Raw genomic sequence first — 144,179 nt, 5'->3', positions numbered from 1 at the left:
TGTTTCTTTAATTTATCTTATGCATTTATACCCTGTGTAGTTTATTGAATCTTAAATGTACTATAATAAGTGTATCATTTGGTTGTAGTATTTTTTTTATAATAAAAAATATAATTAAGTTTACACGCATTATGATTGTGAGTGTTTAAACCAATTGTTTGAATTTTTTAAATTGCATTGAAATCATGGAGTTCTTGATTATTGAATTGTCCGCTTCATCATATAATGCATTGAATTTAATTTATTTATTTTACTGGGATTATTGAGCAGGGGTTCTCTTGAGTATATCTTATGATAATAATTTTGATGGAATTATAGAGTGAAGATTTCCTTGACTACATCTCAAAGATTATTGTTTTGGTGGGATTATCGAGTAGGGGTTTACTTGAATTATATGGTAAGGATGATTTGCATTGGTGATATTATCGACCATGGTTTCCTTGAGAATTTTCTCTTAGATGACCTACACTACATGTATTAGTGAGATTATTAAGTGCTAGTTCTCTATAAGATCATCTCCATGATTACTTATATTGTATATATTGGTGTAATTATTAAGCGAGGGTTCCCTAGACGATCATCCCCAATATGACTTAAATTACATGCATTGGTAGGACTATCGAGCGGGGGTTCCCTAAAGGATAATTTACATGATGACTTGCATTATATGCATTGGTGAGATTATCGAGTGAGAGTTTTCTAAATGATCATCTCTAGGATAAGTTGTATTGTACACATTTGTGGGATTATTAAATAGGGATACCCTTGACTACATATCTTGGATGATTTATGTATCATTACATTATACTTATTGTATAAATTTTATATTATTATATTACATTTTGTTATATGTTATATGACTCTATTTTGTTTATTTTGAATTTATGTCATTCTTGCATTTCATTTTGATTTATATTAAGTCATATTTTACTTGCCTTTATTGTGTGTTTCAAACTTGTGGTGGGTATGATTTCACTAGACTTCTAACTAACCTAAATTGATTACTTTTACAGGTTTTCGGGATGACAAATGAGTAGAAGATGAAGAGTAATTAAATAGTTACTTTTATTAGATTTGGATAATTAATTTATATTTTTATTTGAGAACTTTCAATGAATTTAAAGTAGAGAGTTAAGTAAATGATTTCGTTGTAATAATGGATTTGAATTTTGTATTCATAAAGTGTAAGTTTATTTTATCACATATCGATGATTTAATCATTGTTTGGTTTGGATATATGATAAATTGAATGAGAATATAATGAATGAATGCATGCAATATTAGTTCACATTTTAGAATATGAGATTAGGGTCACTGGACTCAGGTTTTGAATTTTTGTTGCATGAAATGGGAGAAATTAGATAAAACCCAAGTTGAAAAGGTACAAAATATGAAAGTATTAGAATTGTAAAAAGAACGGTCATTTGTGCAAAAAATTATAAATTTAAAAAAGTAAATTTGAAAATTTCTAAACTTAATTTGCATGCTTAAGCATCGTATTTAAAGGGATCCAAAGGAAACCTAGTTAAGAAAAATGATTCATCTGAAGACAGGAAAGTTTTGTTGTTTATGGTTACACAAAAGAATCTAAATAATTATTGGATCTTGGATTTAAATGCTTTGTTCCATATGATACCACATAAAAATTATTTGTATATATCAGTTATATGATGATGTGATAGTTCATGTCGGTGATATTAACACGTGAAAAATTATTGATAGTAAGGATATTAAAATTACAATATTTGATTGTTTCATATATACAGTTTCAAGTTTGTAACAGATACCGGTCTTGAGGATGAGTCTTTCGTCATTGAAAAAATGTGATAAAGATGACTATAAATTTTTTCGTAAAAATGATTGATTGAAAATTGTAAGAAGGACGATAGTAATTATGAAGTAAGAGTTGATGGGTGGTTTATATCTTAATCAAAGATATTATGGTCGGCAGTGCTATTGTTGTCAATGCTATGAAAAAATCTTTATAATTTGAAACAAGCAGTTTGGTCAAATGAGTAAGGACTAAAAGTATTTCTTTATTGAAATTTACTTCTTGATTGAAATTCACTTTTTAGTTTCAAATCTATTATTTTAGAGCTTTATGAAAAATATATGCTTAACAAGCTTCATAATGTTCATTTTTCCTTCATCCACTACGAAATTAGGGATATATTAATCTTATTTATTTTAATATTTGGGAACTGCCGTCAAATCCTTGAGAAGTTCAAAGTATTTTATTTTTTTATTGATAATTTTTGTAGAAAGATATATATTTATATGTTGAAATAAAAGTAATGTTTATATGGTCTCACATGTTAAAAAGAAAATGATATTTTTATGCGCTTTATTAAGATTAAAACATTGGTTAAAAACTAGAAGAGAAATAAGATTAAGGGTCTGAGAGATAGCATCCAAATGTGTGTGCTGTGCCCTCCAAGACACTCAGTCATACGCACAAGAATTTTTGTATCACCTATTCATTGCTAGTAGATTAGCCCAACATGTGTGGTTTGTAGTTGACAAATTGTTTGAGATTAATGTAATGACAGCAATTTCCATTGAAGCAATGTTAGCGTAGTGGTGGGCGGCGGCATCTACCAAGCCGAGAAAATCGGTAATTTACATGCTTTCTCCATGCCTAATCATCTGGGAGATATGGAAAGCTCGAAATGTATCAGTCTTTGATAGTTTTCCGGTATCCTGCGATAGAATCGTTACGAAAATCAGGCGGTGGGTTGCGCTACTTAACGACTCAAGAAGTGATTTAGGTGCCCTTACGTCTGAATGCCCTCCTTGGATGGGGATCAGTGATTCGACTCTTAATACAAGAACTTGCGGTTTAGCCTTGTTGATTAAATGGGAGAGTTCCTCATCTAGATCGGTAAAAATTAATGTAGACGGATCGGCCAGAGGAAATCCGGGGAGATCTGGCAGTGGTAGGATTTATAGAGGGGAGAAAGGCGATTTCAGTTTTGTTTTTTTAGCTGCTTATGGTGTCGGATCTAACACTATTGCTGAGTTACGAGCTGTGCATGATGGCCTATCCCTCAGTTTTCAAAGGGGACTCTATCAAGTCATTATTGAATCTGATTCGCGGTTGGTTATAGATATTCTTAATAGGGTGACTAAATCAGGTTGGAAATGGAAGTCATGGTTGTATAGGATAAATCAATTGAAGATGAGAGGTTGAACTAGTTTTGTGCACGTCCTTAGGGAAAGAAACTCGCCTGCGGATTTTATGACCTGTTTAAGAAGCGTTTCCCAGTCTCATTCTTTGTTCGAAAATCTATTTGAGCTCCCTCAATAGGTTAGAGGACTTATCTTTCTCGATAAGGTTGGGTTGAGTTCGGTTAAGATTGTCTGAGCTTGTTTTTTGGATCTTTGTGCAGTTTTTTTATTCCTTTTTCATGATAGATTCTCCTATTTTATGTCATGGGGTGCCCGAATGTAAAGGTGATGATTTAGTGAAATGAACAATCATTTTGTGAAAAAAAAATGTCTGAGAGCTAATAATGAAAGAAATTGCATCTTAAAAGAATTTAAAGGCTTATTAGAATTTTCAAATTTCGGTGTAAATTAAAGTAAATGAGCCATCATTATTTTTCAAGGTGTTTGGTTAAGAGAAAATTACTACACTAAAAATAAGATTCAAATACCCTTATAATTATTCTAAGTAAAAGAAATTATAATCATTATATTTTTACATACTAAAAAGCTTATTTTTATAATAATACCCTTATAAAACAAGTATTGGCATGATATAATCAATGCAGTCAAATGTAAGTAATGTCACCACACAATCACTAGGGTAATTAATCTTACCAATTTTTAGCTAATTAAAATTGTAACTGGAAAACCAAACAGGTCTTAAGGATTTCTTCAGTGAGCATGACATTGAGATGTATTACACAGTTCCTAGTATTTCACAATAGGATAAAGTTGTTAAACGTATGAATTGTAGGCTTATGGATCTTGCTATAAACATGCTCAGTTAACTAGGCTTGAATAGTGTTGTAGTGTAAAAATAATTAACATGACTTATTATTTAGTGAATCGCTCTCCTACGAGTGTACTAGATTGTAATATCCCTAAATAAGTATAATATAATTTTTTTTAAAATTATTTATTCCTTTGTACCTTTAGCTGTAGCTCTTATGTGTGGATTCCCAAATAGCAAAGGATTAAGCTGTATATGAGGCCTATAATATATATATTTTTAGATATGCAAATGGAACAATATGTATAGATTGTGAGACCATACTCTTTACAAGTTGGTGTTTAACAGATATATAGTTTTAATAAAGAAAGATATGGAACTATAAAGCTCAAAGATGTGAGAAATAACTAGTATTTTTAAATACTGTTCAAAATTAGTCTACCGATCTAGAAGATGAATATATTGATGATATCGTTGAAGATGAAACTGGTGAAGAGCATGTGGATGAGATATCAGGGGTTGAAATTCAAAGTAATTAAGGCTGACCAAAGATACCTACAAAACCTAACATTTGACTTAAAAATCATGCTACAGCTTATTCTTGCATGATAGAAGAGTGCACTATTTGTTGATATCGAGAGTCATGTAAATTTGTGGATGCTAGCAAGTAGAGAGTGTACATAAAGGAGGAAATGGAAGCTATGCATAAAAATAAAATTTAAGAATTGGTTGGATTGCCTAAAAAGAGTGTGGTTATTATAGTTGGAGATGGTTCGATAAGCCGAAGAAAGATACTACTTAGAATATTAAAAAATATTAAGCATGATTAATAGTAAATTAATATGTTTAGAAATTATTTATTGACTTCAATGAAAATTTCTTTCTAATCATTTAATTGAGTACTATTCATACTATGTTGAGTATAACAATAGTACTGGATTCAGATCTTGAATAGTTGGATATAAAAACTGTATTTTGTATGAAAATTTTGATTAGGAAATTTTATATTACTAAACTTAGAGATCGTAAATTGTATTTTTGTATGAAAATTTTGATTAATAAATTTTATATAACTAAACTTAGAGATCGTATTAAAAAAAATAAAAAGAATTTTCTTTGTCGATTGAATAAATTGTTTTATAATTTATATTAGACGTTAAATTATCGATATAAGTCGTTTGATTCCTTCATTGTGAACTTAACATTTAGAAATACGAGGTAGACTATTGTGCCCATGTTCGTATTGGTAATGGTGAGTTTATTATCTTGCTATTGTGTGTAGACAACAGGTTAGTTATATGTACTAATAAATATACTATTGTATTATTAAAAGCTCGTTTGGTTAAAAAATTTAATATGAAGGACTTGAGTGTAGTTAATCAAAATTTTGGGATTACCGTATTTAAAGATAGAAAGAATAAGAAAATCTAGATAACTTAAAAAGGATTATGTTAAAATAATCTTATATACTATTTCAATGTATATAATTTTAATCTAATTAATACTCAATTTCCTATTTATTACAAATTATTTTTAGATAAATGTCTTAGGACGGAAGTAGAGAAGACATGTAATCTCAAGTACTATATTCATTAGTAGTAGAGAACTTTATATTTATCATGTTGTGCATTAGACCAGACATTTATCAAGCAGTGAGAGCAATTAATAAGTACATGATAAACTTGAGTAGAGATTATTGAACCAGTATGAAGTGGATCCTTCATACTTTGATGATTCTTTTGAAACGATTATTTGTTATAGCGGACAAAAATTTAGAAGTGGTTGAGTTTGTGAATGTAGATTATGATTAAAAAAAAGATTCATCATAGGTTATATTTTTTCTTTAGCCAACAATGTAGCTAGTTGAATATCAAGATTGCAGTTAGTAATGACCTTACGTGTGTTTATATATATATATAAAAGAAATGTATTTATTTAAAAGAAATTATTAAAAGAATTAAAATTTAAGTAAAAGGTAATAATAATTCATTGTCAAAGCACATTTCACTTGAGCATTCTTAACTTCTTTTTGATGGTGAGGCTCATCAAGATGATTGGATTGGCCTAGTTTTTGCTCAAAGTGAGTATCAAGTGTGGAAAAATTGGTTGAATGTGTTAGGTATCATGCATATGCATGGATTACATTGATGACTAAAATGACCTAATTTTTATTCTAAGTGTAGGTCATTATATGACAAAAATTATTGAATAAATTAGATGTCATACTGTAAGTTCCGCGATAGTTTGTTACCACTGCATATCATGTAAGTGTCCCCAGGTCTATTATCCTCGGTCAATTTCTACAACTGGGGCTCATTGTTGGGTGATCCTGACCATTGATCTAATGGCACCCTTAGTGGATGTGGCAATGCCTTGAAAATCTCCGTTATGGGATGATCTGAAACATCCATCGGGTGGCCTGCAACTCAGCGGTTATGACAAAAACAAGAATTATATATAACATTAATCCCCATTCAATTGAGAGAAGGCCGGATATTATATGGCTAGATCTGAACCATTGTGAAGCAATAGTGGGGTCCACCATATCGATGGTGTGGATCACTTTAAGGATACGAAACACTCAGAATCATCCATGCGCCCAGGATCATGTATTCCATTCTTGGGGTTGTGATCATTAGATTTGCCGCTCTAATGAGTGAGGAATTGAAAATCCTGTCTACTTGAATAGGTTGCACATGAACAGTTAGGCGAGTCGCGCGACTTGGAAAATCTTTTCTAGTCGTGCCTTGACTAGTCAAGAGCCTACCTACGGTGCTAATTCCTAACTTTCATATATCCCAAAATTGGCCCTCCTCACCATACGCTTGACCAAGACTGGGGATATTTTCCGAGTCGCGCGACTCGACTCGTCTACAGCAACCCGTACGCTGCCTGGCCGTTGAGTGCAGCTCTCCCTTTTTTCACCAACATGACATATTTGCAGGACATCTGATCCATGTAAATGGAAGGCCCCACCATGAAGATCATCTTCTACAATAATCAGGCCAATTCACTTATTATTAGGGGGCCCATCTTAAAAACAAAGGATGATAGATCCTCAACCATTGAATCGGCCTACGTGTATCGTATCATTAACCACCAAAAACGAGTATTTTCGCCCAGTACCGCCCCATATCAGGCCCGTTTGGGCCGATGCATCGGTATCATTTACGGACAAAACCGGTACGTATCAGGCAACACGCTTTCATTTTGGACCATACTGTAAACCTTGTATGTGGCCGATCTAATGAATAGATCGATCTGGGTTTTGACATAGTTGATCTTCATGGTGGGGCCCACTGTTTTAATGGCACGGATTTTTTTACACCAGATAAACTTTGTCCAGTCTAAAATCTGGTTTGATAGTCTACTAGACCACCAAACCATGTCCATTTTCAATTGTTGAAAATGATGGGACCCACAAGTTTTGCGTGGGCGAGAAGCGTCTAACTAATTCGATGTCTCGCGGACTACTGATTCTTATCCCATACGCAATCTAGGAAGTGAGTTCACCTAACGGGTAGAGTACAAACAGATCGACTCAGTATCCAACGTGAGTCGCCACCCACTGGAGTCCACATGCTGAAATGTTCCGATCATCTGAACCGTTCATATTCTTGTTACTACCGTAAATAAGCTATTCCCCCTACTCACACATCCATGATGTTCTAAACGTTTGATTCATAGAATTGAATATGCACCATTGAAAATTTTCCTTTCACGGCCAAAATTACATTCATCCATTTACCGTTTTTTGGGTGGCCCGCATATCACATTCTCCAGCACATGGGCGGTTACGATCATCAGATCACTCATCATGCAGGCTCAGTTGGCCACGACACACACTTAGATCACCAACCCCATTGGTTATGATGATGAGACCCACTAATCTACACCATTGGCCTCACACATTTGATAATCCAACTGACCACCCAACCCCAACAAACAAGTGGGCCATGATCATGACCACCAACGTGGAATCCAGTCGGGATTTTCACAAGTCAATGGAAGTCGACGATAAAGAAGTGAAAAAAAAAAAAAAACAACCCTCTCAAACGTGACATGAAAGCAATCCACGAGTTTGACGTTTTGGGCTCGTGTCAAGATAATATTCCAAGTTGCCTGTTTGCTTTCTTGACTTTTGCCTCAATTACACCGAACTTTAGTGTATGTTCCCTTTCACCCTTAATGAAGAAAGGACGTGCCCCCCTTGATTTTTCTTGTGTGGACATGCTGATGACATCAGATTCATGACGACTCTCGGATGATGTCCCAAAGATTCAATCATCCCCCACATCCGTCCAATTTCCTTAGAATTTCCGTGCATAGATCCAAAATCATGTATATATGAGCACACCCTCCCTTTCTTCTTGTTCATTCATTTGTAGCTAGCTTGATCCCTTCTGTGAGAATTCAGTCCTGAATTTTCACACATCTCCTCTGTTTGAGTTCTACGGCCATGGAATCGAACTGGGTCGATACTTCTCTTAGCTTCGATCTCAATACTAGGCCACTCCAGCCACAGGGCGAGCCGCAGATGAGCTCAACAACCGATTTCATGCAATTGGGGGGGAAGATCGCCATAAAACGGGAGGTGGGTAGATTTTTTTTTTTCTTGTTACTTTTGTTGAAATTTGCGGTTGTAGAATGTAATTAGTTCTATTATTTGAGGTATTAGACAAGAAGATTAATCTGGCAATAGTGTTGTTGTGCTACTTTCTCATAATTGCCTACCTGTGACTTGTGTGTTTGATATCCATCCTGTCCGACAAGTTGGCTCTACCACGAAGATCCTTGAGTGAAAACATCAAACCGATCCACTCATCAAGTCGTTCGGCATGTGTAATTTGGACTAGATTGGCGATTGTCGATTGTTCTCTATGGTGTGGCCCATGAGATGAGTGGATCTGATTTTTGTACCAGGTGCTCCTCCTGGTGTGGCCAACCTTTTCAACATGTTGAATGTTGTACACGCCTGATACATAGTCATTTACGCATTAGTTGGATGGTAAAGTTATCATCCAACTAGTTTCATGTGAGATTTGCTATTTTTTTACGTTCAATTGATATTTTTGGTATTACCCTTTCCAAAGCATGCTTAACTATGGAGTTCTGATTGAATTTTATTTATAATTGTAGGCAGGTGTTTTAGAAGCGGAACTCAATCGGGTGACTGAAGAGAATGAGAAATTGAATACAGTTTTAGGTGTGGTGTGCCAGAATTTCCGCAGCCTGCAAAATCAGATGTTTGAATTGATGAACAAGGCTTCTGAGGGTCAGACGCCATGGAGGAAAAGGAAGCAAGAAAGCCTTGAGATCAATGATATTAAGAGTAATGAAACTAAAGGTAATATTAATCACATTAGTCATGTGGAGAGCAGCTCCAGTGAAGATTCATGCAAGAAACAGTGCCGATTAGTCAAGACGAAGATCTCAAAAGCCTATGTGCGGACCGAACCATCTGACTCGACCTTGGTATGTACCAGAATTCCATTATTTTGGCATGAAATTACAAAATCGGAGATTGGCTGATTAGATTATTGCTACATGAAATACCACAGTGAAATTAGGCTTTTGCGATAGTAAGACCCACAGATTTGAATGGCTAATCAGATGAACTTGGGTTGATTTCTGTTTAATATTTGAATTTAATTGGATGATTTGGTTGATAATAAGCTTCGCCCATGGCAAGATTTCTTATGGGTGTTTCATATAGTGTCATTAATTGCCAGATGACTTAGATGCAGGAGCCAAGTTGTAAATTGGGCCCCACTTCTAGAGCAGATGGTGATGAGAATTACAACACCGATCTAGTTATGGATAATTTCTTTAGATAACAGGACAACAACATCTGATCCTTAATTATCATTTTTTTAATACAACAGGTTGTAAAAGATGGGTACCAGTGGAGGAAATACGGTCAGAAAGTGACCAGAGACAACCCATCCCCAAGAGCCTATTTCAAGTGCTCCTATGCCCCAGCTTGTCCAGTAAAAAAGAAGGTAGGTCCAACTCATCTCAAATCTCCACCATCGATGTTCTCCATTCAAAAGATCCATTCCGTTTGATGGAATCCTAACCTAATTCTAATATCATTTCTGTAATTTTATCTTCATTCAGGTTCAAAGAAGTGTTGAAGATAGGTCCATTTTGGTGGCCACATATGAAGGGGAGCACACACATCCCAACCCGTCCCAAGCCGACCGGTCATGTGGCTCGAGCCATGGTGGGGCTTCCAGTCCAGTCCCGTGCTCGGTGTCGGTCAGCTCTTCGGGCCCCACCGTTACACTTGATCTGACCCAGACCGGATTGGGTCAGGATGCTGGAGTAGCTCCCCAACGGGACACTAATTCTCCAGAATTCCAACGGTTTTTAGCAGAACAAATGGCTGCCACTCTTTCGAAAGATCCCGGATTCACCACAGCACTTGCCACTGCTATTTCCGGTCGGATTCTGAAACCGTCTCCGGCCGAAAGGTGGTGATAGTGAAATGAGAGAGTATGATTATGTAAATACTGTAGGACTTGGAAACAAGAGTGGAAATGGTAGTTTGAATTTTCAAAATGGTGCGAAAGTCAGCAATCCCAGGTCATCAAAAATGTTGTTGGATCATTTCTTGATCTTTTGGCTGTGCATTCTTTCCATTGTGTTCAGAATCACATTTTCAAGATATTTGAAGGGTTGGATCATCGATCTGAATCTTTTATCCAGCCCAGCACGCACTCTTTATGGGCTCCCATGCTAGAATCTCACCGATCAAACATTCTCAACCGTCTATTAATGGCATGCAAAATGGACGATATATATTTGTCTAAATTGCGATATTATGAATGTGGGTTTTTCATCCAGTGGGGGGCCCACTTTGGATCAGCCAAGTGTTCTCCAGAATTACTTGACTAGACGGCCTTAGCCATCTGATTATGGCCCACAAAACAATTATCGCAAAGTAGGTGAGACATGGGAAGAATCCTCGAGTTGGAATGATTTTCTCATGATGGCTAGCGAGATGAGATGAGTGGACGGCCCATGTCGATGATTGGACCATCCATATGTACGATGCATGTGATTATGCACCATGCCACGTGGAATGATCCGGTGTAGATCAGTTCTTAGGGTGGGTTGGTTGCACCAAGTATCATGAACTTTCATGATTAATTGGACTGCTGCTTTGTTGCAAAATGAAGATATTTTACCAAATTTGGTGCAACCAAACACATCGTATCATTAAAATTTTCAACTAGATTAAGAATAGAAATCCCGAATAATTTGAATTAGTTTTCATGTGGGCTATATGCAGATTTAATTCAAAAGATGATAGAATTTAAAGGAATTAGAATTTGAAATCTGAAAGTGTTTAAATAAGAGAAACTACTTCTTAGAAATTGTATCAAACTTCAAAATAAGGCCTTGGTCGGCCTAAGAAAGTACCGAAAAAACCACACAAGTCAACCAATGCGATGCAGGGATGGATGTGATGAGGTTGATCACTGTATTCCTCAGGGGATAATTACTCCGAATCCACGGAGCTTCTCTGGACTCCTCACAGAGGATCCTTGAATCAACGAGAAAAATAGAAAAATAGAAATAAATTCTAATAAAATTGAAAACAAATTGATTAATGATAAAAATGAATTTATAATCCTTTAAATAGTGATATCAAACACAAGAAGAAGTTTCAGAATCAAACTCCAAGTACTCAAACTCCTTAAAAAACTGACTTACTATAAATATTAAACTTACTATTTAACGACGAGTAAACATACTATTTATAGACGGTCATGATTTCTAGTAGTACACTTCATGGTTTTCGGCCAAAAATAATTAGTGTCCAATTTGGTCTAACCACATTATTCTTTTAATTTTTCTAAGCTCTTTTCATGTTGGTTACGACTCCTAAAGCTCAAAGGATAAAGAGTTATGATCCAACTAAAACTTACTATTTATAGTAAAAACAAAAATAAAATAGACTTTTGATTGTTGACCTGATGGAATCTCACAATCCGACATAGGCAACTAGGTGTAGCAAGGTTGGTTGGCTAAAGTAGCTTCTCCTACCCAAAATCATATAATGTACATGGAATAACTCATTCCAGTTTGCGAGATACACCTGCCTTAGGGTTCCGACTGTCCTGATCACTTTTGCCTCCGATTGGGCCTTCTTTGGTCCATCTTGGCCATAAAAGTGTCTGCGACCCACTCTACATCAAGTGCGAAAATAGGAAAAAAGGCACTAGTGGTAATCCGATTCTATCCTATCACCTAGGCCTTCCAGGAATTGCCACGTGGCACCGATGGCTTGTGTGGCAAAAATAACTTGAAAAATGTGAAGAGTATCTCACCGTTGTCGAAAGTCATGCGTGTCAATCCGACAATTCTTGTCACTTTATATAAACCTTGGGAGATGCGAACTACCATATAAGCAACCGGTAGGTATTTATTTCGGGCCAGTGCTGTCTATATAAAAACAACTCAATTTCTCTCATTTGGAGAGAGGGAGAGATTGTTTCCAAGGGTTGAAAGGGCTAGAATTGTCAGTGGAAGGTCCAAGAGGAGACGAGAAAAAAAAAGGAGAGAGGAAAGAAGTGAGAAAAATAAAAGAGAAGTTCGTTCAAGACTTCTAAGTAGGGTTGGAATCAGAGATACTCGACCATCTTTTTTTATTTTTTTTATTGAAGAGTGTCTGATCTCTCCATTTCCTCTTATATCTCATCCAAGCTAATATTTACATTCCATACATTTCTTATTTTGCTAGACATGAATTAAGATTGATGTTGAACGTCTGGTCTTATAGTCTTTTATTTACTGTTTTGTTTTCTTTTTCTACTCTGATAGGTTGGACTGGCATTGTGCAATTGGTCTTTGCAGTTTCAAACTAAGATATAAGCTGTTATAGGGAAAATAGGCCAACCAATGATGAAAGGTCAAGTAAGAACCTGCACACTTCCCCAATTGGACATGACAGTGGGTTCGATCCCATGCTCATAACCCCAACAAGAAGTAAGATTGAGCTCGACATCTCGTCACCAGATCGGAACACCTACCGACCTGCTTAAACACCTGAAAGAGTACTAGCTCCATCCATTCTAAGATCCCTAGAGTTCATCAGGAACATCCTGTCCTGCTGCTCGACTAAGGAGACAGGTTAGCTTAGCCCCAGATCGGTATGACCTAGGTTGGCGTGACCTAGGTCCTCATCACCCAGGTTGGCACAACCCAAGTTGGTGTAGCCCAGGTCGACATAGCTCAAAGTGGCAGACCACTCCTAGGTCAGGTCGGCCGAGGCCATCTCAGCCTCCCATGGCACATCTCCGCTGGTCTAAGATAATTAGATCTCACCCAAGAGAGATCCGTCTAAGGCATTCTCCAAGGATCTCGGAAGATATCTGCAATTCGCTCGGACCCCCAAGATCTTCGCCGAGGATCTCGAAAGATCTTCCTACTAATCTGGGATTTGAATCCACCTCTAATATGCACCTATTAAATAGGGAGATTCACTTAATTTACACCACCGCTTCCTCTAAAGATATAAATAAGGTACGTCTACTGGTGAAAGATACACACTATCTTTAGCTCTAAACCTTTAATACTCGACTAGACCTAGATCATTTTCTTGACTTAGGCATCGGAGGGTCTCTTGTTCTAGATAGGGTCTTCCTTATCTGTTCCTTGTGCAGGTATGCAGGTCCAGAAAGGGGCTAACTAGATTTCGCCATCAACATAAGTCAACTCTAGAACTTAGTTAACTCTAAAAAATTCCAAAATTATACAAAGTATAGGTCACACGTTTGTGCAGGTAAAAAAGTATGCCTAACCCCTTCATTTTTATCATTGAAGTCACTATTCGAAATCTCCGACCAAGGACCAATTGTAAGAGTCACTTGAGTTGGGGAGTTGCAATTCTCATCATAAGCTGACTCAATGATGCCTAACCGACAATAGATTCTGAGTTTTCATTGGTTAGTAATGACTCTGAGTCAAATGTAACATCAAACTTGAGTCTATCCCATGTCCTCTCCATGAACGTCAAAAGTAGAAGTGAGGGGGTGAGCACACTCCTCCCACGGAGAGCACATTGTTCGCACAAGGAATTGCTTAAGTTCTTTTGGTCCATGTTAGAAAAACAATTGTGTGCCGTGCATCAGCAGTGTGGCGATACTATACAATTGTCTATATGTGATGGTACATTCAACAAAATGATGGATAAGTTCATCATGGTTTTCTTTTATTTTTATTTAAAACTAAGAAAAATGAAAAATCTGAATATTGGAATATGTGAAATTTTATGTAATACATCACTTGAAATAAATTCTTAATAAAACACTAAAGTTAAGGGTATGTTTGGTTGTACCAAATATCATGAAAATTTCATGATAAATTAGTTTAATTGGGTGCAAAATATCATGAACTTTCATGGTATTTGGCACAACCAAAGACACCCTGAGGCATGATGTAAAGTGTTAAAGTTAAAAATGATGTCCTAATATACTTCATTACTTCTTTTCATTGATTTAGTATCATAAGCATCTATATGATATTTTTTCTGGGATTCTAAACATTGCTTTTTGTATATAACGAGGTCTATATGGTTGCACCAAATTTGTTGTGATGAAAATAAGAAGCTTTCACTCACCTGAGAAACAAACCAAGCTCCCATTTGTGGAAGCACTTTGATCGAGTGTGTAGGTGACTATCATTCTAGATTTGTGCATACATGTAAATGAGTAGAGAAAGTGACATAAGTTATGCACGGTTTATCATAATGTGACTACAACTAAGGAGAAGCATGGGTAAATCATTTCACTAAAATATAAGGAAAGTACATGATAAAAGAATAGTAATGGTCAAATACAATGAAGACATAAACAAGCATATCTTAACCTCTTCTCATATATCAAGAGAACTTTTGGGAAAACCATTCTACTTATTCCATTCAAGTAACTAAGAAAACCTTTGAAATACCACCCACCTATTCTCTCTACATTGCTAATATATGAGAAGAAACCTGTAGAGAAAACTCTCCCCTTGAGAGAAACATTCTCCCTCTCTCCTCATTCTCTTACTAGTATATGGGAAAACTCTTATAGGCTCCGGTGATCATCTCTTTATCTTTTACAACATGCCCTAATTTGAAGACATAAATGGAAAAAAATATTTTTTTTCTCTTCGGAAAATGTCCCTCACCAAAAACTAAGGTGATAACCATTATTCCCAACATCATGAAATATCATAAAAAATTGTGCCATATTTCATTAATTAATTATGAAATATTATAATATTTTATGAAATTTGATGCAACCAAATTCATGAAATTAGCTAGGTGCAACCATATTCACCCTAAGCTAATGGCCTTTCTGCATTTATCCCAAATCATGAGTTACCAAGTTTGCGTGGTCCTCAGATTCATGAGAATGTTGCAAGAGGCTGTGGTAGGCTTTTACATCCCAATTGGTATGTCGCATGATTTTAAGATGCTGCTGTGCATCCAAACAGAACATTTATTATTTATTATTTATTAAATTTACTAGCATCATGTGGATTTAAATTGGTCATTGCATCATGACTCGGCTACAATGGTGCACATTGTTGTATGCTTGCATATTTGGAGCAGCCTGGTCTGCATGGTTTTTTTTTTTTTTTTTGGGTTTTAGCCATGAACAAATTGAGCAATATTCTCAAAACTTACGGTAGCAATTAGGGGCGTTGGGCATGGTTGAGCCATCGATTTTCGCTTGTGGCACTGTGTCCTGCAATTGTGCACATGGTTATTGTGACTGCTGTACTCTTGTTAGGGGTTCGGATTCAAGTTTCACAAAATTGTACTTGCAGAGAAAAACTGCAACCTTAGAGTAGCTATATTAGTTCATTGACTCTGGCATGATCCTTGGTGGATTTCTAAAATTAGTTTACGATTTTTAGATTTGTTCTGTCCATATAGTCACTTTGGATCACTAGCACATGCGAGCCTAATCAAAATTATTCATCTTCTAGTCTCAAGTTGGAATGGGTTGTGAGTTGGTTGGTGTTGTGTGAACGGAATCCATGATTTCTTGAGTTGGACGTAAGCCGCAAACACCTCACATGATTCAAAGTCAACAAGTCATTTAAACCTGATGAGGACCATTGCTCTTGTTTCTCACAAGGATAAAGTTGAGCAAGGGCATCGATTTTTGACTTGAATCTGAACCTTTCACGAAATCATACTTAAAAAAAAAAAAAAAAAAACTGCAGCCCTATCGTAGGTAAATTTGTTCACATTATTATTATTATTTATTTATTTTAAGATAGAAGTCAAGATTTTCTGTTGCTAGGACTTTTTTTAATTATTATTATTATTTTGAAGAAAGAAATTTCATTCATAGAAAGGAGATGCACAGGTATTCGGATGGGGCCCCACGAAAAGTCGGGGTGCCATCTATCATATAGCCCCTATACAGCTCTACACAAGAAAAATCACCGACTCAGTCGAGGAAGACTTGGAACCAGGGCCTATATGGGCCAATTCATCCTTCTCCCTTTCTATGTTGCTTCCTCTCTCTAATGTTACCTACATCTGCAAAATTTAAAACAATAGCGCCTCTAATAGAAGCCCGCAATTCTTCTCGCTTTCTATAGAGCATATATTGGTATACCCTATAGCTGGCCAATTTGGCGAGCCCATCCGCCACAAAGTTACCCTCATTTATAATGTGCGAAAAATTGAGGTTAAGAGATGAAATCAAGCTGTGAAATGTTGTTTTTGATGTCTTAAATAAATTCAGAAACATGGCTTGCTGATGCTATCGACAAACCATTTAATGCCATCGAACATTTAACGCTGGCGGATTTTTTTGGCCCGGTTAGGGAGTGCTTCTCAAACTAATGCTTACTTCGATTGTTTTTTGGACCTTCCTCTTCAAGTTAGAGGCTCTGTTTTCCTTGATAAGGTTGGGTTGGTTCTCTTATGTCGACTGGTTGAGCTTTCTGGTATAGTTTTTGTTTTTCTTTCGTCCTTTCTTGGTTGGTCCCCTATTTTATGTAAAGGGGTGCCATCAGTTGTAAAGGTGGGTTTTTCCTTCTTGAAATGATCAAAGTAAAGGTTTTTTGAAAAAAAAAGAAGAAGAAGTCATCGAACAACTGCATGATCCCATTGAAGAAATTTAGAATTTCTCCAGAATGCTAGACTATTTACGTACCTGTTCGATGCCATCGAGCTTAGTTTTGATGCCATCGAAACTTTAGTTTCGATGCCATCGAGACCTATCGAAGTGTAATCGAGAAAATTTGATTTTTCATGTTTTATTTTTGAACTGTTTGTTGTTAGTTCGAAGCCATCGGGATTCGATGCCATTGACGGTCTGTCGATGACCTCAAAGTCCCATCGAGTGTATCATAGAGTTACGCAGAGTTGCGTATCTGTGGGATTTGTTTCTGATTTTGATTGTGATTCTTCCTAAGGCTATATATAGGGGTGTAATTAGGATTGGGGGTATCTCAGAGGTTTTCCAATTTGTTCCTAGGTTTCAAGGGTGTAGCTTGGGGTCATTCGAGGCTTGTTCAAATCGGGTATTCTCTAAACTCTTGTAATTTTTGCTTTTATATTGATTATCTATCGCTTTGTACCGTTGTTTTTTCTGAAAGAATTTTTACACGTTAAATTCAGTGTGTTTGCATTGTGCTTGATTGGTCCGATTGGATTACTTCACTTAATTCATCTCTGTGTGCTTCAGTGGTCCCCCAACAGGAAAGTCTTTCAACTTATACCAAATGTTCCATAGATTGGAAGCCTGCGCATTGCTGGACGCTTTTGAAATTACGGGGGAGAATGTTTCTGCCTCTATATTGGATCGGCCCAACCTCTCAAAGATATGATGCTCTGATTGCTGTTGTTTTTCTTTAAAGATAAAAGATTTTTTGTAAAAAAAATAAAAAAAAGTAAGAGGATCAGAAGCCATTACAGTAGGCCCTGAGAAGGTTTGAATAGTGGGTGTTCAACCCACATTGTCTCCAATGGTACGGCCCACTTAAGTTCTGGACCATTTTGATTTTAGGGCTACTGGCCTAAAATGATCGAAAAAAATGGATGGATGGCATGGATGAAACACATGCATCATGGTGGTGCACCGCTGCAGCGGGTCACACTTTTTTTTTTTTTTTATAAAGTAGTAGCAGCAGCATAGCTATAATAAGTTATTTTTTTATATTTAAAAAAAGAAAAACCAAGGAAAAAAAAAACCTCTCACAGATACGGAGACCATCCAACATTGCTTGGGCCTCGGCTATGGTATTTGAGACGATGCTGTAACTGTTCTAGAAAGCAAAAATGATGTGACCCAAGTGGTCTCTGCATATAACCCCTCCACCACCCATCCCTGGATTGCCTCCAGCAAAACCATCAACATTCAATTTGAAGCTTTTCATCTTTGGTTTTCGCCACGTGATGACGTTTACCTTTCCAGAACTTCCAGGAGAACCAATTTGCAGCCCCAAAGCCTGTAAGAATCTTCTTTCCAACCGAGTGTCCCTGTCTCCCTCAGATAGCCTGTCTCCAATTTTCTTTGAACCAATGCAGGATATTAGCAATGATTCTGCTTGGCAGCATCCTTCTGCCTTCAAACATGGCTCCATTGCGATTTAGCTAAATTAGTTTACTTACTCTAGTATGCTTCTTGGCAGATTTAAATTAGGTTAAGATTTTTGGATTTGTTTTGCCTGACTTTGGAGCACTATCACATGTGAGCCTAATCGAAATTGTCCATGTTTTGGTCTCAATTTTGAATGGATTATGATTTGGTTCATGTCTTATGAACATCAACCATAATTTCTTGAGTTTATATAAGCCGCACGCTCACACTTGACTTAAAGTCAATAAAGTCATTCAAACCTTTCACAAAATCCTACTTACAGAATAAAACTACTACCTTAGTGTAGCTAAATTAGTTTATCAAATCACTACTCCTTTTTTTTTTTTTTGAAAACATTATCTTTTCATTCCAAAGGAAGCTGAACACTTTACAGCAGGAACATTTTTGGGCAGGCCCACCGACAAAATGGTGAGGGCCCACCTAATGTAAGACAAAAAAATAAAAAGAAAAAAACACAGCAGGGTGGAAGCTAGGCTTCCCTCAAGTTGCCTAGGCCCACTCTATCAAGGAACAACAAGTCTCTAATGGGCGTGGGGAGATCACTCAACGACCGGAAGAGCTTGTCCCATTGACCATCACTCCCCAATCCTTTTTTTTTTCAAGAAAACTTTCCTTCATTCATCCTTGAGGCAAAATATACATGAAAATGGGCATTTGGGCTTCCCCAGGAGAAAAAGGACTTGGGCGAAGTCTATCATTAGATAACAGAGAAATGAAAGGAAAGAAAAATAAAAGGACATCCCAAAAAGAGGGGAAAAAGGAAACCCGAGCCCAAACAACCGGGGCTCGAACCTGGGTCACTGATTGTCTCTTCCAGAGATGAGCCTGACTGCCCCTAGGCCCACTTTATCCAGGAAGAGGAGACCCGTAACTTGGATCGGGAGTTCCCAGACATTCCGGACCATCAGGTCGATTGAGTCACGCTTCCCAAGTGGGTCAAACCATCTCCAGGCCCATTTCCTTCCCTAAAGATATGGACAAAATCTACCTGCCCTTTGAGCTTGAACCTCTCTATTCTAGCTAACCAATAGCCCCATTTCCAACTTGGGAGGGCACTCCTGTTCAGAAACGCGATCACTAGTTGGGAGTCAGATTCCACCACCACTTTGGTTAGACCCATCCTGAAGCATATACAGAGATCGTCATGAATCGCCCAAAGCTCTACGCTGATGTTGGAGCCAATCCCATAACCTTTCGAGAAAGCAAAAAGGAATTCCCCCTTATTACCTTTGTAGACACCCCCGCCTCCAGACAGCCCCGGATTACCCCTCGCCGACCCGTCAACATTCACCTTTGCTTAGCCTCGATTGGGCGTTACCCATTTCACGATCTTTGGAGGAGACCAAGCTAGATGAGAGGCAGCCGACCCTAGATCTGATCGAGATGCATGGTTGGACGACCGACGGCGATGGGTCGGGGGCCGATCGCTCATGAAGGCCAACCACCTACTCACCTTAACAATGACATCGGCTACGGAGGAGGGCCTTCTGTCAAATCTTGCCGAGTTCTTAGAATTCCATATTTCCCACAGGATGAGGCATGAGACCAACATTTGGAGGGTCGATGCGCTTCCACCCGACAGAGGAGCGTTCCACCATTGGTTTAACATGGCCTTAATTGATTGGGCCCCCTAATTGATACGTTGTAAATCCCTCCAAAATGTTCCTAGCTAGACATCGCCAACACACTGCTGATAAAAAGATGATGAAGAGACTCACCCAAATGGCCTGAGGTCAAGATGTCCGAGTAGCATTCACACTTGGACGCTAGCTGAATCCCACGCCCTTAGATAGCTCCATCCATTAGGATAACATTCATCATAACTTGCCAGACGAACAGGGATATCCTAGGAGGTAGCTTGGAATGCCACACTCATCTTGCCCATTCGCTGCCAGGACTACTGGCCCTGCTCACCTTCCAAGCTGTTTAGATCAAGAACTCACTCGAGGGGGTGAAAGGTCAGATGCATTTGCCAAGGCCATCCGATAGGCAAAAACCTGCCAGAAAAATGCAGTCAACCATTCTCTGGGGAAGGAAGTCGAAGATCGAGGACAGGGGGAGTGGGCCGTTCAACCCTAGGACCTGATTCACCTTAAGTGACATCAGGCTAGTTGGCATAGATTTCTCGGAGAGCTGATGCAGCGGGCTTAAAGCCGTCCAATTATCTCTCCAAAGGTTACACTCCCCCCTCCCAAGCAACCATTGCACGTTCCTTTCCAAAATGGGCAACAGCTGTAGGATCTTCTTCCATAAAGGGGAGGGAAATGCAGCCAGGCTACTCGATCCCGGAGGGGAGAGGTCTAGACTATACTTCGCATTCATAAAGGCACTCCATAAACTATCTTCACCCTTGAACTTTAACTCCCACCCCAATTTTAACTTGAGGGCTATCATGAATTCTGTTAGCTTCCTGATGCCTAGCCACCCTCTTCTTTGGTCAGCACTATCGTCTTCTAACCCCTCTAATGGTGCTTTCTTTTACCTTCTGCCCATCGCCATAGGAAATTAGCAAAACAGCTCTCCAAAGCTGTAAGTACCTACGCTGGGATGTGAGAAGCCGTCATCGAGTGGACCAGAATACTCCCTAGGACATGTTACACCCAGATAGCTCTGCTAGCTTGAGAGAGGCACCACGCCTGCCATCTTTTGATATGGCCTTCCACTCTATCAATTAGTGGCTAGAAGACACCAATTTTCAGCCTACAAAGGCCAACAAGACTCCTAGAATGCTAAGTCGCTGCTGGAAGGCGGGCTCGGGATCAGACCCCAGAAAGAAGTCATGGAAGCATTCCGTATGAAACTAGCCTGGATAGTGAAAAGTGGTATCCACAACTCCCCTTGGGCCGAGCTGATGAAGCTTAAATATAATAGTGATATTTTCCCTCAAACAGGGCAGAAGACGCCGACGCCTTCTTCACCACTTTGGAAACAGATTAAGGGTACGTTTCCTTCACTGGAAGACAACTTGCAATGGGCCATGGGAAAAGGTAAATGCAGTCTTTGGGATGACAATTGGACAGGTCTTGGACCTCTTGCTAACCTTTCCAGTCAGCCAATTCTGATCCACCTTCGGAGCCTTAAAGTCAAAGAGTTTCTGGGCCCTACCGGTCCTCTCCCGCCCTCCTTTGCCCTCTCTTTTCTCCCTCAGGATGTAGTGGAAGCAATTTTTCAGGGCGATTTTGCCACATCTGAGGATACCAATTCCTGTTTCTTGCCCAGGGATCCTTCAGGTCACTTTTCTTTCAAGTCCGCTTGGGATCTATGCAGGTCGAGCGGGCCGTAACGGCCCTGGATGAGAAAAATTTGGCATAGCAAGCTGCCGACAAAAATATCAATTTTTATTTGGCATCTCTTTCTTAGGGCCATCCCTCTTGATGGGAGAATCAGGCAAAGGGCGTTCCCCTCGCATCTAGGTGCTCCTGTTGCGGCTTGGACACCAATAGCAGACCTGTAGTTGAAGATCTACCTCATCTGTTTATGCATGGTTCAATCGCGGGCCACATGTGGGCCCACTTTGGTCGAGTGTTTGGGTGTCATCTTTACAATCCACATTGATTGATGTGAAGATGAACCAGTGGTGGACTCCAAATGCTACAGGCAGAGCCTCTTTGCTATTTGTAATCTGGTTCCCTGCATGATTCTTTGGGAGATCTGGAAGGCCAGAAACAATGCCAATTTTGAGGGTCGCGCTATGTCCAAAAGTGCCGTTGTGGGGCAGGTTAGCTGGTGGATTCAGCTGATTGCCAAAGCCATGTCCCTCCCTTGTCCCGCAAACCTGATGGACGAGTTGACCCTCTTAAACTTGAGGATCCCCACCACTCGCCATCCAAACCGTAATGCCCAAGTGATTAGGTGGATCAGGCCCCCATCTGGGTGGGTTAAGCTTAATGTGGATGGGTCTTCTCGCGGCAACTTAGGCCCAGCAGGGGGGTGGGTATTTGTAAGTTTGACTTTGGCGATGTGCTCTTCGCCTTTATGGAGGGTTATGGGATCAGTTCTAATAATCTTGTTGAATTCAGAGCTGTGTGGGACGGGCTGGTTCTGTGTGTGGAAAAGGGGCTATCAAACATCATTACTAAATTCAATTCCAAGTTAGTTGTTGACATCCTCAACAATGCCTCGTCTCCGGCATGGCATTGGAAGACTTGGAAGGCCAGGATTGCCAAGCTGGGGAATCTTTGTCGGGTTATTTTTCAACACTCCGTGGCCAACGATGGCGTCTGCCACAATGTTAGACTCCTAAGGGGTGCGCACGATGCAAATATCCATACTGCTCATGAGAGCTCGAATCCTTATCTTCTAATACCACATGGACCACGTGGACCAATCATGATTAACAATGGCAGTGACCACAAATTTTGAGTCCCTTGCTACCTCCACCCTCGTACACTCTTGAAGGCCGTCTAGGATAGTTATAATCTTCGCCCTTATGTTGGATCTGAACCCGTAGCCAGAGAAAGCGAATAAGAAAGTGTTGGATGAATTCCTACCAAAGCCACAACCACCTGATGGGCTTGGATTGCCCAATGCTGACCCATTAGCGTTAATCTTTATCTAACCTGGTTGAGGCCTAGTCCACTTGACCACTTGGAGCCTTGATCTGGGGGACACAGGAGAGACAAACCCAAAGGCGTTGAGGGATAGCGAAGTGGACAGACTAGGAGAGATGGGTAACTAGAGGGAAGGGATGATAAGGCTGGTCTAGCGGAGGATGTTGAAGATGATTCTGTCGCTTCTGGTCACGGAATCGTCCAACCGGGCTGCATTTCTCACCATCCACAGCTCCTAGAAAATGAATACTGGGATAATACCCCTCAACAAGAGTAGCAAGCGAGACAAGGAAGGGGTGGCCCACCAGCAGGTGGCCCTACCAACTGCCGAGGGGTGGGATTGGGCACGGATTGTCAAATCATCACTTTCTCTAGAAGCTTTAGCCGTCAAAGGATGGTGTATCAATGTATATCAAGGGACTATAACACTGCCATCACATGGGGGTTGGAACTCTACACAGGAACATAATTTTTAAAAGCTCTGATACCATGTCCAATTGTTCTAAAAGCTCAAGTTGCTAGAGGATGGTGTATCAATGTATCAAGGGACTTTAACACTTTCATTAGAGCTCTTTGTTCTTCTAGTTTTATACACTCCACTGATATTGTTATTGGCCCTATGCATAACTTCAAACTTGTACATGTGGTATGACATTTGCCATCCTCATGTGCATCGGTACACCTAACCATGTTGGTAGGACATCTAACCATGCATTAGGTGGGATTAACCTTGTGTTGTAATCGGATGTCTTAAATCTATAATTCCCGCGCTGCTCGACCAGTCGCGAGGACAGCTCAACTTGAATTCCAACGCATTTTTTCTTTTAGGTGTCCGGGTTGCTCGACCGGTTGAGGGTGCCCTTCGACCAGTCGAGGACTTGGCTCGACTAGTCGAGGGTTACGTAGATAGTGCACGGATTCTGCGCAGACTACGTAAATTTGAGGCGGTTTTGCAGAGGTACGGAAGATGAGTTTCCTAAACTATAAATAGGGGTCCCTAGGGCTATTCTAGGGCAATGCTAAGGCTTTCTAAAGTTATTCCAATGGTTCCTAAAAGGGTTTTAGGGTTTCTAAAGGGTATAATAAGGGTGAGATTTGAGGTTGTTCGAATCGGGTAAGTCCTCTCTCTTTGTAATTTATGCTTTTATAGTGAAATTCTGTCGCTTTGTGCCGTGTTTTTTTTTCTCGAAAGAGTTTTCCACATTAAATTTGTGTGTTCTCTTGTGTTTGGTTGGTGCCATTGGATTGCTATCCTAGATCTAGATCTATATGATTCCGCAACACAAATCCCTAATAAGTGGTATCAGAGAAATCGTTGGGGGCACAGATCTGAATCTGAGAGATCAGTAATAATGGCAAGCACTAGGTATGATATTGAGAAGTACTCAGGGAAAATAGTTTTGAGTTATGAAAAATCAAGATGATCAGTTCCTTAATTAAGCAAGGTGAAGATGGTGCTCTTGAGGAGCGAAAGTCTACTATGACTGTGTTGAGGGTCAAATATTGCATATTAGACCCCAGTTATTGCTTAGATTTATGAATATGTTACCGTTTAATGGCCCGCTTTAATCATGTTTGTGATGCAGAGTGTATTTACGAGCATGGACTGAAAAGGGAGCTTAAAGCATGGATTTAACGCTCTAATGACACTAAAGGCAAGGGACGGACTCCAAAGGACCAAGATTGAAGAATTTACATGCCAGAGATCCAAGAAAATCGAGAAACTGAAGCTCAAGTGGCCCGAAATTGGTCCAGAATGCAAGATCACAGGGTTCCCACTATCTGCTTGGCTCGAAACTTCATACATGGCCTGAGGACCATAAATTAACTGTACACGTCAAATTTTAACCATTGGATCCCTCTGGAAGTGGCCCAACGGACAAATCATCCCATAAATCAGTGATTTGGGGCCCGCCTGGTATCTGAAAATGCTTCAATTTTGTTCTCAACGTCTTAAATGGAGTGACACATCAAATGGATGGAGCAGATGTCTCACGAACATCACAGTGGACCCTACATGTACAGTGCGTGTACATAGTGTACACGCACCGGCTGTGCACCGGACGGTTAGCCCGGTTAAAGACGGGCTGACCCGTCTTCTTCTTCCATAGCAACAGCGAATGGACGCTGTCCGTCCATTTTTCAGCAGTGGACCTCACTTGCTCCCCAGAACTTTGATCTGGACCGTACATTCATTCCATAGGATGGCCAAAACCAACTCCTAGGTGGCAAAACTGCAGAAGAAAGCATGGATCGGATTTTAACCTTCTAAACGGAAGATGGACGGTGGAATAAAATGGTTTGCGGGCCATACCGAAATCAAACCTGAATTGGCCTTCCTGTGTGTTTTTCCAGTTGGAATACAATGGGCGGTATGGATCTTCCATCTGACTGCAATCAGGGGGCCATCACACTTCACAGAGTTGACGTGCATCGACTCTGTTTCGCAACTGAGGCTGCGTCCATTCGTTGTGGGCCACCATCATGCAGTAAAGGCTTGATCCGAGTCATCCATCAGGTAGAGGAAGCAAAACCAATCAGATTCATGCTGATCTTTGGCGGCCATGTACATTCACAGGATCGTTACAGCGATCGCAAGAAGACCGTCTAGCTGCCAATGCAGCTTGATTGTCTCAGTGGGCCTCATCAACGGACAACCATAACTCTCCATATCTGGTCGAAATTTCGAGGAGAAGATGATAGACGGCGTGGATTTCGCAAACGTCATATAAGACAGGCCCCGCCAGCAACCCGCGTAAGAGCTTCCGTGTTGTGCTGTGCACGTAGCTGCGAAAGGAGCTGCGAAAGATTCACCGACTCCAGCCTCTGGGAACGCACTTCCTTCCAGCCGACTTTTCCAGGGCCCTTCACATGTATAAAATACAGGAGAAAAGAGAGAGGGAAGGGATCAATTGGCAGGGATCGAATCTGGGAGGGCTGGACATGAGCCGAGAGAGAGAGAGAGTAGAGTTATTTGGTTTTTCTTTTTCTTTTCTTCTTCTTTTTGTTTATTTTGGATTTAGCCTAATCATGGTCGGCTAAACCTCTTAGCTAGGGCTAAGAGGTGAAGCTTGTAGCATGATGGGAAGAACTCTGTGCTTATGCTTTTTATTTACATGGAATTGAACTTGATATTTGTCTGATTATGGGAATGTTTTTAGTTTTTAATGGTCTATTGTGACTAAAATTACAATGGGTCTGCGATAGCTTTGAGCATGTTCCTTCCTTTTCATGTTTATGATGTCAGGAAGTCCTTTTGTCCACCATCGTCTCCTAGGCATGGTCGGATGACGGTACCCTTCCTAACCTTCATAGCATGATGATTGGTTGGTAATTAGTTTAATTCTATTGTTTGCTTTGTCTCCTGGGCATGGTTTGATGATGGAATCCATTCTAATTTATATACCTTTCATCTCTTTAAAATTATATCAGAGGAAGTTCAGTTTAATTTTCATGATTCTTGAAGCAGGCCTAAGATCTCCCTGATCTCTACAAGTGGATCCTCTGAATCCCTAGTTTCTTATCTCTGATTTCTCTTAAGTTTTACATTAATCTCTCACCATTATTCATCAATTTATATTTGATTTAGATGTCATTGTAGGCTAGTTCTATTTCTACCTAGTTTCAGATTACGTACAGGTTTCAGTCCCTTGGGATTCGACCTCGGTCTCACCGAGTTTATTACTACATCACAACCCTATACTTGGGGTGTGAACAAGTTTTTGGTGTCATGGCCGAGGACTGACGGCTACGATTCTCTGAAATTAATTGGTTTTAGGATTAGTTTAAGATTAAGATTTTTCTAATTTTAGGTTAGAATTTTTTTGGTTTGATTTCTAGAAACTAACCCGTTTTTCTGTTTTGTAAGATCCTCAAATAAACTTCTACTCTAGTAATCCCTTTCTAATTCCTCTACTTTTTCTATTTTTAGAATTAGGGTTTGAGTTTTAGAAATTTTCTAATTCTAGTATTTTCCTATTTTTAGGAAATAGTTTATTTTTAGAAACATTCCTCTTTTGTTTTTAGAAACTAGGTTAGTTATTTCCCTTTTTAGAAATTCTTTCTAATTTTAGAAACTAACTCATCTTTCCTTTATTTTATTTTTAGAAACTTTCTAATTCTGGGTCTTCTTTTAGAATCTAACTTTGTTTCCTAATTTATTTTTAGAAATTTTCTACTTGTAGATTTTTTGTTTAAAAACTAACTTTCCTATTTTGTAGGCTTTTAAGATAGAAATTTTTAATTCGGTAAGCTCCTTCTCTACTTTCTATTTTCCAGATCTCTTTTAGTAACCTACTTTCTAGTTTAGGACTTTCTTAATTTATTTTTGAAATTTCCACTTTCTTTTAGGAATTTCTTCTTTTAGAAATCAGTTTACTGATATCTTTTTTTTAAAGGATTTTTCTTCTTTTTTTAGAATCTAACTTATTTTATTTTATTTTACAGGTTTTTAACTGAGGGACTCCAAATTGGTAACTTCTTTCCAACCCTCTCTTTCTTATTAGATTTTCTTTTCCTTTCTTAGGATTAGGTTTCGAATTTGATTGAGGGTTGCGAGTGTTTCATGCCCAAGTGGGCCCGTGACAACACTCGACGTCTCTTGACTGAAGGAGGATTGGTTGAGGGGTTAACTATCCATCGCAGGACTGAACACCACTCGAAATCCCCTGAGTTAATTGAAGTGATGGCTGAAAATCAACCTCTTTTACCCCAACCTAGGGTGGAGGACATTTAGGATGAGAATGAGGTGCATCAAGCACCCCCCACCACGTACTTTACGAGATTATTTACAACCAGCGGGGGTGAGTACGCCCTTATGCATGATTTTTCCTGAAAATACAGGACATGGATATCAAGCCAGGGGTTATCCAACTCCTTTCTAAGTTCCATGGGCTTGAATCTGAAGAACCATATCTACATTTGAAAGAGTTTGATGAGATCATAGCCACTTTATATTTTCAAAATGTGCCTGAGGACACATTCAGGTTGAGACTCTTTCCTTTTTCCTTAAAGGAGAAGGCTAAGACGTAGTTACATTCACTGTGTCCTAGATCCATTGGCACATGGAATGATATGCAGAGGGAATTCATAAAGAAAATTTTCCCACATCATAAAACGATTACCCTCAGAAAGGCAATCATGAACTTTATCCAAAAGGAAGATGAAACATTCTTCCAATGTTGGGAAAGGTTCAAGGATTTGGTTAGTTCGTGCCTATGTTGAGAGTCAAATATTGCATATTAGACCCCAGTTATTGCTTGGATTTATGAACATGATACCGTTAATGACCCGCTTTAATCATGTTTGTGATGCAGAGTGTATTTACGAGCATGGACTGAAAAGGGAGCTTAAAGTATGGATTTAATGCTCTGATGACACTAAAGGCAAGGGATGGACTCCAAAGGACCAAGATTGAAGAATTTACATGCCAAAGATCCGAGAAAATCGAGAAACTGAAGCTCAAGTGGCTGAAATTGGTCCAAAATGCAAGATCACAGGGTTCCCACCATCTGCTTAGTTCGAAACTTCATACATGGCTTGAGGACCATAAAATAACCGTACACGTCAAATTTCAGCCATTGGATCCCTCTAGAAGTGGCCCAACGGACAGATCAGCCCATAAATCAGTGATTTGGGGCCCGCCTGGTATCTGAAAATGCTTCAATTTTGTTCTCAACACCTTAAATGGAGTGACGCAGTGAATGGATGGAGCAGATGTCTCATGAACATCACAGTGGACCCTACATGTACAGTGTGTGTACATAGTGTACACGCACCGGCCATGCACCGGACGGTCAGCCCGGTCAAAGGCGGGTTGACCCGTCTTCTTCTTCCGCAGCAACAGGGGACAGACGTTGTCCATCTGTTTTTCATCAGTGGGCCCCACTCGCTCTCCAGATGATAAATCTGGACCATCCAATAGATTCCCACGGTCCATGTTACCATGGCCTAGGTGATAGATTTCAAGAAGGAAGCGAGGAACGATTTCCAATCGTCCAAACAGAGGTCGGACGGTCGTATGATCAATCACGTGGGCCACACTGAATACAAACAGAAACTAGTCATCCCCTACTGATTTTTTGTCATGAATTCAATGGATGGAATGGATTTCTTTGATAAGTCAGATTGTGGACCCCACCGTGAGCCAACGAACCATCTACGCAAGCTCTGTTTACGCAGTCCGGAGAAATCTGGATTTTTCAGGCTATTGCGTATCCATAGAGAGGGTCGGATGGCCAATCCAAACCATCCAAACACTACAAAGCTGGGCCTTCAACCTCACCATGTAGTCAGATTCCAAGGTGAGGAGGTTCGCTGTTCCAGAAATCACTCCAAAAAGCAGGCTGTTTGTGGTTTCACTGCGTAAGTTGCCGAAAACCACTGCCTCTCCATCTGTCGTTGCGCAGGCAAGGTCGGTTCCTGGCATCTGACCTTCCTACCGCCCCTCACAGCTATAAAGAGAGGAGAAAGGAGATTGAAAGGGAGCTCGATTTTGGGGAGGCTTCAACGTGGAACGTTAGACAGGGAGATAAAAGTAGTTTTTGTTTGTTTTCTTTTTTCTTTTTATTTTGTTTGTTTTGGATCCAGCCCATTCATGTTGGGCTGAACCTCTTAGCTAGGGCTAAGAGGTGAAGCTTGTGGCGTGATGGGGTTGATCCTACGGCTTGGATGTATGTGATGAACTGACGTTGATTCTAGTTTGATTAATAGGAATGCCTTTAGTTTTTAATGGTTTATTGTGACTGAAATTACAATAGATCTGCGATGGCTTTGAGTATTTCCTTTGCGTTATAGGGTTTGTGAAATTGGGAACCCCATTGTTCACCATCGTCTCCTGGGCATGGTTGGATGACGGAAACCTTCCTAATATTCATCTATTCCTTAGATTAGATGTGGATTGGTTTAATTCTATTGTTTACTTTGTCTCATGGGCATGGTTTTGTGATGGAATCTACTCTAATTTACATCTGTCTTATCTCTTGAAAACTAGGTCAAAAGAAGTTCAGGTTTGATTTTCATGGTATATCTTCCAACTGGATGAAGATGGGACTCGAAGTTCAGTTGAGATCATGAATCAAGCGTAGATCTCCCTGATCTCTATAAGTGGATCCTCTGAATCCCTAGTTTCCTACCTCTAAATTTCTTAAGTTTTACATTAATCTCTCACCATTATTCATCAATTTATATTTGATTTAGATTTCATCTTAGGCTGGTTCTATCTCTACCTAGTTTCAGATTACGTACAGGTTTCAGTCCCTTGGGATTCGACCTCGGTCTCACCGAGTTTATTACTACATCACAACCCTATACTTGGGGAGTGAACAGCCCACAACACGGCTTTGAAACGTGGCGCATTAGAAATTTTTTCTATGATGGACTGACATCTTTCATGCGCCAAATGGTCGAGACAATGTGTAATGGAGAATTCATTAATAAAAATGTTGATGAGGTATGGGATTACCTCGATAGTCTTGCTGAAAAAACATAATCATGGGACTATTACCCAAAATCGAACACCATGTCTAGGCCTACTCAATCTAAGGAGAAAGGTAGATTTTATCTCTTGAAAGAAGAGGATGATCTCAAGTATAAAGTGACTACGCTCATAAGAAAAGTTGAGGCCATGGAAGGAAAGAAGGATAAGGTTAATGAAAGTGTTTGCAGCATATGTGATTGCAACATTCATACAAATGAAAATTGTCCTACGATACCCGCATTTCGAGAAGTGTTGAATGAACAATCCAATGCCGTAAATAATTATCAAAGACATTTCAATGGACCAACCTCTAATACGTACAATCCTGGTTGAAAAAATCATCCAAACTTTAGTTGGAGAAATGGACAAACTACTACCCCTCAAGGTTTCTTCAATCAAAATTTAAATCAGGGAAAACCTCAAGAAGAACCGGTTCAAAATTTCATACAAGAGCTGACCCATGCAATGCGAGACTTTATGCAAAAGATGGATTCACGTATGATGTTTATAGAAAAGGGGATGCTTCCTGCACAACCGCTCCCCAATTCTAAACTGCAATACGAGATAAGTGATCCCAGCTCTTCAAATCAAATGGGGCACGCTAAATCCATCACCACTCTTAGGAGTGGGAAGATCATTGATAAAACCTTTCCGGTTAGGCCCGAAAAGCCTCAAGAACCAGAAGAAGACAACAATAATGGATCTAGTGAGGCCCCACAAAAATTAGAACCAGAACTTCTAGAAAAGCCAGTTGCTCCATTTTCCCAACGGTTGGTCGCACTAAAATCTCTCTCTAATTCTCAGGATATCCTAGAGGTGTTGAAACAAGTGAAAGTCAACATTCCTCTACTTGATGTCGTAAAACAGATACCTTCATCTGAAAGACTTATGCACGACCAAACGACGGCAGAGTATTCAAAAGAAGATCTTCTTGACTGAGAAAGTGAGTGCCATCCTAAAGCAAGACGTGCCACAGAAATTCAAAGATCCTGGTAGCCCAACCATATCATGTGTAATCGGGGACCATCGAATTGATCACACACTTCTTGACTTAGGAGCGAGCGTCAATCTGATTCCCTACTCGGTATACAAACAGTTAGGTTTGGGTAAATTAAAATCCACCCTAACCACACTACAACTTGCGATCGCTTTGTTCGTGTACCCAGAGGGATAATTGAGGATGTGTTGGTCCAAGTTGATAGATTTTACTACCCTGTAGATTTTATCATCCTGGACACCGAACCCATCAATAACATGAACACTCAGATCCCCGTCATTCTTGGTTGCCCATTCCTTACCACTTCAAACGCAATTATCAATTGGAGGAATGGTGTCATGACTGTCTTTTGGGAATATGACATTGGAGTCAAATATCTTTTTCAATAACGGCAGAAACTTAGAGGATGATGACGATTTCCATGACATTAACATGATTGACTCTTTAGTGGAAGATACGACACCTCTGACCTTATCCTCTGACCCTCTAGAGACGTGCCTGGCCCACTCCCATGATTTTGATGATGACATGATTAGGGAGACGTGTGCCTTGCTTGATACTGCACCGATACTTGAAGTTAACTAGTGGAGGCCACAATTTGAAGAGTTGCCCCGAACTGATGTAGTGCCTCTACCCTCTAACCTCAAGCCGCCGAAGCTTGACCTAAAACCTTTGCCCTTTGATTTGAAATATGTCTATTTAGGTCAAGATAAGACATACCCGGTGGTGATCTCGGACCACCTGGAGAAAGAACAAGAGAGTTTGCTTATATCTATTCTCATTGAGCATAAGGGAGCCCTTGAATGGCCGATAGCGGATCTCAAGGGAATCGACCCCTCGATTTGTACTCACCGCATATATCTTGGGGATAATGCGAAGACCGCTCGACAATCACAACGTAGACTAAATCCAAACATGAGGGAAGTGGTTAAGGCTGAGGTTCTTAAACTATTGGATGTGGGTATCATATACCCCATATCTGATAGTCAATGAGTGAGTCCAACTCAAGTGGTTCGTAAGAAGTCCAGGATCACCATCGTAGCCAATGCCAATAATGAATTTGTACCAACAAGAGTTACTACTGGTTGAATGTGCATTGACTACAGGAGGTTGAATACCGTCACGAGGAAGGACCACTTTCCTTTACCCTTCATTGATCAAATCTTGGAAAGGCTAGCTGGTCATTCCTATTACTGTTTCCTTAACGGGTATTCGGGCTACAATTAGATTGAAATCGCTCCTGAAGATCAGGAAAAGATTACATTTACATGTCCTTACGACACCTTTTCCTACAGAAGGATGCCATTTGGGTTATGTAATACCCTTGCCACCTTTCAGCGATGTATGATAAGTATCTTTTCTGACATGGTGGGGAAATATCTAGAGGTCTTCATGGGTGATTTCTCTGTTTTCGGTTCATCTTTCAGCGAGTGCTTAGAGAGTCTTAAATGTGTGCTGAAAAGATGTGAAGAAAAGAACTTGGTACTTAATTGGGAGAAGTGTCATTTCATGGTTCATAAGGGAATTGTCCTTGGACATATTATCTCGTCCAAAGGAATCGAGGTGGATAAGGCAAAAATCGATCTTATCTCTAACCTACCTCCACCCAAGAACATTAGAGACATGCGGTCCTTCTTAGGACATGCAGAGTTTTACAGAAGATTCATAAAGGACTTTAGTCTCCTCTCTCGTCCCTTATGTAATCTTCTGTAAAAGGATGTACCATACGAGTGGACCCAGCAATGCCAGGAGGCTTTCACCAAGCTCAAGGGCATGTTAACTACTGCACCCATCATGCAGCCACCCGATTGGAGCCTTCCTTTTGAGCTTATGTGCGACGCTTCTTATTATGCTCTTGGGGCGGTTCTAAGCCAGAGAAAAGATAAGAGGCCCTACGTCATTCATTACGCAAGTAAAACTTTAAATTCTGCCCAAGTAAACTACTCGACTACGGAAAAGGAACTCCTAGCTATAGTGTTTGCTTTGGATAAATTTAGGTCCTACCTAATCGGATCCAAGATCATTATCTACATAGATCATGCGGCACTTAAGTATTTTCTTTTTAAGAATGATTTTAAGCCCCGTTTGATACGATGGATCCTTCTACTTCAAGAATTTGATTTGAAAATTAAAAATAAAAAGGGAGTAGAGAATGTAGTGGCCGATCATCTGTCTCGCCTTAATACCTTTGATTCCCCTAAGGCGACCTATATCAATGACATATTCCCTGATGAACAACTGTTCAAAGTCTCCCATTCACCTTAGTTCGCTGATATTGCCAATTATCTTGCCACAGGTTCCATACCGACGCATTGGAATGCACAAGATAAGAAGAAATTCTTTACCAAGGTGCACAACTTTTTCTGGGATGATCCATATTTCTTCAAATATTGCCCAGACCAAATTCTAAGGAGATGTGTGCCAGATGACGAGTATCAGAGTGTCATCTCCTTCTGTCATTCATAGGCCTGTGGTGATCACTTTTCTGCTAAAAAGACCACGGCCAAGATTTTACAGTGTGGCTTTTATTGGCCCACTATGTTCAGGGACACTCATGAGTTTTGCAAGGCTTGTGAGCGTTGTCAAAAATTGGGAGCATTATCCCGTTAAAATATGATGCCTTTGAATTCCATCCTTATCATAGAAGCATTTGACTGCTGGGGCATCGATTTCATGAGACCATTCCCCCAATCATTTGGAAATTTATATATTTTGCTCGTCGTAGATTATGTCACTAAATGGGTCGAAGCAATTCCATGCCGAAATAATGACCATCGCACGGTCATTAAATTCTTAAAAGAGAACATCCTTTTGCGGTTCGGGATGCCTTGAGCCATCATTACTGATGGGGGCTCACAGTTTTGTAATAGACCATTCGAGAGCTTAATGAAAGCTTGTTTGTGCTGACCCGCTCTTACGTAGATATTTTTAGAAAGCTTCTTGATTCTTTCGTCAAGGTACTATCTTTCCATCACTCCTCTTATATTTTCGTTGTCCCATGTGCATTGCATGCTTATTTTTTTTACATTAAGGACAATGTGGATTTTAGGTTGGGGGTGGGAGATTAGGTTTCCTAATCAGTGTTTTCATGGTCTTGAGCAAAAATTGTGAAAATTTTTAATTTTTTTTTGAAATTTCTTGTGAATTTCAAGATACATAATGTTGGTAATTTATGACTCTTGGATTCAGTATCTTTTAGATTTCACAATTAAGTTTGAATTGTTAATCCGAAATTAAAAGTTGTAAACATTGATTAAGTCATGATTTCACAAAACACATCTCGCTTGCACATTAAGGGTTCAGTTCGATATTGAAGGATTAACTTGTTAATCACTAAACATGAAAGGAACTAACTTGGGAAATTGAATGGATTGGGCGAACAGTCTTTACCATAGGTTTGCTCCCTATAGGTGAGGATTTGATTCCCGTTCTTGGCATTACTTTTAATGAAAAAATAAAAAATTAAAAGAATAAAAAGATAATGTGTGAGGCAAGTTTTGGTTATCGTGAATTCTCTTATTGGTTACCAATGATATCCTTAAATAGAGAGGTGAATCTTAATGTTGATAAGTCGAGATTAGACTATACATCCATGGAATTCAATGTTTAGAATTGTTCTAATTGACAGACTAATATTTTGAACTTAATTATGAAGTTACCATGTGCTTGAGTCTAGGAGAGAATTATGCCCAATATTCATGAATCTTAGAATTTTCACATCTCGACTATTTGTTCACAAGTCACTCGGGTTTACAGGAATTGTCTTTTAGTTCTGAAAGTAATTTTCACCTATTTTGCTCGGGACTAGCAAAATGCTGGTTGGGGGTTGTGTTGAGGGTCAAATATTGCATAGTAGACCCCAGTTATTGCTTGGATTTATGAACATGATACCGTTTAATGGCCCGCTTTAATCATATTTGTGATGCAGAGTGTATTTACGAGCATGGACTGAAAAGGGAGCTTAAAGCATGGATTTAACACTCTAATGACACTAAAGGCAAGGGACGGACTCCAGAGGACCAAGATTGAAGAATTTACATCCCAGAGATCCGAGAAAATTAAGAAATTGAAGCTCAAGTGGCCTGAAATTGGTCCAGAATGCAAGATCACAGCGTTCCTACCATCTGCTTGGCTCGAAACTTCATACATGGCCTGAGGACCATAAATTAACCGTACACGTCAAATTTCAGCCATTGGATCCCTCTGGAAGTGGCCCAATGACAGATCATCCCATAAATCAGTGATTTGGGGCCCGCCTGGTATCTGAAAATGCTTCAATTTTGTTCTCAACGTCTTAAATGGAGTGACACATCAAATGGACGGAGCAGATGTCTCACGAACATCACAGTGGACCCTACATGTACAGTGAGTGTACATAGTGTACACGCACCGGCCGTGCACTAGACGGTCAGCCCGGTCAAAGACGGGATGACCCGTCTTCTTCTTCCGCAGCAACAGCGGACGGAAGCTATCTGTCCATTTTTTAGCAGTGGGCCCCACTCGCTCCCCAGAACGTTGATCTGGATCGTACATTCATTCCATAGGATGGCCAAAACCAACTCCTAGGTGGCAGAACTGCAGAAGAAAGCGTGAATTGAATTTTAACCTTCCAAACGAAAGATGGATGGTGGAATAAAATGGTTTGCGGGCCATACCGAAATTAAACCTGAATTGGCCTTCCTATGTGTTTTTCCAGTTGGAATACAATGGGCGGTATTGATCTTCCATCTGACTGCAATCAGGGGGCCATCACACTTCACAGAGTTGACGTGCGTCAACTCTGTTTCGCAATTGAGGCTGCGTCCATTCGTTGTGGGCCACCATCATGCAATAAAGGCTTGATCCGAGTCATCCATCAGGTAGAGGAAGCAAAACTAATCAGATTCATGCTGATCTTTGGCGGCCATGTACATTCACAGGATCGTTACAGCGATCGCAAGAAGACCGTTTAGCTACCAATGTAGCCTGATTATCTCAGTGGGCCGCATCAACGGACAACATAACTCTCCATATCTGGTCGAAATTTCGAGGAGAAGATGATAGACGACGTGGATTTCGTAAACGTCATATAAGACGGGCCCCACCAGCAGCCCGCGTAAGAGCTTCCGCGTTGTGCTTCGCACGTAGCTGCGAAAGGAGCTGCGGAAGCTTCACCGACTCCAGCCTCTGGGGACGCACTTCCTTCCATCCGACTTCTCTAGGGCCTTTCACATGTATAAAATACAGGAGAAAAGAGAGAGGGAGGGGATCAATTGGCAGGGATCGAATTTAGGGGGGCTGGCTGTGAACAGAGAGAGGGAGTAGAGTTATTTGGTTTTTCTTTTTCTTTTCTTCTTCTTTTTGTTTATTTTGGATTTAGCCTAATCATGGTCAGCTAAACTTCTTAGCTAGGGCTAAGAGGTGAAGCTTGTAGCGTGATGGGAAGAAATCTGTGCTTATGCTTTTTATTTATATGGAATTGAACTTGATATTTGTCTGATTATGGGAATGTTTTTAGTTTTTAATAGTCTTTTGTGACTAAAATTACAATGGGACTGCAATAGCTTTGAGCATGTTCCTTCCTTTTCATATTTATGATGTCAGGAAGTCCTTTTGTCCACCATCATCTCCTAGGCATGGTCGGATGATGGTACCCTTCCTAACCTTCATAGCATGATGATTGGTTGGTAATTAGTTTAATTCTATTGTTTGCTTTGTCTCCTGGGCATGGTTTGGTGATGGAATCCATTCTAATTCATATACCTTTTATCTCTTTAAAATTATATCAGAGGAAGTCCAGTTTAATTTCCATGATTCTTGAAGCAGGCCTAAGATCTCCCTGATCTCTACAAGTGGATCCTCTGAATCCCTAGTTTCTTATCTCTGATTTCTCTTAAGTTTTACATTAATCTCTCACCATTATTCATCAATTTATATTTGATTTAGATGTCATCGTAGGCTAGTTCTATTTCTACCTAGTTTCAGATTACGTACAGGTTTCAGTCCCTTGGGATTCGACCTCGGTCTCACCGAGTTTATTACTACATCACAACCCTATACTTAGGGTGTGAACAGACTGATGATGAATGGAATGCTCTTGATAAGAAGGCTTTATCATCGATCCGTTTATTTCTCACGGATGAGGTTCTCTACAATGTCATGAGGGAGAAAACTGCGGCTAAGTTATGGGCGAAGTTAGAGGATGTCTATTAAAAAAAATCTTCTGAAAATCGCCTACACTTGAAGCGGTAGTGGTATAACTTTAAAATGATAAAGGGTGGAGATCTGGAGGCTTACATCAGCAACAGTAATAAATTAGTTTGCAAATTGCTGGATATGGAGGAAGTGATGAAAGATGAAGAATAAGCATGTATGTTGCTAAATTCTCTTCCAACGTCTTCTAAGTCATTCAAGGACACTATGTGCTCTACGAATAAAACCCTGAGTGTCGACACCGTTATCTCAGCCCTTCAAGGGAAGACTATGAGGAAGCTTAACGTCGACATGGAGATATCTTCTAATGCACTGCTTACAAGGGATAAAAATTCTGAACAAGATACAAGTTCTTCAGGTTTAAGGTCCAAATCCAAGGGCAAGGGCAAAGGAAAGGTAAAGTACTGGAATTGTGAGATGGAAGGACATGTGAAGAAGGATGGTACAAATCCTAAATCTAAGAGAGAAGATTCTGAGGCTTCGTATAAGGAGGCTAATGCTTCCACGTCAGATGGATCGAATGGATGTAATGGTGATGTTTTGTCTGTGTCTACGATCAGATAGCTATACGGTGGTCGTAAGGATGAGTGGATTCTAAACACAGGGGCATCTTTTCACATGACTCCTTATCGAAAATGGTTCACTAGTCACAGGGAGTGCGATGGTGGATAGGTGTTTATGGGCAATGGCTTTGCCTGAAATGTTATAGCTGTTGGTTCGGTGTGCATTAAGATGGTTGATGGGGTGAAGCGTACCTTGATTGATGTTAGGCATGTTCCTGATTTGAAGAAGAATCTGATTTCTCTTGGTGTACTTGAGGCAATGGGTTGCAAGTTTACAGGTATTGATGATGCTCTTAAGGAATCTAAGGAGGCACGAGTAATCATGAAAGTGCAACGACTCGGTAACATGTACAGGTTGATCAGGAGCATTTCAAAAGGTGGAGCTGCAGTGATTGTAGTAGATTCCACTTCTGCACGTGTATGGCATACTGGGTATGACCACATAAGCAGACAGGGCAGGAAGGTTGAGATGCGCGGACAGGGATACAAGTCAGGTGGGGTAGCCACCTGTGAGAAGAATCACACAGTATAATCGCATGATATCGGTGAGGTACATGGACGACTCCAATATCGTAGGGGATTCATTTTCTATTCAGATGGCTCTAGGTGAGCCTGATGTTGAGAAGTGAAAGGTGTCTATGGGCGATGTGATGGACTCGTTATACCAGATCGACACATGGGAGCTGGTGGAGCTTCTAGTGAACCAGAGAGCGATTGGATGCAGGTGGATCTTCAAGAGAATACAACGTTGATACAGGGTGAGGTTGGTAGTGAAGGGTTATGCTTAGAGAGAAGAGATCGACTTCTTAGAGATATTCGCATCGACGATATAGTAGGTGTCTATTAGATCCGTGATTAGTGTTGATTGGCCCATGTTGAGGGTTAAATATTACATATCAGACCTCAGTTATCACATGATTTTACGTACATGATAATGTTTAACGTCATATTTTAATCATGTTTTTATTGCAAGGTTAATTTAAGAGCTTGGACTGAAAAAGGGTGCTAAAGGCATGAATTTGATGCTCAAGAATCACCGAGGCAAAAGACGAATCTTAGGGGACTAAGATGAAAGAATTTACATGCAAAAAATCTGAGAAAATCAAGTGATCAACGATAAAGAGGCCTGAAAGTCATCCTTAATGCAAGATCACAGGGTTCCCACCATCCGTTTGGCTTGAAACTTTATATCTAGCCTGGGGACCATAAAGTAACCGTACACATAAAATTTCAGGCATTAGATGCTTATATAAGTGGCCCAATGGACAGATCAGTTCATAAATCACTCATCTTGGGCCCACCTAATGTCTGGATATGCTTCAATTTTGGTCTCAACCCGTTAAATAGGAAGACAAAACGGATGGATGGAGTGAATTTCTCATAAACACCACAGTGGACCCCACATGGGGATGTGCATGTGCAAAGTTTGCGTCCACCAGCTGCACACTGGACCTAGGCCTAGTCAAAGATCAGGTTGACCCGATCCTTCTTCCATTGAGCGACTAACGTTCGCACAGGGTCCCTTTGTGACCAGTAGTGGGCCACGACCATGGATCATCTCAATGATCCGAACCACTCTCTCGACTCAGGGGGTGACCATGACCCTAGCCATGGTGGCCTCTTGGTCCCATGCACGGGTACATATGTAGATCGCCGTAAAACACAGGATGAATGGTGGGAAGATTTGAAACAGCGGGCCACACCAAACTCGACCAAAATCACTCATTTCCGAATAAAATTTCGCCAAGAATCTAATGAATAGGGTGGGTTTCTTTGAAAACATCACTGTAGGGCCCACCAAACACGTTAGCGTAAGAGTTCTCACATGCAATGTACGTTTGAGAAAATCGGACGTTTTGGGGCGTTGTACGACCACGTTTGTGATTAGACCGATGATCTGAACCGTCCATAAGCTCTAAAAGGTGGGACCGACCCCATCCATGTAGGCCAAACGAAAGATGAGGATGACTAGCTATCCCAAAACCCATTCAAATGTAAGAAGTGCGCATTCCCTTGCTGCGCAAAGACTGTTGTTGCGTAAACAACACCTACGCACACAACTCCTTGTGCGTTGCCAATTTCAGCCGATCGCCCCATCTCTCTCTATAAAAGAGAGAGATCTGGACGTGGAAAGCATCTAGGGAGGCTGTGGATGTGGAACAACATAAAAGAGAGAGAGAGAGAAAGAGGTGGACGGCCGTCGGCACAAGAGGAAAAACCGTTATAACTTTCACAATTCTCTTATGATTGGTTATGGGTTTGGTAAATTTCTATTATTTGCCTTGTCTCCTGGGCATGGTTAGGTGACGGGATCACTTACAAATCTTCACCACTCTTATCTATTGATGATTAGATCCATGAGAAGTTTACAGATCTAACAAATCTCTTCTTACCAATTTGATAGGATATGACTCTGATTCTAGTTGTGTCCTTGAATCAATGCAAGGTAGTTTTCCAATTGCTATAAGTGGATCCTTGGCACCATAGTTACCACATTTAAATTTATAATTTTTAGTTTAAGATTTCACCATTATTCCCTTAAATTTTCCTGATTTAGATTACATCTTCTTCTAGTTCTAGTTCTAGTTACTTTCAGAATACGTACAAGGTTCAGTCCCTGTGGATTCGACCTCGGTCTTACTGAGATTATTACTACATCGCAATCCTATACTTGGGGTGGTGAACAACCAATATGATCTTAAGTTGGAAGGATAGATGGGGAGTCCGCACTGCTGTATGGGAAATAGGAAGAGCAGATCCATATGAGCAACCGGAGCAGTTCGAAGTTAAAGGGGTTGAGAAGAAGAGTTTGCAGGAGGTCGTGATACGACCTGTTGCTTAGACAGTGATATAATTTGATTCCTTCATGGTGAGTCAGATATTGTATGTTGATGACATGTAGATTTTCAATTATGACATGTCTAAAATCAATGTACTAAAGACTCGGTTAAGTGGGACATTCAGGATGAAGGATCGGGGGGCTACAAAGATGGTTTTCATAATTGAGACTGGAAGAGGAGTAAGCTTTGGTTTTCTTAGGCAGAATACCCTGGATAGGTATTAATCAAGGATGTGATGGACCAGGCAAAGTCGGAGAGCATTCCTTACGTGTCTCTCCTGAAAGTTTTCCTCATGACATGTCTCAAAATAAATGAGGAAAAGCAGGATATATCTCATGGCCCTTATTCGAATGCAGTTGGCAATACATGCCATGGTCTGGATTAGACTGGTTATTCTACAGGCTATCAATGTTGTGAGCAAATACCCCGACAAATAATATTGGGTAGCTGTGAGATGGTAAGAAGATTACGTCTTTATTTTTGGGAAGAAAGGAACAAACTTGGAAGGGTATGTGCATTCAATTTACGCAGGCAGTATGGATTCTAGGAAGTCAATTTCAAGTTACTCGTTTGTACTAGCAGGTGATGCAATTAGTTGGATGTCCATGTTATCCGACAGGTGCTTGAGGAAGGAAGCGTAACTTTGGAGGAGATTCACACCTGTGTGAATCTGGAATACATGATCTTCAAGGTCGTTTTTACAGAGAAGTTCAAGTTATGTGAAACTTCTCTGGGCTTGGCGATGACGGAAAAGAAAGACAGAGTGTACACGAGAAGCTATGATGTGATGCAGAGATAAGAGAAGAAGTCAAGAAGCTATATTATTAAAGATTGAAGACATGGTGGAGATTGTTGTAATCGGATGTCTTAAATCTGTAATTCCCACGCTGCTCGACCGGTTGGGGGGGTTACTTGACCAGTCGAGGACAGCTCGACTCGAAGTCCAGCGTGTTTTTTCTTTTAGGTGTCTGGGCCGCTCGACCAGTCGAGGGTCAGGCTCGACCGGTCGAGGGTGCCCTTCGACCAGTCGAGGACCTGGATCGACTAGTCAAGGGTTACGCAGATAGCGCAAGGATTCTGGCCAGACTACATAAATTTGAGGCGGTTTCGCAAAGGTGCGGAAGGGGAGTTTTTTAAACTATAAATAGGGGTCCCTAGGGCTATTCTAGGGCAATTCTAAGGCTTTCTAAAGTTATTCTAATGGTTCCTAAAAGGGTTTTAAGGTTTCTAAAGGGTGTATTAAGGGTGAGATTTGAGGTTGTTTGAATTGGGTAAATCCTCTCTCTTTGTAATTTATGCTTTCATAGTGGAATTCTGTCGCTTTGTGCCATAGTTTTTTTCCGAAAGGATTTTCCACGTTACATCTATGTGTTCTCTTGTGTTTGCTTGGTGTCATTGGATTGCTATCCTAGATCTAGATCTATGTGATTCCGCAACACAAATCCCCAACAACTTGTAGGTCATTTGGTAAAAAACTCGGGCCGTCCAACTATCTGGAAGGCCACGCATCTAAGAAAACAGTGGACGGTCTAAAAGAACTTTAAGGATGTCGTTTTCTTATAGGGTGTTAAACAGCCTTGAGTTTTTGGCTAGATAAACGGATCATATATCCTACGCATGTGCTATGTTTCATGACTTCCTCAAATTAGCATTATTAAGCTGAGCTAAACAACTAAAACATCATCAACTTGTCACATGATGATATTGGTCTTGTACCCATGTGGGGCCCATTCATGACATTCTCTGTACCTGCAAAGTGCCCTGACAGATATGGCTTTCTAGACTAAGTGACTCAGCTTAGTACTAATGTGTATGATTTTCTTATTTCAAAACTAAACTTAGAAACATCAGGACTATAATATTTTGTATTTGTTGTTTGAGAATTCAAAAAATATCGTTGGCAAAAATATTTCCCACTGTCTGGTGGGAATCCATGGCTAATGGGGTTGCAGACGGCTTGGACAGATTAGGCAGTGAGTCCCAGATGGTCAGGTTCTTTCATGAAGTGGCAGGTTTTCCAAAGGCCATTCAAGGGATCCTCTTCCTCGATAGGGTGGGCCTGGTGAATATTCTTGAAGGGATAAGGGCCTTTCCTTGGTTTCAGGTCTTTTGTTTTGTTTGGGTATATGATAGGGCAGCCTGACATTTTTCAGGCTTGGGGCAGCTCTAAATGTAATCAGTGTTTATATATTCAATATATTCCTTCTTTTATTTTTTATTTAAAAGAAAAAGGAATTTCAAAATCTTATTTGAAAACAGTTGGTTGATTTTCAAACTCCAGCTTTTAGTATGAACGAAAATGAAAATCCCAGTAAACGTTTTTCAAACTTTAATAATCAAATGGAATTATGAAGTGATAATTAGATTAAGGAATAAGAGTTCACACACGAATAAATAAAAATCCGAGCTTTCCATCACAAGAGACACTCTTAAGATCTTGGGATGCTTAATCCTTGTGTGGACTGTAACGTATAAAACAAAATTGTTTTAATGGTCCATTTCTTTTGTATACTGTGGCCCATCTTCGGAGTGACATGACCTGATTTTAAGCTAGAACTAAAATTATGGCCCACCTGATGGAAAGATCTCATCTATTACATGCGTCGTATAAAGGTATGCGTGAAGCAGCCGGCATCAGGGTCAAATTGTTCTCCACCATTGATGGTCAAACAACCCAAGATCAGGTCTCTCAAAGGCCTCATTTTTGGCCCATTGCGTGTAGATCATCACTCCAAGAGGACCATGCTGGTGATTGCATGAAGAGTGGCCCACCACAGGTACTAACGTGGGAAAAACAAGTATGGCCCACTCTTCATGCTATCCTGCACGATCATAATTCTCTTGGGTTGAAATGAAAGTCCACGGTGACTGAAGATGTGGGCCTGGGCCGCTTCAGGTCTTGATTGTAGGCTGCTCAACAATCAATGGTGGAAAACAATTTGACCGGTTGCAGGCTGTATTAGTGCTTACTTGTGGGTGGGCAGGCTCCACGAGTGTGTGGACTTAGCAAACCTCTAAATAATAATCTCACATATAACAAAATCTCTATAGTATGCAATGAGAGGAGCAAAATTCTTCATGCAATTATTTTCGTGAATTACTAAAACTAATTTTAGTTTAACAGCATGGAAAGGCTCTTTCAACTTTCTAGGGTTTTGATTTCTTTCTTTTCTTTGCAGAAAATCAAATGGCAATTTACTTCCACTATTTTCGCACATAAGCTGTAATGCATGGAGGGACGTGATGAGGTCGATCACCATCTTCCTTAGGGTATATCTACTCCGAATCCACGGAGCTCTCTAGACTCTTCACATTGCCTCCTCGAATTCATGAGGGATAAAAGTAGAGATAAGTTATAATAAATTCAAAATAAATTAATTGATGATAGCAAACAAAATTACAATCCTTTAATGACCTCTAACCTAGGCCGGGGTTTAGACTCAAACTCCAACTCCAACACCCTAAAAATGTGACTTACTATAAATAGTAAACTTATTATTTATAGACAGTCTCCATTTCTACTAGGCTTCATGGTTTTCGGCCAAAAATAATAAGTTTCCAATTTGGCCCAACCACATTATTCTCCTAATTTTCTAAGCCCATGTTGGGCATGACTTCTGTAACTCAAATGATCAAAAGTTATACTCGAACTAAAACTTACCTTTTATGGTAAAAATGAAAATAAATTGGACTTTCAGATCTGATGGAATCTCCCAAATTTGGCCCGGGCAACCCAGAATAGTGAGTTGGTTGGCTAAAGTAGCTTCTCCTGCCCCAAAATAATATATGATATGTTGAAAATTTTATTCCAGTTTGCAAGATACGACTGTTTTAAGGTTCTGACGGTTCGGATCGTTTCCGCCTCTGATTGGGCCTTCTCTGGTCCATGTTTGCCATGAAAGTGTCTGCAACCTGCTTTACATCAAGCTGGCCTCAAATCCCTCGATGAGTTCCTCTCCTAAAACTGATAAATTTCTAATGATCAACTTACTAGAGATGATATCAAGGTTTTCGCTGTGATTTTAGAGAAACACAGAAAAAGATTTCCTATTGTGATATTTGATATGAGTGTTCCATGGCTTCTTACTGCAAGGTTACCTAGTAAAGTGGTTGGCGTGAGATTTGCTTGTGCAACTGCCTAGTTGAGTAAGCCAAAAAGATGCTACAATGGGAGATGAAGAAAGAGAGTGTGATGTGAAACCTTGGGATGATGAGATCAACATGTAGAATCTGGATGAGGCTGTACGCAGCATCGAGATGCCCAGTCTCCCATGGGATCATCAAAACTCATTCCCATTGGCTACACCATAAAGAAACTGCAGATCATGATTGACCATTACTTAATCTTCATATCCATAAGCAACTGATCAGGGTTGAGCCTGCCAATGAATACATACAGGGATATACATTGTCGCGTTCAACAAGAACAAGAACCGGTACCTTTGCTAGTAAGCTTTCATTTTTCCTCACACTATTTTGCTGCTGTGTGCTTGTCATGTTCCGATGGAAATTTTGAGTTAATTATATATGTTATAGAAATTGTAGGAGGAAAAAAAAAAAAAACACATGGAAAGTGCTTAAAGCTAAATAAAAGTATAGAGGTAAATCAGCGTCATTCTCTGATAATGTACTTAAAAAAATAGAAACCTTAAACGACTCTAAATTTCTGTGTATTTAGAACTGTAATTATTAGTTAAAATTTAAATTTTCATTTAAGAATAATACAATTTAATAACTAAGTTGGTAAAGACTTTTATTTATTTATTTATTTATTTTATTTGAAGGAGCTTTCCATTTATCAAAAAGGCCAATTACATTCGTGGGTCCCCCGGGAAAAAAGAACCCAAGGGACGCCTATTGTAAGAACAGGAGAGAAATCGGAAACACTATACAAAAGAGAGAACAGAAACTTATTTGTGGCTTCTCTCAGCTCAAGAACCTTCCCTGATAGAGCCAAGCGTAACCTTGTCTCAGAAAATCATACCTCTCACCTTGTCCGGAAGGTTACTTAGCTGCAAGTAGATCTTGCTTTCCTGCACCAAACTGGTCGCTCGAGCCATCTGATCTGCAACTGAATTCCCTTTTCTGAAGATATGTTGGACCTTAAAATTACCACAACGCCGAATGTAGTTAATCCTTTGAATCCAATACCCCCATTTCCAGCCTGGATCAGCGAGACCAGAAAGGAAATTGATCACTAGTTGCGAGTCCAATTCAACAATCACAGACTTAAAACCTCAGCCGATGCACAGCTCCATCTCATCAAAGATTGATCTAAGCTCTGCATTAACATTAGATCCCACACCATATTCAACAGAGAAAGCAAAGATAAAATTCCCTTTTTCGCCTCTACACACCCCTCCACCTGAGAATCCAGGATTCTCAAGGGACGATCCCTCCACGTTGAGTTAAGGGATTAACTTTTGCCGCAGTGACTCTTGATTGTGAGTGGGGTCGCAGGATTGATTCCTCGGGCAGTAAAAATAATTTTTTTGGCTTAATAAGGTAAGTTACAGCCGGTTGGATCTTTTTATTTTTCATGTTATCTTGTTTATTTCTATTTGATCCGTGCAATGGACAGTGTGGATAGGCTACACAATCATTGCATAGATGCATAAAGAAATCTTAAGAAAGAGATGATTTGGAATTTCAGATATGGATAATGGTATTTTAGTAATGGATTAAATTGTTTTCATTCAACTATATTAGGATGGATCTAATATGATCATTTGATCCTAAGGGCTGAAAGATATCAGAGTCCTAATTTTCAGATCTATCTGATCAGTGGATGGGCCATGTTAATCTGATCTAATCATAGACATGAAATTATATAATAAGTTGTGTGTGGACCATTGGTAGTGTTAGATTTAATATGAACCGTTTATATATTAATAAGATCTTATGATGGTTATGTTCACACCCCAAGTGCAGGGTTGTGATGTAGTAATAAACTCGGTAAGATCGAGGTTGAATCCACAGGGACTGAAACCTGTATGTTATCTGAAAATAACCAGATCTAGAACTAGGCTAAGATGAAATATAAACCAATTGTGATTTGAGGAATAATGGTGAAATATTAATTTAAACTTAAAGAATTCAGAGAAAAGGGAACTAGGGATTCAGAGGAACCACTTGTAGAGATCAGGGAGATCTTATGCCTGCTTCATGGATATTATACTGAACTTACTTGATATAGTTTTCAAGAAATGAAAGGTATAAGAATTAGGTATGATTCCATCACAAATCCATGCCTAAGAGACATGGTAAACAATAGAACTTAGACCAATCCATAACCAACTAAAAGATGTATGAGTGTTAGGAAGGATTCCATCATCCAACCATGTCTATGAGACGATGGCGAACAACAGGGTTTCCAAACATCAAAATAAAAGGAAAGGAATTATTCAAGCCATCACAGATATACTGTAATTTAAATCACAACAAACAATTAATGACTAAAAGAATTTCTTAAATCAAACAGAGTCAATCAGTTCAGTTCAAATCAAACCTGTAGAAGCTCCCATCACGCCACAAGCTTCACCTCTTAGCCCTAGCTAAGAGATTTAGCCTAACATAATCATAGGAAAAAGAAGAAAAATAAAGAAAAAATACATAAAAATTTCAAAACTTCTCTCTCCGCCTCTCTTTCTCTATCTGACGTCCCCTGTTCAAGCACACCCTCTTCTCCATGTTTAGAACTCTTTTTATAGCTTTTGTAGTGGTGGAAATCGGATTTGGGAAGCTATCGCACGAGTAGCGAAAGCCTTTTCGCAGCCAAGTTCGGGGCTTCATAACTCTCACGTTCCTTGCATTATTTCTGTAAAATTAACGTCTCTTGGAAGTATTTTGGCTGGTCTACACGATGAACGGTTCAGATCTGCCATATGATCAAAGATGGTGGGCCACAACGGCCTGAAAAATCAGATTTCGCGGACGTGCGTAGCCTTGCGTATGTCCGGCGGTGACATGATCGGTGGGCCCCACAGAGTTGTTTTCGAGGAAATTTACCCCGTCCATTAGATTGCCCTCTAAATTTCGGTAAGAAACGGATGGTTTTTCATGTCCATTGACTCAGAATCAGAGAAGAAATCATCCAAACATCAATTTGAATGTTGCAGGATAGTCCACTTATGGCCTCTGTATCACGCACGTGTGCTTGCATGGGTCCAAAAGTTCAACATATGTTTGAAGAATTTATGGCCCTCTACAAGATGGACGGTTCAGATTGGTCAGACAGGCCATGGGTGGGGCCCACTAGCGTCCGCAAAATGGACAACGTCTGTCCGTTACATAGCGTGAAACGGCAGTTGCCGTTTTTGGGAAGAAGACGCGGGTCAGCAGGCGCTGACCCGCTTTAGCTGGTTCGGTGCCTCGCGTACGTGTACACATGCAGTGTACACACCTCACATACGAGCTCCCCTGTGATGTGTTTCAAAAATCTGATCCATCCATCCTTTTTCTTATCTTATTTAAACCGTCGAGACCAAAGTTGAGACAGTTCCAGATATCAAGTGGGCCAAGAATCAACGATTTATGGCCTGATCTATCAATTAGGGTACTTCCATAGTGATTCGAGGGCTGAAATTTGATATGTACGGTTAATTTATGGCCCTCAGGCCATATATGAAGTTTTGAGCCAATCAGATGGCGAGAAGTATGTGATCTTGCATTTTTCACCAATTTCGGGCCTCTTTAATGTGAATGGCTTGATTTCCTCGGAACCCTGGCATGTAAATTCTTCAGTCTTGGTTCTCTGGAGTGCGTCCCTTACTCTGGTAACTTTGGAGTGTCAAATCCACACTTCTAGCACCCTTTTTCAGTCCATGCTGGTAAATTCACTCTGCATCACAAACACGATTAAATCGGGCCATTAAACGGTATCATGCTTGTAAATCCATGCAATAACTGGGTCTGATATGTAATATTTGACCCTCAACACAACCCCTAGCCAGCATTTTGCTAGTCCCGAGCAAAATATGCGAAAAGTAAGTTGAGAATTACAGAACAATTTCTATAAACTCGAGTGATTGTTTGTAGAATAATCCAGATATGAGAATTCCCAGATTCATGAATGTTGGACATTACTTTCTCCTAGACTCAAGTGCACGGTAAACTTCATAATTAAGTTCAAAGTATTATTCCATTAATTAGAAAAATTCTAATCATTGAGATCTATGAGCGTATAGTGTAATCTCAGCTTATCTTCATTAAAATTCACTTCTCTATTTCAGGATATCATTGGTGACCAATAAGAAGATTCATGATAACCAAAACTTTCCTCACAGATCATCTTTTCATTCCTTTAGCTTTTGATTTTTCCATTAAAAGTGACGCCAAGAAGGGGAATCAAATCCTCACCTACAGGGAGCAAACCTATGATGAAGACTGTACACCCAAAATTTTCACATATCATTCATAGGGAATTAAATCTACACCTATAAGGAGCAAACATATGGTGTAGACCATTCGCCCAATCCTTTTAATTTCTTAGGTTGGTTCCTTTTAAGCTTGGTGAGTACCAAGTAAATCCTTCAATATCAAACTGAAACCTTAATGTGAAAGCGAGATGTGACATGTGAGATCATAACTCAATCAATGTTTACAGCTTCTAATTTTGGATTAACAATTCAAACTTAACTATGGAATCCAACAGATACTGAAGCCAAGCGTCTTAAATTACCAACATCACGTATCTTGAAATTCCAAGTGCCCTAGATGGCCATCAAAATCCCTTCGAATTCACAAGAAAGTCCAGAAAAATTAAAAAAAAATTCACAATTTTTGCTCAAGACCAAGAAAATGCTGATTAGGAAACCTAATCTCCCACCCCCAACCTAAAATCTACATTGTCCTCAATGTAAAAGAAATAAGCATGCAATGCACATAGGACAACAAAAATATAAGAGTGATGGAAAGATAGTACCTGGATGAAAGAATCAAAAGGCTTTCCAAAGATATCTACGTAAGATCGGGTTAGCACAAGAGAGAAACCAACAGAAGTAAAATAAAAATAACAAAAATGAAATCCTACCTACACCACTTTCGCAGGTACTCTCGATTGCATTTAGCGTATGCAACAAGCCTTTAAACCCCTAGGTTGCCCCTAGTGGACGAGTTGTAGTCTCGTGAGGGTTTGCAGCAATGTTACCCACAAACATTGAACTAACTAACTAGGAAAATGAAACAGAATGAAAAGGTGGGTTGGCTCCCAAGAGCGCTAAGTTTACCGTCTATCCTAAAATAGTATACATGAAACTATCCTAGTCCTAAGAAAATAGGAAACCTACCTATACCTCCATCAGACTAGGAGGTCAATCCTGGTAAACAGGATCAGTCAGAGGTATGGACATGTCCTCTGAATCAAATTTCTCGACAAATGACTTTAAGTGATATCCATTTACTTTAAACTCCTTGCCATTGTCCGGATCTCTTATCTCAATGGCCCCATGAGGATACGCAGTGACCACAATGTAAGAGCCAGTCCAACGAGATCGAAGCTTACCTGGAAAGAGATGTAACCGAGAATTATATAAAAGGACTTTCTGACCAGGTGTGAATGATTTTCGTAGAATATGTTGGTCATGAAATGCCTTCATTCTGTCCTTATAAATTCTCGAGTTCTCGTATGCATCGTTTCGGATTTCTTCGAGTTCATTCAATTGACGTTTGCGTAACGAGCCAGCGTTGTCCAGATTGAAATGCAATTTTTTGATTGCCCAGTAGGCTCTATGTTCCAATCCATAGGCAAGTGGCAAGCCTTCCCATAGACAAGTCTAAAGGGAGACATTCCAATAGGGGTTTTAAACGCAGTACGGTAAGCCCATAAGACATCAGTCAATCGGGTTGACCAATCCTTACGGTCAGGGTTAACCGTTTTCTCCAAAATGTGTTTGATCTCCCTATCAGAAATCTCAACTTGCCCACTTGTCTGTGGGTGATATGGGGTGCTCACCTTATGAGAGATATCATATTTCTTCATTAAACTCTCGAATGACCTATTACAAAAGTGTGAGCCCCCATCACTAATGATAGCTCAAGGTGTTCCGAATCGGGAAAGGATGTTCTCTTTTAGGAATTTAATGACCGTGCAATGGTCATTATTCCGACACGGAATCGCTTCAACCCACTTAGTGACATAGTCTATGGCAAGCAAAATATATAAATTTCCAAAAGATTGGGGGAATGGCCCCATGAAATCGATGCCCCAGCAATCAAATGCCTCTATGATAAGAATGGGATTCAAGGGCATCATATTTCGATGGGACAACGCTCCCAATTTTTGACAACGCTCACAAGCTTTGCAAAACTCGTGAGTGTCCCTGAACATAGTGGGCCAGTAAAAGCCACACTGCAAAATCTTGGCCGTGGTCTTTTTAGCAGAAAAGTAACCATCACAGGCCTGTGAGTGACAGAAGGGGATGACACTCTGATGCTCATCGTCTGGCACACATCTCCTCAAGATTTGGTCTGGGCAATATTTAAACAAGTATGGATCATCCCAGAAGAAGTTGCGCACCTTGGTGAAAAATTTCTTCTTATCTTGCGCAGTCCAATGTGTCGGTATGGAACCTGTGACAAGATAATTAGCGATATCAGCGAACTAAGGTGAATGGGAGACTCTGAACAACTGTTCGTTAGGGGACATGTCATTAATCTGCGTCGTCTTAAAGGAATCAGAGGGATTAAGGCGAGAAAGATGGTCAGCCACTACGTTCTCTACTCCCTTTTTATCTTTTATCTCTAGGTCAAATTCCTGGAGTAGGAGGATCCATCGTATCAGGCGGGGCTTAGCATCATTCTTAGACAGAAGATACTTAAGCGCTGCGTGATCAGTATAAATAATGATCTTGGATCCAATCAAGTAGGACCTAAATTTGTCCAAGGCGAACACTACGGCTGAGAGTTCCTTTTCCGTAGTCGAGTAGTTTACTTGGGCAGGATTTAGAGTCTTACGTGCGTAATGAATAACGTAGGGTTTCTTATCCTTTCTCTGGCCTAGAACTACCCCAAGAGCATAATCAGACGCGTCGCACATAAGTTTAAAAGGAATGCTCCAGTCAGGTGGCTGTATGATGGGTGCACTAGTCAATATGCCCTTAAGCTTAGTGAAAGCTTCCTGACATGGTTCAGTCCCCTCGTATGGTGCATCCTTTTGAAGTAGATTACATAGAGGACTAGAGATGAGACTAAAGTCCTTTATGAATCTTCTGTAAAACCCGGCGTGTCCTAGGAAGGATCGCACGTCCCTTATGTTCTTGTGTGGAGGTAGGTTAGAGATAAGATCGATCTTTGCCTTATTCACCTCGATTCCTTTGGATGAAATAATGTGTCCAAGGACAATTCCCTTCTGAACCATGAAATGACACTTCTCCTAATTAAGTACCAAGTTCTTTTCTTCACATCTTTTCAGCACACATTTAAGACTTTCCAAGCACTTGCTGAAAGATGGACCGAAGACAGAGAAATCGTCCATGAAGACCTCTAAATATTGCCCCACCATATCAGAAAATATGCTCATCATACATCGCTGGAAGGTGGCAGGAGCATTACATAGTCCAAACGGCATCCTTTGGTAAGCAAAGGTGCCGTAGGGACATGTAAACGTAGTCTTTTCTTAATCTTCAGGGGCAATCTCTATCTGGTTGTAGCCCGAATACCCGTCAAGAAAACTGTAATAGGAATGACCAGCTAACCTTTCCAAGATCTGATCAATGAAGGGCAAAGGAAAGTGGTCTTTCCTCGTGACGGTATTTAATTTTCTGTAGTGAATGCACATCCTCCAACCAGTAGTGACTCTAGTCGGCACGAGTTCATTATTGGCATTGGCTACGATGGTGATCCTGGACTTCTTAGGAACCACCTGAGTTAGACTCACCCATTGACTATCAGATATAGGGTATATGATACCCACATCCAATAGTTTAAGAACCTCGGCCTTAACCACTTCATTCATGTTTAGATTTAGTCTACGTTGTGGTTGCCGAGCGGTCTTTGCATTATCCTCAAGATATATGTCGTGAGTACAAATCGAGGGGTCGATTCCCTTGAGGTCCGCGATTGTACATCCAAGGGCTCCCTTATGCTCCAGGAGAGTAGATATGAGCATACTCTCTTGTTCTTTCTCAAGGTGGGCAAAAATCACCATCGGGTATGTCTCATCTTGACCTAAGTATGCATATTTTAAATCAGAGGGCAAAGGTTTTAGGTCAAGTTTCGGTGGCTTGAGGTTAGACGGTAGAGGCACTTCATCAGTTTGGGGTAACTCTTCAAATTGTGGCCTCCACCGGTTAACTTCAAGTACCGGTACTGCATCAAGCATGGCACACGTCTCCCTAATTATGTCATCATCAAACTCATGGGAGTGGGCCAGGCACGTCTCTAGAGGATCAGAGGATAAGGTAAGGGGTGTCCTGTCATCCACGAAAGTATCAATCATGTTAATATCGTAGATATCGTCATCTTCCTCTATCCGTCTGGCCGTGTTGAAAAAGATATTCATTTCTAATGTCATATTCCCGAAAGACATACTCATGACACCATTCCTGCAATTGATAATTGCGTTTGAAGTGGCAAGGAATGGGCGACCAAGAATGACGGGAATCTGAGTGCTTGTGTTACCGATGAGTTCGGTATCCAGGATGATGAAATCAACTGGGTAGTAAAATCGATTAACCTGGACCAACACATCCTCAATTATCTCTCTTGGTATACGAACAGAGTGATCAGCAAGTTACAGTGTGGTTAAGGTGGGTTTTAATTCACCTAAGCCTAACTGTTTGTATACCGAGTAGGGGATAAGATTAACGCTCGCTCCTAAGTCAAGAAGTGCGTGATCAATTCGATGGTCCCCAATTACACATGATATGGTTGGGCTACCGGGGTCTTTGAATTTTTGCGGCACATCTTGCTTTAGGATGGCACTCACTTTCTTAGTCAGGAAGATTTTCTTTTGAATATTTTGCCGTCTTTTGGTCGTACATAAGTCTTTCAGGAATTTAACATATGAAGGTATTTGTTTCACCGCATCAAGTAGTGGAATGTTGACCTTCACTTGTTTCAACACCTCTAGAATATCCTGAGAGTTAGAGAGCGATTTTGGTGCAACCAACCGTTAGGGAAATGGAGCAACCGACTTTCCTTGAGGTTCCGGTTCTAACTCTAGCGGGGCATGGCTAGATCCATCTTCTTTATCCACTTCCGGGTCCTTAGGCTTTTCAGCCCTACCCGGAATGGTTTTGTCAATGATCTTTCCACTCTTAAGAGTGGTGACGGATTTAACTTCCTCCATCTGATTTGAAGAGCTTGGGTCGCTAACTTCATATTGCGGTTTAGGATTGAGAAGAGGTTGAGCTGGGAAGCTCCCCTTGTTCCCAATCGTATTTTCAGCCTTAAGTCCTTGTATTGCTTTTGTTAGGTCTTGGAAGGCCTATAGCATACTCTGATTGAAAAGCTCTTGCTTTTGAAAATGTTTCAGTACCGAATCCTCTTGAGGTTTCTCTTGAGTTGGATTTTGATTTAGGTAACCTTGAGGTGTAACGGTTTGTCCATTCCTCCAACTGAAGTTTGGATGATTTCTCCAGCCAGGATTGTATGTGTTAGAGGTGGGCCCACTGAAAGGTCTTTGGTAATTGCTTACAGCATTGGATTGCTCATTTAATACCTCTTGAAAGGCAGAGATAGTTAGACAGTTTTCAGTAGTATGAATGTTGCAACCACAGATGCTACAAACAATTTCCTTAGCCTTATCCTTCTTAAATTCCATGGCCTCGAGTTTCCTAGTGAGATTAGCTACCTTAGCATTAATATTATCGTCTTCTCTCAAGAGATACATTCCACCCCTTTCCTTGGAATGAGTCGGCCTAGACGTAGTACTAGGTCTAGGGGAGATGTCCCATGATTGTGTGTTCTCAGCAAGTTTATCAAAGTAATCCCACACTTCATCGACTCCTTTATTCATAAACTCCCCATTACACATCGTCTCAACTAATTGGCGCATGGAAGATGTCAGTCCATCATAGAAAAAGTTCGTGATGCGCCACGTTTCAAAACCATGTTGTGGGCATGAACTGACAAGATCCTTGAACCGCTCCCAACATTGGAAGAATGTTTCATCTTCCCTTTGGGGGAAGTTCATGATCGACTTTCTCAAGGTGTTCGTCTTATGATATGGGAAAAACTTCTTAATGAACTCCCTTGTCATGTCATTCCATCTGCCAATTGATCGAGGATGTAGTGAATGTAACCACGTCTTGGCTTTCTCTTTCAAAGAAAAGGGAAAGAGTTTCAACCTGACCGTGTCATCAGATACGTTAAGAAAGTATAAGGTAGCTATGATCTCGTCAAATTCTTTTAAATGTAAGTAAGGATTCTCTGACTCAAGCCCATGAAATTTAGGGAGGAGTTGGATCACCCCTGGCTTGATATCCATGTGTCCTGCATTCTCAAGAAAAACCATGCATGAGGCCGTGCTCACCCCCGCCGGTTGTAAGTAATCTCGTAAGGTACGAGGCGAGGGTGCTTGATGCACCTCATTCTTATCCTGGAGATCTTCTACCCTCTGTTGGGGTAGAAGAGGTTGATTTCCAGCCATATCCTCAATTAACTCAGGGGATTTCGAGTGGTGTCTAGTCCTACGATGGACAGTTAACCCCTCAACTAATCCTCCTTCAGTCAAGAGACGTCGAGTGTTGTCACGAGCCCACTTGGGCATGAAACACTCGCAGCCCTCAATCAAATTCTAAACCTAATCCTAAGAAGGGAAAAAAAATCTAAAAAGAGAAAGAGGGTTGAAAGGAAGTTATCAAATTAGAGTCCCTAAATTGAAACCTGCAAAATAGAACAAAACAAGTTAGTTTCTAAGAATAGTAAGCCTATAAAATTCCTAAGAAGAGAAATATAGAAATAAAAAGAAACAAGGAAGAATTCCTAAATTAGAAAGTAGAAATTTAGAAAGAGCGTACTGAATTAGAAATTTCTAATAAGCCTACAAAACAGGAAAGTTAGTTTCTAAACAGAAAGTCTTAAAAAGAAAATTTCTAAATATAAAATAGGAAACAAAATTAGATTATAAAAGAGTTAGAATTAGAAACTTACTAAAAAGGAATCCTAATCTAGAAATAGTAAGGAAGAGAGAAATTACCAATTTAGAAACCTATCTCAGAATCTTACAAAATAAGAAAGTTGGGTTAGTTTCTAAAAAAAAAAAAGAAGGAAAACTATCTAAAAATAGAAAGTTATTTTAAATAGAAAATTTCTAAAAATTAAAGAAAAACCTAGAATTAGAAAATTCTAAAATAAATCCTAAAAATCAGAAAAGTCCTAATCTTAAAATAAATCCTAAAACCAGTTAATTTCAGGAAACGTAGCAATCAATTCCCCGGCAACGGCGCCAAAAACATGTTCACACCCCAAGTGCAGGGTTGTGATGTAGTAATAAACTCGGTAAGACTGAGGTCGAATCCACAGGGACTGAAACCTGTACGTTATCTGAAAATAACCAGATCTAGAACTAGGCTAAGATGAAATCTAAACCAATTGTGATTTGAGGAATAATGGTGAAATATTAATCTAAACTTAAAGAATTCAGAGAAAGGGGAACTAGGGATTCAGAGGATCCACTTGTAGAGATTAGGGAGATCTTATGCCCGCTTCATGGATATTATACTGAACTTAATTGATATAGTTTTCAAGAGATGAAAGGTATAAGAATTAGGTATGATTCCATCACAAATCCATGCCTAAGAGACAAGGTAAACAACAGAACTTAGACCAATCCGTAACCAACTAAAAGATGTATGAGTGTTAGGAAGGATTCCATCATCTAACTATGTCTATGAGACGATGGCGAACAACAGGGTTTCCGAACATCAAAATAAAAGGAAAGGAATTATTCAAGCCATCACAGATATACTGTAATTTAAATCACAACAAACCATTAATGACTAAAAGAATTTCTTAAATCAAACAGAGTCAATCAGTTCAGTTCAAATCAAACCTGTAGAAGCTCCCATCACGCCACAAGCTTCACGTCTTAGCCCTAGCTAAGAGATTTAGCCTAACATAATCATAGAAAAAAGAAGAAAAATAAAGAAAAAATACATAAACATTCCAAAACTTCTCTCTACACCTCTCTTTCTCTATCTGACGTCCCCTATTCAAGCACACCCTCTTCTCCACATTTGGAACTCTTTTTATAACTTTTGGAGTGGTGGAAATCGGATTTGGGAAGCTATCGCATGCGCAGCGAAAGCCTTTTCGAAGCTAAGTTCGGGGCTTCATAACTCTCGCGTTCCTTGCATTATTTCTATAAAATCAACGTCTCTTGGAAGTATTTTGGCTGGTCTATACGATGGACAGTTCAGATCTGCCATATGATCAAAGATGGTGGGCCACAACTGCCTGAAAAATCAGATTTCGCGGACATGCTAGCTTTTCGCATGTCCAGCACTGACGTGATCGGTGGCCCCCACAGAGGTGTTTTCGAGGAAATCCACCCTGTCCATTAGATTGCCCTCGAAATTTCGGTAAGAAACGGATGGTTTTTCATGTCTATTGACTCAGAATCAGAGAAGAAATCATCCAAACATCAATTTGAACGTTGCAGGGCAGTCCACTTATGGCTTCTATATCGCGCACATGTGCTTGCATGAGTCCAAAAGTTCAGCATAGGTTTGAAGAATTCATGGCCCTCTACAAGATGGACGGTTCAGATTGGTCGGACAGGCCATGGGTGGGGCCCACTAGCGTCCGTAAAATGGACAGCGTCCGTCCGTTACACAGCGTGAAACGGCAGTTGCCGTTTTTGGGAAGAAGACGCGGGTCAGCAGGCGCTGACCCGCTTTAGCTGGTTCGGTGCCTCGCGTACGTGTACACATGCAGTGTACACACCTCACATACGAGCTCCCCTGTGATGTGTTTCAAAAATCTGATCCATCCATTCATTTTCTCATCTTATTTAAATCGTCGAGACCAAAGTTGAGACAGTTCCAGATATCAGGTGGGCCCAGAATCAACAGTTTATGGGCTGATCTGTCAGTTGGGGTACTTTCATAGTGATCCGAGGGCTGAAATTTGATATATACGGTTAATTTATGGCCCTCAGGCCATGTATGAAGTTTTGAGCCAATCAGATGGCGAGAAGTATGTGATCTTGCATTTTTCACCAATTTCAGGCCTCTTTAACGTGAATGGCTTGATTTCCTCGGATCCTGGCATGTAAATTCTTCAGTCTTGGTTCTCTGGAGTGCGTCCCTTGCTCTGGTAACTTCGGAGTGTCAAATCTACACTTCTAGCACCCTTTTTTAGTCCATGTTGGTAAATACACTCTGCATCACAAACACGATTAAATCGGGCCATTAAACGGTATCATGCTTGTAAATCCATGCAATAACTGGGTCTGATACATCAATCAGACCAAATAATAGGAATCATTTTATAAATTAGACTCTAAGATGATGATCGGATGGATCGAATCTGATCCCCACCATTTCTACTTAATATGGGATAGATCTAACTTTTTATCCAAGGAGTATGGATGGATCTGATCGTTTGATGGTCATATGGATGAAGTGGTAGAATCATACCTATTACACTTTAAATTAGATTTGGAAAGTATGGATGGACTGAATTTAAGCGATCCATTGACCAATTCCCAAACTGGGGACTTTGTGATGTCAATGAGTGGCTATGATTTGTTGTTTATGATTAATGGATCATTTAAAATAAGTGGATTTTAGAAAAAAATAAGAAAAATTAGAAGTTATAAATTTCAAAATGTCTAGAAATTTCCAGCAAAGTCGGTTCAATCGATCGAGCGATCATTTGATTTTTAGGATTTAGATGCTGGACCATTTATAGTTGAAATGCCATATGTGTGTGTGACAATTATTAATATGATGCATTAGTCATTCTCATGCAGCGCATAACTGCATTGAATACCTGGGGGCAATCCCTGTACGACATATAAGTACTTATAGTACTGGGTAACTTAGGGGACTATCCTTGGATGCTCATAATATGTGGAAGCTTACCAAGATGGTGGAAGCCTGCCCTAAAAGGGGAGATGTACATTGATGGAATCCAACTCACGTAAGTTGACTGATTAACCCATTTGATGCATTCATGCATCCATGCATCTTATGACATTTATGCATTCTTATTTGATTTATGACGTACATGAACCATGATATGTTTAGTCATTGGACCTAGCCAGCTGACATTATATTAATGGAGAAACCGTATAGATTTAGTAGATGATGAAACAGTTGCTCAAGTCTCATGGTAGGAAGGTGAGCCAATAGATGATTCAAAAGGGCAATGGCCCTACCTTGACGAAGACAAATTGAATGTGTTAAATCAGCGAAGACAAACTAAATGTATTAAATCAGCAACATATCTAGTTGAATTATGTTTACTTATATTTCTGAGCTAATTTTAGTTGAATATTTGGAAAATCTTGAATATTTTATATTATTATTAGTCAATGGTTTAATAAAGCCCCAAATGGGTGGGTTGTGGTACAATGCTAAGTTTTGTGAATGTTATAAATATATGGATTAAATGCTTATAAATTATCTTGGTAGTGGATATATGCGTGAGTGATTGAAATAATTAAATGTGAGATGTCATATTGGATATTTGAGATTATGGACTTAAAAATATATGTAAACTAAGCCTCTGGGAAACAGTATGAATATATGATTTAAGTACACTCCATGTACGAGCCATGTGCTATAACTCGAGTATGAGGGTGTACATTATGTATTCGAATTTTGGGGCGTGATAGAATGGTGCAAGAGATAGGCTTTTCTAAAACCCAGAATGACTTGTAGGCCATATACCCCACTAAGGTTAAAAAATTATAGACCATTAGAATTAGAAACATGATATCTATGATTTCTCCCATTTGATTGATGTATAGGAAAATGAACATAAAAACCTAAACTAGATTCCCTATAAATTGTTTTGGAACATAGAATAAAATTTTAGGTTCCCCGCACTCTGATTGAATATATTTTAGATTGAAATGGGCTATTATAAACCAAAATAAAATTTAAGGATATTTAGTTCACAAAGTATTACTGGACAATAGTGGATAACAAGAATCATTCAACTTGTAAAATTCGTAACTATAAAAATACTATTCTGATTGAGGCAATTTGAAAGCCGGATCGAAGAACGATGAGTCTAAATTAAAATAAAAATATTTGGATCTAATAGTCACTGTACAGATTCAGGGAGTTAGTGCAGACTAGTCAGAAAAAGACAAGTTCTGGGCAGACTTGTAACACCCTGGTTCTTGAAACCCGAGTGTACACTACTCGTTTTCCAAAAACCTGAGTATGAACCTTTAACTATAAATCAAATTTTACATATAATTTTTTTTCTTTTATTTAGAGTTAGTAAACTAGCAGAATATAATTAAATCAAGTATGAGAGGGAGTCCACATATATATAACCAAGATTTCAAGTGGTTACCCAAAAACTTATACAAACCAATGTCTTAACATTTTGCAAAACATGACAGTACATGTTAAATGGAAATGAAATCAATAATAGGGTGTCGTAAGATCATCTGGCTCCTCCTATTCCGTATGAACGTTAGCAAGCGAGTCATCTGTGTCTCCTGCATACTGAGTACAGTTTGATAACGTCAATAGCTATCAGTGAGGTATAACTCCTAAGATTTATCGTATCATCAAGATAATTATGTATAGTTATCAGAGGCAGTGTATAATAAATATTATACAATGATTATCATGGAAATCAGATAAAGTTCATCAGATATATATTCATTAAATAAATCACATAAGATAATCTTGTTTAAATGCATGGATGCATGCACATGCTTACAAACCTGGGGATGCACATACAGCTGGTAAAGAGTCACTTAAGGAGAACTAGCCACCCGAAAAAGTACTCAAAGGTACACTTAAGGAGGACTAGCCACCCAAAAAAGACTATGTAATGAAGTCGCCAAAGGAGAACTAGTTACCTGGAAAAGTACTCAAAAGTACACCTAAGGAGAACTAGCCACCCAGAAAAAACTATGCAACAAAGTCGTCCAAAGAGAACTAGCCACCCGAAAAAGTACTTAAAAGATACGCCCAAGGAGAACTAGCCACCCAGAAAAGACTATTCAATAAAGTCACCCAAGGAGAACTAGCCACCTGGAAAAGTACTCAAAGGTACGCCCAAGAAGAACTAGTCACTCGGAAAAGACTATGCAACGAGGACACTTAAGGTGAATTACCCACCTGAAAAAGTACTCAAAGGTATGCCCAAGGAGAACTAGTCACCCAGAAAAGTCCGCATGCCATGAAAATACATGATCAGCCCAACCATTATTATTCCATTTTTAAACAACCATTTTAAGAAAGCTTAAAGGTCACTATAGGGGGTTTGTCACCCAGTATAGGTCGACAACTCAGGCATAGTATCTCATTCCACCATCTCTGTCTCATGAGACTACCAATTATAATATTTTAAGGGTAACCTCTTCAACTAGTGGCTAATCGTAGTTCGATGAGTGGAACTTACCATCAAAGGGTTATTTAATAATAATTTATTGAAGGCGCAAATGCAAATAGCCAATCAAAGCCATAGAGGGCAAATAACCTATAAAAGCCGCAAGAACAAATAACAAATTAAAGCCACAAAGGGTAAATACAAGCCACAAAAGAGTAAATAATCCATCCTAAGGATGTAATAAGAGAAAATTATCTCAAAAGCCGCTTAGGCAATAAATGGTCCATAAGATGGTAAATCCACAACAAAAACTCCATTTAACTTATGAGACGAAATAGCCACTAGTACGAGGATATCCAAGCATTCATACAGTAATCTCAAGTGGTAAAACAAGCTGTAACAATTTCAATATACTTAGTCCTATACAATGTTACATTTAAATCAAGATAGAGATAATTTCGATCTATAACATATTTAGATACTTGAATATAAATCCAATAATTAGTCATTTAGAAAGAATTTTCTCAAACATAAACTAGCATACATCATCATTTTTACCAAATAATAAATTAAGCAATTAATGGAATACATGAACTAGGATAATTATTATGATATAGAAAAAGCTTGAAGGTAGTCCTCACCTTAGAGTCAGCTTAACTTTTTACACTGTTGGCATTCGTGCGCCCGGTTTAGGATCGGATCCTATGTTGTCTCGGTTCGAACCTAAAGCTTGACTTTCTCCCAATCCGAGTTAGATTCAAACTCACCTCGAACTTGATTGAAAACAGTCACACATGAAATGAATTAGACCCCACAAATCAGCGACTAGGACGGTGGACTACAGCAGCAGAAAATAGACCATAATCAGCCATAATTCGACCCTGACTTAGTTGAGTCAACTTCTTCCAATGCTACAACCACACTATCCCATCTTCTTTCCTCACTCATTATTTCTTTCACTTTCTTCTTCTTTCTTTCTTATTCATTACATGCCCAACGGGGTTGCTGCACATGACACAACTTAGTGAAAGCCCATCACTGACTCGATGAGTTGACTCACTGAGTTGACACATCATCACCCATTCCTCTTCTTCTACTCTTCTTCATTCTACCTCCCCTGAACTCACCATGCCAAGAACGAATTCAACCAAGCTCAACTCACTAAATTAGTGAGTTGCTTAAACCCAACGAGTCAGTGCGACTCCACAACTCAGTAAATGCAAACACTGCTCCATTCTCAATCTCCTTCTCTATTTTCTTCCCTTCCTTCTTCATCTTCCTTCATTTCTTTCTATTTTATCTGACCAGCTAAGAGTTTGGACCTAACCAGACTCACCAGACATGTCGAACCAATTTCTAAACTTGACAACAACTCTAACGTGTCTCAAATGGAGCCAGTGAATCGGTTTCTTTGGAAAAGAGATTGACTCTTCTGCTTCTTCCTCTTTCTTCTTCTTCTATTTCTTCTCTTCTTCCTTTCTCCTTGCTGTTTTTTCTCTCTCTTGCTCTGCTAGGAAGGCCAGAAGCAATGCTGGACTCGGCCTGGGCTCGTAGTATCTCGAATCGAGTTGACTCGATTAGTGCAGCAAGGAGAACGACGCCCCCTCGTTCTCTGTATAGCTTTCCCTCTTTGGAAAGTGTTGCCCTAAAAGGGTTCCTTTAATAGGCCCTACTAATCAACCTCTAGAGCTCCGGTTTCAACTAACCGCCGCACCTAACGCCCCTTGCGGACCAGATTGTTTGTATGATTGGATACGTCCACAAGTAAAAACCTTAAGGTTTTGTTCAAAATCACTGTTCGGACTTGATGGATGGTTTAGATTTCTCATACGTGATCGGATGGTGGGCCATAGTTAACGTAAACGGAAGCCAGGCGGGAAAACAAGAGAATTCCTCCTAGCAAACCCGGTTTGACCCGAACTTGAATCCTGTGTGTTGCGGGTGTACGCCCGATCTTGTGTACACTTGCTATAAAGGTGGGGTCCACATTGGTGTATTAGTGAAATCCACTCCGTTCAACCACTTTTACATCTATCGTTAAGGTTGATGGTCCATTGATGATGCAGATCCAAAGCTCGGGTGGGCCATACAACTTCATTTTATGGGCTTCACTAGTGATTACTGACAATCAACGGTCGGATCATTACCCTACACGGTTATCGACGTTTCTAAAGGTCCTCAAGCTACTATAGATAGATTTTAAGGGTTATTTTTGTAATTCAACAGTTATATTATATATGTAACTAAGTTTTCTTATTTAAGTTGTTGGCACAATGAAAAGGTGGACTACTATACGAATTGTCATGGGCATAAGTATTGTGGATCCATTTAATGGTGGATCCTTTGATACTTAATCATTGATACTGATAATTTGATGGTGGGACCTGCTTAAATTTCTCGTTCATAGTGTTATGACTATTGGAAGCCATCTAGTTAACATCTATTGACAATTTAGCAGTTAGATTGTTTTGAATCTGAACATCAATGGTCGAAATGTCCTAGGCTCCATTTTGAGTGAGAAATCATGTTGTGGATTGTTAGGTTAAGGAATCTATGTCTACTGAACGGAGTATACAATGATTTGGCGATTCATTTCGAGGATCAATAGATGGATGGCTCAATCTATGGATGACAACTATACTTGATCGTAGGATTCGAGCTAACATGAAGTCGAATGTTTACATAGGTTAGGTCTATGTTTACACTAAGTTGGGTCTCCATAGTAACACTCGAGTACTGAGAAGTACAAGGTGTTACAAGACTTGATTACCAGAACTCTTGAAATTTATGTAATTGTGCTTATATGTTGATTATTTAATTATATGCATGCATGATTATAAGAATTCTAGGTGCTGATAGTTAGCAGATCCCACACACACATATATACTATCATGATATAGGCTAGTTGCTTATTTGCATATCATTTGTATTTTATGTGATTGGACCCTCTATTAGCTTCAAAGCCTTAGAGTTGTATTGCTCTGCTTAGTCTAATTAATAATTAGTATAAGTTAGGCAATTATGTTATAGAAGGTGACATTTTTAAATAGTTATAATCATCCCCACTCTAGGACATAATCTTCATTCCTTAAGCTCCGTCAAGCTTCCGCACGCACATCGTGGTAAACCCATTACACCATAGGTGAATTTTCAATAAGGGGCCCCATAATGATGGAGGTTCTTGGTTATTAAACTATGGAGAGTGCGGTAAAGGTGAGAGAGAACAAAAGGAGAAATGGATAGATGATGGTTGAAAGTTAATGACTTAGTTAGCTCACTGTATTCTTTGGTCATTTGGCTAGCCAGGACATAAAAAATGAAGTGATACACCTACATTAGCAAAAAAAATCTAATGTGTGCTCCATGTGTGACACGAGGCCCTGTCATATTTCCTCTCATAGGTAGGTAAAATACACGACAATGGCTTGTTAGTTGTTGAAGAAAGGAGGGGACCATGAACTTGATTGCTCGACATACACGCCCAAATGCTGCGCAACACGCCAACAATGTAGTGAACCGAGATCCAATCTCTGGTGTCACCCACAAATGATAAGTAAAAAGAAATATAATTTAGAAGCAGAATCAAAGCATACCAAACAAACTACAAGACAAGATATACGTGAAAAAACCCTAAACAAGGGTAAAAAACCACGAGTGTAAACTTTCACTCTGAAGAAAACGAGATTAGAAGAAATATACTAACATTTTCCCTTGGATGTATAAAGAAAACACTTTGCACACACTTTAGAATGACTCTCATAACCCTAGAAAAGTCGTAGGGACCCCTATTTATAGTATAGGCAACTTTCCTTTCTTACATATTATGAAACCGTTTCAAAAATCTGCAGTCCGTGCAAAATCCAGAAACGAATCTGGGTAACCTTGACTGGTCGAGCACCGCGGACCCAAAAAATCATAACTTGCTGGACTTTTTGGACTTTGAGTCGAGTCAGCCCTCAACTGATCGAGCAGCCCACTCGACTGGTCGAGTGACGCTACCCAGATGTGAATCCACATCTCAACAATCTCCCACTTGGAGACACATCGTAATAAACCTTCATCTTCTATATCGGGAGTGCACCACCTCCCCGTATTCAAGCCTGAGGACCAATCAAATCTTAACAGAGCTTCAGCTTCTCCCATGTGACCGCCTTGGTCAGCGTATCTATAGAATTCTCATTTGTATGAATCTTCTCTAGAGAAATCAATCTATCTTCTAGTAACGAATGCATGAAGTAATATCTGATGTCAATATGCTTGGTCTTTAAATGAAAGGCTGAATTCTTAGCCAAGTGTATTGCACTCTGACTATCACTGTACAGCTTGCAATCTGCTTGCTTCTTACCTAACACTTCCATGAAACCTTGCATCCACACCATCTCCTTGCATGCTTCTGTAGCTGCAATATATTCTGCTTCCATCATACTGATAGATGCTATATATCTTCTATAACTGAGAGACCCAACTAACTGCAACACTAACCAGCATAAAGACATAACCTGTAGTGCTTCTTCTATTGTCGATATCTCCTGCTAAATCTGAATCTACATAGCCTTATAACTTAATTTTCGATCCACCATAGTATAGCCCTATATCCACAGTACCTACCAGGTAGCTGAGGATCCACTTAACAGCTTCCCAATGTTCCTTACCGGGGTTGGACATGAACCTGCTAGCAACTCCCACTGCTTGAGTGATGTCTAGCCTCTTGCTCACTATAACATACATGAGACTCCCAATAATTGACGAGTATAGGACTTTAGCCATGTAGTCCCATTCCTCCTGTGACTTTGCACCTTGCTCTTTACAAAGCTTGAAGTGGTTGGCTAATGGAGTGCTAATCGGCTTAGCACCTCTTATATTGAATCGATCAAGTACCTTGGCTATGTACTCTGCTTGTGATAAAATCAGTTTCTTGTTTTCCTTGTCACACTTTATCCTTATGCATAGGATTTGTTTTGCAGCTCCTAAATCGTTCGTGACAAATTCTCTAGACAGTTGTCTTTTGAGATCTGAGATGTCCTTCATGTTTGAACTGGCCACAACTATATCATCAACGTATAGAAGAAGGATGATGTACGACGTATCAAACTTCTTCAAATAGCAACAGTGGTCTGCGTGACATCTCTTAAAATCATTTCCTAACATGAAACTGTCGAACTCCTCCTACCACTGCCTCGGTGCCTACTTCAGGCCATATAGACTCTTCTTAATTCTACACACCTTGTTCTCCTTTCCTGGTGCCACTTATCTTGTCAGCTGATGCATATATATCTCTTCTTCAAGGTCCCCATGAAGAAAGGCTGTCTTAACATCTACCTGCTCTAGATGTAAGTCCTTTGTAGCCACTATACTCAAGACCATATGAATTGTAAACATTTTCACCACTAGTGAAAATATTTTAGTGAAGTCGATACCTGCCTTTTGCTAGAACCCTTTCACAACCAATCTAGCCTTGTACCATTTTGAACTATCATGCTCCTCCTTTAATCTATAAACTCACTTGTTATGAAGAGCTTTCTTACCCTTAGGTATAGTTACTAGCTCCCATATACGATTTGACTCAAGAGAGTCCATCTCATCATCCATGGCCTGCTCCCACTTAACCTGTGTATCTGACTATAATGCCTCTTCAAAATGCTCTGGTTCACCACTATCTGTCAGCAGTAGATAATGTAAGGAGGGTGAGTATCGGACCTTGGGTCTCTTCTCCTGAGTAGACCTCCTCACAACCGGTGTCTGCGGTTATGCCTCATAATGCTCCTGTGCATGATCATCCTGCGGCACTATAACACCCGTGTCCGGTAACTCTTCAAACTCTACGAATTCTTTTTCCTTGGCCTTATTTTGCTGCACACTGTCCTTATACATCACTTTTTCATTGAAGACTATGTCTTTACTTCTGATGATTTTCCTATTTTCTGTATTCCAAAACCTGTAACCAAAATCATACTGTCCTTATCTTATAAATGTGAACATATGAAGTGCAACCGAACACTCTGAGATGTGCAAGGTTCACTTCTTTCCCAGTCCACGTTTCTTCTGGTAGCCCACCATCCAATGGTGTTGAGGGACTTCTATTGATGAGATATGTGGCAGTATTCACAGCATCTGCCCAAAACGTCTTGGGCAACCCTACATGTAACCTCATGCTCCTGGCACGCTCAAGGATGGTCCTGTTAATATGCTCAGTCATACTATTTTGCTACGGTGTCCCTAGAATCGTTTTCTGATGTTTGATTCCATTTATTGCACAATGCTCCTTAAATCTTTTATCACAGTATGCTCCCCCATTATCAGATCTGAGACATTTTACTGTTTTACCTATCTCATTTTCTACCATTACTTTTCACTCCTTAAATACATCAAATACATCAGATTTGTACTTTAAGAAATAAACCCATAGTTTTCTACTAGCATCATCAATAAAAGAAACAAAATAACGTGAGAGACCAAGAGATAATATCTATGCCAGTCTCCACACATCAGTGTGTACAAGCTCCAATAAATGTGTCTTTGGAGTATGTCCTATTTTCTTAAAACTTACCCTCTTCTGCTTGCCAAACACGCAGTTCTCACAGAATTCCAAGTCAATAGACTTCAACCCTGGTAGCTTCCCTTTTGACAATAACACTTTCATCCCTTTCTCACTCATATATCCCAACCTCTGATGCCATAACTGCCTATTTACTCCAATTGATGTGACTACGAGTGAACTATATGATCCTGAAGTCACATACAAAGTTTTTTTCCTTCTTACCTCGAAATATCACCAAGACAACTTTTGTGATCTTTAAGGAATCACTAGTGAATATCATCATATATCCGGTATCGACCAACTGCCCCACCGAGATCAAATTCCGTCTCAAACTCGGTACATGTCTGACATCCTTCAATTTCATGACCGTTCCATCTTTCTAACTTATATGAACGTCTCCCTTTTCAACAATACTGCATGGCTCATCATCACTCAGTTAGACTCTCCAGAAGTCACCTGACATATAATCACACAAAACTTCTTTACACAAAGTGACATGAAACGAAACACCCGAGTCAATGACTCAAGACTCATTCCTTACATCAAGAGACAAGATCAGCGCCTCTGTTTCACTCTCCTTAGATAGATTCACTGAATCTTTCTTGCCTTGAAAGCTTTCTTCTTATTTTTTAAGCACCCTGCAATCACATTTCACATGCCCATTCTTGCCGCAATGCCAACATCTGTCTTTGTCTTTCAGTCCCATGGACTTCTTCCTCGACTTAGAACGTCTGTGTTTATTGCCTCTTTTGTTCAGCGATCTTCCTCTTCTTTCAACATCTAAAGCATTCCCTGAATCCCCTGAAACTCCTGATGGCATTCTTCTAAATTCTTTGCTGAGAATTAGACCGACCACATCATCAACTTTTAGTTTTGTCGACCTTGAAGAATTGCTCACAGTAATCACCAAACCATCCCAACTGTTTGACAAACTGGACAAGAACAATAACACCCTGACCTTGTCTTAAAAAATAATGCCAACGGATTCCAACTAGCTCGTGACTCTATTGAATCATTTACATGTTCAGCCACACTCCCACCATTTGATATCTTCATGTTGAATAACTATTTCATAAGATGAACCTTATTAGATGCTGAGGGTTTTTCATACATTGTAGCTAGGGCTTCTATTAATTCTTTTGTGGTCCTTACCTTGGATATATTGAAGGCGATGCTCTTAGACAAAGAAAGTCGGATCGTTCCTAAAGCCTTCCGATCCAATAAAAACCATTCATACACGTCGAATTTCAGCTCTTGGATCCCTGTGGAAGTGGCCCAACGGACAGATTAGCCCATAAACCATCAATTATGGGCCCACCTAACCTCTGGATATACCTCAACTTTAGACTCAACGCCTTAATTTAGATGACAAAATGGATGGTCAGAGCAGATTCCTGACACACCACAGTAAACCCCACATGTACATTATGCGTGCACAATGTGCACATGCACAAGCTGTGCACGAGAAGACCCAAGGTTGGTCAGTAGGCGTTGATCGACTAAAAGCTTAAAATTTTCAAAGATGGACAACATCTCTACACTGTTCGTCCATTTTATAGTAGTGGGGCTCACCCATCATCTAAACAAATGAACTGAACCATCCAATATGACCAGAGGGGGGGCTTGACCATCGCCTAGGTGTCCTTTTGGCCCCATACACACATATACACATGGATCGTTGAAAAACGTAGGATGAACTACAAATTGATTTTATATAGTGGACCGCACTAAAACCCGATAAAAACCACTCTTGCCCGACTGAAATCTCGCCAGGAATCCAATGAACATGTCGGATTTCATCAAAAACATCACTGTGGGCCCACTGATCATCGCAGCATTGGTTTTTCTCAGGTTGTGCGTCCGAAAAATCTGGATGTTCCGGGCCGTTCCACGATCATGTCCGTGATCGGATTCACCATCTGAACCGTCTAGAGACGAGATAGGGTAGCCATAACCCCATCTAAGAAGTCATTTTGAGGGATATGGATGGTCAACCTTTCAAAATTTCGGCTCAAACGCAACTGTTTGTGCATTTCTTGCTGCGAAAAAATAGAGGTTGGGGGGAGTGCAGCAGTGGCTGGTCATTCTTCTAGCCGGACAACAGGATTTCTTCCTCCCTTTTTCTTTGATGTTTGTTATTATTAAGAAATTTTTAGTTAGTCATGACCATGATTAGTTAAACCTCTTAGCTAGGGCTAAGAGGTGAAGCTTGTAGCATGATTGGGATGATGGCTTTGTTTTGATTCTTGTCCGGTTGAACCTTATAGATTCTAGTTTGATTATTGAGGAATATTTTTTAGTGTTTAATGGTTTGTTGTGACTCAAATTATAATAGATTTACAATAACTTGAGATATTCTCTTTCCATGTATAGAAATTATTAAATTAGGCAATCCCGTTGTTCACCATTGTCTTATGGGCATGGTAGGGTGACGGAATCCTTCCTAACTTTCACAAATTTCTATGATTGGTTATGGATTGGTAAATTGCCATTGTTTGCCATCGTCTCTTGGGCATGGTTAGGTGACAGAATCACTTCCAAATCTTCATAACTCTTATCTGTTGATGATTAGATCCGTGAGAAGTTCAGAGATCTGACAAATATCTTCTTTCCAATTGGATGAATATGTGACTCTAAGTCTAGTTGTGTTCTTAAATCAAGTGTAGATCTTCATGATCTCTACAAGTGGATCCTTAGCACCATAGTTTTCTACCTTTGAATTTCACGAGTTTTAGTTAAATAAATTCACAATTATTCCCTTCCTTTTACCTGATTTAGATTTCATCTTATCCTAGTTCTAGTTCGAGTTATTTTCAGATTACGTATAAGGTTCAGTCCCAGTGGATTCGACCTCGGTCTTACCAAGTTTATTACTACATCACAACCCTATACTAGGGGTGTGAACAAGTTTTTGGTGCTGTTACCGGGGACTAACAGATACGTTTTTCTAATATTAACTAGTTTTAGAATTAGGTTAAGATTAGGGTTTTTTAACTTTAGGATTAGGATTTTTTTTAAATTGTAATTCTAGGGTGTTTGTTTTAATTTTAGAAACTAACATTATTTTCTAATTTTAGGGTTTAGAAACTTTTCTTTTTAGGAACTAGTTTATTTTTAAAAAACTTTCTAATTTTAGAATTTTTTTTAAAAAAAATTAACTCATCTTTCTATTTTTTTAGAACTTTTTAAATTTAGGATTTTTTTTTTTAAATTTTTTTAGAAATTAATTTGTTGTGTTTTCTTTTGTAGGATTCTAACATAGGAGCTTACAATCTGGTAACTTCTTTCATTCTTTCTCTTCCTATTTCTAGATCTCTTATTACTATAGGATTTTCCTTTATTTTTAAGATTAGATTTAGAGTTAGGGTTTCACCATGGAAGAGTGGGTACGTCATTATGCTGAGATGGATAAAAGATATTGGGGAGGAGTATATAATGATTGTCAACTTATATCTTAAGATTTTTCTTAAACCATCATTGAGAACCGACTAGAATATTATGCTCCATCGGTTAATAAGTCCTTACGCAATCATAATTATGGGAGTGAGGACTATTATCAATTATCATATTCTCCTACTTATGATCTGTATGACTATAGCCGGTGGAACCATCAAAATTGGGAAGATGAACCAGCAATATATCATAGTAACAATTCTCTTGGGTCCTATACCTCCGAGATTTAAGAGAATTCACTTCAGAATTTAATACAAAATCTAGAGCTCATCGAACAAAACACGCTTCAAAGATTTCAAGAGCTTATAAAAGATATACAACAGTTGAGTTCACGTGATGTGATTATGGAAAATACAATTATTGAGAATGAAAAGTTGGATTGTGATAATGAGCATATGGTTTAATTTCCCGATGAGTCAATCTTGATGACGGTCCAAAGGAATGGTCAAGAGACGTGGGTGTCTTTCAAATATAATGATGATGACACATTTCACTCACATGCCACACTAGGTTTCAATGATGAGGGAGAAGTTAGTTTATTTAAACCTCAACTCGATTTAGAAAGAGAATGTGAGGAAAGCGATCCCATCCCAAGAGTGTATTGCACGGAATTAGACGATGGTGCGTATTGGGATGACGATTATGAATGTGCAGCCCAAATTCCCTTAGAATTAATCTGAAGTATGGTCTAGGTCAGTGATCAAGAAGTACACGAAGTGATCAGTCATAAGGATTTACTCCACTCATCTGACATGCCTGATCTAAATGTGGAGGATGAGCCTCTTACAACCGACCCTTCTAACTCTTGTGAAACATGTTTGGACCACTCCTCTAAATTGAATGATGATATGAGTCAGGAGAAGGACGAGTTGCTCGATACGACTCTGGAATTTGAAACCACCCAGTTGAGGCCACCATCTGAGCTATACACTTTTGACGATTTAATGCCTCTACTGAGTAGTTTTAATGAACAGAGTGTTTACATCAGTGCTTCCCTTGTTGATTTTCAATCTGTCTGTGTAGGGCAAGAGTAAGAGAGCATGTGTCCATCCACTTTTAGAGACGATGGAATCCTTAGACAGATCATCACGGGCTTCAATATGGAAAACGTGTCACTCTCAGCTGAATTTCTCATCTCTTTGGATAATTGCTTCGCACGCTTTGTAGATTCAAACGATCCCATGATAAAAGATAAAGTGAATGCCTTGCATGAAAAATCTTTGTAGTTGTTACAGACCGAGAAAACCCTTATTCAGAAGCCCCTCCTTCCCCAGATCTTGAATGTTTACCATTAAAGGAGGATCTGATAATGGAACCGTAGTCTGAAACTTCAGAATGTGTTAAGACTACATCATTTCCTGAAATTTTTTTCTGAATTTTATGTACCTGCAGTCTCTAATTCACCACAGGATACTAATTTTGAAAGATTTTCTGACACAGGTGAATCATATATACTTTGGATACCTCAGGCGAATCAACGGTAAATTTTTGTTGAGGTACATAAGTTTCTCTGGACATTCATGCTCCAGGGCATCCAAGCCATTGCAAAAAGGGCTTTTGGATGATCTTGCTGAGAAACCTACTAAGAAATTTATCCAGATATTAACTGGAAGAGGAATCTTGTGGCATGACTGATTAGCTTTTCCATTGCTTTCATAGGATTAGGGTAGTTTGCTTTATGCCGTTCTAGGATAGTCAGCTTTATGCCTTTAGGTTAACTTGCTTTCTAAGTTGTTTTAGGATAAGTTGTTTTCGTTGGTTTCGCTCTTGTGCTGACCCGCTCTCACGCTGATATCTCTTTAAGGTCGTTCAATTTCCTCATCAGGTACTATCTTCCCATCACTTCTCTTTTAATTTCATTCTCTCATGTGCATTGCATGCTCATAACTTTTTCATTGAGGATAATATAGATTTTAGGTTGGGGGTGGGAGATTAGGTTACCTAATCAGTATTTTTTTCGGTCTTGAGCAAAAATTGTAGAAAATTTTTAAATTATTTTTTCTAGAAATTGTTGTGAAATCAAAGCGATTTTGACGGCCATATTTCATTTAGAATTATAAGGTATGTAATGTTGGTAATTTATGACTCTTGGATTCAATCATCTGTTAGATTTCACAGTAACTTCGAATTGTTAATTCATGATTAGAAGTTCTAAACATTGATTGAGTCATGATTTCACACATCACACTTGGCTTACACATTAAAGCTTCAATTCGAGATTGGAGGATTAACTTGGTAATCATTAAGCATAAAAGGAACCAGCCTGAGAAATTTGCCCATCATGATCAATAGAAAAAAAAAAGAAGAAAAAGAAAAAAGAATTGAAGAAAAAGAAAAAAATAAAAATAAATACCCAGCTAAAAAACAGTTACCTATGGAAAGGGTTGGGCAAATGGTCTTCACCATAGGTTTGCTCTCTATAGGTGAAGGTTCGATTCCCCAAGGATGATATGACTTAAAAGCCGCCGATGAAAAAGATGGTCTGTAAGGCAAGTTTTGGTTTAGGTTTTGAGTGTCTTAAATGCTCTTGTTGGTTACCAATGATATCATGAAGTAGAGAATTAAATCTTTGAGGGTGATAAGTCAATGTTACACTATACACTCATGAATCTTACTGTTTAAAAGTTTTCTAATTTATGGATTAATACCTTGAGCTTGACTATGAAGTTTACTGTGCACTTGAGTCCAAGAGAAAGTAATACCCAACATTCATGAATCTTAGAATTCTAGTATCTTGATTGTTTTTCAAAAATCACTCGAGTTCATAAAAATTGTCCTGTAATTTTTAACTTTTTTTTTTGCATACTTTGCTTGGGACTAGCAAAATGCTAGTTAGGGGTTGTGTTGAGGGTCGAATATTGCATATTAGACCATAGTTATTACCTACTTTTACAAACACGATACTGTTTATTACCCTATTTTAATCGTGTTTGTGTTGCAAGGTGAATTTAGGAGCCTGGACTGAAAAAGGGTACTAATAGCCTTAATTTAACGCTCTAAAGTCACCAAGGCAAGGGACGGACCCCAGGGGACCGAGATCGAAGAATTTACATGCTAGAGATCTAAGAAAATCACTCCATTCACATTAAACGGGCCTGAAAATTGTCTAGAATGCAAGATCATAGGGTTCTCATCATCCATTCGACTTGAAACTTTGCATATAGACTGAGGACCATAAATTAACTGTACACATCTAATTTCAGCTCTTGGATCCTTATGAAAGTGGTCCAACGGATAGATCAGCCTATAAACCGTCAATTTTGGGCCCACCTGACCTCTGGATATGCTTTAACTTTGGACTCAACGCCTTAATTTAGATGACAAAACGGATGGTCGGAGCGGATTCCACGACACACCACAGTGGACCCCACGTGTACACTGTGCGTGCATAATGTACACATGCACAAGTTGTGCACGAGAAGACCCAAGGTCGGTTAGCGGGCGCTGACCGACTAAAAGCCCAAAATTTTCAAAGCTGTCCGTCCATTTTTTAGTAGTGGGGCTCACCCATCATCCAAATAGATGATCTGAACCATCCAATATGACCGAAGGGGGGGGGGGGGGTGCGCTTGATCCTCGTCTAGATGTCTTTTTGGCCCCATACACAGATATACACGTGGATCCTCAAAAAATGCAGGATGAATGGCGAATTGATTTTATACAGTGGACCACACTAAAACTCGATAAAACCACTCCTTCTTGACTGAAATCTCGCCAGGAATCCAATGAACATGTGGGATTTCATCAAAAACATCACTGTGGGGCCCACCGATCATCACAACATCAGTTTTTCGCAGGTCGTGCATCCAAAAGTTTTGGATGTTCCGGGCCATTCCTTGATCATGTCCGTGATCGGATTCACCATTTGAACTGTCCAGAGGCGAAATAGGGTAGCCATAACCCCGTTCAAGAAGTCATTTTTGAGGGATATAGACGATTAACCTTTCAAAATTTGGTTCAAACGCAGTTGTTTGTGCGTTTCTTGCCATGAAAAATCGAGGTCGGTTCTACTAGTCGACCGACTCTCCTTGCTTTATAAAAGGGAGAGAGAAAGAGAGAGGCTGGGGGGAGTGCAGCCGTGGAGGCATTCAAGGGATCTATCTTGGCCATGGAGAAAACGTGAGTACGAGAAGAAGAAAGAAAGAAGGACAGTGGCTGGTCATTCTTCTGGCCGGACAGCAGGATTTCTTCCTCTCTTTTTCTTTGATGTTTTGTTGTTATTAAGGGATTTTTAGTTAGTCATGACCATGATTAGCTAAACCTCTTAGCTAGGGCTAAGAGGTGAAGCTTGTAGCGTGATTGGGATGATGACTTTGTTTTGATTCATGTCTGGTTGAACCTTATGGATTCTAGTTTGATTATTGAGGAATATTTTTTAGTTTTAATGGTTTGTTGTGACTCAAATTACAATAGATCTACGATAACTTGAGATATTCTCTTTTCATGTATAGAAATTATGAAATTAGGCAATCCCGTTGTTCACCATTGTCTCATGGGCACGGTAGGGTGACGGAATCCTTCCTAACTTTCACAAATTTCTATGATTGGTTGTGGATTGGTAAATTATTGTTGTTTGCCATCGTCTCCTGGGCATGGTTAGGTGACAGAATCACTTCCAAATCTTCACCACTCTTATCTGTTGATGATTGGATCCATGAGAAGTTCAGAGATCTGACAAATCTCTTCTTTCCAATTGGATGAAGATGGGACTCTAAGTCCAGTTGTGTTCTTGAATCAAGCGTAGATCTCCCTGATCTCTACAAGTAGATCCTTGGCACTCTAGTTTCCTACCTTTGAATTTCATGAGGTTTAGTTAAATAAATTCACAATTGTTCCCTTCCTTTTATTTGATTTAGATTTTGTCTTATCCTAGTTCTAGTTCGAGTTATTTTCAGATTACGTACAAGGTTCAATCTCTATGGATTCGATCTCGGTCTTACCGAGTTTATTACTACATCACAACCCTATACTTGGGGTGTGAACAGGTGCAAACTTCCACTATGAAGAAAACGAGATTACAAGCAATATACTAACCTTTTTTCTTGGATGTATAGAGAAAACCCTTTGCCCACACTTTAGATTAACTCCCATAACCCTATAAAAGCCCTAGGGACCCATATTTATAGTTTAGGTAACTTTCCATTCACACTTCTTGCGAAACCGTCTCAAAAATCCACAGTCCGTGAAAGATCTAGAAACGAATTTTCGTAACCTCGACTGGTCGAGCAGACCCTCGACTGGTCGAGTAAGGGCCTCGACTGGTTGAGCACCGCGGACCCAAAAAATCATAGTTCGCTGGACTTTGAGTCGAGCCAGCCCTCGACCAGTCAAGTGGGCCCTTCGACCGGTCAAGCAGCCCACTCGACTGGTCGAGAGGCGCTGCCCAAATGTGACTCCACATCTCAACACCAAGGTAGGGAGACTAGTACTGAGTGCATAGATGTCAAGGACGGCAGGACTTGTAAACCCCTTTGGAAAGTGGAAGTAATTCGTAGAAAAACTCTAGAAGTAGACGGCTACCGCTAGCAGGGTAGAATGCATGACCATCTCAATTCGGGAAAGCTGAATACAACTGAAGATCCCAATGGTTCTCCAATAGTCCCCGAATGTAGACTCGACACGGTTCACCAGATGATGTAGTTCAGAGTGGGGCAAGGTTATAACCGATGGCAGGAACTAGCAGGATTCCATCAAGACTAGTTCAGAGAAAGAGGTCGTAAGGGAATCTTTTCTTGAAGGTATAAAGGAAAGAAAGAAAGAATGGAAGAAAAATCTTTAGCCCCGTTTGGAGAGAAGATTGGACCGAGAAGGTATTGATCCGATTGGCCGACCTCATAATGAGTAAGGGTGTCCAGAAGGACGAAATCGCCAGACGCTCGATAATGGGATTGATTGATTCATGAACTAGAATGTCCATAATATCCAACTCAGATTCAGGTTGGGAATCTCTAGATGAAGAAGCTATGAAGCTGGATAAGTAGAGGAGAAGAAGTCAAGTCGGTCAAAGGAGAGAGAGCGGAATGATTGAGATGGAAATGCATCCTTATAAAAGCAAAATGAAATATTGTATTTTACATATGCAATAAAATATGGCAATCATACTAGGCGAATTTTGGCTGTTGTATTAACTCCCACGATGATTGAATATGAACCACATGTTGCCACACATTGCACTTCAGAACAACTGTCGAAACTCAAATGTCAAACTTCCCATCACATCTTTTGATACAAAGGACTGTGGGGGGATTTGTTTACACCCATTTTCGTTGCCCTTACATAAACTAATGAAAAGCCACTACATGTTGACACTACGGGCTTGGTATTCAAGGAAATCCTACTCGCAGTTAAAGATATGTTTAAGAGATCTTCCTTTGAAAATACATATTACGTTATTAATGCTGAGGCATAGACCCTTACGCATGCCTTTAAGGGAGAAAATCGACAGATGCCATGTGGCATGATTACTTGAGCCAATTAATGAGGCAGTGTGCCTGATACATTTATAAAAGACTCACTAAGAGAAAGAATCTTATCAAAAATATGAATATGATACACTTGGAGAGGTTGTCTTTCATAGCCCTTCCAAAATGAGAGATATTCCCAGAGACATTTGGAGAGTCTATGATGTTCGAGAAGGTTCCAAAGAAAATTCAGTTATGGTTTGGACCTAAATTAAGTCTAAAGCCATATAGAATGGACATTACCTAGATCGGGTCCCAAGTCATGTATTAATCGAAATTAAGAGAATGAGAGAACTAGATCCAACCTATCTCTAATAATAGATCGGTATCAGGAGGTTCTGGACCATCCAACACCATGATTTGAAGAGACAGAGAGATTGACAAAATGCACAATTATGATCAATTTGAGGTCCGGGACCAGCCTTAGCAATTTTCTGATTGATCCTATATTCGATTAGTGGGCCATAAAGATCTTCGTGAAGCGATCATCTATAAAAAGAAATTTTCAAAAGTCAGTAATTTTGGATTTATCTTGGGACCTTTCTATTCAAAATGCATGCCATAAATACAAGATTCAGGACCAATAAAGAAACCAGCGAGAGTTTAGCCGTCTCGACAAGTTATTGAAGGAGCACACGAAGAAGAGCTTGAGGCCCCTATGCTAAACACATCTATCTATTTTTGAATTTATCTTTCATTTATATCTTATCTTAGCCTAACCTAGCTCTAGCTTTAGCATGAATCGCTACTGTCCAGCTTTGACTACTACAGCATCGTAAGATTAGATTAAATGTCCACTACCTTAAATTGCAGGATCCCAGTCAACTGAGTTCTTATTTCAGCAATCACACTTATTCGGTCACATCTTACTAACCATTCACCTCAATCATATGTTTCGATAGATAAATCAAGTATTTATCTCTCGTTTATTTACTTATTTGGTTATTTGATACTTTATTGATTAAAATAAATCACATATTCAATTAATAAAACTGACATTATTCAATCATTTTTATTTTTCTGTTTATGTCGGTTCTTTTTAAATGTTTAAAACTAAATTAATGATGAAAAAACAAGTCCTTGGTCTTCAAGACAAAAATAAAAAATAAATTCATTCAAAGGGGTTAACCCCTACCCTTCCACAAGTTGCACGGATCACAACAGGTGATAAACAGGATAGCTGGTTCCTACATTTAGTCTTCAATTACTTGGCTCAATAGTTAAATACAAGTGGTTTAATCAAACATTGACTTAAGTAGAGTCTGGCACACGTGTATCATAATTACACAGAAAACCTACATGCCCTCAATCACACACATGTGACCACGTTTGATTGAATCGACGCAATAGCTGTACTTTTCAAGTGGGCGATATTTGAAATTGAATGTACTCCATTGGTTATTTTTCTCGACTGCCCATTGTTTTTAACACTTGTGTGACAAACAACCTGAATTTGGGGCTAGATAGCATTCATACCAGGGGATGGCCGAGACCTTGTAGATGTGGTGCTGTGTTGGCATTAGAGTTGTACACGAACTGAGTTAGCTCAGTAAACTCGCTCAACTCAACTCGAAAAAGCTCGTTTCGGCTTGGCTTGAAATTGATTTTGAGCCGAGTTGACCTAATTTTTTAAGCTCAAAAAAAATTTCAAGCCGAGTTCAAGCTAGACCAAGCTCAACTTAACTCAGCTTAGAACTTGACTCAGTTCCAACCGGTTCAACTCAGACCGGTTTTGCTTAATATAAATGTTTTTTTAAATATTTATATATTTAAATCAATTATATATATATATATATATATATATATATATATATATATATAAAATTTTAAAACCTCCAAATTGGCTGACCGGTGCTGGCCCTGACAGTTGACGGAGCCGAGCGGAGCTGGGCCAAGCTAGACTTGGTTCGGCTCACGTACAGCTCTGGTTGGCATGGTACCACCGAGATCCGCCTCAATCGTGTCAGCAGGATCTTCCAACGCCAATCACTTCACTTGGACGGTTGACAAGTTGCCACATGTCACCCGTGTAACACACCTGATGCCGCAAATAGCCTGAATTTTAGGCTAGAAAATATTCACAGCAGGCCCCATCTGGGGAACATCCGGGCCCTTGCAGAGGTGGCGCTGTGTTGGCATGGGTATCACAAAAAGACTCTCCTCAAACGTGTAAGTACGAACTCCTATTGCCAATGACGTCACTTGGACGGTTGATAAGTTGCCACGTACCACCGCCCGAAAGCAGTCATTTTCTTAGTGGGTGACGTGCCAGTCATTTGAACCAGTGCTCTGGCGAGTTGCGCGGGAAAAGATGATACATGTGGGCCACTTAATGAATGGCCCATCCTGATTCTTTGAGTGGGGCATGCTCATGGTGTGACCCACTTCACGAATGGTCCAGATCTAGCGCTTACGTGCCTTATTAGCAGAGGTGCCACGTCATTATCCACTTCGAATCATTCCTTGCGTAAATCCCCAACATTTATGAGAGTGATGGGTGTAGCCCACCTACTTCGCTTTGAGGTCTTCGCTTGATTGGACGGATGATTGCAACGGTCAATATTAGGTGTTACCGTAAATGGATTGGCTTCTTTATTTATTTAATTTTCTTGTCCGTCTGTTTTCTGTGATTGACATCAACTACTCGTTGACCGCAGTAAACAATGACTTCAGTTCCCACAACGCGTCTGCTTAGTGGTTGATGATTCCAGAAGCTTCACTTTCACGCGCCAAACCGCAAGTGCTAACGTCGAACATGCGTGAAGGATCTAGAACGTAGGTACGGTGGTCCCAATAGCGAGTGTTCATTATCATGGGAATTTGGCTGCTTGGTTTATGAGGTGGGCTTTGGTAGGTGGAAGGTTAGAAAAAAAATAAAATGATAACCAACGGATTAGATTGGACGTGCATGTGGTTCTTACGTGATTGGTGGACTAGGCTGATTTTCAGGATATGGCATATCAACCGTGCAGATCATCCGATGCAATATCTTCTTAAATAATCTAAATCGTTGATATGATCGGCCACACTTGCAAGGACCATCTGGAAAGAATTCTAGGATGGATCAATGATTGGATTGTTAGGATCATCCAATCTGGGAATTTCTAGTGGCATTGTCCGTCCAATATGTGTCCGGTTGGATCAATGGGGTCGTTAAACCATGGGCGCCACACGTACAAACAAAACTTTGAGAATGCTACGCGCAAATATCTTAACTTATGATCCACACCCAAATCTCTATTTTTGTAATCCATTCTAATGCATGGGTGGGCCGAGTTCTGAAGGTGAAAGATTTTGTACATGAGTTAGGAGTCTAGTAATCCGTTTACTTGCTCATCTAAGTTATTATCAAAGTCATTTGACCAGCCTGCCCAACCCCCCAACATCTTACAAGCAATCTAGAACATAGAACTTATCTTAAAGCTTACCCAACCATTCTCTAAACCCTTCCATAAGATCCCAGAGAATGTTAGCCCAAGTAATCCTACTTCTACTTTCGGTTGACCTTGTAATTTACTCACAATGTACCTATTTCTAGCTCAGGAAAGGTTAATCAAATATGGAAAAGGTACTATGCTGTCGAGCTCATGAGAACTTCCCATGAGGTCGAGCTGTGTGGGCCCCACCATGATGTTTGTCGAACATCTACCCCATCAGTCAGATGCACCATTCCATGGTGGGCCTAGGTTTCAAAAATCAAGTCAATCCATGACTTGTGTGGGCCACACCACATACAGAAGTTGAGAGGGGCTACCCTCCATTAAAAAATTCATAATCATTTGTTGGGCCCACCGAGATGTGGTTTGCAAATCCAGCCCATCCATTATGTGTGTCCCACTTGGATGAGGGTTAAGACCAAGTTTCAGACGCATCTAAATTTCAAGTGGGCCCCACCAAGTGCTTTTATATGTTTTAGGCATGTCTTCACATGCTTTTAGATGGTATGGCCCACCTGAGTTCCGTATACGGATGATTTTTGGGATATTCCATAATTTAAAGGGGACCCATCAAATGCACGGTGTTGATGGTCGACAAGCATCACGGTGGGGCCCACATAGCTTGACCTCACGGGAAGTTCCTATGAGCACGACATAGTACCTTTTCCCCTCAAGTTGTATTTGTAGTTGTTTAGTCATTAGCCAGTGGTGCGTAAGACTGTTTTTGGAAATTCTATTATTGACAAGCCACTCTTTTAATTAAAAGTTAGGATATGGAACCAGGAAGAAAATCTCTTTCTGAAAGGTCTGCTAAATATTCAAAATTAGATAGATTTAGTAGCTCTGCTTCTGTTAGCCAAAATATATATATATAAAATTTTTAATTTTTAATTTTTAATTTTTATTTTTTAACACAACCTTTCACCCACACACCATAATGGTACTGGAACCCATGACCCTTGGTGTTGAAACTCTTGTAAGTTTACCACCATTTCATGAGTAGGGACCCCCCTTGCCAGAGGACCAAGTTATTAGTTTCTTTAGTCATCTAAACCATCTCACCCTTTCCAACTATAAATTAACACTTACTATTAGCCACTACTCTTAGCCAACACCCTTCACCCTTTCTCTTTCCCAGTATTACTAACCACACCTTGCCCACCATTACCACGGTTGATCTAATGATCTATGCACCACTGTAGTAATTATTATTATTATTTTATTTTTTTTCAGAAAGGTAGGAGCACACTACTTTTAACTTTGTTAATCAAAATTTGAGACAGCTCTACAAAAAAGAAAAGGGCCTCACATATAGTAAGAACTCTATGATCTCCTCTCTACTGATGTATGAAAAATGTACGTAGCTTAAAAAAAAAAAGAAAAAAAAAGAAAAAAAAAAAGAAGAAGCCTCTAAACAAGGTTCTTGCCAACATATTCTCTTGAGAAGTGAAGTGTGAGGGATTAACATCTTCATGCGGCTTCTTTGAAAATGTGAGGGGGATTTGATGCACATGGATAAGTGAATTATCTAGCCATTAAGTTTAGGACTGTGGCCATCACAAGACATGTCTACTCTCCTATTAGCAATATATATATATATATATATATATATATAAAATTACTGTTTTGCTCATCATTCTTGTACCGTATTCTTGACTATTCTTGAAAACCCAACTGGAAATGATATGTGTTATTGCAATGGAAAGATATTGCGAGCTGAAAATCTCCAAAATGCTTGGAATGCATTTTACAGAATCATATCTGACAAATGATAGGATATGGAGCAGTTAGGAGGAATTAAAAAAAAAAAAAAACAAGCAGCTGCCAAAGCAGCTGAGTGTTATCTTGAAGGTCGACTAAGTGGAAGATATTCATCCAACTGGTCGATTAAGCGGTCGATGGTTATTCGAGAGTTGTCCAAGTGGTCGATAGCCATCCAGGAGCTTGATCAAGTGGCCGATAATTATTTAGGAAGTTGATCAAGTGGACAATGGTCATCCAGGAGCTATCCAAGTGGCCAATGACCATCTAGGAGCTCAATCAAGCGGTCGATGGTCATATAGGATCTCGATCAAACGTCCGAGTGGAATGCGATCGAATAAGTAAGAAGGCGTAGAGTAGTTACTGGGACAGGTGGTAAGAAAGTCTCCAAAATGCAGTAGTGTTAAACGATTATAGGACAGATGGGAAAAGGGAGAAATAGAAGAACTCAAATAGTGGTGCTAAGTAGTTACAACAACAGTTAAAGCGTGGGAAGCATCCGAAAGGTAGTAGTGCTGAATGGCTATAACAACTGTCAGAACGTGAGAATGATCCACATGGCTGAATCAAAGCTATAAATAGAAAATGAATGCAAAAAGAAAAATGGTCTTATACCAACCCAAACAAACAAAATCTATCTCTCAAATTATTCTTTCAATTATTCTATTGATTTATATTCCATAGTGTAATATTTACTTTCCTTGTTAAGCGAATTACATTCCTTAGTGTAATATTTACTCTTCAAGCTTATTATTTTACATTTCATAATGTAATCCATAATGGTAACTAAGTAGCTGGTAATCTTTAGTTGTAATTTGAGTCTAAGCTGATGCGTTGAGTTCGGTGTCATTCATTGGAAAAGCATTCTGTTGCCATCCTCTATGATCAACTATAAGAATCTCTTTTCCCATTCCATTTTATCTATATTGAAAAGTTGTATTAAAAAGTTAGTCTTTTGTACGTAAGGTAAAGGTGCAACCTATCATTAGAGAATGAACATCGCACCCTCTAAATATCATCTGATCCAATCTTACACATTGAGTGAGTGGCTGAATAGGCAATCGATCTTTTCAAGGTCTTGGTCATATACTACTAGTTTGCCTATTTTGACACTTGGGGTTATTATTGTTCAATTTGAATTGAAGCTACAATTTCTATTATGGCACACTCGTGCACCTAGTGTAGACAACAACAATCATAATAAGAGAATTTTTGCTTTGTGTGCCTCTAATCTTGGAATTGAATCGCACAAATTAATGACCGGATGAACGTGGGCAAAAAGGAATTCCTAATACCTTTCCTCTCTATAATCGAGTCCCTCAAATCTTCAAACATTGACTTATTATCAATATTACGATCATTTACTTTGACCCATGAGTCATGTGGCTCTATTGATTCTGCCGTCCATAGATCCAAGATCTATTATGTACCAGTGATCTCTCTTCCAATATCATTCCGGTCTATTTTCATTGAGTGCGTGCCAGCCCGCCTGCTTCCACAACCACCAATCATATCATCGCAATTGTCCAACTAATGCAAAATTTACACTCTGATTGACTAGTGAACCCACCAAGTGAATGTGTTTCGGGACCGTCACGGATCAGGCATAGCCGCTATTCGCGGCAGTCGGTCTACGGTCCACACGGCCATAGAATATCACATGTTTGATTTGAAATTGAGTTACGTACTTTTAAAAGTACTTTTTTTTCGGTTAATCAGCGCATCAATCTATACACATCTCTTTCAACGTGACCAGAATCGTCTACAAAACTTTATGCCAATAAAAAAACAGCCAAGCTTGGTGGCCCCCTCCATGTTGTTTACTTAAAATCTAATCCTTAATTAAATCCTTATTTATTTATTTATTTATTTACACACACTCACAACCACTCTACAATGTCCCTAGAGAAGGGAATGCTCCTGCTGATGGTTCGGTGAGCATCAAATCAACTCTCCTGTTAGGCAGGTAACGGACCTCCCCCTCAAATCAGGAGTCCGGTTTTCCTAGATAAAGTGAGGCTGGGTGTTATTAGAGAATCCAGAATAGGTGTGCAGGGGTCGAGGTGTAGATAGTCTGCTATTTTTCCTTCGTGTTAAGATAGGCTCTCCTAGGGTCTTTGACCCCGGGGAAGCCTGAATAGATCCACACTTTGTACAGCAATGCAGATGAAATGAATTGAAAGTTCAAGTTAAAATAAAAGGAAAAAAAAAAAAAAAACCTCACACTACAATGGGTACTCGAACCAATGACCTTTGCATTTAAACTCTTCTTATCTACCATTAACTCATGAGTAAGGGCCTAACATGGACCGATGAAGAATCGAATCCATCCATCAGGTGGCACCTCTTTTTTTCACCTTAAATACAAAATAAAATATTGCCTAAAATATGAAGCTGATAAAAATCACAGATGGACCACCATTGAGGAAAATTAAGTTGTATCTAAAACCTCTAAGTTCAGTGGCCCACATGAGTTTTGGACCTCCATTCATCCTGGTAAATCTCACCTGATGAACAAGTTTGATGAATGATACACACAATGGTGGCCCCACACAAAAAGCATTAGTTTACATCCCATCTCCATTGTTCCCTGTACTGTGGATCTGGGTGATTTTTCGACGCAAGGCCGATTGTGTAGGATTGCACCTGATGGACGGAGTTGATTTTACACATAACAGAATAGTGGAGCCCTAGAGCTCCATATTCATAAAACAGGCGTTGGAGAGGGTTTCGGTCTCTTTCAACTCGTAATGTGAATGGGAATCTTCTCCTTTAGGTGATTGAAAAAGATTCAGTGCATCTTTTTCTTAAGACGGAAAATGGTAGGTGAATTGCAGGAAAACCCTAATTGTAGTGCGCACCAGGCCTCAGCCCCATACAGACTTGAACCAGTCATCCAGTGGGTTCTGGACTTGCCTACCCCATGGTGCTAAAACACCATTAGTCAGAAATTCAGCACCTTATCTAGAGGTGGGCCCAGCCATGGCCCGCTAGATAAGTAACCAGGAATGGGCTGGACATGGCTTGCTAGGTCAGTACCCATTCATGTCGCCGTATATCAGTCAGCCTGGTCCAGGCTATCTTGTTTGGCCTTCATCCATATACAAATACAAGCCTAGCCCAATTAATTGCTGGGCTTGAAAACTCATGCCGAAGTCCAGACCAGATCCACCAACCAAGGAGAACTGGACCTGGATTGGGCCGAGAATATTCGGCCCAATTTGACCATGATTTCCCTCTAGCCACGCCTGCAGACCGTGCTTGACAAGCCCAAAGTCCATTGAGAAGACATGTTTGGAATTATGGGCCACTTTTAGTCAGGCCGTCAGTAGAAAACGGTGCAGCTTGCCAAGGTGGGCCCTGTGTATAAATATGTTCATGGACTACAAATATAGTAAACGTTACCAAATTTCTTTCTACGTGACCAAAAGGGACCCTCAAGCACGTCGGGCCGAAAAAACTGAAAAGAGTGGCCACAAAACGCGGTTATGCCAGCGCATAGATGTAACAGCCATGATAGTGACAGACTGATGCACTTATGTTACGATGGTGATATGTCATGGGCCAATAACATAATGGTGAAATTTCATCTGATGGGCCCCACCATGAACATACAAAACAGCTGATAAGAACACTGTATATATGGATCATGTGTAGGTATGGTAATGGGTGGGGGAGGCGAATAATACAAGGCCCATGTAGGGCCCACTAATAAATAAGGCTGGTCTCACTCACGGGCCTGCTTCAGGCCCGATACTATCCAGATGGGACTGAAAACCCGACTGCGAAACCCAGCCCATTTCTAGCCTTAGCCATGCATTAAAAAATATGGGTGGCTAGGGTAGTTGAACAACTCCCGAATTCAGAGAACACGTGATCCGCATGAAGACTGGACCTGTCAGATTTTGTTCATATGATATAATAAATAGGACCCATCTGATGAATGGCCTGCTGACCCCAATTTAATTCGTATAAGGCTTAGATGATGATCTGATGAATGGCCCAGATCTGATAGACAGGTTCCCACTGTAGGAACACAGCTATATCTTTCCTTCTAATGTAAGATACTCCACTTCGTGAAACAGGTGGACCGGTATGTGATTAGTAGACACGTTCCCATTAGCATTTGTAGGAACACAACCATATCTTTCCTTCTAATGTGAGATATACCGTCGGTGAAAAAGGTGGATGGCACAATGATAATCATATATCTCGAAAGTCGGGATGATCCACTAATCGTACAGGACAACTTCAGATCAATGGACAATTGATGGTATGACTCAAGGTGCTTATGTGGTCCACTCACTAAGTAAATTGGTCTGCATTTCATACCGGGTGAATATCATGGTACACCTTACCTTTTGTACGAGTTGGATATTCTACATATGTGAAACGGAAGCAGAAAGAAATGAGTGCATGTGAAAGTTCATACACATTTTCTTCTTGGGAGCTTTCCTCAATTGTAAGTTTGGTTTTATAATTGCCTAGGAATCAAATATTTACAAATACAGCCTGGATCCAATGCAGGACGTTTGAATGGTAGGCTTGGATTTCTCATGTCTTGCGGAGATTATGATGGAAAGTGGTAGAAGACCCCATACAAGATACTTTAGCGGATTTGCCATATGATATGAGGAGACTGATTACACTGGATAGTGCAGGGTTTTGAACGATTAGGAAAGGATAACGGCATATCTGCTTCCTCTCATTCTCTTCTTGTGTTTAGCGTTTTGGTGTTTTTTTTTTTTTTTTTGGCCCCTGCATGATAGGTGTGGTTGTCAATCTTTTGTGGGTGCCCATCCGAAATTCGTTGCTGTATATCTTTCAAGTATGTTGAATATATACAACTGGTCAATTCTTAAAAAAGAAGTGCATCTAAGTGCATCCAAGTACACTACACTTAAATAGACTTGGACACATCCAAAAACGGGTCTAAAATGCACTTAAACACACTTAGACATAATTACTTGCAATTTGACATACTTCAATGCACCTAAATATTTGTTTTTTATTTTTTATTTTTATTAAGGATAAGTTGATTTCATTCAATTGGGAAGATATACAAGTATCTCAAGTGGGCCACTCAAAATGCCTAAGGCCATCCCTGGATCCTAAGTATCCACAAATAAACAGAAAAATCATGCCCAACCAAACCGCAGGCGGGGGGCAGCTCAACAGGATGGAGCCGCACCAAACAAAGAGAATTGAAAAAATCTAAGGCTCCCTTAGGTAGCCCAAACCTACCCTATCCAAGAACATAAGACCTCTAGTGGTGGGAGGGAGCGAGGCTAAAGAGGGATAGTACACGTTTTCCTGAGCTACGCTGGCATGCCTAGCAAGGTCATCTGCTACTGTGTTGGCCTCTCTGGGGATGTGGGCAAAGGATATGTCCAAACGGTCCCTCAATGCATTCACTTTCACAAACCAGTAGTGTAAGGACCATGTTGGGCACGTGTTCTTGGAGAGGATCTGCACAATCGACTTGGAATCGCACATCACTTCCACATTTGAGAATCCTAATTTGGCACATATTGCCAGGCATTCACAGATTGCTTGGAACTCGGCATAGGAACTGGAGCTTGTGCCGTAGCCTGAAGAGAAACCAAAAAGGAAAAGACCCTCGGGATCTCGCCTGACACCCCCACCCCCTGAAGGGCCTAGGTTCCCCAAGGCCGAGCCATCGATGTTTAATTTGATCCACCCCATTTGGGGCCTCACCCAATTCACCACCATGGGGTATTTTGGACTAGAAGCTGGTCTGTCGATATGGAGTTCAGCCAACATGGAAGCTAGATGGCGAGATATCAATCTAGGAAAGGGAAGAGAAGGTCCAACTCTCTCCATCCAGCGGGGGACCTAGAGGATGACCCTGGACGAGCTGAAGGCCGAACTATCAAAACGCACTCTATTTCTCTCCACCCAGATCTCCTAGAAAATGAAGGAGGGCATGAGGGCATGTAGGCAATGCAGATGGCTCCCAGAGTGCTGCATGGCCCACTAAAGACTGGCCCTAGCAACTGCGGAAGACTGGATCGAAGAGTGCATAACAAAAAAGGGATGGAAATGCTCCCAAATATGAACCGCGAAGTGGTCTGCCGAGAATAGATGGTCGATAGATTCTGGTTCAGGCCGAAGAGGACCGGGGCAACACAAACACTTGGAAGCCATCTAGACACCCTTAGCTTGGGTTCTCTCATCCATCATAACCACTTTCTAGATAATGTTCCAAGAGAAGAGCGCAAGCTTTTCCAGAATCGCTGGATGCCACACTCATTTAGACCACGAGACCTTTGGACCCATTGGATGCAAAATATTCAAGCCAAGTAACTTGGAACTCGCCAGAAGGGGAGGGGGCCTAGACGCGTTTGTCAACATCGGAGGAAGTGCAGAAATCTTCCTCAGCAAGGTGGTCCACTACCACTTGCAGGAGCAAGGAGCGGGCAATGTCCTGATCCAGTCAACCATGAGGGCCGATGAAATCGCAGACCCTAGTAAGCTGAGGAGGAGGCGATAATTAGGCCCATTCAGAAAGCGGGGCAAGCCCAGGCCATAAATCGGTCCAAAAATTTAGATTACCCAAGCCAATGATCTAGTGTGAACTAGATTGCACTTTCGGAAGGAAACCGCAAATCCGTTTCCAAGAAGGGGATGCGTGGGGGAAGCGGATGGTCCCACTAGGAGCAATGAGGTCACCATGGTATTTAGCTTTTATGAAATTTGCCCAACAACTGCGTTCTCCCCTGCAGGAAACTGTCCTAGCCAACTTCATTTTGAAAGCACCCATGACATGGGCCAGATTCTTAATGCCAAGGCGTCCTTCATCCCTGGGGCGAGAAACTCAATCCCATCTCATCCGGTGGCATCGTCTGCAGTTCCCATCCCAGCCCCAAAAGAAGTTAGCTGTAGCCTAAATATTTGTTGCCTTAAGCTCAATGTAGGAGCTTTTTATTGGATCCAGCTTGAAAACCCATAGTCAGACATTGAATTGTGAATTAGGGTTGGCATTAGGACCCCTTACTACTAACTCAAACATAGATAATACCCACTCTTTCTCTATACTTATTAATACTTACAAGTCACGGTAGTTTAAGGGACTACCTACATCCATGCATGCCTACTTATACTCTCCCACAAGTTAGAGTATAGATGCCAATCATGCTTAGATACAAATTTAAAAAGACAAGAATAAAAAATATATTTATAGTTTGTTTGAGAGCTTGTATTTGAAATATATTGGGACCCAAATCAGAATTACATTGGAAACTTCTAAATCCTCAGTCATGTTTAGTTGGAATGTACTGCAATCCAAACCTACTATTTAGGAGCTTGTATTTGACCCCTGTGTGTGTGTGTGTGTGTGTGTGTGTGTGTGTGTGTGTGTGTAGAGAGAGAGAGAGAGAGAGAGAGAGAGAGAGAGAGAGAGATGAATACTCAGCTGTGCACAAGTTCTCGTGGGAACTTTTTGAGAACTCATTTATGATGATATAAGCCCATAGTCTAAAACGTCCACCTGATGTAGCACTCCATGAAACCATTAGGATGCAACTTTTATCCTAATCCAAAACTTTGGTGGGCGATGGCAAAACAGAGCCAAATCAATAGAGGAAATTGTTTTGTTTTGTTATGGCCTACTAAAGTTTTGAATTAGAGTAAAAGTTGGGCTATGGGGGTTTCATGGAGTGTTGCATCACATGGACAGTTCAGATCTTGCACTCATATAATAGGAGATGAGTTCTCATGAATTTCGTGAGAATATGTGTGTAGGTGAGCATTCCTCTCTCTCTCTCTCTCTCTCTCTCTCTCTCTCTCTCTCTCTCTCTCTCTCTGTGTGTGTGTGTGTGTCATTTGGATTACACCCGAATCAAAGTATTTTGTCGAGATTTCAAAACATACCAAAGTATGTATTTGAAATACCTTTGATTCCAAATGCCTCCAAATCTTGGGCCCCTGAATGCAAAAAGTAACCATAATTTAAAAACACCCATTTACCTCTAAATCCAAGTTACTAAACTATCTCCTCGTAAAAATATTGATCATTTTCCTTCAACAATAGGTAACGCAAACTAAAAGTACCCATGGTTAACTTCTCACAAACAAAGTACATAGTGGCGGTCAAGCTTAATACATTTAATATATTTATGGAATATAGGATTAACAATGATATAGATGGTAACATAACTGTCCATTGATGCAAGGATGGGCGTGATGAGGTCGAGCACCGTCTTCCTCAAGGATAACTGTTCCGAATCCACGGAACTTCTCTGGACTCCTCACAAAGATACCTCGAATCCACGGGGAAAAGAAGGAAAATAGAAAATAATTTCTAGAAAATTCGAAATAAATTTATTGATGATGAAAAATGATATTACAACTCTTTAAATAAGGCTATGAACCTTAAAGAGAAGTTTTGGAATCATTCTATAACTAAAACTCATAGAAATCACGACTTACTATAAATAGTAAACTTACTATTTATAGATGGTAGTGATTTCTACTAGACCTCATGGTTTTTGGCCAAAAATAGTAAGTGTCCTATTTGGCTCAACCATACTATTTTCCTGATTATTCTAAGCACTTTTCATGTTGAACGCAACTCCTAAAGCCTAACAGATGAAGAGTTATAATCAAACTAAAACTTACTATAAATAGTAAAAAAGAAAAATTAACAGAGATTTCGACCATCGATATGATGGAATCTCTCAAATTATGCATGGAAAACCCATAATGGTGGGGTCGGATGGCTAAAGTAGCTCATACTACCCCGAAATCATATATGGTACGTTCGATAACTCATTCTGATTTGAGAGATACGTCCGTTTTAAGTTCTGACGGTCTTGATCATCTCCACCTCCAATCAGTCCTTTTCTAATCCATCTTGGCTATGAAATTATCAATGACCCGCTCTACATCATCCACCGAGATGTGGTGTAGATACAAAAGTGAGAAAGAAGTGAGCAAAGTGAGATAATCACACCAGTGCCATGCCCATGGAGTGATAATCAACTTTAGTAGGAGAATGAGTAGTAATAAATTATCTCTCCCAGGAGATTTCGTCCAACAAATGTGGGAAATCATGTAGTGAAATGACGATGATTTGCCTAGCTAGTTCAATCAACATAACAGTAGGCTCGAATGTCAGGAAGACCATGGACATTTATTCTCGGCTTTAATTCCAAAATAAAATTGTTGTTAGTAAAAAGAGTGACAATGCTTTGCAAATTATGGCTAATTTCATATGCATTTAAACAAATAGACCCATGACGTCCAATCCAAGAGTAATACACAATCAAATCCCATAGTCTTAGGACGGGTCCCACTCATCATCCAATTAGACGTTATAGACTATCTTTAATCAGGAGTGGATTACCTGTTACGTATCCTCCTCCTCGTTTCCACCTTGATAATGTGTTGTATATCCGTGCCGTCCATCCATCCGTTCTTCCAGCCCATTTTACTACATGGTCGAAAAAACTAAGCAAATCTAAATCTCAAGTGGACCACACCTTAGGAAACAGTGGTGATTGAGTGCCTACCATTAAAAACTTCCCAAGGCATACTGTAAGCAGATCCGTAATGTTTATTTACCATCCAACCCATTAATAAGGTAAAAAAGACCCGGATGAAAAGAAAATACAAAGATCAGTATGATCCAAAACTTCTGTGGCCTATTAAAAATTGTTAATAGCCATTCATCTCACTTTCTGAGTGGCGTCGTCCACCGGAGACTTGGATCAGCTTGAGTTTTGAGATAAAGTCCCGAAATTGGGTTGGGAAAACGAATGGGCTGCGTGAATATACAACATATTCATTAAGGTAGACCTCACACGGTAAGCTAAGGCTAGTCAGCTTCTTTTTCAGGAATATCTAAAGAAGACTAGTCGTTCCACAGGGCACAAAGTCATTTATTGTGCACTTGGAAATCATTTTTTTGATCCACACCGTCCAAATAGCAGAGTTTGTTGTAGATGTTGCATAGGCCTAAATTCAGAATAATTGGATGTTATCCTGACCACTCACTGATGGATAGTTATATCAACCATTCATCTATAGTGGTAACTGCTTTTTTTTTTGGACGGCTTGGATTAAGGTGGACATATGCCACCTGCGAAGTGGTGTGCGCGTGTGTAGCACAGAAAGATTTTTATCCAAAAGTACTGCCAAGAACGTTGAATAGAGGTGGAAGACCAAAGTCGACGTGCTTGACCCGTTGAATAGAAACGAAGTAAAAATAAAAAAAGATATGGCGAGTCGCGCGACTGGAGAGCCTGAAGTAATTCTGGGCACACGTGCTAAAATAACACGTGTGTGCTAAATAGGACCCTAATTTTCTGCCATCACTGCTAGAGGAAGCCCGTGTAACCGGTTACTCTAAAATGATGGCTGTATTATTCTCATACATCTACACCAGTTGCACTGGTAAGGATGGGACCTGTCCGAATGGCTGTATATTCAGTTTCACATTAATAAAGTTCAAGTGGAATTCTTTTAAAATGAAATGAAAAAATAAAAAATAAAAAAAGAAAAGAAAAGAAAAAAAGGATGGATTTGCATCCACATGTGTGAAAACGTTTGGAGAGTAGTCCACACATGTGAACCAAAATCCTTATCATTTACATAGCTTGCAACAGCTAATGTGGGGAGCTCAAAATTGGGTCAGATTCAAAACTCAAGTGTGCCACGCCACGACAAACTATGGGACGTGAACACTTACAATTGGTCCTTTTTTAGGGTTTGGATTATGCTGATATTTGTGTTTTCCAAATTCCTTAATTCCTTTTGGGAATTATATTCATTGGATGGCATATAAATATCATGGTAGGCTCAAGAAAGTTTCAATGGTTGGTGCTTCATCTCTACTGACTCTTGCTTCTCATAGTGTGGCCCACTTAGAGTTTTACATCTCTCATTTGTAACAACATGAGCCGGCATAACTACGTGTTCCAACAGAGTTCTACAAGGGTTGTATGAAATTTAGATCAGGACCATTCACTAATGTGCACAAGCCCATGATCAGGTGGGCCACACAGATGAAGCCGAAGATGAAAAATAACCAACAGTCTAATCTCAAGATAAAATGCTCCTGACATGTGGGCCAGAATAGAACCTGATGACAATGGGAACAAATACCATAACATGAGAAAAATCCTGACACGTGTGTCACGAATTGCTTACTGAGTGTACGTGCGAGGATCACGGGAGCAGTTCAGAATAATATGATAAGGAGGAAAGTGAAAAAGTTGCTTGCGTTTGCATGTGACGCAGCCGGGCTTACGTAGGTGTTTTATCGTGTCTGCATACATTTTTTGTATTAAAAGACCATGAACCTGGTTTTCAACATCAGCCGTTTGAACGACTATCTTCCCCCTTCATTTCTTTATAGATAGATAGTTAGACGGATAGAGAGAGCATTTGCTTCTAATAACAAAATAAGATAAATAAAAAATTAGATAAATCCCCTTAGCCTTATCTATTGGCTGTTCTTCTTGTCATTCTGAGTGGAAGGAATCATGGGGACTCAAGAAAATGCCTGGGATGTTGAAAAGGTAGGTGGGTTCTTCTCTCTCTTATGATTATTATTATTATTATTATTATTAAAATTTCAATTTTCTTGATCCTGGTACCGCTAGAAACTTCTGTTTTTCTCTATACTTTTCCCAAACACTTAGAGAGATGCTGCAAGACAAAACTGGAAGGAGACAGTTCTAATTCCATTAATAGAAGTCATCATAAATAGTTTTATTGCTGATGTTAGGTGGATGGATAGATAGGTAGATAGATAGATAGACAGAGATAGAATAGAGATAGAGAGGGAAAGAAATGCCTTGGAATCAAAGAGAATCAGAGTAAGGAATCATGGGGACTCAAGAAAATGCCTTGGATGTTGAAAAGGTATGTGGGTTCTTCTCTCTGTTTATTTATTATTTTATTTTGGTTATCCATTTTCTTGATCTTGGTACCTCTAGAAACTTCTGTTTTACTCTACGCTTAGCCCAAACATTTAGAAAGATGCTGGAAGACAACACTAGAAGGAGATAGTTCTAATTTCATTAATAGAAGTCATCATAAATAGTTTTGAGAGAGAGAGAGAGAGAGAGAGAGAGAGAGAGAGAGAGAGAGAGAGAGAGAGAGAGATGCAGTTCTAATTTGATTAGATAAAGGTTTTAACAATTTTAACAGAGAGATATTAACAATAATAGAGAGAGAGAGAGAGAGAGAGAGAGAGAGAGAGAGAGAGAGTTTAACAATTTTGAGAAATTCAAGTACATCAAGATATACCTCTTATATACAATAGACATAACCTAGTGGTAGTCCAGAACTTTCCAAGAAAGAGATTTCCCTTGGTGATGATCTTCTTTTGTTGACTATTTTAGTTCTCTTAACCAAAGAACGCACCCATTTGCTGCAAAGCATAAAATATAACATTAGGTTGGTCTAAGTGGCACGAATTGATGTAACCAGCTTACCAAAAGCATTTTAATTTTTAATGGAGTGATTAAACTTCATTAAAGAAGAAGAAGAAACTTAGAAAATTTTCACTACATTAATGCAAATTTCTTGAAAAATTTCACTAGATTAATCATGTATAGCTATGGCCCGTTTTTTTTTTTTTTTTGGAGCCCACCCATATGAATATGCACCTTTTTTTTTTTCATTATCAACAAAGTTATTGGCAATGTGCTCCCACCATTTTGAATATATATATATATATATATATATAATCTTGAAATTGCTTAGATGCACCCATATCAATTTTGTTCTCTTGAGTTCACACTACCAAAGTTCTATTTGAAGTAATGTCATATCTATGACGGTTATTTATTTATTTATTTATTTTAAGTCTATGGCAATTGAATTTGTTGGGGAGAACACTAATTCTAGTTAATCGAATCATAATTACTTATGCCTCAGTGGTAGATTCACAAGAGTTACAGAGGTCATGGGTTTGAGTACCCATTTTGGTGAAATCTGACTGTGGTGTGAGTGCATATGTAAAATAAAATAAAATAAAGAACCATAATTACATAATTTAATCTTAATTTATTCAGGTGCAATTTCTAGAAGCCGAGTTTCAGCGTTTATCTAAAGAGAACGAGGAGATTAAACATATGATTAGTGTGATGAGCAATAACTGCAATATTCTTCAAGATCAGTTGAACAAGAAGAGGACACATGAGATGTGCACCATGAAAGACAGTTGCTCTAGCCAAGATTCAGTCAAGAGACTGGCAAGGGAAACGCTCAGTACAAAATCGTCACAGGTCATTATAAGAACCAATGAGGCGGACACTAGCTTAGTACGTATCTTGGATGATTTTTTTTTTTTTTTTTTGAAAATATGATTGGTTTTCATCATTAAATTGGTATTTTTTGCTGGTTTCAAATAATCTTTTTTTTTTTTCCCTCTTTATTTATTTATTTAGATAGTGAAAGATGGTTATCAATGGAGGAAGTATGGACAGAAGATCACTAAAGATAATCCATCACCGCGGGCTTATTTTAGGTGTTCTACCACTCCGGATTGTCCCGTCAAGAAGAAGGTAAATGATTTAACCGAGCTTTTTGTTCCTACTAACATCCATTGTAAGGTTTTAATTAATTAGGAAGATAAAAAAATATACAACACAAAATCAATATATTTCAAGTTAAGGATGAAACTATAAGATAGATTGGTAAATGAATGCAATTAATACATGCTGTTCATTTATAAAATGTTGGTGGCTGATTCCACCTTTCCCAAAAACAAAATGCAATACATGCTGGATATTTGGTTTTTCTCCTGAATTCTGCAACATTAATGAACTTCTATGGTTCTTGAGAAAATTGCTTGATAGAACACACCAGGTTATCGGAAAAGGTAGGCTAATATACTTTTTGGACCGTTACTTGAAAAAAGAAAACTCTAATACAGGAGAACATTGGGCTGGAGAACCATGTGGATTTTCTTTCCCTGGCGGATCCACTGATAATCTTATCATAATGGAATTGCAATTCATAAAAATCACGTAGCATAAATATGGGAACTAATCCAGTGCCTTTCAACATTTTCGTGCTTCCAGATTGTGCACCATACATGTGGCACGTGTATGATGATTTGAACTAGATATACTGCAGGCCCAGCCACTTATTCACAAAAGATAAATGCTCTGATTTGACCATCCCAACCATCTAAGAAATGAACATTTCTCTGGAGTGTGCGCATTTTGTCATGGATTAGACGTTTCCAAGAGGCTATTCCAGTGCCTTAGCAACTTTTGGCTCATCTTTGTACATTGGAGACTTTACATAGTGTAGACGTGTGCAGAGAATTTTAGAGTATAAAAAATGATAGAAAAGTGTAGTGGATAAAGATCTCTAAAATATTCTGGCAGTGGGTCTTGTAGAGAGAGAGAGAGAACAGTATAAACTAGTTAAGGTTTCTATAGTATCTCAGGTGCCAATCAGAAACAGGGGTTCCGAATCCAGGGGGTTTCAAATCCACGCTCCTAAACAGGCCCTTAGATGATTGCCACATGGTCTCATCTTAGCCATCCATGAATAGCAAATAAAAGGTTCTTAAGTTTATAGGAGGGCCCTCATTTATATCACGCGTTAGAAAGCAGCAAGTTTGTGTGCTCCGTCTGCTTTTCCAAGTAGCTTTGATGGTAGGATGAATAATTTTAAAAAGGGAATTTTCATGTGATGCATGGCTTACACTTGAAGCACTCAGGCCGTGGCAAGTAATAGAAGGACATGGTTGGAAGTTGGTCACAATACTCGTGGGACTAGAGACATTATGTCATCCAGAAATTAACAAGCAGGCACATGGGAAAAATTAAGTGGTAAGCAGATGCCCCAAAAGTGCGAATCCCTAGAGGGAGTAGATGCCACAACCCGAGAGAGAGCTGATCGGCGATGGCAGATGGTCCGTCCTCGGAAACCGTCTTTTTCCCCCTCTCTCTGTTTGCAGGGAACATCACGTTCAACACTACCGTAGATGACCTCTCCAGAATTTTTAGCAGATATGGAAAGATACCGGATGTCTTCATCCCCTGGGATAGGAACCGCAATAGATCGCAGGGCTACACCTTCATCAGATTTCAGTACGAACAGGACACACTTGATGCTGCGAATGTCCTCAATGGGATGAGGATTGAGGGGCGAATCATCTCAGTATCTAGGGAAAACGCTCGCTCAGGCAACCCCTAATTTGCTGGGGAAAAGCCGCTGCTACATCCATCCGAAACTATCCCCAAATTTGCTCGTGAGCTACAGAAATCATTCTCGGACGCAGTTAACGATGTCGGCACCAAATGCCCCAAACCCCCACTCTCGGCTCTCTCCAACCACTCTTTTCCTCTCAGCGACAAGCTCGATGTCAACGACCTTTCTGTCACGGTGGATGCCAGCAAGGTGTAGAAGAAGTGAGGTGAATTGAGGCTAGCTCTGGTGGCCCATGCCTGAGATGAGAAAGTCCCCATCATTCACCTCATTCGCGGATTCAACAAATCTAGATACGCATCCTCCGCCATAGATATTTCTCGTATTTCCCGGGATCAATTCCTCCTTGTCTTTAAGACAAGGATGGAATTGATCTCCTTTTCTCATACCACTCTTTGTAGGTCAAGCTGGGATTATCTTCGGTTGAGGTCTGGAACTCGGATTCTGCTCTTGGCTTTAAATTAGCTTGCACGACATTCCAGCGCATGCCCAATCGATCTTCATCGCTCTTGGCTCCACCTTCGGCAAGGTGGTGGAGATAGATAGATGCTCCTTGCTCGGACTACTTAAAATTTCGGTGCACGTAAAGGTATCCTTGCAACCAGGAGCTGACACTCAAAGGGTCAGGGAGTTGGTGGTGGCGGACAGGTCATTCCCGGTATGGCCCTCCCTAGAGCAGATCGACTCCCCGGCCCCTACGCCCCAGATCTCAGCCACCTACTAGAATGGTATTGAGGAGTCCACCAGGCAATGGGTGAAACGAGCCCTTCACAACCCTTCCGCTCCCCCTGACTAGGTGGTGTTACACCCTGCCTTCCAAAGGATCCATCTCACTAAACCTCGTGCAGACAGGACCGCTCCAGCCCGTCCCCCTCTCTAGGTGTTTGTGAAAATACCTCTGCTGAACTGTCCATACCCAGCCAATCTTCCTTCCGAAGACTATTTCTGATTAAAACCCCCATTCGCCTCCACCCACCTCCATTCAGTCTCTGGCCCGACCTCAGAATGGAGTTGTTTACTCTTCGGGGCTATGTGAATAACACCACAGTATCCGACAGCCGCCCCTTGTCAATGGCACCACACTCTCACTCCCCCAAAACGAAGAAACACAATGGGTGACGCCACCAAAACCATTCAGATTCTTGCATATGTGGACCTTGCATGAATCTTTCCAAGATCTTGTCAGGAGGTCTTGGGTCCCTGACCTTTATGACAATCCGATGTTGGGCATTCTCTCCAACCTCAAAAATGTAAAGATCAAGCTAAAGGTGTGGAACCAAATAACATTTGTGAATGTCTTCCAAAACCTCAAGAAGGCAACAGAAAATCTTCGCTTAGCTGAAATCGCTGCCCAGGACTCTCTAAATCCATCCATGCAGCAGGGCGTGCAACAGGCCTCGGACGAGCTAGCTTGCCTTGAGCTCTGCGAGGAACTGTTTTGGAAGTAGAAGTTGAGGAACCAATGACTCCTTGAAGGAGACAGGAACAACTCATTCTTTCATGCTATAGCGAGAGCCAAAAAATCCTGCATTCAAGAAATCAAGCTCGAAGATGGGGAGGTTCTGTCTGACAACTTATCCATCAAGGCATCATCTTGCGACTTCTATGAGAAGCTCCTGAAGGCTGAGCCAATGTTCCTAATGGAGGACATCCTGGACATGATTCCTCACTCGGTCTTCGAAGAGAATAACAGGGCCCTCCTCCTAACCCCATCGATGGAGGAGTTGTGGATGACAGTTTTCACCCTCCCTCTTGATGGAACCCTAGGACTTGATGGATTCTCGAGGGCATTCTTCCAAGCCTGTTGGGATACAGTATCCCATGACCTCCTCAAAGCAGTCCACTTCTTATTCGACGGGGGAGCCATCCCCAAGGCCTTCTCGTCGATGTTGATTTGCCTCATTCCTAAGACTCCATCCCCTTCAAAATTTTCAGATTTCAGGCCTATCAGTTTATGTAATTGTGTTTACAAGATCTTCTCTAAAATCATTGTTGACAGGTTAGGAGCTATCCTTCCTCATATTGTCTTCCCCGAACAAGGAGCTTTCGTGCATGGCCGATCTATAGTTGAAAGTTGTACTTTAGCCTATGAAATCTTCTGTGACATTGACTGCAAGGTTCGTGGTGGAAATATTCTTCTGAAGCTGGACATGGAGAAAGCCTACGATAGGCTCGATTGGGAATTCCTTGAACGAGTATTCTCCAAATTTGGGTTTGACATCAGATGGACTGGTATGGTGGAGAAGTATTGGGCCAAATCCTAGTTCTCCATTCTGATCAATGGAGAAGCATGTGGCTTCTTCAAGTCGTTCAGAGGTCTTCACCAGTGTGACCCAATTTCCCTGGCACTCTTCATTTTAGTGGTGTAAGTGTTGAGTAGGGGCTTCAGGCAGTTAATGAGTAGAGGTTTCTACCATCGATTTAAGACTCGCAGGAGTTGCTCGCTGGTGTTACATCTTCTATTTGCAGATGACAAAATCCTTTTCGCAAACAGTGGCTCTGAATCCCTTCGCTAGATTATCAAATTCCTTAACAGTTATGAGATGACATCGGGCTAAAAGCTAAACTAGCAGAAGAGCTTTTTCATTCTTTCAGCTGGCCAACCTCCAACTGGCTTCCGGTCTGCCAAGTATATCTTAGGCTTCAAGAACGGTTCAACTCCATTCACATACCTTGGGGTCCTTATCTTTCAAGGGAGACCGAAAAGGGCCTACTTCCAACCTTTGATGGAGAAAATTAAACATAGGATAACAGGGTGGAATCACAAAATTCTTTCTCATACAGGTAGATTAACCTTGATTAACTATGTGCTCGCAAGTGTCCCTATCCACATGCTAGCTACATAATTAATGAGAGATGTATGTTGACTATATTAGTGCATAAAACATGGAATAGATTAAGCCAAAACACAGATATGATTCAGGGATAAGTGAATAAAGCAAGCGGAAGACTTATAGTAAAATGTGTACAAGTGTAAATCCCTGAATTACATATACAACTAGATCGTGTAAAAGTGTTATTTAACAAAATTATAAATATCAAATTACATCATTTCAGTTCCCAAAAGAATAATCCCAGAGATCCCGCGCAACAGACCGAGGCTCACTAGAACCCGTCTGAAAACTGCTTGTTAATGCAGGTATGAATGCACTATGATGCGTGCCCTCACGCGTACACCCTCGGCGTCTTCATCTTACGTTACGCATGACATCGCCTCAAAGTGCGCCACATCTACAAAGCACATGCAAATGCGGTGCATGGATATGATTACCAAGTTGTTATTAGTCCATTTCACACAACAGATTGGGAAGCTACCTTCCTCATATCACCATCCAAACAAAGTGATCCATATTAGGGTCGTCAATCCTATTTGAGGTCGTATCAAAGGGCTTGTCACCAATCAATGCACGCCTTTATGCCTTTACTACCACAATTTGGCTCGTCACCTCCTTGCGGTATGCAGGTTCGTAGCTCAGGGCTCGTCACCAATCAATGTAGGCCGACAAAGCGAATACCCATACCACCATAATCGGCTCACGAGTTTAGTTGCTAGGTCACTACGGGAGGCTCGTCAGTTAACCACGGTGTCCCATACCACCATGTTCGGCTCAAGTCTTAGTGGATCAAGTACCATAGGTGGTAAGTTCGGTATCCTAGATTCAAACAGTAGCGTCCATACATGGTTAACATACATCGGACAATCGGGTTACTTGACGAACTCGACTAGCACGAGCGCACGTCGAAATGAACGACATAGAGTGCGCAAACACTCCGCGTGGCCAAACCACTGCCGCCAATTCTAATACGGCTCGGGTTCGTCTAATACGTCCTACGTGGCGAAAGCAATCTCAACCACGAATATAGGGTCAATTACCGATCTCCTGGACTAAGGCATAGTCCCAAACATCCTACACTACTATAGATATTCATATGGGATGTAAAACAGTAATGGAACAACAACTCAAATCATGGTACATCATCACTTGAAGAAATAACAACTTAACATACATGTAAGCATAGGAGATGCTTGAATTTAAATAACATGGAATGCAACTGCATAAGGGAAATCATGCACATCCATAGGAGTATTGAGAATCACTTCTCAACGCCCACAATTCGTGTAATAAGTTACACTTAGATCATTCATGCATTTCTACCAACACTTAGCATACATGGAACAACATACATGGCGTATGTTGGAATACATGCACTTAGACAATTCCTTTTACCAAGGAGTCGTCATACATGCATCTAGCATACATACATGACAAATAATCATGGCAAACACAAGTGCGTATTTTATACGTATACAGTACTTTATAAATATCAGGAATGTAAGGTAAACACAACATTTGGCATGTGAAATCTCATCCATAACAAGAATAAATCACTAAGGGATTGAAAGCCTTGAAAACCATAACCTATACACTTAAAGTCCGCACCTTAAGCATCGAGTTGTCTAAGGCAAGAATAGAAAGGAGATACAACAACACCAAGTCTAGTCTAAGCTCTAACACGTTAGGGTTAGGTTAACTTACCCCAAGAACTCTCGTCAGAAGAACGATTCAAAGTGAAGGTTCGAAGATGAAGAAGAACAAGGAAGAAATCAAGATGATTCACCAACTTATCTCTCTCACTTTCTCTCTCTTTTCCACTCTCTTTCCAAGCTAAGGTTAAAGAAAATCGTATGGAAAAGAGGGCTAGGGTTTAAGGACTATAAATAGGCCTTTTCTTGATGAAAATAACGGGACAAGGTATACTTAGGTTATAACCAAAGTAAGCCTTTCTCGATCCAACGAAGCACTTCGGGTTATAACCACGAAAGGTCGGACTTAAGCTCCTTGACCATGGATCTAGGTCAAGCGAGTTTTCATAGCGACCGGCTCTTCAGATCAGCCGTGGCGGACCGCACTCAATTCAATGGATAAAATTGGGTCAGAATCCAACGGTCAGAATGCTTAAAATCGTCGCGCAAGCGACACGACTCAGATTTCAATAAAAGCTTAATAAATTCCAACCGTTCTCACACTCTTCACTCCGAACTCAATCAAATCGACCCAGAACATCGGATCGACTTGATTTTCGAGGTGAAGATCAAGCCCACTGACTAAGATCATCGCCATTGGACTTAGTCCGATCCGGAGATGGATTTAGTGATGGATCATAGTAACGTAGTGCTCACTAATCTACACGATTAGCCATGATACAATTTAAAGTGATTGATGTGGATTTCACAAGCAATCGAGTAAAGCACTAATTACCCCAAAACAACTACTTAAGGAAAGATTAACACAAAAATTCCAAGGTCGTTACAGCAAGTGTCCCTATCCACATGCTAGCTGCCATAGATATTCCCATCAGCCTCCTTCGTGACCTCCAAAGGGACTTCTCATACTTCTTCTGGGGATGGGAAGGGAACAAAAAATGCTATCACTGGTTGAGCTAGGATAGGATTGTGCTCCCAAAGCCTGAGGGGGGGCTAGGTATGCATAGCCTTTAGTCACTTATGAAGGCTTTCCGCTTGAATATGGCTTAGAACGCTAGCTAGGTACTTAGGTAAAGCAAGCTATTGGTGTGCCTTCATGGGAGGTAAATATGCTAGGGATTTTCAGTCAGTGGGTAGTGCGTCGATTTATCCGTTTGCATCCCCCTTTTAGAAGCACGTATGCAGGATGAACCGAATATTGAGGTCCACTCACGTTGGTTGATTGGGTGGGGGGATTGCTGCCTCTAGACAAAGGACTAGATCGGTCTAGGCCCCCTCTCAGCCCGGAGACTTCCTATGGCTATAACTGCTGTGACGCTTGCGAAGGTAGCTAATGTAATTGGCCTAAATGGATGGCGTCCTTAGTTCTCGATGAATGAGATCCTCCCGCAGTCGGTTAAAGATCATATCACAGATGAGGGTTTTTGCACCTCGCATGGGGAAGATAAATGTATTTGGACAGACTCCACCTCGGGAGAGTTGTAGGTCAGGTCAGCGTGGCAACATATCAGAGAGCGTGAAACTAATAAGTTTTGGTCAAAATGGGTGTGACACACAAAGCTTCCACCGAAACTCTCCCTCCTCACATGGAAGTTCATCTACAAGGGAATCCCGATAGATGCTAGGATTCAAGGTAAAGGAATCTGCATCATCTCAAAGTGTGACTACTGCCCTTCCTCACCCTAGATTGAAATGATTGACCACCTATTTTCCATTGGTAACATGGCTAGGCAAGTATGGGAATATTTCAAAAAAAAAAGGTATGGGAATATTTCGGGCATACCTTCAATATCTTCAGGTGAGTTTCCCAGATGACGAGTGGGATATCCAACATATGATGGGTTGCAGCCGTTGTCTCCAACAGATTCTTCTAGCTAAGGGGACTCATGCCCATATTCATTTTTTGGGAGCTATGGAAGAGTAGAAACAAGGCCCGCTTTGACGATATCGTGATGCATCCCATGGAGGTTTTCTCAAGCACCCTCCATTGGACCAGAATTTACGGGCCCATCCTGTCGCTCCCAAAGGCCTCAAAGTTAATATGGCGCAAATTCTGTAAAATTTAGGGATTCCGTTCAAAAGCCCAAACCATCGTCAGTCCAGCTTGTCAACTGGTATAAACCTCCCCATGGTTGGATTAAGATGAATGTTGATAGCTCAACGTTGGGTAATCCGAACCCCTTGGGAGGTGGGGGCGTTGCTAGGGATATCTCAGGAGCCTTTATCTTTGTATTTTCAGTTGGATATGGATTTGGTTCCAACTCTAGGGCTGAAATTAGGGCAATTCGAGATGGCCTCTCTATATGCATGAAATTTGGATTTGCAAAAGTAGTAGTTGACGACTCCAAGTTGGTCATTTCTGCCCTATCTAAACAAGCGGGTTGCACCTGGACCATGTGGTATTGGGTGGCCAAAATTTCTTCCCTCATGAATTTAATGGAGGTTTACCTTGTCCATATTCCTAGATAGGCGAACTCGGTAGTAGATGGGCTCGCTAAGATGGGCAGTGTCAGTTAAGGTTACCAGTAGTTTCTTCTGCAGAGTGACCTCCCCTCTCCCATCCATGGCTTGTTGGTCCCAGATAGAGTGAGGCTAGGCTTTATTCGAGATATCTAACTCCCTTTTTTGCTTTTATTTCCCTTTATGATAGGTGGGTCTGCCTCCTTTTCTTGGTAGGCCTGCCCGAAATATCTCGTTTGTGCTTCCACAACTATATTTACAGATCTTATGAATATATTTGATGGTTTTTGAAAAAAAAAAAAGGCATATGGGAATGAGGAGATTAGTCCATGCATACCTGATTGGGAAGAAATTCTCGATGCCACAATATTGTCGAGAAGGATGCTTGGTCTTCGTCACCTTACACCTTTGGGAAGACATTTTCAATGCCACAGATGGATGCTTGGTCTTATGTATCTTACAACCCTTAGGACAACTTTTTAATGGGACTAGGATTTTTTCTACGTACTCCACTTTTGTGGTAAATGATGTCGTAATCAAGTGTTTTATGCTCCACCATAATATATATAACTCCACCAACCATCATAAATACATAGCCCAAGGTGGACTTCTTACTATTAAGACAGCTTGTAAAATCTGGATTTGTATATTAAATCAGTTCCAATCGGTCAGATATTTTATATGTGAGTGTGAAGTCCTTTATCATATTTAGGTAGCACAATACTTTCTTAACAACTATACAATGATTCATTTATAGATTGCTAAGGTACCTGTCCAACATTCTAAGTGCAAAAGCAATATCCAAATGTGTATAAATATGAGCATACATGATGCCTCTTACTGTTGACACATACAAAATATCTTTCATCGTGTGTCCTTTTCTAGGTCTCTTAGGACAGTAAAATTGGCCAAACCTATCACCTTTTACAATAGGTGCTTGGTAAGGAGCATAACCTTACATATTAAACCTTTTGAGAACCCTATGAATATAGATCCTATGCGACATGCCAAGTAATCCACGTGATTTGTTGTGGCTAATCTAAATGCTAATGATAAAGGAGGCATACCAAAATCTTTCATCTCAAAATTTTAAGATAATTTTTTAGTCTCGTACAACAATCCAATATCACTATTAACCAACAAAATGTTCTTAACATATAAGACTATTATAATAAACTTACTCCCATCGACTTTCACATATATACAGTTATCTGCAATGTTTTTAATGAAACCATATGAGGAAACAAATTCATGAAACTTTAGATACCATAATCATGATGGACTTCTTAAGCTTGTATACTAGATATTCTAAAGATTGCCTATTTTCATAGGTTTACCTTATTTTATAGAGGTGAATAATAGGAGAAATCATATATTTGAAGCTATTAGGTGTAGAGAGGAAGAAAAAGGTATTCTAATTGTCTTTATACTAGAAAGCGAGTCTAATTTTTTATGGAAATCTACGGTCTAATTAATTGTAGTGGGAACTGTGTGGAGTTGGAATATGTTATATGAGGAGTTTAATAATCAATATCTCCTTAAAAATGTTTAAGATAGGAAAAAAGTTGAACTCATAAACTTGGAGCATGGAAAATTATCTGTCAAGGAATATGAGACTATACACTAAGTTGTCCAAATTTACTCCTACATAGTTTAAAAGGACCTTAAAATTAAAAAATTTGAGAGAGGAGTGAAAACCCCCTTTCACACTAGATGGTGGCATTAGGCCTTTCCACATATGTGGAAGTGGAAAAAATAGCTTTATTAATAAGTAAGATTATGAGAACTGTTGGAAGGACCAAGAATAGAAGAGAAATGAAGCGGGAATGAAGAATAAGATCGCACCAACACTCTCAAAGTATTCGAATTCTCAATATCAGATGTCATAGGGCAGGTTATGTCATAGCCTCACCTAAAGAAAAATCGACTTCGACACATGACTACGTAAAGCCTCTACTTGAAGGAGGGCCACAACTTGAGGAAGTGTTAGTGCAATGCTATGCCTTTAAAATGCCCCACCCAATCCCAATGTAGGCATAGGTACATAAATTTTAAGATGAAATTTTTGTTAAGGGGTAGAATGTAGACCTTAATTTTTATTTATTTATTTTTATATTATATATATATATATATATATATATTTTTTTTTTGTGCACAAGTAGATACACGAGTGTCATTTTACCCATGTATTTTAATCAATAGATTTTTTTTTTTTCGACAAAGTTACAGAGATGCATACGTATGTATATACATGTGTGGTCGAATTTAAATCTTTCAAGTACATTTTATGGTCATCTATGAGGTATGGGTATGAGTCTTACATTGTTCCTCTAGGCTTGTTGCCCTAAAATAGTTACTAATTAAAATTTTGAGGGCCCTAGGCATTCTTCCAATACTCATCCATTCTCGACTACCTTAAACAAAATATAAATTACAATATAAGGGCCTGTTTGCATTTATTCATCACATTTGCATATGATTAATCACATATCTAAACTAAACCATAATTAAATAATTTAAACTATGATAAATTAAACTTAAACTTTAAAGAATAGCAAGGGTGAGGGTTATCTTTTTTAAGGACTCTTCCATCCTCTTCTTGTGTGGGATGCTTTGGTTTCTCCTTTTGGAGCTTTTGTTAGGCTCTTGTTTTTTTTCACTTATATGATAGGCGGGTCCCTAGCCTTTTTATTGGGCCTCACCTGAATATGTATTGGTCTTCTTCCCTTTAATAATATTTCTTCCTTTCCTTAAAAAAATTTAAAGTAAGCTTCATGAATCCAAATTCAACTGCTCGAACACTACTAATTCTCTCTCATATCTCTACTTTTAAATTCGTTACAAAGTCTTAATTAAAAATAAATTAAAACCTTAAAGTCTAATGAAAATAACCATCTAGGTATTCTTTATCGTTTGCTCCTACTTATCTTGAAAATCTATAAGAGTTATTAAATATGGATGAGCTACAAGTTAGTTCAATCATATCCACCATAAGTTTGAAATAGACATAATGGAGGTAAAATGACTCAATGCATAACAATTGCAATGCCTTAATTAGATTCAACTCATATTTTATCCGCTATCATAAAATGAACATACAATAACCATTTAAACAATGACTTTAAAAATTGATTGCAAGATCATTTACACAAAAGTGGGTCCAATTAACAATTTGATTAATCTATTCATTAGGTACCATCATGGATTGCTTATGATTTTAACGAATCACTTTTTTTTTTTATGCAAGTACAACCATTCCATCCATGGCTTAGCATAAAGGATGGTTATAGAAAAAGGCCAAATTAAGGATGCATATGTTATTCGAACGGTGAGATATTTTTTCATGACAGCCCATGAAATGTATTCTGAACTTAATGGATAATAGATCAATCGATTGGACTATAGAGCATTATAACTTACAATTCTATGAGAGTACTTAACATACTTTTTTCCATTATATAGAGGAAAGCACTTCAGCTCTTGGGGCTTGATTGGAAGCTTGTAATTGACACCCTGATCCATAGATCAAGTGGTAGACTGAGTGAAAGATACCTCTTTTCAATACTGAGGTCTTGGTATCGATCCCTATTGGGGGTGGCTAATAGTGAAGTGTGAATTGATAGTGGGGTGTAAAAAAAAAGCTTGCAATTGGAGGTAAATGAATTAAGAGTAAATGGCTTACTCAGCATGTGTTTGGATGCGAGTAAATGAAATGCATTTAAAATTCAAATATTTTGTTTGGATAGGAGTAAATGGGAGGATTTGGAATGCATTGGAGTTTTTCAATATATTCACAGTAAATATGTGATATCCCTAATCAGCTTTAATATCTCAAATTAGTGTACATATATATGAGATATTTAATAGATTGATTGCAATAAGCCAATAGAAATATGTAATTTAACAAAAAAATAAAAAATCTTAAGCCTTGGATGGGCCACAAAAAAAAAAAGGATCACAAACAAGCAAGTTGTTAATGCTTTTTAACCGTCCATTTAAATAACGAACATTTAAACGGTTTGGATTATTTTATTGGTGTGATTTTGGTGATGTAGCCAATATTTAAATGATTTTGGTGTAACATCTCAAATTTTCATAGCCCACATTCATACTCATGCCCGAGAATTCCGAGTGTTAATAATGTAAAAATTGGATGCTTTAAAATCGCACATTTTTTTTATAGATAAATCACATCTAGTTACATTTATGAAGGTAACCATTTATGAGAATAAAATCGACTGTATTTATTATTCTAATAGAATTTAAAAAAATATAAAAATAATTCTTTAATTCCCTCTCAATGGGAGCTTATTACATTATCAAAGTTTGCAGCGGAGAATAAATAAAAATAATTCATGGTGTTATCCTTCTTCTTTTCTTTTTAAAAGAATCTTCCATAGAATGATTATTGGTCGTATCATCAATTTGTAATTCACCTATAATATCTGTATGGTTGGAGAGGGTCAATGCCCTACTCATAATGATGGTTATCCTTTAAGATTAACAATAATTCAAGAGATTTATAGGAATAATGTGAGGGTTTTGATACATCTCGTACTCTACTACTATGAGTGGTATCAATATACACAACCAATATACACGAATGTATGCCTAGCATAGTGTGTGGTCTATCATACGTTGTGGTCATCACAATGTGGAATATAGTTCATAGAAAACCCAGCTTGCCCCACATCCCATACCATAAAGATTTGTCAGCGTGTCCAACATTAATGTGGATTTATGCAAACATCTCAAGGTGACACAACAATGCGATTGGAGAATTTACGTGTCATGATGTATTTATGGAGCGACTATTTACGACATCCAATCCCGAGAAGTGATGTAACATTCATGGTGATTTACTTACATCGATTGTGCACCACTCACCAATCCACGGGATTACGTGCCAACCAAGAGGGCCTCTATCCGAAATGTATTACGTCCATGAAAATATATATGGACCACTATATATGAGGCCTATAACATATCAATTGTATCAATAAAAAAATAAGTCAAACCATGAGAGTTCTGGAATTATAGGACACATGCCCAATCCATAAAGGGAGGTAGCACAAGGCTAACCTAATAAAGAAGAAAAGTAGAATTAAACTATCTTAATAAAAGAAAAGAGTAGCAAATAAGCTAACTCTACAATAATAAGGGGAGATGATCAAAAGGTCAACTCCATATAAAGGTCAACTCCATATAAAGTGGAAGCACGCGTCGCTCTCAAAATTAGTAAAAGGACAAGGCTTGTATCCATCACCCCACATAAATTCATAAAAATCACACATAATTAAAATTATACCTCAACCATAATTCCCAAAAGAAAAAATAATTGATAATGGTGAACCAACCGGTTGCATGGAAAATAACAATAACATGAAAGTATGCAAAAACAAGATAAATCATATTAACTCAAATTAGTGTAAGCTTAAACGAATCCCTCGCCTTAGCATTAGATTTAAACCCTTGGTAGATCTCGATGTAGGAAAGTTTTTATATGAATTATGACATTGCTTGAACAAGAGGGAGACACCACACATGTGAAGGAGGAGGATGATGAGCGACTAGGCTTTCTCTTGCTCTTTCTCTATCCCTTTCCCTTTCTAGCTCTTTCCCTTTCTTCTTTCCTTTCTCTTTTTCTTTCTCTTTCTTGGATTTGGGATCATGGGTGTGTGAGAGAGGGGGTGTGTTTCACATCCCTCTTGTATTAAGTTTCTCTAATTTGACATTTTCTAACGATTTTTCTTTAAATCTAATTCATCTAGTATGTCGGGGTTGTCGAATAGGGACAAGGTATATAATTTTCTTGGTGATCCGAAATTTAGATTGGTCTATCTTTAAAATTTTCCTAACGGGTGTCAAAACGAACTTATTCTCAATTAATGGTCCAACTTAATGATCAGGACCCAATTTTGGGAGAAATGTGTAGTCGGGATAAGCAAACACTTGGATAAAATTTAGTGGTTGATCGATGATGAAAAATTCTAAATATAAAATTTCACCTTTTGTACTAAAAAGAATGAGCTGGCTTCAACATTCAACGGTATAGAATTATAAATAGGGGTCTAAAGTTTGTATAAGCTCGTAGTCATATAAGACTAAAGTGTAGTCCAAATTTAAATTGCAATGGATGACAATAAGTGGTTAAATCAAAAGATCCAGATATATAAGGAGTTGGTAAGCGTCAAAAGGATAACTTTGCGCCTAAGCAAAAGCCTACCAAAGTAGGTCTTCATTGGTCTATATTATGGGTAATCCAAGTCTTTCATATGAAGGAAAATATCTTATTATGATTACCTACGAGGTTTCTTCACTCGATGGACACTAAAATCAATGGTCAAGGGGCTGATTTATCAATTGGGTCACTTTTACAATGATCTAAGGGCTAAAATTTGACATGTATGGTTAATTTATGATACATATATGGTATAAAATTTTATATCAAATGGATCGTGATAACCATGTGATTTAGAATTCAAGGGTCTAGGTTAATGACATTTTTATAGTTATTGCTGATATGAGAGTTTTGAAAAATCTAAAGGTTTTACATGGTTATAGGCATGCTTTAAGTAATTCTTACAAAAGAACTTATATTTAAATCATTATAAATAAAAAATTATTCACCAAATTAATTAAGAGAATGTATATATATCAATAAACATAATGGATGGTCAGATGACATGTTAAAAATAGAAAAACTTGATGATTAGTACTCTGATCATGTATGTAAGTGGGTGTATGGTCAGTTTTGTAAATAGATGATCATAAGTAGGTTTTTGGAGTGATCAATAGGTAGAACATGTATACTATTAGATTCAAGTGACTTGTTCACATGTGTAAGTTTATAAGATTGTAATTATGATAGTGGGTTAAGCATATTCATAGGTTGTAAACAAGATGAACAGATCAGAATTTCAATTTGATATGTATACGAGTAGATGCAGATATCAACTAGTTAGTTTACTATGATCAGGTGGTCGAAACTCAAAGTGGACAGTCAGATATCTTTACCTATCAGTGGATAGTTGGTTGAATGGTTGGTTATGATGAACAAGTGTGAGTACTTAGATATATGATAATCTTGTCTTAAAATTAACAGTCGGATGGCTTGATCTATGGATGAAGATCATTCTCAACGATTAGATTCATGATGGAGAATGGATGTAAGGTTAGGATAGCTAAATTGGTATCGTACACATGTCCATACTAAGTTAAACTTTATAATGATACTTAAGAACTTTCAATACTCGGGTATTGAAAAGTTCGGAGTGTTACATTTAGAGCATCACTAGCATGTCAAATGTATGGTAGACATATGCATAGCACCACCTTTTTTACTTGCATGACTCTCTAAGGGAGCTTAAAAAAGCATTTCACTCCATTTACTTCCAAATCTTCTCTTTAGTAAGGAGGATTTCATTTACAAACCCATTTACTTCTACTTCATTTCATTTACATGCATTTACTTTCCTCCTTGAATGGTCGACCCGCTTGATTCCTGCGCACCTGCTTCAGGCCTTTGTTAAAGAGCCGATTGGGACTACTAGCTGAGGTCCTCTCTCCTCTCTGCACCCCTTGCTATCCTAGTTCGTCTTCAACCACATTAGCGACGAAGGAATCTGCACTTCCCTATCGGCTAAAAAATGCATCTGGACGCCCTCCTCTTCTAGGGAATTCTCAATCCGATTAGCAGCCCAACTCCTCTGAATTTAGGCAGAGAAGAAGGCCTGGTCGAGATGGTTTTGGCATGCGAAGTTGCCTCCCAAACTCTCCATGCCGGTTTGGAAGCTTATCCACAAGGCCATTCCAGTAGACGTCAGAATCCAAAGCAAGGGCATCTCATTCGCATCTAGGTGCAACTGCTACCCCGCTCCGTCGGCCCCTTAGACAGAATCTATTAACCACCTGCTTGTATTGGGGACCAAAGCCAAAGTGGTATGGTCCCATTACACCGGGGCCCTGGGCCTGGGCAGCCCATCCACTTCCTCGACTGTTAATATGACATCTTTCTTGTAGGCCATAGCCACCTCCTCCCCTAAGAAATGGCCCATCGTGGGCCTTATTCCAGCCTTCATCTTCTGGGAGCTCTGGAGGGCCAGGAATGTGGCTCGTTTTGATAGCTACGATATTCCTATCATCGTCATTCTATCCAATATTCAATGCTAGATCAACTAACTTGGCCCACTTCTCCTTGCCTACAAAACCGCCAACTGCCTCGCATCAGTAGCCCAAGTTGCCTTTGGCATGCTCATTTGCCCCTTACAGCCCCCCTCTCCTCGCATTGTCAAATGGACCAGGCCGTAGTCTGGTTAGATTAAGTTGAACGTCGATGAATCAGTGTTCACAACCCCCAAGTGTAGGGTTGCGATGTAGTAATAATCTTAGTGAGACCGAGGTCGAATCCACCGGGACTAAACTTGTATGTATTATGAAAGGAACTAGAACTAAATCTAAATATGGAATAAAAGAGAGTAATTGTGAAGGATTTATCAAATATTAAAAGTGAACTAGAGCACCAAGGATCCACTTGTAGTGATCAGGGAGCCCTCTTACTTGATTCAAGTACCACAATTAGAATTGGAGTCCTATCTTATCCAATTAGAAGATATAACAATTAAGATCAAATATAAACTTTCCTGGACCTAATTCTCAATGGAGGAGAATTGTAATAATTGGATGGGATTCCATCACCAAACCATGGCCATGGGACGATGACCAATAACAAGATTAACCAATCCCACAATCTCAAGATCAGGAAAAGAAGATACTCAAAGCTATTGCAAATCTACTGTAATTTGAGTCACAATAAACCATTAAAAACTGAAAGTATTTCTTAAATATCAAATTAAAATCAAAGAAGGTTCAACATAAACATGAATCAAAGTAAGAGAAACATCCCATCATGCTACAAGCTTCACCTCTTAACCCTAGCTAAGAGGTTTAGCCAACCATAGACATGATTGGACCAAAGTCTCTTAAGAAAAACATGAAAATAACTAAAGAAGAAGAAGAAAAACTCTTGGCGATGGCTTCTCCACCCTTTTGCTCCACTCCTTAAACCTAAGAAGATGCCTAAGAACATCCTAGTGTGTCCTATTTATAGTTGTCGAACTTCAACTTTCGCACCTAGTTGGAAAACTCTAGAAACCGGTATGGGTGCACATGGTTTGGTTTGGTCCGGTTCCGGGGTGAAACTGGAACCGAACCATTCCTTATGATTGAAGGATTTTCAAAATTGGAATCGGACCATTAACACCCTAAAACCAAACCGAAATCGGACCATGAAAATAGGTTCAGTTCTGGATTGGTTCTATGGTTCTGGGCTTTTTATAATCCAACCCAATTGCATGTTCTATTTTATAATTTAGCCCATTTCCATTCACATTGTAATTTATTTGATGAATGGTTTAGATATTGTATATGGTGTGAATATATATATATATATATATATATATATATATATATATATATATATATATATATATATATATATATATATATGAAAACAATCAAAAGGTACATTGTAAACCATAAATCATGAGTCAAATATACAACTAAAATATATTGTAAACTCACGGTTCTACGTTCAGTTCCATGGTTTGGTTTCATGGATCGGATCCACGGTTCGGATTTACTGTTTAGATCTATGGTTCGAATCATAGTTCGGTTCAGTTCTACATACCCCAAAATTGGAACCGAACCGAACTAAATAGTTCTTTAATTTTTTGAGCCAGAACAAGAACTGGTGCACTTTAGAACTGGATCAAACCGGACCATTTGGTTGGTTCCGGTCCAGTTCCATGGTTCTATCGGTTCAATGTGCACCCTTAAAAACGGCCTCAAATTTACACAGTTTTCTAAAATAAACTTTACTATGCGTAATTTCACAGAATGACCCAAAGTTTCAGAATATGCTTCTTCAGGACAATTTAAGGAATATGTTTGTTTTCAAGACAATTTCAGGATTCCTTTTCTTCACTTCAAATATTTGATTCTTTTCATTCATCACTTGGTTATCTTGGATCTTTGGCAAGTGAATTCTTCAATCTTGGTCTCCTAAGATCCATCCCTTGCCTTAGTGATTCTTGAGCATTAAATCCATGCTTTTAACACCCTTTTCAATCCAAGCTCCTATATTCACTTTGCAACACAAACATGAGTAAAATAAAATATTAAGTATTATCATGTTCATAAAACCAAGATATAAATGGAGGATAATATGCAATATTTGACCCTTAACAATCAGCACTAGGTAAACCAAGCTCCTCGGCTAGAAATGTGGCAGGGAACACCCTCTTCACGTTCTCCCACTCCTATGGATTCAGATTTAATACTCATGCCAAAATCCGAGCGATCCTGGATGGGCTTAGCCTCTGCGCAAATCGCAGTGTCACCAAAGTGGAGGTCGCTAGTTATTTTCTATCAGTTATCTCAGCCCTCGTCTTAGGCAGATCCTTATCCTAGACCATGTGGTATTGGCACACCAGGATCAAGCACTCACCCACTCATTCGAGGTCCGCTTCTCGCACTGTCCAAGAGAAACCAACTCCCCAGTTGATGAGTTGGTGTGTTTGGGAAGCGCGAGGTGGGAGGACCATGTCTTCCAGGATGTTAATGTCCTCCCTGCCAAGATTCAGGGCCTTATCTTCTTAGATAGAACCAGACTGGCAGCATTCGTATCGCCTAACCCGTGTTCACGTCTTCATATTTCCCTACAATTCCCTGTTGCGCTTATGGTGGGAGGGCCCACATGTCGGGTCCCTCCCGAATCTCAAGTTGTAGTACAGTCTTTTTGTGATGATATATGATTATTGGTTTTTTATAAAAACAAAAAAGACATTTCAAATACCATTGACCTGCATTTACTCCCAATTCCCTACATTTGCCTCCATTTACTTCTATCCAAATTGCCCCTTAAAGGAAAACTTCGAAAGGACTAACCCCAAAGGATTAAAATGAGAAATTCTCTAGTGCTCTCCAAGCACAATAAGTTTTAGTGTTCCTAGATACGTTGAGATACTTAGACAATCCAATCCATTGATCTAAACTGCCCATTAGATCCAGCGCGCGTACAATTCTTGGGCTACGGTGAAAATATTACACTGATTTGACAAATATTAACCATCGATTAGTTACCTTTAACATGGACAGTAAAGATCATTCACACAAAAATATGTCAAATAAACAATTTGATCCAATTATTTGTTAGGCACCATCATTTAATGTGTATGATTCTGAAGAAGAACTTTTGTCAGGGAATCATACACTTCCCATAATGGCTTGAAAATTTGATAGATAAATAAAATAAAGCTAAATCAAACATGGACTGGATCTTCTGATCATTACAATTTTCTCATGGCGGCTGATAAGATGTGCTCTAGGCTTAGTGAACAGTTCACTCCGATCCATTGGAACATTCAAATTCAAATGAACTGATTCAACTAAAAGCACTGTAACCTGCATTGCTCTGAGAGAACCATAATTTATCGTGCTCTGAGACGACCAAAGCATTTCTCATTAAGAATTATAGAGATTTTATTACAATATATGAAGAAAATTTTACAAAAGGCTTCGTAATTAATGCAAAATTTACATTTTGGTATGAAAATAATTTCTATAAGCTACCTCATTATGTAATTTTCATCCGAGTAACTTCCATTAAGTTTCTGTTATAATTCTTGATTGAAGCAAATGGGTTGGTGGCTTAGGTGGGCCCAAGTGTTATACTTATGAAAAATCCATCCCAATCATCAGGTGTTTAACCTCATTTTAGCCCAAGAACCCAAAACTTAGCCCCATCTGTCATTCGGTTGGACCACGTGAATGAAAAAGTGTAGAGGGAAACATTCACCACCAAACTATTTTCTTTCGTGGGCCCACCTACATAATTGATGGGACTGATTTTTTGGCACTAGGCCTAACTTTTGGTGTGGCAACTAATTGATGGAATGGATTTTATATAATCATCATGGTGGGCCTTGTAAAAATAATCATGGGTTTAGGTCTCTCCATACTGCTTCGGTTGGAGATTATTTTCAACGTGAAAAACTAACCTAGCATAGTAGTCGGGTACACATGAGAATACCACTCAGAGAAATTATACCCCACGTACATGCGACGCAATTAATACATACACCCACTCTCTGTTGGTTATATATATATATATATATATATATATATATATATATATATATATATATATATATATATATATATATATATATCTGAAAAAAAGAAAAAAAAGAATAGAAGAGGATGGCATCAGATACTCATGTTGTTAATCCTTCATACAAATAAATACTTCATCTAAGTACTCATACTAGCTTACCAAGCTCTAATTTTATTTGAAGTTAACACTACATTACATAGTAGAAGTATTGAATGAAAATGGCAATGGGCCTGGTGGCCCAGCCTTGTAGGGCCAGCACTTAGCCCCTAAATATGGCCTGAATATTGGGTCTGGGCTTGAAATCTAGGCCCAATGTTCGGGCCTAGTCAGTGATTAATGGATAGTCCAGTTGGTCCAGTCCAATCATCAAGTGGGCCACCATTATGTAATAAAAATATATGGTTTAAAGACATGCTAATCTATTCGTCCTACACATGACACTAGTTGGATCTAGGTTATGTTTCAACGGTAGAACAATTTCTATGACAAGACTCGGGGTAGATGAAGTTTCTCAAAAGATTTTTTTATTAAACTATTTCCAACCATTGATTATTTAAATCTTTTCTTTAGAGGGTCCTCCCTGCAGGGTAATGATATGCAATGTGAATGATTCAACAACGGAGATTCCTTGACCATAATATGAGCATTTGTATGTATATCATATCTATCACATGACTTTTGATAGGAGAAACATTTCTGGTTAGACCCATTTGTGAAAGAGTGGAGTGAATGAGAAACATAGCTAATTTTGAACCATTGATGAAAAAGAGGATAAATGGTTAGGGGTTAAAATGGGCCTAGTAATGTTCAACAAATTGGAATTCATTTATTAATAGATTTTTATCTTCCATTTGAATGCATTTATATTATTCTTTTACTTGCCGTGATAGGTGAAATTGCTATAGCTCGTCAGTAATAAATACTTAGAACTAGAAATCCAAAATCAAATAAAATAAATAAGGTCGTGATTTGTTTTGTATTATTATTATCACATCAATTTTCCTTCAATTGACATGAGACCATTGCAACCCTAGTCCTGTGTTGAATAAGAAATGTTTAATCGTGTTCATTGCCCTACACTAGTAACTCATCTTGAAAAAATAGAAATAATCAAACACAATTAAATGTTATTTATAAGAACGTTTCTTTATCTATGAATGTAAATAAGGAAAACCATAGGAGGAAGCCATTTGGATGAATATAAATAATCAACACAATAATAATCAAATACAAAGCTTTGTCAGTTAAGCTTAATGCACAACATGTGTGTAATGTTGATCGAGTGCCTTCAATCATAGAGTAGATAAGGCAATTTTGGTTCGATCGGAGCCTCTATCAGTTTAATCGAAAATTCCATATTCGATCTTGTTGCTCGTTATGATGTTTTGCACATTTTTGGTTTGACCGAATGTGTGTGAGTTGGTTCCATCCAATCTGACCGAAGCTCCCACAGTCCAACTGAATGAAATACATAAGTGTGGGTTTTATTTCCTAATTTTGTATGAGAGTATATAAGCAATATCCTAATCGCAATTTGGGTAGAGTAGAGTGAGAAAGCATAGAGAGAGAGAAGGGTTTTGTGATGTAGAGTGGGTCGTGTACAGTTACATGGCTAAGATGGATCAGAAAAGGCCAGGTCGACGACAGAAGTGATCCAGCCATCGGACCTTAAATCAGGCATATCTCACAATCCGGAATGAGTTATCAGATGTAAAATATATGATTTTGGGGTAGAACGAGCTACTTTAGCCAACTAACCCCACTACGCTGGGTTACCAAGTCGGATTTACGAAATACCGCCAAATCAACAGTCGTTTCCATATTTTAATTTTGTTTTTACTATAAATAGTAAGTTTTAGTCTGATTATAACTCTTCATCCGTTGGGCTTTAGGAGTTGCGTCCGATGTGAAAAGAGCTTAGAAAAATTAGGAGAACAACTTGGTGAAGCTAAATAGGACACTTACTATTTTTGGCCGAAAACCTTGCGCACTAGTAGACATCACCGACCGTTTATAAATAGTAAGTTTACTATTTATAGTAAGTCATGAATTCTAGGAGTTTTAGTTGTAGTTTAATTTTGATTTATTTCTCATTGCTTGGTACCCCTATTTAAAAGGTTGTGAACTCATTTTTATTCATTCATCAATTTCGAATTTATTAGAATTTATTTCAATTTTTCTTGCTTTCTTTACTCGTGGATTCGAGAAGTCTCTGTGAGGAGTCCAGAGAAGTTTCATAGATTTAGAATAGTTATCCTCTTGAGGAAGATGGTGCTCGACCTCATGTCCTTCTATGCGTCATTTTAAAGGGGATTCTAGGGTTTCTATTGTAACTTGTTCCATTGCTTTTATGCTTTTGATTATAGTAGATTGATTATCGCTTTATGCCATGGTTTTTTCCCACAAGGATTTTTCACATAAAATTTGTGTTTTATGTGTTTAGTTGGATTTTTCTTTCTTTATTGCTTGTTTGATTTATATGTAAGTTTACTTCTGCACCTGACAAGCGGTGTTAAAGCTTATTGTGTCCCAATAAGTGGTATCGGAGCATAGGGTTGGGGTATTAGATTGAATTTGTTAACATGGCATCGAGGGGTTCAAATGTGAAATTTGAGATAAAGAAGTTCATAAGAAAAAATAATTTTAAACTATAGAGGTTGAAGATTGAAGGCCTCCTAGTTTAACAAGGGTTTTAGCGTGCATTCTTTGGGAAAGCACATCATCCAAAATCTATGAAGAAAGATGATTGAGATGAACCTGATTAGAGGATGATTAGTATAAATAATTCTTTTTGGACGATGAAGTCTTGTACAATTTCATCAATGAGATGGCTATTACGGGCTTATGGGTGAAGATGGGGAGCATCTACATGATGAAATTGCTCACCAGTCGTTTATATCTGAAGAGATAGTTGTATACTTTGAAGATGGTGGAAGGGTTGGATCTATCTAAGTACATTAATATCTTCAACAACCTAGTTTTCAAGTTGACAAGCATAGAGGTGAAAATCAATGAAGAAGACAGCACTAAATTTATTGATGTCTCTCCTGGAGTCCTACGAGTATTTGGTTGATACTTTATGCTATTGTAGGGATACCTTAGATGTCAAGACTGTTATCTTAGCCCTTTAAAGCAGTTGAGAAAGAAGAACAGATGTGAAGGAATTTCTAAGGATGAATTCTTTGCTCAAGGAAGATGGCCTGAGCGAGAGAAGGAGAAATTGCGATCTAGATCTAAGTAAAAAAGTAAAGGCAAGTTGAAGTATTGTACTTGTCAGAGAGTGAGACAAATGAAGAAGGACTGTTCATATCACAAGGCTCATAAAGAGGAGAAATCAAATGATTCGCTAAAGGAAGCTAATTTAGCATAATCTGGTTAAGGAATGAGCGGTTGTAATGTATGTTCAATGTCTAGGGTTGATCATTTCTATCATGAGTGGATTTTGGATATGGAGGCATCATACCATATGTGTCATCATTGGAGTTAGTTCACAACATATAGCGAGTATGATGGTGGCATGACTCTTATGGGCAATGATCATGCCTGTAAGATGTTTAGAATTAGTTTGGTTCACATCCAAATGTTTGATGGGGTGGAGCGTACTCTAACCGATGTGAGGCACATTTTAGATTCGGAGAAGAATTTGATCTCTCTAGGAGCTCTAATGCACTTGGGTGCAAGTTCGCCGGTTATGAAGGTGTCTTGAAAGTTTTAAAAGGGGCACTCACAGTTATAAAAGCACAGAAAACCGGAAATCTTTACAAGTTAATCGAGAATACTATATCGGGCGGATTTGCAGTGTTTGTAGGGGAGTCCACGTCAACATATTTATGTCATGTATGCCTGGGCCATATGAACAAGCGAGGTATGAAGATACGTTTTGATCTTCGTTTAATTTCTATTTTAAAAATTTTTAATTTAGATATATTTGAGCATTGCATATATAGAAAACAATCAAGGTTAAGCTTTAAAATCAGGAAGTATGTTAGTAAATGCTAACTTAACTATGTGCATTCGGATGTATAGTAGACATCGTCCATTATTTTTGAAGGAGGATCATCATTTTTAATTACATTCATTGATAATTTCTCTATAAAGGTTTATGTTTACTTTATGAAACACAAATCTGATGTTTTCATTACTTTTAAGATGTGGGAGGCAATGGTTGAAAATCAGACTGGGCGAAAAGTAAAAATTCTAAGAATAAATAATGGTGGAGAATTTACTTCTAAGGAATTTAATCGATATTGTAAGAATGAGGGGGATAGCGAGGCACAATACAGTGAGGCATACAACAGAGTAGAATATTATGGCTGAACGTATGAATCTTACTCTTTTAGAAAGTGGTTGGAGCATGTTGAGTAATGTTGAGTTGGGCAAGGAGCTATGGGCTGAGGCCATCTCTACGGCTTGGTATTTAGTAAATCGATCACCCTCTACAACTATTGATTATAAAACTCAAGAAGTATAATGTGGTCAGGTAGTTGATTATTTAGGGATACAGATATTTGGTTGTGATGCTTACTCTCATTTACCATCAGTTGAGAGAGATAAGCTAGACCACATGGTTAAGAAGTATACTTTTGTTGGCTATGGCGATGGGGGTGAAAGGTTACATATTGTATGACCGAGTTTCACAAAAAATCATATTTAGCTCGAATGTCAAGTTTGATGAAGGTTCCTTATTTTGAAAGGATGAGCATAGGAAAATGAAAAAATTATTGATTGATGTTGAAACATACAGGGGTGAAACACTTGAAGAACCTGAATCATAAATAAAGGTATAAGAAAAGGTGGAGCAATCATCTATCAAGAGAAATTCACAAAGCAATAACAAGGTATCGTTGAGATACAGAGATGACTCAAATATTACATTTACTCTCATTATAGATGAGGGGGATCGGTATACTTTTCAAGAAGTACTAGGAGACAGAGAAGTGGATGACAGTGATGCATGATGAGATGGACTCTTTATACAAAAATGAAACATGGGAGCTGGTGGAGTTATCCTTTGGGTGTAAAGTAATCGGTTGCAAGTGGATTTACTGAAACATTGGATAGGTACAAGGCTAGATTGGTAGTGAAGAGTATGCTCAGAAAGATGGTATTTACTTCAGTGAGACATTCACGCCAATGGTAAAATAAGTATCTATTAGATTTCTATTAGTGTTGACTGCCTAATATAATGTGGAACTAGAATAGTTATGTGAAGACTATGCTTCTATATATGGAACTAGAATAACAGATCAACATGAAATAACCAAAAGTGTTTAAGGTGCGGGGAGAGGAGAATATGGTTTGCAAGTTAGAGAGTTCATTGTACAACTTAAATAATCTCCTAAGTAGTGGTATAAGAAATTTGATTATTTCACATTCAATTATTAGTTTTTCAGAAGTGTATTCATTCATTGTGTCTATTTTATATCACTTAATGACAGGGAATTCATTATTCTAGAGTTGTATGTTGATGATAGATGTGTTTATCATCAGCCATATCATGTATGAAATTGATATATTGAAGGCTTAGTTATTTAGGACATTTGAGATGAATGATATGGGAGCTACAAAGAAAATTCTTAACATTGATATACATATAGGCAAAAATAGGAGCAGGCTATGGTTTTCTCAAGAGGAGTATCTTGTGAAGTTGTGGTTTTCTTAGGAATATCTTGTGAAGGTCTTGATCAAGTTTGGATTGGAAAAGGCCAAACTGGTTAGCACACCCCACGTTGCTCACTTTCTGCTTTCTTTAGAGCAATGTCCTGTGTCAGATAAAGAAAAGTGGTATAAGTCACATGTGCCCTACTTAAGTGGAGTTGGTAGTCTTATGTATGATATGATATGTACTAGACCGGATTTTTCACATGCGATAGATGTTGTGAGTAGATATATATCAAACCCCAACAAACAACATTGAGAGATAGTGAAATGGTTACTTCGATACGTACGAGGTATGACGAAATATGTCTTGGTTTTCAAAAATTCTATGGAGAAACTTATAGACTATGTGGATGCGGATTATATAGAAAATGTAGATACTAGAAGGTCGATTTCCGGTTACTCATTTGTGTTAGTGGGTATAACTATTAGTTGGATGTCAAAGCTTTAAGCTATTATTGCTCTTTCCACAATCAAAGCTAAATACATGGTGGTGATGAAAGAGTACAATAAGAGCTTTGTTGGTGTTGATTTTGAGATTAATATACATAAGACTAGGAAGAGTAAAATTAAGAATGAAGAATAAGGTCATCCAAATAACCTAAAATGATAAAGAGAATGTAAAGATGGTTCCACCATGTGCTATAGAAAGATGAGAAGGGTATGAAGGGCTTCTTTTTATTTTTTTATGTACTAAAGATGGAGCCTTAAATACGAATTTTGGTGAATGGGATTTGTAAAGCTATATGTAAATAAAATAAAATAAAATAAAAAATAAAAGACAAAGAAAAAAGAAGCAAGGACAATGATATGGTGATGATGATGATGATGGCATAAATTAAACAATAAACTCATGGTAAAAGAGAAAAATGATGCCCAACCTTATATTTTAAGTGTTTGTTGAGGACAGGTAAGCTAAGGATGGGTGTGGGTTGATCTGACTGATTTGGGTTGTCCTGAAAGGGTTCGTAAGTTTTTTTCCCTTTTCCTCCTCAGGTGGCCTGTCCCAGTTTCCAGTTGGGCCTGTTTCTGCCTCGATGCATGCTCGGTCCATTCTGTTTTAGGCTATTGTTTCCCCTTGCATATGATAGGTGTGGCCCTTTTCTTTTTGCTAGGGCTAGCACGAATGGATGTACATTTGGTTTGATCAATGAAATAGTCAGTTCTTAAATAATAATTGAAAAAAAATGGTTGAAAAGTTCGATTTCCACACCTTTACTTTGAAACGGAAAATAGGTATGTAAACATTTAGATCTTTTAATACTTATACTGGACTACAACACATTTATGTGGTCTCTTCCATTTGAACAAAAATGTGCTTCATCTAAAATCATAAAGAACAAAAAATAGCATTTGATTTTTCAAATACAAGTTATGGGTTCGAGCTTTAACTTAGTTACTTATCTCTCACTTAATATTATGATAAGTTGATGAGTGACCACACAAACATATACAAATGATTGAATGCATTGATGGAAGAAGTTGCATTAGAATATAACTCCTAGCTCTTTTAATACTTTGAATTCCAGGTGCAAAGATGTGTGGATGATAAATCTATTCTCGTGGCAACATATGAAGGAGAGCACACTCATGCGCTTAGCAATGGACTTGAAGGCTCAACCTCTTCACCACATGGCTCAGACCCTGGTTTAGCGTGTTCTATCCCAGTTAATCCACTTCGACCAACTATCAGCCTTGATATGACCCTATGTGGGACCGATCAAGAGATAAACAGACCCACTCAAAATTTCAATAGCAACAACAACAACAACAATAACACCACCACCGCCGTCGCCGCCACCACCACTAACAACATGGCTGGGTATGTGGCATCTTTAACTCGAGATCCCAACTTCATTGCAACCTTAGCAGCCGCGATTGCACGATCCATTGTAAACCCTCCTTATTCACCCAAGAGGTGAAATTTAAAGTTGAATTATTAGAAATCATTCAGGTTGGAAACAAAATTAAGAATTTTTATAAATTTTTAGGCTCGAAAAGACTCCTTTGTAAGTGATTTTTTTTTTTAAATTCTACATTCTTTAGGGTGCATTTGGTTGCACCCTAAAGAAACTAAAAGGAAATTACTAATTTAGTTGAATCAATGTGAACACTGGAAATCGGCGCCCACGCAGGTTGGCGTGTTTTGGGTTCGATTTGTGGGGGTGATTAGGCTGATTTGTGGATGTTGGAGTCGCCACTAGCCAATTAATCTCAGAATCCCACAGTTGGCTAGAAACCGCAGAATACGTAAGGTTGGAGAAATTCGAAGACTCTCTTACCTTAGATTGACTCCTGGTCTGCGATCTGGGATTCCGAGTAAGGGTCCTCTGTTACGAAGAGGGAAGGTGTTAAGCACCCTTTATGCCCATTTGAATGCAAAGTCTCTACTTGGTGTGGTAAGGAAATATTAAGGGATGGATGCTATGGTCGAGATATGACTAGGCACACATGGATTTCTGATGCAGTAAGATCCAAAATTTTGGCAAGCTACAGAGCATATGTCCGGGAATATGTCTAGAAAGCGGATGTAATGATGCTTATGCCAAAAGGTGAAGAAAAAATGACTAAATTGCTAGGAATTCCTAATGTGACAGGATCCGATGTACGACAAGTCACAGATCATTCATTCACTAGAGATCTAGAGAAGAAGGGGGGTTGAGAAGGGAATAAATGTCATGATGAATGCTTGTATGAAAAATAAATGGATCTTTAGCTTGATCTTGAGTAGGCTAAGACATGGACTGAACCATGATCAATCCGGGCTAGACTTGGGGATTAGGATGGTTGGGAAGGTAGGGAGTAGGCTAAGGGGATAGCTAAAAAATCTGGACTTAGAGGCTTGAAATCTCCTCTTCACCCTCACTCTCTTCCTCCCTCTCTCTCCCTCCCTCTCTCTCTCTCTCACTTAGCTTTGGAAATGAGAAGTTGTTGTTTGAAATGTGAAGAGGAGAGGGCTATTTATAGCCTTATGCAATGGCATTGATGTAATTGCTAAGTTTGAGAGGGGTAAAAGCTGACAAGACATCTTGAAATTGGTTAAGGAGAGAGGAATGCCATGTGGCGTGCTCTCATTAGCTCTTGGATGTTGGTAAAATGGTAAATAAGGTAGGCTGGGGGTAAATCCATATGAAAGTTGACTTTTGGGTGTTGTGACAGTTATTGCTTGGAGGACACATGCGCCCTGCGAGTGGCGGTAATCAAAGTACTGCCGGCGGTAGTCAAACTACTGCCCGGGCTGGGTTTGGTACGAAGCTCGTCCAGCTAGAGCAGCGTAAATTTTTGAGAGTCGGCGCTAGTCGGATTACTGATCGGGTACAGTTTCTCCTAAATTTTGGCTAGTGGGCTCTTTTTGGGGTCTTGAGAGCAAAACAAAGTCCGCTCTGGATATTTGGCTCGAAATGGCTCAAAATTGGCTCAATCATGACCCGAAGTGGCTCGAAAAATGGATGGATTGTGGGTGAAGTTTTGGGTATGCTTTGACTTGAATGATGGCTCGTGATGGCTTAGGTTAGGATTAGGGTTTAAGCTGAAGTTATGCTGGGTTTAGGATGAGGTTTGGGTTTTAGTTAGGTTAGGTTAGGATTAGGCTGGTTTTTAGCTTACAGTTCAGATTAGGGTTTAAGCTGAGATTAGGGTTTGGTTTAGGATATGATCATGGTTCTCGAATTGTCTTAGCTTTTTCAAGATATTAACCTGTCTAGGGTGTCTACAGATGACCCTCTTTGGTTGAGGTTGTGAGCAACCGAGCGCCAAAGCGAGTGGACACCCCACTCTTCTGGTCAGAAAGGCTAGTAGTTCTAATCCGTCACCTGCCATTGTATCATTATTAGTCGACTGTCTGAAAAAGAGATGACTTGCACATATCATGAGGGTGGAGGAAAATGTTGCGACTGTCCCTGTGCGTTCTGCGGCATTACGGGTCACCAATCACAAACCTTTCACGTAGATTATTAATAACATTGGAGGGAAGTTTGAAAAGTAGGGCCTCTACGCGTTCTGCGGCCTTATGAGAAGTCTAATACTTGTTTGATTTGTCGTTTCCTTTGCGACATAATCACCCTAGGAGTATTCGTTCCGTTTGATCGTCAAAGTGGTTAGCTAACCTGCGTGTTCGTGCGGCCTTATGGGGAACTCACTATGCTGACTTGGATTAAATTAAATTTTTTGAACATTCCAAAATAGGTACATGCGTGTAATCCTTTGCCATGTAGTTTGCTGATTCTGATACTTTAGTTACAATGGATTGTCTTCACTTTGAGTTTGATTATTCTTTCCAGAGATAGATCCACTCATTTCTACTAGCATTCGTATGACTGTCCAGATATAGAGTTCGGACCAATCGTACATGTATCATGTATGGATTCGATCATCCCCTGGGGAAATCGGAAGAGATCAAATCTTATTTAGCTATTTGCACTGACCGCAACTGGAGAATATGGAAGATTCCTCAGTGTACTGTGCGCCATGTGCATTTTGAAAACTTTGTTTGAAAGCTATTCCCTTTGGAACTAAACTCCTTAGGGATTTTATTTGGAAATATTTTTGGAAGATTTCTTAGTTTACTCCGTTCGATTGTTCACACCCCAAGTATAGGGTTGTGATGTAGTAATAATCTCGGTAAGACCGAGGTCAAATCCACAGGGACTGAACCTTGTACATATTATGAAAGTAACTAGAACTAGAACTAGAAAAAGATGTAATCTAAATTAGGGAGAATTAAGAGAATAATGGTGAATTAATTAACTAAAACTTGTAGAATTCAAAAGTGGGAAACTAGGGTGCCAAGGATCCACTTGTAGAGATCAGGGAGATCTATGCTTGATTCAAGAACACAACTGGAATCAGAGTCCCATCTTCATCCAGATGGAGGATATGACGTTAAAATCAAATTTTGAACTTCCTTTGATTCAGTTTTCAAGAGAAGATAGTTATGAGAATTAGAATTGATTCCATCACAAAACCATGCCCATGAGACAAAGAAAACAACAGAATTTAACTAATCCACATCCAATCTAAGAGAGTTGTGAACGTAGGGAAGGGTTTTGTCATCCAACCATGCCCTTGAGATGATGGTGAAAAACAAAGTTCTTATGATCATAACCTTCAAACATGCATAGAAAATACCAGAAGATATCACATATCCATTGTAATTTAAGTCACAACAAACCATTAAAAACTAAAGGCATTCCATATAAACCAACTAGAATCAAAATCAATTTATCAAACAAAAGGCATATACAAAAAGTCTCCCATCACGCTACAAGCTTCACCTCTTAGCCCTAGCTAAGAGGCTTAGCCAACCATAAATATGATTACGCTAAAATCTTATCAAACCATTAAAGAAAATAAAGAAGGAAAGGAAGAATTGCCGGCCACGGCCCAAGATCCCTCTCTCTTTCTTCACGTCCACAAGCTCCACGTGACAAGATAGCCCCAGCCCACGGCTGCCCTCCCTCCTTTTATAGTGCGTGTGAGTTGGTTTGGGTGTTTTTCGCAGTAACGTGCGTTGGTGGTTGAGAATCAGTTGTTGGGTCTGTGAGGAAGTCTTTTATGCACCAACACAGCGTGCGAAAGAAAATAATGGAAACTTCTTACATTTGGAGATGAATTGCAGCGTGAAATCAACTCATCTATTGATTCTAACATCTTGGCTAGGGTCGCGGCCTCCCTATGGACATATTGAATGATCCAAATCACCCATCTGACTGTGATTGGGATCACAGTATAGCCCATGGAGGGCCAGACGTGGGGACGCATGTCCCTGCGTAAATAGGGTACGCTGAGATGCTCGGTGGGCCCCACATTGGTATTTTTGTAGAAATTCGACTTGTTCATTGGATTCCTGGTGAAATTTCAGTTAGAAATGAGTGGTTTTGGTCGACTTTTGGTGCAGTCTACTGTATAAAATCAACTTGCCATTCATCATGCATTTTTCGACGATCCTTGTATACGTGTGTGCACGGGGCCCAATGGCCACCTAGGTAGGGATCAAACCCCCCCTCTGGATCGAATGGACGGTTTGGATCATCGAGATGCATGATGGGTGGGCCCCATTACTAAAAATCGGACGGACAACATTGAGACGCTGTTACGTTTTCTTGTTAATTTTAAAAAGCAGTTGGTCATCGTAACACTGACCAACTTTGATGTTCCGGCACACGGCGAGTGCGTACACACAGTGCACATGCACTCTCCTAAGTGGGGTCCACTGTGATGTGTGTGAGAATCTGCTCTGTCCATTTGATGTGTCATTCCATTTAAGGGGTTGAGACTGAATTTGAAGCACATCCAGATATTAGGCAAGCCCCACATCTGGATTTTAGGGGTTGATTTGTCCGTTGGGTCACTTCCACAAGGATCTAGTGGCTGAAATTTGACGTGTACTGTTAATTTATGGTCTTCAGGCTATATATGAAGTTTCGAGTCGAACAGATGGTGGGAACCCTGTGATCTCGCATTCTGGATGATTTTCGGGCCCGTTTAATGTGAGTGGCGTGATTTTTTCGGATCTCTGACGTGTAAATTCTTCGATCTTAGTCCTCTGGGGTCCGTCCCTTGCCTTGGTGACTTTAGAGCATCAAATCCACACTTTTAGTACCCCTTTTCAATCCAAGTTCTTAAATACACCTTGCAACATAAACATGATTAAAACATGCCATTAAACAGTATCATATTTGTAAAATCAGGTAATAACTAGGGCCTAATATGTAATATTTGACCCTCAACACAATCCCCAACCAGCATTTTACTAGTCCCGAGCAAAGTATGCGAAAAATAATTTAAGAATTACGGGACAATTTTTATAAACCCGAGTGATTTTTGAAAAAAATCCAGTCAATAGAATTCTAAGATTCATGAATGTTGGGCATTACCTTCTCCTGGACTCAAGCGCACAGCAAACTTCATAGTCAAGTTCAAAATATTAATCCATCGATTAGAAAAATTCTAAACATTGAGTTCCATGGGTGTATAGTGAAACCTAAACTTATCACAATCAAAGGTTCAATTTTCTTAGTCATGATAACATTGATAATCAAAAGAGCATTCAGGATAACCATAACCTAAACCAAAAACTTGCCTTATATGTCAACCTTTTTAAAGATCTTTAATAGGTAGCCCTTTTTTACGACAACTATTTTTTCAGCTGGGTTTTCTTTTTCCTTTTTTTTTTCTTCAATTCTTCTTATTGAACATGATGGAAAAATTCTCTGGGTTGGTTCCTTCCATGCTTAATGATCACCAGGTTAACAATTCAATATCAAATTAAAACCTTAATGTGTAAGTTAGATGTGACATATGAAATCATGACTCAATCAATGTTTAAAACTTCGAATCATGAATTAATAATTTGAACTTAATTAATTGTGAAATCTAACAGAAAACTGAATCCAAGAGTCGTAAATCACCAACATTACGTATCTTATACTTCTATATCAAAGATGACCTTCAAAATTACTCGAATTCATAAGAATTTCTAGAAAAAATTTTAAAAATTTTCATAATTTTTGCTTAAGACTGAGAAAACACTGATTAGGTAACCTAATCTCCCATCCCTAACTTAAAATCTACATTGTCCTCAATGTAAATGATATAAGCATGTAATGCACGTGAGATAATGAAAGTAAAGTAGAAGTGATGGAAAGATAGTACCTGATGAAAGAGTTTAGAGGCTTCTTCCAAAGAGATTTCAACGTGAAGGCGGCTCGGCACGAGAGTTAATCCAACAAGAACACACTATCGTAAAACAACTAGAAAGTAAACTAACCTAACGATATAAAGCCGACCATCCTATAATGGTATAAAACAGACTACCCTAGTCCTATGAAAGCAGTAAACCCGCCTATACCTCCATCAGAATAGGAGATCAATGGAAGAGCTACTCAGTCATGACGCAAGGTTCCTCTTCCGACCAATATTATGATAAATTTCTCAGAAGGTTTCTTAACACGATCATGCAAAAGCCCTTTTTGCAATAGGCTTAGATGCTCTGGAGCATGAATTCCTAGAGAAATTTATAGACCTCAACATAAGGTGTCCTCTTAATCTCCTAAGGTGTCCAGGGTATATACGATTCACATGTGATAAAAAAAAAATTTCAATATGATCAATATAACATGGTGAATCAGAGACTACATAGATGAAATTTAGAAATTTTAGTAGGTGGTGTAGTCTCAACACACTTCGAAGTTGCAGTATTTAGTTCAATTGTTAGCTCATCCTCCTTTAATGGTAAACATTCAGGATCTGGGGGAGGAAATTCTTTAGAATAAGGGTTTTCTCGGTCAGTAACAACTACCGAGGTATTGTCTTACCGGGTATCCACTATGTTTTGTATCATGGGATTGTTTATATCCACAAAGTGTACTGAGCAATCTTTTAAAGAGTCAAAATATTCAGTTGAAAGGAGTTCATTCATTATATCGAGATGTGTGATGATGTGCCCAATAACTCCCTTATCTTCTTCAAGAGTAGAAATGAGCATACTCTCTTTTTTTTTTCTCAAGGTGGGATAAAATTACCACTCGGTATGTCTCTTCTTGACCTAAATAATCATATTTCAAATTAGAGAGCAATGGTTTTAGGTCAAGTTGTGGTGCCTTGAGGCTAGACGGTAGAGGCACTACATCAGTTTGGGCAACTCTTCAAATTATGGCCTCCACCGTTTAACTTCAAGTACCGGCACGATATCAAGCATGACACCCATCTCCCTAATCATGTCATCATCAAAATCCTGGGAGTGGGCTAGACATGTCTCTAGAGGATTAAGGATAAGGTCAAAGGTGTTCTTACTTCCATAAAAGAGTCAATCATGTTAATATTGTGGAAATTGTCATTATCCTTTAACCGTCTGCCTGTATTGAAAAAGATGTTTAACTCCAATGTCATATTCCCGAAAGACATATTCATGACTCTATTCCTGCAATTAATGATTGCATTTGAAGTGGCAAGGAATGGGCGACTAAGAATGACAGGAATTTGAGTGCTCATGTTACTGATGGGTTCTTTATCCAAGACGATAAAATCTACAGGGTAGTAGAATCTGTAAACCTAGACCAATGCATCCTCAATTATCCCTCTCGATACATGAACAGAGCGATCATCAAGTTGTAATGTGGTTAAGGTGGGTCTTAATTCACCCAATTCTAACTGCTTATACACCGAGTATGGAATTAGATTGACGCTCGTTCCTAAGTCAAGAAATGCGTGCTCAATTTGATAGTTCCCGATTACACATGATATGGTTGGGCTACCGGGATCTTTGAATTTCTGCGGCATGTCTTACTTTATGATGACACTCACTTTCTCAGTCAAGAAGATTTTCTTTTGAATATTTTTCTGTCTTTTAGTTATGCATAAGTCTTTCAGGAATTTGACATATGAAGGTATTTGTTTTATGACATCAAGTAGGGGAATATTGACCTTCACTTGTTTCAACACCTCTAGAATGTCCTAAAAGTTAGAGAGAGATTTTGGTGCAACCAACCGTTGGGGAAATGGAGCAATCAACTTACCCTCAAGTTCCGGTTCTAATTATATGGGGTAATGCTAGTTCTATCATCGTTGTCCTTTTTTGGGTCCTTAGGCTTTTCAGCCCTCACCGGAATAGTTTTGTCAATTATCTTCCAACTCCTAAGAGTGGTGATAGACTTAGCTTGATCCATCTAATTTGAAGAGCTGGAGTCACTTATCTCATATTGTGGTTTAGGATTGGGAAGAGGTACGTTGAGTAGGAAACATCACCTTTCCCCCAATTACCGATTATGACTCCATCCTTTGGACAGACGGTGCAAGTGTTCCAATCGTGGATTTAATTTTCTGGATTTCTTGTGTCGTATTCTGATTAAATAGCTCTTGGTCTTGAATGTGTTTTAGAATTGGATCCTCTTGAGGTTTCCCTTGATTTGGAATTTTATTGAAGAAACCTTGAGGGGTAGCAGTTTGTCCATTCCTCCAACTAAAGTTTGGATGATTTCTCCAACTAGGATTGCACGTATTAGAGGTGGGTCCATTGAAAGGTCTTTGATAATTATTTACGGCATTGGATTGCTTAGTCAGTACCTCTTGAAAGGCAGATATAGTTGGATAATTTTTAGTTGTGTGACTGTTACAACTACAAATACTGCAAACAACTTCCTTACCCTTATCATTCTTTGATTCCATGGCCTCGAATTTCCTTATGAGATTAGCCACTTTAACATTGATATCATCATCCTCTTTCAGAAGGTATACTTCGCCCCTTTCCTTTGATTGAGTGGGCCTAGAAGTGGTACTCGATTTTGGGTATGTGTCCCATGATTGTGCGTTTTCAGCAAGTCTATCTAAGTAATCCCACACATCATCGACATTGTTATTCATAAATTCCCCATTGCACATTGTCTTGACCAATTAACGCATGAAAGATGTCAGCCATCATACAAAAAGTGTGTATTGCGTCATGTTTCAAATCCATGTTATGGACATGAGCTGACAAGATCCTTGAACCGCTCCCAACATTGGAAGAATGTTTCATCCTCCTTTTGGGCGAAGTTTATGATTGACTTTTTAAGGGTGTTCGTTTTGTGATATAAAAAAAAATTCTTTATGAACTCCCTTCGCATATCATTCCATGTGCTAATAGATCTAGGACGTAGTGAATGTAACCACATCTTAGCTTTCTCTTTCAAAGAAAAGGGAAAGAGTTTCAGACTAACTGTGTCCTCAGACATTTGGAAAATAAAAGTGGATATGATCTCATCAAACTTTTTCAAGTGTAGATACAGATTTTCAGATTCAAGCCCATGAAATTTTGGAAGGAATTGGATCACCCCTGACTTGATATTCATATGTTCCGTATTTTCTGGAAAAACCATGCATGAGGGCGTCCTCACCCCCGCCTATTGTAAATAATTTCGCAAAGTACGGGGCGGGGGTGCTTGATGCACCTCATTCTCATCCTGGATGTCTTCCACCCTAGGTTGAGGTAGAAGAGGTTGGTTTGCAGCCATCACTTTAATTAACGCTGGGGATCTCGAGTAGTGTCTAGTCCTGCGATGGACAGTCAACCCCTCAACCAATCCTCCTTCATTCAAGAGATGTAGAGTATTGTCACGAACCCATTTGGGCATGAAACACTCGTAGCCCTCAATTCAGATTCTAAACCTAACCTAAAAAGAAGAAAGGAAATAGAAATCTAAAAATAAAGAGAAAAGAGTTGGAAAGAAATTACCAACTTCGAAGTTCCTAAGTTAGATCCTGCAAAACAAAACAAAATAAGTTAGTTTCTAAAAATAGAAAGTCTAAGAATATAAAGTAAACTATTTTCTCAAAAAGGAAGAATTCTAAAAATAACCAAAAATAGAAAGTTTCTAAAAACAAATTAGGAAAGCTCTAAACCTAAATTAAAAAGTAAGAAAGTTTCTAAAAGAAAACCTAGAATTAGAAAGTTTCTAAAATAGAAAGTAAACTAGTTTCTAAAAAGGAAAAACTAACCTAGTTTCTAAAAGTTAATCAGGAAAGTTCTAACCTAGAATTAGGAAGTTAGTTTCTAAAAATAAAAGAACCTAGAAAAAAGTTTTTAAAGATAGAAATAAAACCTAATCTACAAATAGAAGATAGAAAAACTAGAAAATTAGAAAGATATTTGTAAGACTCGTATCCTAGTCCGTACCATTTTATAGACTTCCACAGTCCTCCCAGTTGAATTTCGACAACCCTGGACCTGTATCCAATGTTTGCGCGTGAACCTAAGCCAAGCCCTACATACCGAAGCCGGCTCGAACCGAAACTTGTACCCTAGCGATCGCACCATCGCCGAGGTTCCAACGCTGCGACTCGCGCACCGATCCGATACCCAGGTTAGAAGATGTGGGTCCGCGTTCATTTCGAAGAAACGCCGCGCGTTGTGAATTTCGAAGGAATCTCTACAACATGTCCCATCAAATCAAGTCAAGTACACCACCTTACCTCAATGCCACCTCACCCTACAACAAGTACAAATGACCACTCCCTCTTTTTCCACAAGTCAACCCTCTCTCTCCCCTAACCATCCCTCTTTACAAAATTTCAAACTAAGTCATGCCTCCCCATCACCTTTCCTTACTACAACCCCATCATCCCATCCCATTTCACCCATCATTTCTCTCTCTCTCTCTCTCTCATTCCCCCTCTTCACTCCTAAGCAACCCAAAAATTTCCATACGTCCAAGCCTTTCCAAACTATCCCAAAGCAACAAGTATGGCCCACCCTCTCTTCTCTCATCCCCACCATTAAAACTTCATCAACCACCATTAAAAGTGAAGGCAAGGAGCATAGGAGGCTAAGGGACCAAGAAGAAAGCCGATAGGTGAGTGATCTAACCGTCAAATATGTTATTTGAGGGCCCACATATGGTGGGACCCATCTTGATGTATGCTTTGTATTTAGGGAGGGCCCATAGTGGCGGGGTCCCTCCCCTTCTCACCAATCTCTTCCTCTTTCCCCCCCCCTCTCTCTCTATCTCTCACCATGAAGTGTATATTTTAGCCATGCTATTCACCTTCATGGGACCCACCTGACGGATGGGTTGGATCTACACCGTCCAGCCCGTTAGCAAGCATGGATGGAAGGAAAAACACAAATACCATATTGACCCAAATCAGGTGGGCCACGTCCATGTGGGACCCACCTTGATAAGGTAAGTCCACATCGTCCATCAGTGGAGGTGGTTAATAGTGCAGTGTTAACTGATAGTGGGGTTTAGCTAACAGTGAAGTGAGAATTGACGGTGGAGTGTACCACCTAGCCACCCCCTTTTTCCTTTCTTTTATATATAATATAATAAATATATTATTTGTATATTATATCATGAGGTGGACCACGTACATGTGGGACCCACCATGGTGCCTATGTTAAATCCACACTATCCAGCGTCCAGGGACACTGGATGTGACTCCACCGTGAAGTGTGAACTGACGTGGTGTGCATGTGTAACAGAGAGGTGTGAACTGACATGGTATGTGGCTAATGGTGAAGTGTGGGCTGCTCATGCAAGCCCCACCTTGATGTATGTATATAAGCCATGCTGTCCATTCCATTTCTCAGCTCATTTTAGGCGTTGAGCCAAAAAAGAAGCCAATCTGATTATCTGGCGAGCCATAGCATAGAAAACAGCAAATTTTACTGTTAAAATTTACTTTGACCTTTCTACACACCGAAACATACCCAATATTGGGCTTGTTAGACCCGTCACGAGCTAAGAAACCCAGCCGACAGACTGGATTCCGTTGATGTGGGCCCCACCTATCAAAATCTTCAAAAAAAAATAAAACAGCAGATGCTGCTGTTATTAGCGTCTAGAGGACGCTGCAGCAAGCAGCGTCTGTAACTTGCATTGGCGCAGGGTCAGTGGGCCCCACCTCAGGCCCCGCCATGATGTGAGTTGAACATCAACACCGTGCATTTTTATGGGGCCCTAAGGGCAGTGGGCGTTCCAAAAAATCAGCCATACCTAGAACTCAGGTGGCCCACATCACAGGGAATAATGTGATTTCACGTCTGCCATTGAAACCTTTTTGGGTAACAGAAGTTTTGGAGCATTATGAAAATTATTTTTCCTCTTCATAAGGGTCTGTGTGACCTTACAAACAAATTGGGTGGAAAATAAACATTATAGTGGGCCCCACGTGGGACCCACTGATGTATGTGTTTTACCCACACCATGGTGAAACGGCTGGTGTACCTCACTCCAGGTAGTGGCGTCACCAAGTCAATGGGTCCCACCTGTTTTATCCATGCCGTCCATCTATGGGACCCACCATGATGCATGTGTTGCATCCAAGCCATCCAACCATTGTGAAAGCTCATTTTAAAGCTTGTTCAAAAATGAGACAGATCTAGTATCAAGTGGACCACACTGCCATAACAGTGGGGCGAGGATTGAACATCCAGCATTAGAACCCTTGGGTCACAGAAGTTCTGGACCAAAATGAAATTTGTTCTTCCTCCTATTCAAGTCTTTATAATCGTATGAACAACCTGGATGGAAAATAAATATTATGGTGGTCCCTATGAAATTTTCTAACAGCGAAAATCACTATCTCCACTCCTATTTGTGATGCGGTCCAAATGATATTCTAATCTTTATCACTACTATTAAGTATGGTATGGTCCAGATGATCCTTGGATATAATTCATAAATTTTTTTTAATGTCTTACAATGATATTTAATAAGGGATGTATGGAGCATTTGATCGGCCTAATTGACTAGGCCCATCTTGATGTATTTGTGGCCCGTACATTAAGGCCCACCTTGATATATATATATATATATATATATATATATATATATATATATATATATATATATATGTGTGTGTGTGTGTGTGTGTGTGTGTGTGTGTGTGTGTGTGTGTGTGTGTGTGGGGCCCATGTTATGCGACCCATTTGATGTATCTGAGGTCCATGGGTTGAGACCCAATGGGATGTATATAAGGCCTATTGCAATGTGTGATTCCACCATGGTTTATGTAATGATGTTTTGGCGGCCATGCCTTGGGAGCAATGATGGTTTGATGCCCACATTGTAAGGATGATGTTGGTTAAATGTCCGCATTGTCACTCTCCCTAGGGCCCATTGATAGGCCCATACTTGTAGTGTGTAAGCCGTCTAGGCCCATCTTCGTTATGAACAGGGCCCATCACCATATAACATGTTTAGTATAGATACATGATTCATGATCATATGCATCATATGTATGCTTTGATATGAGGAGTGACTGATCATAACGTATGCCTTTGGGCAGATTGTTTATGGGCCCCCTGATAGGCGGAGTTGCCCTTCATTAGCACGGTACGCATAGGATTGTTGTATGACTGATGGTGTGATTCATGCACTTCGCATTTGTATGATATGATTACTATATGCCCTAGCGACATCAGAGTTATGACCTCCACAGGCACATCGTGGATGGCAAGATCGGACACTAGAAATATTGTTACTGAGCATCGGGGCACCATAGATGTCCCTATGTGAAAATTTCTAAACTCGATGGTACTAGAGGATAACTCCAACGTTGAGACCGAGTGGATATATGAGCGCACGAGGGCTAAATACCAGGAGGCTGCATCTCCCACTGTGTCATAGTCGGTTGGAAAGGGGTGTGGCCTTACTCACCCGAGGGTAGGAGGCATTACTAAGCTGAGTTTGACCAGCTCGTGAATAGGTTTGCTATCGACGTGCCGGATAGGCATTGACAGACTATTGACCAGGTGAATAGTGAGGTTTCTTATGCTCACTTGGACTGTGCGGCTGGGAGAGGGGCAGTGCCATTTGGAGTGTACTAAACCCTGATGATTATTTAGAATGAGAACTGTACTGATATTTGATGAGCTGTATGTGGATTTGGATGAGGATTGTTATGCTTGAGTTGCATCATATATCGCATGGTCTTGATATGGCCGATAGCATTCATATCTTGCACTGCATAGCCTTGGTACGGCTGCTTGCATTCATGTACTCATCAGCATGATTTTGTATTACTTTGACCTTGCATTCTGAGCACGCTCATATTGCGCACACAGTTACACCACCCTCTAAGCTTTCTATAAGCTTATGCACGATTGATGCGTGCAGGTGACGCCCGGACACAACCGTAGCCTTATCAGAGTTGGAGCGTGTAGTTGAGCTTTTGGAGTTTCTGTTATTATCATTATCTTGTATTTCCTTCATATGCACTGTATTCAAAGTTTATGATCATAGTGGATTTTGTGATGGTGTTCTTGTGGTTATTGTTCATGGGTTATGCTTATGGTTATGCTCATTACAAATTAAAATTGATATTAGAAATCCTCCTTATAGGATCCCAGGATCGGAACCTGGTAAATGGGTCTCGGGAGCCGAGAATGGGGTTCTATGGAGGCTGTTCACACCGGATTTGGCAATCAAAAATTTTATGAGCTCGGTTTCCGAGTTTGGGGCGTGTTAGAAGTTGGTATCAGAGCATAACTTGGGAATAATCGAGAACAACATCACATGTTTGCTATGGGTTTAGGATGATTAGGTTCCGAGTGCGTAAACTTCCGATTGAGTTCCCTAACGTGTGATTCTCAAGGTTGATTGGTGTCCTTATTCTTCCTATAGGACATGCCACCCAGGAGAGTGACCCGATCGACTCCCGCTCCACCACCTGAGGCTCCCTCTTTGCCACTTGCGGCTTCCATTCCACCTCCAGAGATCCCTCTGGGACACTACTAGAATGGCATGAGCCAGAAAATCAGGCCGAATCTATCCAGGTGGTCTACACGTGATTGAATACATCAAGGACGCATCATCTATATGGAAGTTGGTGTTCACTCCCCAAGTATAGGGTTGTGATGTAGTAATAAACTCGGTGAGACCGAGGTCGAATCCCAAGGGACTGATACCTGTACGTAATCTGAAACTAAGTAGAACTAGAATTAGACTAAGATGAAATCTAAATCGAGTGTAAATTGAGGAATAATGATGAAATAATTATCTAAAACTTAAAGAATTTAGGGAAATAACACTAGGGATTCAGAGGATCCACTTGTAGAGATCAGAGAGATCTTATGCCTGTTTCAAGTATTCAACTGGACTTAGAGTCCTATCTTCATCCAGTTGAAGGGTGTAACCATTAAACTGAACTTCCTTTGATATAGTTTTCAAGAGATGAAAGGTATATGAATTAGAATGGATTCCATCACCAAACCATGCCCATGAGACAAAGTAAACAACATAATTAAACTAACCACCAACCAATCAACATGCTATGAAGGTTAGGAAGGGTACCGTCATCCAACCATGCCCAGGAGATGATGGTGAACAACAGGGCTTCCTGACGTCATAAACATAAAAGGAAAGGAACACACTCAAAGCTATCGCAGACCCATTGTAATTTTAGTCACAACAGACCATTAAAAACTAAAAACATTCCCTTAATAATTAAACTAATATCAAGTTCAGTTCACAAATTAAAATTAAATCAAAGGCATAAAATAGAGTCTCCCATCTCACTACAAGCTTCACCTCTTAGCCCTAGCTAAGAGGCTTAGCCGCACACAAACATGATGAAGCTAAGTATCTTAAAGAAAAAAAATAAAACAAAAAAACTAGAACAGAAAAAAAAACCAAGAAAAATCTCTCCTCTGCTTCACGTTCTCCCCTTGGAATTGAATGCCCTCTCTCTCTCTCTCTCTCTCTCTCTCTCTCTCTCTCTCTCTCCTTCTTCTCCTTTTATAGAGCAAGGAGGGGTGGTGGAGAATCGGCAGAACCGACACTGTTTCCGCAGTCCAAATCACACAAGAACCGGACTCTATTTTACGCAGCCTTACGTACAACCAGCTTCGTTTGGAAGGATGATTAGGACGCTGATCGTCCCAGCTTTTGCATCTATCTTCATGGATATGGACAGCCCTGGCATGGGCTCCACTTGGACGGTTAGGATCACTGATCCGATCACGGAAAGTGGCCCACAATCACCCAAAATTTTTAGATTTCCCGGACGCGCATAAAGCCTACGCAGATGTGCTGACGTGTTCGGTGGGCCCCGTAGTGATGGTTTCAGAGAAATCCACCCCGTTCATTAAAATTCTGGCGAAAAACCAGTCAGGACTAGGTACTTTTTCTCTAGTTTTTGTGCGGTCCACTGCATCAACTCACTTCACCGTTCATCTTATGTTTTTCATCAATCTACATCTGTACATATGAATGGGACCAAAAAGGCACCTAGGAGAGGGTCACGCCTACCCCATAGATTCAATGGACGGTCTGGATCATCTATTTGGATGATGAGTGGGCCTTACTACTGAAAAACGGATGGACATCGTCCATCTGCTATTCCTTCGCGAGAAGAAGACGGGTCAGCTCATCTTTCACCGGGCTGACCGTCCGGTGCCCGTCCAGTGTACGTCTAGTGCACGTATGCACTGTGCACATTCAAGTGCAGGTGCAATCCACTGTGATGTTCGCGAGAAATCCGTACCGTCCATCCTTTTCCCCATCCAATTTAAGGTGTAGAGTCTAAAATTGAAGCGTATCCAGAGATCAGGTGGGCCCTAAATCACTAATTTATGGGTTGATTTATCCGTTGGGCTGCTATCACAAGGATCCAACAGATGAATTTCGATGTATACGGTTAATATATGGTCTTCAGACACTGTATGAAGTTTCGAGCCGAACGGATGGTTGAAACCCTGTGATCTTGCATTCTGGACCAATTTCGGGCCACTTGAGCTTCAGTTTCTCGATTATCTCGGATCTCTGGTATGTAAATCCGTCGATCTTGGTCTCTCGGGGTCCGTCCCTTGCCTTAGTTATTCTAGAGCATCAAATCCATGCATTTAACACCCTTTTTCTATCCAAGCTCCTAAATTCACCTTGCTGCACAAACACGATTAAAATAGAGCGTTAAACGGTATTATGTTCATAAAATCAGGTAATAACTGGGGTTTGATATGCAGTATTTGACCCTCAACACAAGCCCCAACCAGTATTTTGCTAGTCCTGAGCAAAGTATGTGAAAAATAAGTTGAGAATTACAGGACAAATTTTATAGAACCGAGTGATATTTTGAAAAACGATTCATATATGAGAAATCTAAGATTCATGAATGTTGGGCATTATTTTCTCCTAGACTTAAGCACACTGTAAATTCATAATCAACTCAAAGTTGTAATCCATCAATTAGAAAAATTCTAAACATTAGGATCCATGAGTGTATAGTGTAATGTTGGTTTATCAATATTAAGATTTAATTCGTTATTTCATGATATCATTGGTAACCAACAATTGCATTCAGGTCACCCAAACCTAAATTAAAACGTGGTTCACATATCATTCTTTTTCTTTCTTTCAGCTTTTGCTTTTTCTATTCAAAGTAACACCAAGGAGGGGAGTCAAGTCCTTACCTATAGGGAGCAAGCTTATGGTAAAGACCAGTCCCAAGTATAGGGTTGTGATGTAGTAATAAACTCGGTGAGACCGAGGTCGAATCCCAAGCGACTGATACCTGTACGTAATCTGAAACTAAGTAGAACTAGAATTAGACTAAGATGAAATCTAAATTGAGTGTAAATTGAGGAATAATGATGAAATAATTATCTAAAACTTAAAGAATTTAGGGAAAGAACACTAGGGATTCAAAGGATCAACTTGTAGAGATCAGGGAGATCTTATGCCTGTTTCAAGTATTCAACTGGACTTAGAGTCCTATCTTCATCCAGTTGAAGGGTGTAACCATCAAACTGAACTTCCTTTGATATAGTTTTCAAGAGATGAATGGTATATGAATTAGAATGGATTCCATCACCAAACCATGCCTATGAGATAAAGTAAACAACAAAATTAAACTAACTACCAATCAACATGCTATGAAGGTTAGGAAGGGTACCATCATCCAACCATGCCCAGGAGATGATGGTGAACAACAGGGCTTCCTGACGTCATAAACATAAAACGAAAGGAACACGCTCAAAGCTATCGCAGACCCATTGTAATTTTAGTCACAACAGACCATTAAAAACTAAAAACATTCCCTTACTAATCAAACTAATATCAAGTTCAGTTCACAAATTAAAATTAAATCAAAGGCATAAAATAGAGTCTCCCATCTCACTACAAGCTTCACCTCTTAGCCCTAGCTAAGAGGCTTAGCCGCACATAAACATGATGAAACTAAGTATCTTAATGAAAAAATAATAAAATAAAAAAAGTAGAACAGGAAAAAAAAACAAGAAAAATCTCTCCTCTGCTTCACGTTCTCCCCTTGGAATTGAATGCCCTCTCTCTCTCTCTCTCTCTCTCTCTCTCTCTCTCTCTCTCCTTCTTCTCCTTTTATAGAGCAAGGAGGGGTGATGGAGAATCGGTAGAACCGACACTGTTTCCGCAGTCCAAATTACACAAGAATCGGACTCTGTTTTGCGCAGCATTGCGTACAACTAGCTTCGTTTGGAAGGATGATCAGGACGCTGATCATCCCATCTTTTGCATCTATCTTCATGGATATGGACAGCCCTGGCATGGGCTCCACTTGGATGGTTAGGATCACTGATTCGATCACGGAAAGTGGCCCACAATCGCCCAAAATTTTCCGATTTCCCGGACATGCGTAAAGCCTACGCAGATGTGCTGAAGTGTTCGGTGGGCCCGTAGTGATGGTTTCGGAGAAATCCACCCCGTTCATTAAAATTCTGGCGAAAAACCAGTCAGGACTAGGTACTTTTTCTATAGTTTTTGTGCGGTCCACTGCATCAACTCACTTCACCGTTCATCTTATGTTTTTCATCAATCTACGTCTGTACATGTGAATGGGACCAAAAAGACACCTAGGAGAGGGTCACGCCTACCCCATAGATTCAATGGACGGTCTAGATCATCTATTTAGATGATGAGTGGGCCTTACTACTGAAAAATGGACGGACAGCGTCCGTCCGCTGTTCCTTCGCGAGAAGAAGACGGGTCAGCCCGTCTTTGACCGGGCTGACCGTACGGTGCCTGTCCAGTGCACGTACGCACTGTGCACATTCAAGTGCAGGTGCGGTCCACTGTGATGTTCGCGAGAAATCCATACCATCCATCCTTTTCCCTATCCAATTTAAGGTGTTGAGTCCAAAATCGAAGTGTATCCAGAGATCAGGTGGGCCCCAAATCACTAACTTATGGGTTGATCTGTCCGTTGGGCTACTTTCACAAGGATCCAACAGATGAATTTTGACGTGTATGGTTAATATATGGTCTTCAAATACTGTATGAAGTTTCGAGCCGAACGGATTGTTGAAACCCTGTGATCTTGCATTCTGGACTAATTTCGGGCCACTTGAGCTCCAGTTTCTCGATTATCTCGGATCTCTGGCATGTAAATCCGTCGATCTTGGTCTCCCGGGGTCTGTCCCTTGCCTTAGTTATTCTAAAGCATCAAATCCATGCATTTAG

General features: G+C 39.6%; 2 protein-coding genes, 1 long non-coding RNA gene and 1 other non-coding gene across 5 annotated transcripts; 3 read left to right on the top strand and 1 right to left on the bottom strand.

Moving 5' to 3' along the window:
* Nucleotides 1-8,173: 8,173 nt before the first annotated feature.
* LOC131216980 (probable WRKY transcription factor 40) lies at nucleotides 8,174-10,659 on the top strand. The gene is made up of 4 exons (XM_058211635.1): nucleotides 8,174-8,531; nucleotides 9,077-9,412; nucleotides 9,823-9,939; nucleotides 10,058-10,659. Exons 1-4 carry the CDS (start codon nucleotides 8,397-8,399, stop codon nucleotides 10,418-10,420), a joined length of 951 nt encoding a protein of 316 aa, XP_058067618.1. The 5' UTR covers nucleotides 8,174-8,396; the 3' UTR covers nucleotides 10,421-10,659.
* Nucleotides 10,660-56,717: 46,058 nt separating this feature from the next.
* Nucleotides 56,718-139,890, bottom strand: LOC131216978 (uncharacterized). Its single transcript, XR_009157141.1, has 2 exons — nucleotides 139,778-139,890; nucleotides 56,718-56,774 (listed from the first exon to the last, which is right to left on the bottom strand). It is a non-coding gene; the product is annotated as an uncharacterized LOC131216978 (long non-coding RNA).
* Nucleotides 94,654-125,293, top strand: LOC131216977 (probable WRKY transcription factor 40). Of its 2 annotated transcripts, none has more exons than XM_058211633.1 (4): nucleotides 94,654-94,836; nucleotides 96,340-96,588; nucleotides 96,715-96,831; nucleotides 124,800-125,293. In XM_058211633.1, exons 1-4 carry the CDS (start codon nucleotides 94,801-94,803, stop codon nucleotides 125,190-125,192), a joined length of 795 nt encoding a protein of 264 aa, XP_058067616.1. In that variant the 5' UTR covers nucleotides 94,654-94,800; the 3' UTR covers nucleotides 125,193-125,293. The 2 variants fall into 2 exon arrangements, with proteins under 2 accessions (XP_058067616.1, XP_058067617.1); XM_058211634.1 differs by lacking the exon at nucleotides 94,654-94,836 and adding an exon at nucleotides 95,105-95,182.
* On the top strand, nucleotides 133,717-133,823 carry LOC131217856 (small nucleolar RNA R71). The gene has a single exon (XR_009157443.1). It is a non-coding gene; the product is annotated as a small nucleolar RNA R71 (small nucleolar RNA).
* Nucleotides 139,891-144,179: the final 4,289 nt, after the last annotated feature.

Source organism: Magnolia sinica, chromosome 10 (genome assembly GCF_029962835.1).
Source record: "Magnolia sinica isolate HGM2019 chromosome 10, MsV1, whole genome shotgun sequence".
Lineage (NCBI taxonomy): Eukaryota > Viridiplantae > Streptophyta > Magnoliopsida > Magnoliales > Magnoliaceae > Magnolia > Magnolia sinica.
Note: the sequence above shows the minus strand (reverse complement) of the source record. Positions and strands in the feature narration are given on the sequence as shown.

What these genes read in the sequence shown, in the direction of transcription:
- LOC131216977 (XM_058211633.1), top strand. Translation starts at nt 94,801, where the DNA reads ATGGGGACTCAAGAAAATGCCTGGGATGTTGAAAAG. An exon ending in ATGCCTGGGATGTTGAAAAG is followed by an intron (nt 94,837 to 96,339) that starts GTAGGTGGGTTC and finishes TAATTTATTCAG; the next exon opens with GTGCAATTTCTAGAAGCCGA. An exon ending in ATGAGGCGGACACTAGCTTA is followed by an intron (nt 96,589 to 96,714) that starts GTACGTATCTTG and finishes TTATTTATTTAG; the next exon opens with ATAGTGAAAGATGGTTATCA.
- LOC131216980 (XM_058211635.1), top strand. Translation starts at nt 8,397, where the DNA reads ATGGAATCGAACTGGGTCGATACTTCTCTTAGCTTCGATCTCAATACT. An exon ending in AGATCGCCATAAAACGGGAG is followed by an intron (nt 8,532 to 9,076) that starts GTGGGTAGATTT and finishes TTATAATTGTAG; the next exon opens with GCAGGTGTTTTAGAAGCGGA. An exon ending in AACCATCTGACTCGACCTTG is followed by an intron (nt 9,413 to 9,822) that starts GTATGTACCAGA and finishes TTAATACAACAG; the next exon opens with GTTGTAAAAGATGGGTACCA.